The sequence below is a fragment of the Rhinopithecus roxellana genome, chromosome 12 (genome assembly GCF_007565055.1).
Source record: "Rhinopithecus roxellana isolate Shanxi Qingling chromosome 12, ASM756505v1, whole genome shotgun sequence".
NCBI lineage: Eukaryota > Metazoa > Chordata > Mammalia > Primates > Cercopithecidae > Rhinopithecus > Rhinopithecus roxellana.
The window spans coordinates 94437221-94568056 of NC_044560.1; the positions used below are offsets into that span (position 1 = coordinate 94437221).

At 44.1% G+C, this 130836-nt stretch overlaps 3 protein-coding genes across 5 annotated transcripts; 2 read left to right on the forward strand and 1 right to left on the reverse strand.

Annotated features, from left to right (window-relative positions):
• Positions 1-10474: 10474 nt before the first annotated feature.
• Positions 10475-18951, forward strand: FAM183A (family with sequence similarity 183 member A). The gene is made up of 4 exons (XM_010371854.2): positions 10475-10649; positions 13319-13378; positions 15392-15495; positions 18766-18951. The coding sequence occupies exons 1-4, from the start codon at positions 10517-10519 to the stop codon at positions 18871-18873; spliced, it is 405 nt and encodes a 134-aa protein (XP_010370156.1). The 5' UTR covers positions 10475-10516; the 3' UTR covers positions 18874-18951.
• Positions 18952-27050: 8099 nt separating this feature from the next.
• Positions 27051-78783, reverse strand: EBNA1BP2 (EBNA1 binding protein 2). The gene is made up of 13 exons (XM_010371857.1): positions 78702-78783; positions 60032-60079; positions 35835-35979; positions 35363-35511; positions 35137-35225; positions 34970-35053; positions 34563-34735; positions 33848-33971; positions 32047-32136; positions 30290-30365; positions 29954-30047; positions 27417-27579; positions 27051-27268 (listed from the first exon to the last, which is right to left on the reverse strand). The coding sequence occupies exons 3-13, from the start codon at positions 35897-35899 to the stop codon at positions 27218-27220; spliced, it is 1158 nt and encodes a 385-aa protein (XP_010370159.1). The 5' UTR covers positions 35900-35979; positions 60032-60079; positions 78702-78783; the 3' UTR covers positions 27051-27217.
• On the forward strand, positions 35413-118679 carry CFAP57 (cilia and flagella associated protein 57). Of its 3 annotated transcripts, XM_010371855.1 has the most exons (24): positions 35413-35536; positions 35848-36026; positions 46610-46926; positions 48638-48924; positions 50190-50397; positions 51335-51487; positions 62515-62654; positions 63432-63597; positions 64335-64448; positions 70456-70668; positions 72580-72753; positions 78640-78801; positions 82739-82894; positions 84596-84689; positions 85328-85518; positions 86047-86220; positions 87283-87441; positions 90219-90362; positions 95262-95351; positions 95694-95810; positions 97503-97637; positions 97718-97861; positions 106285-106417; positions 118304-118679. In XM_010371855.1, the coding sequence occupies exons 2-24, from the start codon at positions 35870-35872 to the stop codon at positions 118516-118518; spliced, it is 3843 nt and encodes a 1280-aa protein (XP_010370157.1). In that variant the 5' UTR covers positions 35413-35536; positions 35848-35869; the 3' UTR covers positions 118519-118679. The 3 variants fall into 3 exon arrangements, with proteins under 3 accessions (XP_010370157.1, XP_010370158.1, XP_030768817.1); XM_030912957.1 differs by lacking the exons at positions 35413-35536; positions 95262-95351 and having other exon boundaries at positions 35870-36026; XM_010371856.1 differs by lacking the exons at positions 78640-78801; positions 82739-82894; positions 84596-84689; ... (8 more) ...; positions 106285-106417; positions 118304-118679 and having other exon boundaries at positions 35851-36026; positions 72580-73704.
• Positions 118680-130836: the final 12157 nt, after the last annotated feature.

The window sequence follows — 130836 nt, forward strand, 5'->3', positions numbered from 1 at the left end:
CCACATAGACAATTGTGTCATCAAATAATAGACTCCTTTTTTCCCCAACAGTTGCCTCTTCTTTCTTTTTCTTGCCTTATTACACTGGCTAGATTCTCCAGCACAACGTTGAATAAAAATGGTGAGTGCAAATGTTCTTGTCTTGTTCTTGATCTTAGGACACAGTCATTCCTGCCTTTCACCATTAAATGTAATTTTAGCTGTAGAGTTTTCATAGATACTCTTCATCAGGTTCAGGAAGTTCCTTCTATTCCCTCTTAGCTGAGAGATTTATCAGGAATGGTTGCTGGATTTTGTCAATGCTCCTCCTTCATCTATTGAGATGGATTGCATGGTTTTTAGTTTGTTAATATGGTCAAATACAGTGATTGATTTTGGGATGTCAAAGGAACTTTGTGTTCCTGCAATAAACCCTTCTTGGTCATGATGTTTTATTTTAAAAATATATTGTTAGATTTGATTTGCTAATTTTTAAAGAATTTGTGCATATATGTTCATAAGGGACATTGATCTATAATTTTCTCTTCTTGTAATATCTGATTGGTTTTGCTATCAGGGTAATTCTAACCTCATAGAATGAGTAAAGAAGTATTCTCTTCAATATTCTGGAGCAGTCTGTGTAGAACTGAAGTTGTTTTCTCATTAAATGTTTGATAGAATTCACCAGTGAAGCTATCTGGGCTAGGGTTTTCTTTGTGAGAAGGTCTCTTCAAAAATTTAATTTATTTAATAAATAAAGAACTATTCAAGTTGTCTCTTCTTGAGTGAACGTCGGTTCTTTGAGAACTATTCATTGATTTTTCTTCCTTGTTTACTGTTTACTGCTTTATTGATTTGCACTCTAATTTTTATTATTTCATTTCTTCTGTTTATATTTAGTTTCATCTGCTCTTCTTTTTCCAGTTTCTTAAAGTGGTTAAGAACGTTGCTTAAGTACTGCTTGAGCAACATTCCACAAATTTTGATATGTTATGTTTTCAATTTTCATTCAGCTCAAAATAGTTTCTAATTTTCTACTTTTTAGAAGTCTGTTATTTAGTTTCCAAATATTTGGAGATTCCTGTTAGTCTTTGTTACTATTCCCAATTTAATTTGCAGTCACAGAACATACTCTTCTGAAAGGAAAATAAAATCTTGGCAACTCAAATTAACTATGCCAAAAGGGAAAAATTAACCTTGGAAGCTGAGTCATGAAAAAAAGCAAAACGCTTGCTTTTTCTTTTGTTCCTAAACTGATAGCTACAGCTAGAAGGCCTCATGTGGGGGCCTCCCTCACCCTGACAATGCAAATTAACAGTTTATCTTCACAGGTAAGGGACAAAAAGAAATCATCTCCCACCCATCCCAGGAATGCATGTTTGACTGCTTCCTCTACTCTATGTTTATTTTATGTAAAGTGCAGATTTACTGAACAGAAGACAAATACATAATTGACTGTTCCCTCTACCCTTCCTTTTGTCGTGCAACATTTGGATTCAGTGAGCCTAATCAAAGTCTTGGAAGAATATGACCATATTCTTGGTCATATGACCAAGAGGGTTCTTGGATCTCATGCAAAAACAGAATTCAGGGCGAGTCCATAGAGTAAAGTGCAAGCAAGTCTATTATGAAAGTGAAGGCTGGATATTATCCAGGCCTGCCCACAGTCATCAGGAGGTCTAAACCCCTCCCTGTGGCGCTGTGCTTCAGTGGTCACGCTCCTTGTCCACTTTCATGTTCCTCTCATACTCCTGCTTCCTCTTTGAATTTCTTAGGAGATAGTGGTAGAAGAAATAGTGAAAGTCTTAAAGTCTTTGATCTTTCTTATAAGTGCACAGAAGAAAACGCTGACATATACTGCCTTCCCTCTCTGCTTCAGCTACCTAAAAGCAAAGGGCCCCCTGTCGCATGACACGTGACTTGCTTGACCTCATCAATCACCTGGATGACTCACCCTCCTTACCCTGCCCCCTTGTCTTGTAAGCAATAAATATCAGTGCGCCCAGCTATTCGGGGCCACTACTGGTCACCGCGTCTTGGTGGTAGTGGTCCCCCAGGCCCAGCTGTTTTCTCTTTAACTCTTTGCCTTGTATCTTTATTTCTTACAATCTCTCATCTCCGCACGCGGGGAGAACACTGCAAAGCCCCACAGGGCTGGACCCTACACCATAGATTAGTTTTGCTTAGCTTTAAATGTTTTATAAATGGAATTACACAGGATGCATTATTGTGTCTGCATACATTCAACACTATGTGTGCCAGATTTACCCATATTATTGTATATAGCTGTATTGTTCATACATTTGTATTGCTGTATAATATTCCAGTGTATGAATATGCCATAATTTATTTATCCATTACATTGTCATTGAGTTGTTTTGAGTTTGGGTTTATTACAAATAGTGCTGCCATGAACCTCTTTCATATCTTTAATTACACCTGTGTAACCATTTCTTCAATACATGTAGATAGGCATGAAGTTACTGGATTATACAATACATGCATACTCTTCTTTAGTACATAATGTCAAACATTTTCCAAAGTGGTTCTACCAATTTACATACCCAGCATCAGGGCCTAAGAGCTCCAGTTGCTCCATAATCTCGCCAGTATTTGGTATTGACCATCTTTTCAATTTTAGCCATTCTGATGGGTCTGTAGTGTTAACACATTGTGGTTTTAATGTGTATTTTCCTGAACATCTATGAGGCTGAGCTCCTTTTTGAATATTATTGGTCATTTTGCTCTCCTCTTTTGTGAAGTACCTTTTCAAGTCTCTTACTATTTTTCTTCTGGAGTGTGTATTTTTTTATTTATTTATAGGAGTTCTTTCATATATTACTGAAAAGATCCCTTTTTTATATTTGTGGATTTTCTTTTTACATTGTATGGTGTAGCTCTACCATAATTTACCTATTTTTATTTATAATTATTTAGATTGCTTTCATTTTTTTATTCCAACAACTTCTATGAATTGAGTATTGTGGATATTGTTTAGGATAGAGTACTTCAATCTCTTAGGTTTTATGAAATATTTTCTCAACAGCGTTCAGCACCATAGGAAAGGCAAATGGCTGCGATCAGCCAGGTTGAGTTTTTCTCTCCAGGAAAGTGAGATTAAAAAAATATAATACTGCAAGATAATTGATAATATTGATTTTTAAAAAGTCATTGAAATTATAAAATCATAGACTCTGAAGTATGTAAGGAGGGAAGTAAAGACAGCATGGGAATTAGAGTTACTAGATATAGAAAAAGAAAGGATGGTGGGCTGGAGGCCAAGTGAACTGGGAGGAATAGAGTGATTACACTGTAAGGACAGGAAGTCATGGTCAGAGAACAGGATATCTGAATATGTGGTTTCAGAAGTGCGACAATTTTTCAGTAATGAGAAGGACCAGATATATCCATAAGTGGCTGAAGTAGAAGGCAAGTGGTGAATTTTGGTGAAGATTTGCAAACCATGCATCTGACAAGGGATTATATCCAAAATATACAAGGAAATCAAATAACTCAGTAGCAACAAAACAAAACAAACACCAAATAATTTAATTTAAAAGTGGGCAAAAGACCAAAATAGACATTTCTCAAAAGAACACATATATATGGCCAACAGGTATATGAAAAAAATGCTCAACATCACTAATCATCAGGGAAATGCAAATCAAAACTACAGTGTGATATCACCTCACCCTAAATAGAATGAGTACTATCAAAAAGGCAAAAATGACAAATGCTCGTGTGGATATGGAGAAAACAGAACCCTTACACACTGTTTTGGTGGGAGTGTAAACTAGTACAACCATTATGAAAGACAGTATAGAGTTTCCACAAATAAATTAAAAGTAGAAGTATCATGTGATTCAGAAATCCCACTACTGGGTATTGATCCAAAGAAAATGAATATGTCAAAGGGAAATCTGCACTCCCATGTTTCCTGGAGCATTATTCACAATAAGCAAGCTATGAAATTATCCTAAATGTCCATCAATGCATGACTGAATAAAGAAAAGGTAGTACATATGCACAATAGAATAAAATTTAGTCATAAAAAAGCATGACACCTTGTTATTTGCAGCAATGTAGATGAACCTATAGGACATTATGTTAAGTGAACCTAGAGGACATTATATTAAGTGAAAAAGCCAGGCACAGAAAGACAAATACCACATGATCTCACTCATTTGTGGGCCCTAAAAAAAGTCAATCTCATAAAAGTACAGAACAGAATAGTGTTTGCTAGAGGAGAAATGGGCAGAGCTTGGTGAAACAGTACAAAATTACAGATAGGAGACATAAGTTCTAGTGTTCTATTTCATGTTAGAGGGACTATTGTTATTTCAAGACATATGAAAGAGTCTTTTCGATATTTGCGCCAAGAAGAAATAAGTGAGGTGATGTATTTGTTACATACACTGATTTGATCATTACACAATGTACACAAGTATCAAAACATCACACCATAAATATGTGCAATTCTTATGTGTCAAAAATCAAACTTTTACAAAATACAGAATGTGTTATAAGTAAAACACACACACATACACACACACACAGAGCGGTCAGAGAATTGAATCAGGCCATCTAAATGGATACTGAAGTCACTCAGTGTGATGAACTCAAGAATAAGACTGAGACAACTGTAACAATGTTCATAGGAAAAGAGAGAAAGAGAGTGTCCAGGAGATGTTAGGGGACGATGCAGGGAAATGGTGATGTATAGCACAAACTTTAAGAAGCAAGAGGTTTTCTTTTTTTTTTTTTTTAAACATCCCTCCACTGGGAGTCCAGACCCACTGCCCATCTCCCCAGCACCTGCTGCTCTGTGTTCCCCCACAGGCCCCTCAGGTCACTCAGCATCCTCAGCATTGGGCGGGTCACTGCTTGGCTCAGCAGGGACACGGGGAAGGGTCCTGAGCTTTATGACCCTTGGGCACTGTAGTGGGGAAGCAGCCATGGGCTGGGGCACTATTGCTGGTTTTCAGTGTTGATGCTGAATTTATCAAAGTTTAACAACATACCTTATACCAGCAATTCAAGTCTATTTATATTTAAATATGCATATTATATTTATTAATCATATATAGTTGCATAGTTTATACAAATATCAATACAACTGACATCTAAAATATTATATGTTTAATATATAAAGTCTATATTACAAGTACATGTAACATATACACATAATATTGTGTGTATTTCTTTGTTTAACTTTTAGGCTCTGGAGTGCATGTGCAGGTTTATATAGGTAAACTGCATGTCACGGGATTTTAGTGTACTGATTATTTGCCACCCAGCTAATAAGTATAGTACACCATAGGTAGCTTTTCAATCCTCTCTCTCCTCTCACGACTCTCAAGTACACACGTAGGAACAAGAGATTTATAGTAGGAAGAGAGGAATAATGGTTTGAAAGGAATCAAAAGGAGCAAAGAGAACCTATACGCCACATTCCCACCCTGAAGTACTTAGAGTTTCAGAGAATAAGTAGTCTCTACCTGAAATACACGGACGCAATGTCCTCAAGGGAAATCCAAGCTACATTTAAAGCTGGGAGAAGCAAGGAACTGTCCATACAGAAGCAGTCTAAGGAAATAGGGAAGTTTGCTAATCATGCAGCTGAACCCATAGAGTACCACTGAAAGTAAGGGAGGAAAAGGGTGTTGGCTCAAGAAAGAACAATCAGAATATTATGGTGACAAAAATACCAGAGAGAATAGGTGAGCAAATGGACTTATGATTTGGATGGTGATCAAAGAAATAAGGAATGGTTAGCAGAGGGGATTGCTTCATCAGACTAAAGAAAGGGGGAGGGTGCACTCTCCTTAATGATCTGACATGGAGACAGGCATCTCAGGTAGTGAGCAATGAAGTCCAAATCTAGTCGTTAGGAACTCAGGAGTGGGAAGTCATCCTACCAGTTTCAGCTCTATGTTTATAGTTCCAGTTAGGAACACAGGAACCAAGATGGTACGCTCCAAAAATTTCAGTTCTGCTCTGAAGCGCCCCCTACGGGATCCTGTTCAGAGACGCAGGAGGAGGCAAAGCTGCTGGTCTGCGTTTTGCACCATGCTGTGCTCCCTCATTCCTGCCCCCTTCTTTTGGCCCAAGTTCTAGTCCCATCTGCTTTGTCACCCCCTTGCCACCTATGGGACTTCCTTCTCTGGTCTTCACCATCCTCATGGTAAAATGGACACGTCATCTCTAATCACACATATCCATCCAGTGATGTAAATGCAGTGAAAAGGGCTTTGAACAGTGTTGTCAGGGAAGGATACGGGGTCACTGATTTCTTCCCATTTTCCCAATTCCTGCTTCAGCACTGCTCTCCTAGGCTCCGGCCCTCTAAATCTATCCTAGCCCTTTGGTCAGTCTTTGCCTACTGAGGGCAAAACTACGTAGTGTCCCAAGAACAAGGATTATTACTACAGCCCCATTTCTTCTCTTTGCCATTTCCCATGACAACTCTTAAACCTAGAAACTAGTACCATTTCCCTGATTGGTGGGACCTGCTCACTAGACCAAAAGAGATGTGTATGTACATTTCATAATGGGCATTCAGTTACGGGATGATGTGAGGGCTGTGTGTGAGATAAATCCTGGAGTAGGTCTGGCCACATCCCAATGACTCATTTGGATTCATTTGGACAAGTAACGAGAGTTCCCATTTGAAAGAATGACAAGCAAGCTACCTCAAATTTCTCTTCCTCAACCCACGACTTCACCTTTTCTGTTCCTTAATGCTCTCATTATCCAGCCCTCCTTTCTGCCATTTTCCCTCAGTGTCCAAGCCTGCACCCTAGTCTCCTGTGCCATCCCACATTTTCAGGGTTCTGCCCTATCTGAATAACGGGGTTCTGCCCTATCTGAATATCTGAATAACCCCTCTCTGAATAACGTCAGCCCTGCCCATTACCCTACTGTAAGGATCTGCCCAGCTCTTCCTCTGTTGGTTTTAAACCATGCATCTGCTGCTGCCAGGTTCATCAGGGTCCCAATTTCCATTACTCCCCTGCCTTTCCCTCTGCTCCTCCTCCTAGCCCTTGTTTCTAATGCCCTGTACTCTAGCTCCCACTCCCTATCAAGCCACCCCCAACCAGCCATGACAATTCACAGCTCTCATCCTGGAGAGATGGTTTCCCTCATGCTGGGGCAGTTCTGGGGCAGTTCAGAATTGCCAGGACTGTGGATTCCCAGCAGCTTGGCCTGGTAGACACACAGAATGCAAGACAACAGCAAACCCACCTTCAGCCTTGGTAAGTGACAGGACCCCTTTTCCATGACCAGATCCTGGTTACCTTGCTACTATCTCTATTTTATCTCCATTCCATCTGAGCAATTCTCTTCAGATGCCAGAGATTTCCTTTTTTCCAACAGTTCCCTCCTTTCCTCTCATGCCTGGTCAGCCAGCCTGCATGAGGCTCTCTACGTTTGAGACTGGCTTCTCCATGGAACTTGGTCTGTAGCCACAGAGCAAATTGCAGGGCCAGTGACAGAGAATGAAGAGGAGAGTGAGGAGTGGAACACATCTAATGTGTTCTCTGGAGGGTAAGTCCTGTCGATCTGCCCTGCATTCAAGTGAGTAAAACCCCTGAGAATCACACATAGGGCACAAGGTCCCTGCTATAGATAGATGGAGACTCAGGTTTGCTTCTGTTTCCTTTGGTCTGGTTCCTCCCAGACTCTATTTTCTTCATCCTAGGATTCCAGGACCATCCCAAGGACTTTCTGCCCTTGAGAAATGTCTCCTGCAAAAAGGGGAGGGTCCCATTGTGCTCTCATCAAAGTTCTGAGGGTTAAGCCTCTTGCTCAGCCAGCGCTTCTACTTCAGAATGGGAAAGGCAGCAGTCTAGAAGGCAAGAATGTGTCCAGATCCTGAGCAGATGATAGCATTAGATGAACACATGACATTAAGAAGTGCTCTCCTCAGGCCGGGCGCGGTGGCTCAAGCCTGTAATCCCAGCACTTTGGGAGGCCAAGACGGGCGGATCACGAGGTCAGGAGATCGAGACCATCCTGGCTAACACGGTGAAACCCCGTCTCTACTAAAAAATACAAAAAACTAGCCAGGCGAGGTGGCGGGTGCTTGTAGTCCCAGCTACTCAGGAGGCTGAGGCAGGAGAATGGCATAAACCCAGGAGGCAGAGCTTGCAGTGAGCTGAGATGTGGCCACTGCACCCCAGCCTGGGCAACAGAGCAAGACTCCATCTCAAAAAAAAAAAAAAAAAAAAAAGAACTGTTCTCCTCAAACTGAGGTCTAGAGTCAATATAATCTCAATAAAACTCCCAAAAGATATTTTTAGGGAACTTGACAAGCTCGTTATAATTTATATGGACATACAAAGGGCCAAGAAGAGGCAAGACTCTCTTGAGAAGACATCCTTCCTTACCAGATGTTAGAATTTGTTACACAAATTATGATAATTAAGATAGTGCAGTGCCGTTGCTTAGACAAATAGACCAATGGCACAGAATAGAGTCCAGAAATGGACTTGCACATATGGGGACACTTTCTTTATGGCCGCAGTAGCATAGCAGACCAGTGAGGAAGGACTGTCTCTTCAATAAGCTGGTGGTGAGTCAACTGGATGCTTGTCTGGAAAGAAAAAATTAAGCTGGATTCCTACTTCACACTGCACTCGAAAACCAATTTCAGGTGGAATACAGATCTGAGAAAGGACAAAACAACAAATCCTCTTAAATATTAATAGCTCTGCCCATAGATGGCCACGGAGCTCTTGAGATGTACTATGAAGTATAAAATCTGCACTGGATTTTAAGCATTAGTAGGACAAAACAATGTAAAATATCTCAATAATTTTTATATTCAATCATTGACAAATTGGATATACTGAGTTAAATATCACATTATTAAAATTAGTTTTATCTAATTCTTGCCCACTTAATGCGAATACTAGAATGTTTTAAATTACATGAGTGGCTCAGCTCACACTTTCATTGAACAACACTACTCTAAAAAGTAATATAAAAATAACCTCAGGTCATCAAATTAGAAAAAGATGTCTTAAATGAAAATTAAGAAACAATAATCATAAAGGAAAAGACTAATATATTTGACTATGTCTAACTTTTGGTGTCCAAAAGACACCATTAAGAGACTAAAATGGCAAGCCACACAGATGGAAAGTAAATTTGCAGCATGTACAGCCCTCAAAATAATATATTAAGAACTCCAACAAATTGATAAAGATAAATGATCCAATTAAAAATTGTGTTCAACACTGTGTCCCAGACTAAACCCATTCTGCAAATCACACTGTGTCCTGAGTGAATGAACGAATGGATGAATGAATGAAGTACTGAGTGGGGAAGAGCACAGTCTTCAGTCAGTATTTAAGTGCTTACTAAAACTAGGGGTGGCTTCTTTCTTTGTGCTAGACCTACTTTTGATTCTTTTTAAATTTTTTAAAAAAATTTTTTAAAAAAAATTTTTTTTAGACAGAGTCTCTGTCACCCAGGCTGGAATGCAACGGCATGGTCTCAGCTCACTGCAACCTCCACCTCCCAGGTTCCAGCGATTCTCCTGCCTCAGCCTCTCGAGTAGCTGGGATTACAGGCATGCGCCATCACGCCTAATTTTGTATTTTTAGTCGAGATGGGGTTTCACCATGTTGGTCAGGCTGGTCTCGAACTCCTGACCTCAGGTGATCCACCTGCCTCGGCCTCCCAAAGTGCTGGGATTACAGGCGTGAGCCACCGTGCCCGGCGATTCTTTTAAAATAAACTACATTATTTAAGGTATCTAGCAGACTCAAATTCATAGAAACAAAAAGTGAAATGACAGGGGCTGGAGAGAAGGGAAAACGGAAACGTTGTTTAACGGGTGTGAAAAAGTTCTGGAGATTGGTTTCACATAGTTTGAATATACTTAATAATACTGTACTGTAATACTTAAAAATGGCTAAGATGGTAAAATTATATTATGTGCATTTTTAACACAAACATTAAAAATAAACAAACTCTAAATTCAGCAAGTTCCTTAATTAGGAAAGGTTTATTCTGTCAATATTATCACATTGGTAATCTTGGCCACAAGATTAACTTGGCCAGAACGTTCTCTCAGAGAGGAAACCTCCGGTTTTTTTGTGAGGTTTTGATTCTGGGCATCTGCTTTAAGGTGGGAGAGATTTCTGACTCCCTCCAAAAGCTTTTTTAGGAAATGATTGGCCAAGGTGAGGTCCAATCATCTGTCCCTTACCTCTTGGGTCTGCCCCTTGCCGGGAAACCCTTTCCTGGCGGTATCCGGGGGACCTTATAGTAACCAGACGGGGCCTGATACGTGAGTGCGGTGCCAGAAAAGGGCGGGGCGCGAAATAAGATCCCGACAGGCGGGCGCAGGGCGGGGCAATGCAGGCAGGGGAATGGGCTGGCCTAGTGAGACCCGCCCCGACCGGGCAGCACTACCAGAGCGCTGTTGCCTGGAGACCGCGGGACGCCGTTGCCTGGAGACAGCGGGGAAGCGCTGCCTGGAAACTGTAGAAGGCCCAGGCAAGACGGCGCGGGGCAGCCCAAGGCCATGGCGGGACACCCAAGAGAGAAGGTGATTCCAGATGAGGTCCATCAGAACCAGATCTTGCGGGAACTGTACCTCAAGGAGCTACGAACCCAGAAACTCTACACGCAGTATCACGTGAATCCCCTCCGCAAGAGTGAGAGGCACTGTGGGGTGGGGGAAGGGCGACAGCGGGAGGGCGTCGGGGAAGGAGCCCTCCGGGCTGCGGGAGGGGAACGCGGTCCCAGCAAAAACGCTTTCCCCAGCACCCGCCCCCTTTCCTAGATTTCAGGAACCATGACTTTGGAGAGGCCACATCATATCAGATGTATTCGCTGTATTAAAGTTCATGCGCAACACGATTAAACCTTTTCGTTGTAGAAGAAAAAAAAGGTTGTATAGCTTTTTATGATTTTATTTCTGAAATAATTATATTTTGCAGGCTGTTTGTGTTTAGTTTTTGTTTGTATTTTCGGTTTTTAACAAGTGAAAGGTTTTTCTTCAGGCTTCTTATATTGTCCTTCGGAAAGTTCCCGGTGTGCCCCCTGATAAAACAGCCCTACCCTCCACTCTTGTCTCTGTGCACTCTCCTTGGGCAGTTTGATCTGTCCTGTCACACCAGTTTCCCCTGAATGCCACTGGGTCTCAAATGGAGCTTCAGATGCACAGCCCAACCACCTCCCAGCTCCCCTTTCTGGACCACCCACAGGCACCTCACACCCAGCAGGAGGAAAGCCAGGCTCATCCCCACCTTTCCCACTCTCTGCTGCTCCAGAATACCCTGTCTCTGCAAAAGGCCCCGGATGATTCACTCTCATGATCAGGATCATTCACTCTCATCATCTAATGATCTCGTGATCATTAGAAGCCTCGGAGTCCTCCTCAAGGTCTCTCTCCCTCCCTCCACACACTTAAAAAAGGCACAAGTCCTGTTTATTAACATACCTTTCCCCTCACCTACCTGTTCCTGCTTCAGTGAAAGACACTATCATGCATATGGATTCCTCTCTGCCTCTGCTCAGGTACTTTCATGCTCTAAGTAACACCTCAAACAGCCTCTGCCTGCATCCTCATTCCTGAAGCCTCTGCAGGGCCCTAGGGCTGGATTGGTCTGATGGGCTCCCAATCCCTTATTCTCTTTCCCTCCAAGCTGGCCCCTCCGACCAAACGCCTACACCCTTGCTAGCTTAGTGCTATGCTAGGAGGACAATTAGATCATATCAATCCTACCTAAAATTCTTCTCATAGCTTCTGAGGTAAAGTTTAAATCAATCCGGACATAAGGCGCGTTGGAACTGGCTCTGGTTCCTGCCAGCTTCATCCCATACTCCTCTCCCCGACTTTACCCTGCTCCTTTAAGAAATACTTTGGTGGCTACTCTGCACCAGCCATTGCTGATGAATCCCACGCACACTCCTTTCCCCCTGCTGTTTCTAAATAAATGGAATTCCTAAATGCATCATGTCATTTCCCACTTTACCTGCATAAACATTGTTGCTTCTTCCTGAATGCCTTTCCCAACTCTGTGCCTAATAAGTAAAGTACACTTTGTTGCCCAGCTCTATAGAGAAAATGTACTGTCTTCACTTTCCTTCTAACTAACTTGGTTTTCTTCTGGAGCCCCCAACCACTAGTTTCAGGAAAGCAAATTAGCGTCGAAAGCCGTTCAAACTGGGTCCATTCCAACAATGGAAATAATCTCTTCAGGCAACCTTCATGCTTTCTGGGGAAAATGCTGTTTCCCAGCTCATGTCCCTTGAGCATGTGAGCCATTGGAATAAAGGGAGAAAATATTACAACTTGTATTGATTACTTTTATTTCTAAAGATAGAAATTTTCTTTGCTAATATACTGATAATAGTACATAAAAACTACAGAATTATACATATTTTAAGGGCGCATGCTCTAAAGTCCTTTTACTGATAGGAGTTTGAGACAAGCAGCTTGGAGACCACTGGTTTCTACTGGTGTCTGCTCATTTCCCATTACTCTCCATCTGGCTCACTCCACTGGAGCCCCTCTGGCTTTCTTGACGTTTCTCAAACTCCCCAGGCTCACACTCATATGCTTCCCACACACACAGCACATTCCCTCATTTCATTCAAAGCTCTGCTAATATGTATCTCCCTAGAGATACATCACCCACACCCCAGCCCCAGTGCCAACTCTCCATCCATGTAACCTGCTTTACTGTTCTCCATCACACTTACATTTGCCCAGTTACATATGTATATATATATATATATATGTTTATTGCCTGTCACCACAAATAGAGTAAAAGTTCAGGGGACACAGGAGCCAGCTCTGTCTTGTTTACAGCCTGTTCTTCAGTGCACAGTAATTACGAGCTGAGTGGATGAATGTGGGTGCTGCTCCTCTGTTACCATGCGCCCTCCTGGGCATAGATCACTGCCTGGCAAACCTCTTTGGCCTTCCCTATAGGCCAGCACTGTCCAAGAGAATTCATCAGTGATGAAAATGTTCTCTGTCTTGGCTGTAGTCAAAACTGTAGCCATTAACCGCATGTGGCTATTGAGCACTTGAAGTGTGACTAACGTGACTGAGGAACTGAACATCGTATTTAATTTTAGTTATTCAAATTCAAGGAGCCACATGTGGCTGATGACCACCATTCTGGGCAGTGCCACTCTAGACTGTCAGGTTCTTGAGGGCCTTATCCAATCATGTATTATCCTAGCACCCAGGATAATACCTGGCATGTACCAGTGCCAGATGGGTGCCCTGTTTAAGGTGGGTCTTAGAGAGGGCAGGGAATTCATGTTTTAGTCTGAACCTATGATGCCATTTTTTTTTCTTTTTTTCTAGTTCACACAATCACCAGGAAGCCCATGTCTTGGCATGATAACCTGGAGGAACCTGCAGATGGTAAGTCCTGGGGTTTGAAATGCCATTGAGATACAGCCCAGAGAGGCAGACCGGCTGGAGAGACCTCTCAGGGTAGTGATACCCTGGAGCACACATCAGAGTCCTCTGCTTTGATCCTGGAAATGGGACTCATGCTAACCAAGCCCAGAAAAGATGGCTACTCAGACAGTCTGTGGCAGATAGAATAAGAAATAATTTTTTTTTTAATTTAGTATAATTTTTAAAAGATGGACATATGCAACTATAACTGTCAAGCCAACTAGTGTTCCTACTGGCTTAACATTGCCTTCATTCATTCATCAGATATGTAAATGTTACAAGCACAAGTTCTGAAGCTGTACCAACTCAGTTCAAATCCTGGTTCTGCTACTCATTAACTGTAATATTGGGCAGGTTTTTCACCTCTCTTAGCCTATTTCTCAGGATTGATGTGAGGATTAGGCAAAACAATGCCAGTGCATAGAATAGTAGCTGGTACGTGGTCCTCAGGAAATATTAGTCCCATTGTTATTTTCATTATTAGGTAATCTCTATGCTAGGTCTGGGTTGGGGAGATCTCATAGCATAAGGAAGAAGAAGAGAAGTAGACTTGGAAATAAGTAGACAAGTAAAGAGGGACTATGACTGGTGTGAGAACAGCATAGGAAACAGGTGCCTCCATCAGGCAGTGGAGTTCTGGGAAGACCTCTTGGAGGAGGTGACCACAGGGTGAGATGGAGAAGACTGTGGAAGGACATTCCAAGTTCAATGGAAAATTACAGAAAGAGAAACAAAGCTACAAGTAGTTTGGCATGGCCACAACATACAGGTGGAGAAAGGGCCCTATTTGGGAGTGAGGGAGGAGAGAGATTTGGTGGAAAACCGCATCCCTCTTGGAAAGCTTTCCTTCTTCCCCTCTACCTTCTACGAGCAAACTTTGGTGAAGGACAGATGACTGTGGCTGGGATGGGAAGTAGGGGAGCAGAGGATCTCAGATCTTTATGAAGGAGGCAGACAAGTCAATAGACTAATAGAGAGGGCATCATCACAGGCAGTAAGGTGTTATCCGTAGTGTTCTCTCCTGACTAGGGTTAAGGGTGCAAGCTAAGAACCTGTAGCAGTAAGGAATACAACAGGAAATGAGGGTCCTGAAAGTCAGGCAGGAGTTAGCTGCCCTCTCCCTTACATTAAGGATGTGCCAGCCCAGTGTCAGTCCCTTGAATCACCTTCCTTCATTTCATTCCCAGCCATCTAGCTGAGATAGACATTTTCCTCCCATTTCACAGATGAGTGAAGTGTGGCCCAGAGAAGTGATGCCACCCAACAAGCCGGTACTAGCACTGACTCCAAAGCCCACGTTCATTCCATTGTCCGCCTGCCTGTCTCTGGTGGAGACTTGATAGGGCAGAAGAACTATGGAGCTGCAAATCCATCTGGTGTCGGCAGCCATACTTATTTCAGTACACAAAGAATTGACCTCACTTCTTACAAGCTTGCTCCTCACTCTCTGCTGTGCTGCACTGGCCAAACTTGCTCATGCCTCGGGGTCTTTGCTCTTGCTGCCTGCGGTGTGCTCTTCCTCTGCCTCTTCCAGGGCTGGCTCCTGCTTGTCAACCAGAGAGGCTTCTCTCGCTGCTCCCTCTACAGCAGCTGCTCTTGCCTGCACATGACCCTTCACCTATTCCTTTCTTCACAGCGCATATCCCCGTCTGCCACCATCACGTCATTTTGTAAACCTGCATACTGTGTCCTCTGCCCCGTCTAGACCATGAGCTCTAGGAAAGCAGGGACCACACTGTCACTCAGCACTCTATGCCCAGCACCCAGAACCATACCTGGCATAGAGTTTGAGCTCACCACCATCTTTGTTGAAAAATGAGTGGAGAGACCAGACACCCTGGTCTCGAGGCTGAGGCAAACCTCCAAGGCCCAGATGCTCTACCTGAAAGGAACAATGTGGACGCAGGAAAGGGCACAGGACCAACCTCTGGTCCCAAAGCCTGACTCCTTCATAACTCATACCTCATCTCCCAGCCAGGTTTCTGAATCTCATTCACCATACTGCCCAGGGACCAAGGAAGAAGTACCCAGAGACACAGACTGAAAACCAGGAAGTTGGATGGGACTTAGAGCCCTTGGTAAGCGTGGCTCCTTCCTCAGGAAACACGAGGAAACACAGCGGCAATGTAGGTGGTGACTGTAGAATAAGAGCAGGGGGCTAGACATGCCTGGGCTTGAACCTGGCTACCTCTTACCAGCTGGGTAAGTTACTAAGCTCTCTTATGACTCAGTTTAATTGTTGTAAAATGGAGCTAATACAGCTAATACCTATCTCAAAAGCTTGTTATGAGGATGAAACTAGGTGATATTTGTGCAGTACCTGGAACAGGGTCTGGCACATGATAAACACTGTGTCTTTAAATAAAGGTACTGACGACAGACACCTGAGTCAACTCCATCAGCTATCAGCAAGGTGGTCTTGGGTGTGCCACTCAATATCTCTGAGTTCTGCTTCCTTATCCATAAAAAATGGATATGTGACTGGACGTAGTGGCTCATGCCTGTAATCCCAGCACTTTGGGAAGCCAAGGCAGGTGGATCACCTGAGGTCAGGAGTTCGAGACCACCCTGGCCAACATGGCGAAACCCCATCTTTACTAAAAATACAAAAATTGGCTGGGTGTGGTGTCTCATGCTTGTAGTCTCATCTACTGGGGAGGCTGAAGCAGGCGAATCACTTGAACCCAGGAGGTGGAGGTTGCAGTGAGCCAAGATCATGCCACTGCACTCCAGCCTGGGTGACAGAGTAAGACTCTTTCTAAAAAATATATATATTAATTTTAAAAATATATAAATAAATAACATTTTTAAAAATTAAAAAATTTCAAAAATTAAAACAAAAATACATAAAAAATGGACATATGAGTAAGGATCCTCTCCTTGTTTGATTGGAAAGGCACAATTAGCCACTTTGGCACACAATCACCCTAAGGAATACAGCGCTTCTGTTTTTAAGGGAGAAATGTGCAATATGGAATAGACAAGTCAAAGAAATTTCTGCCACACAAGTCTTTAAATCTGCTTATGTTTTTGATCATGCAGAAGGTTTTCATTTTTAAGTCATCAAATATACAACCAATTTTCATTATGGTTTCTGGGTTTTGTGCCTTGCTTAGTAAAACCTTCAACACCTACATTATCAAGCAACTATTCTGTATTTTTCCCTAACTTTTTTTTATTCTTCTTCTCTCTCTTTTTTTTTTTGTGTGTGTATATATATATATATATACACACACACACACAAAATATGTACATATATATGTATATATACACATGTATGTATACATATATACACACCTACAAGGAGGGACTTGGTACAAAAGGAGAGGTATGGTTAGAGAGCTGGAGAAGATAAACACTCAAAGAGGAAGAGGAGGTGGGGAGATCTAACATCACGAATAAGAGAAAAGTGTTAAAATATGTATTCAGTGACAGTTATTGAATATAAATATGAATAACAGGCCAATATTCAATGACTGTTAAAAACCAGAAGGAATGGTACTGGAAGTGCTAGTGGAAAAAAATAAATTTTAAATTTAAAAACCAGAAAGAAGACTTTTCAAGTGGGGAAACTACTGTGAAAGGCATAGGCACCACTATGGGGTTCTGCAGTGAGGGAGGGAGAGAGACTGGCCTCAACTCTGATTATAGCATGGGCAAGTGCGACTGTGTAGCCAAGGAACAAGGTGGGGGTCAGTGATGGAAAAATACTAGGAGGAAACATCAGGGGTAGGGGTAGATTCTGGCTAACTTCCACCTAACAGGGTGCTTGCTGAAGGCAGGCTAGCAGGATTAGACATCCCCTAGAGAGTGGTGGAGGATGAGGAACCCAATCAGATATCAAGGGTGATCAGATATGAAAGGTGGGGGGGTTCTGGTTAAATCACCTTAGCAGGATTTTTGCTAGAATTGGACAATGCAGAGGAAATGGAAATCCCAACATCAGACCTGGTTGAAAAGTAGTTCAGGGAGCCTGAATAGAGTTTGCTCAAGGAAAAAATCTTTGCTAGGGAGAAGAAAGGTTGTGAAGAAAGGAGTGTTGGCATGAAGACAGAAATCAGCCAAGATAGATCATGAAGCAACTTAGAAAAATAGCACAAAGCACAAGTAAATTAATTCACCATTCTTCATTTTGTTAAAGAGTAAAGACAGGCCAGGCACGCTGGCTCACACCTGTAATCCCAGCACTTTGGGAGGTCGAGGCGGGTGGATCACAAGGTCAGGAGATCAAGACCATCCTGGCTAATACGGTGAAACCCCGTCTCTACTAAAAATACAAAAAATTAGCCAGGTGCAGTGGCGGGCGCCTATAGTCCCAGCTACTGGGGAGGCTGAGGCAGGAGAATGACGTGAATCCGGGAGGTGGAGCTTGCAGTGAGCCAAGATAGCACCACTGCAGTCCTGCCTGGGATAAAGAGCAAGGCTCTGTCTCAAAAAAAAAAAAAAAGTAAAGACCTGGCTCACACAAGTACAAAGTGTGCCTGTGGAGATGTTGCATCTTTGACCCTCCAGGACATCTCATGCAGCCTTACGATGGCAGGAAGGACAAGTGTGGCCTGCCCTGCTCAGACCTTCGTAGGCTCTGCAGATCACAGATGGCAAGTGTCTCCAGATCAGTGAGCGCTCTGGAGCTGCAAAGGGTCTGCAAATATTCCATGCTGTTCATTATTATAAACCTGGGGACAATGCCATCAGAGGCCACTGTTAGCATAGTAAGAAAGTGTACCTTAAAAACCATTAGATGCAGGTGCTGTGCAACTGGAAGAGGTAATTAAGTTGGAGCTTCAGAGTGAAGTAGTTGGGGCTTGATCAGCAGCAACTGGAAGCTCCTTGCTCCCCTGGCAGGGCTTCACCTTGGATAGACAAGATACCTCCAACCTCAGTATTGGGACACTGGCAAAGCCAGACTCAAGGACCATCACTCAGCCTCTCATCTCCTGGTAACATTTTCTGGAAATACATTTTTAAAATTATTTGCACGGTGTAACTTCTATAAGATCGATGTGTCGGAGTGCCAACTATTACTCAGGTTCTATGTGACTCTTTCAACAAATTCATTCTTTCAGCAAATATGCATTGAATACCTAGTGTGCACTGGGTCTTGCTCTAGGTGCTGAGGATACTGTGGCCTCCAAGTCAGGCAGTGGGACAGGGAAGACCACAACTGTGCATAGGTTATTCTCCTCCGATCTCACAACCTTTTTGATGTGCATGTGGTCATCTCCATTCCACAATGCAGCCACAGGTCAGGAGGGTGAAGCCTGATATAAGCCAAGTCCATTGACTCCAAACCCAGGTGCTCCTGCATCCTCACAGACTTCTTCCTGATTCTGCATCCTCCTTTCTAGGTCAACCCAGAACGCCATGACCGCAGGCTGAATCACTTCAGGGTCTGCAGTGACATCACTCTGTACAAGGCTAAAACATGGGGCCTAGGAGATGATCGCCACAAGTAGCATCCCAGCAGAGGAGCCCATCTGTGGATCTAATGCCCTAAGTGTGCACAGCCCAGAGAAATAAAATATTACTTTAAAGTCAAGTCTCACTTTTCTCATTTCTGGCTGAGTCCACTGGTTGAAATCCTTGTGTGGTAAAGTAAAGTGAGAAATCAGATAAAAATGGTGGGCTAATTGCACACAATCATCTGCTCTGCCCTCCTAATACTAATAAAGGATCACAAAGGGATACAAAACCCACCACTGAGGGAATGGAAGGAAAATGTTACCAATAGAAAAAAACTGGAAGAGTGTTCAGGAGATAGAAAGCTGATGGAGGAGATGGCAGGAATCACAAAATGCACGCTGATGGAATGCCTCTGAGCACAGGGTTTCCAGAACTCTAGACAGAGGTTCAGGACTCTGAGACAGAGTGGGGTGTGAAGCAGAGAACTGAAATTGGATGTGGGTAGGGGTAATCCCACCCCCACACACACCAGGAGCCAGGTTTATAACATCTCCCCCGCGCTGGAGGATGGGAGGTTATTCTTGGGGGAAGAGGAGAAGCCCAGGGCTCAGGGATACTAAAACACAAGGCATGAGTCAGCCATGGAGCTGAAAACAATCTGTGAAAATCTACAAAAAGGAGGCTGAACCCCTAGCCCAGGTGCCCACACATATACTACATTTTTACCCTAGGTTTGAAGATGGAGTGTTCCCCTCTGGAAAAATAATGAAACTTCTCTAGAGACCCCCACATAGTACCATTTGAGAGACTTTTAAGGAAAGAAGCAGGGAAGTCAGTTTCCTTTCCCCCTTCCTGCTACGAACCATTCCTCCTGGACCTCATCCTGTTGAGCTACCACCTGCTTCAGAGTTGTAGCCACCTCAGCTTCTGCTCAGCCTCTGCAGCCAGTGTGCCACCTCTGCAGGGTCATGTGGGCCACAGATCTCTCCAGGGTGACCAAATGACTGGGTGGGGCTGTGTTAGCAGAAATCTGGTCTCCTGGATCCCCAGCTGCTGCACGTCCCTGAGGAAAGTGTGGAGGGCCCAAGGCATCCAATACCATCTCTTCCTCAAGGAGCCTTAGCTTCTTAAAGAGGATGCCAAGGAGGGGAGGGGTCAGAAGGAAGTCCAAGGAATCTTTACAGAAGGGCCAGCAGGTAAGGAAAGTAATCTAGGAACTGATCATAAAGATGTCATTGAGCTAGGCACTGAGGTTCAAAAAAAAAAAGGGGGTGGGGGTGGGGGGGAGAAATGAAATCAAAGAGGCAACTCATGAGATAATGGAGCAGGCAAATGAAAAGAAGTGTGCTGCCACTGAAGCCTCAAATGATGAGTTCCAGAAAGTTAGACTTGTTCCCAGCTGCCATCAAGCTAGATAGATCCTTTGTTGGCCATTCTGTACGCCAAGGGAGTTGTCTTTGTAAAGCCGCAGAAGCCAATGTTGCCATCCTAAGTTGCTATTTAAACCATAGAAAACCAGAACATGAGCATTTTGGCTTTTTTTTCTTTAACTAGGAAGTATAAAGACTTAGAGAAAATAAAACTAATATCTAAATTTTAATATATAGTGATCACTTTGGCTTTTTCTTTGGCCTAAGCGGATAAAGAAGAGACTGTTAAAGATCTCTTATTCCTGAGTGAGGGGGAATGCATCTAATGACAAGAAATCATTGCTCATTATTTAAAAAGAGTTAGGTATGTTTTGTCTTAGGATCTTGATTTTTGTTTTAATTCTTTGTTTTGAGAAGAAGGCCATGGACCCTGCAATATGTAATAGGATTTGGTTAAGGAAGGAAACCCTGAGGGCAAGTCTCAGCAGATTCGCCCCATTTTGTATCACAGAAGCCCATATTAAATTCAGAGTACATTGATGGGGAGCAGTGGAATCCTGCACTGTGATTCAAGGTAAGATACTTGTAAATGCTGCATATAATCTTGGTTCTGTTTTTTAAAATGCAAATGAAATACTGTGCATTGTTTTTATATCAGAGTAGAACAGGTTCATTTTCCTTTACATGTCTGTTTGAAATTGCTTTTCCATGAGCACATGCATAATTCTTATGTATCCACTCTGCTTGTTTTCAATGTTCTTTTAAAATTTTTGTTGGGCTAAAAAGAGCCTTTTCTTTGGTATCATCATAGCTACCATCATCTATAGCAAAACTGCATATCTAGTACTGGAAGTAGTTCAACCAGCAATGTAGTAGGTAATATACAGGATAATGATCAGATATAATTTCTGATTGGCCAGAAGAGTTAGTTTACATGTATGCAGTTGAGGTCCAATGACTTCCAATTAAAGATCTTAGGCCTGGCGCGGTGGCTTGCACCTGTAATCCCAGAACTTTGGGAGGCCAAGGCAGGCAGATCACCTGAGGTCAGGAGTTCGAGACCAGCCTGGCCACCATGGTGAAACACCATCTCTACTAAAACTACAAAAATTAGCAGGGCTTGGTGGTGGGTACCTGTAATCCTGCTACTTGGGAGGCTGAGGCAGGAGAATCACTTGAACCCAGAAGGCGGAGATCGCAGTAAGCCAAGATCACGCCATTGCACTCCAGCCTGGGTGACAGAGTGAAACTCTGTCTCAAAAAATAAAAAACAAACAAACAACAAAAAAAAAAATCTTGTACCAAAAGATTCTGGAACATTATTTGACATCTAGTCTTCAATGTGAAAAAGGTACCTCTTATAATTACACTTGAATTCATCTTCATGAATATTTAAATTTTCAGAACAGCATAAAAGGTGGATTCGTTGATATGCAGAAAGGTGAGTCTAGTTTTATGATCCAGTGTAAATTATAAAATAGACTAAATGCCTGAATGTTTTCATCACGAGGCTGTGCTCTGAAAGCAATCAATATGCTCCTGCAAAGAGAGCAACCACATTTTCTGCTTTCATCTCCTTCCCAACTCTGCCCAAAAAACAGAAAGCCGTTACTTTGTATACTCATCTAAAAAAGCATATATAGTCAGTCTTCATTTTGCACAATAGTGCAGGACTACAAAAATGTCCTGCTTGCTGAAACTATGCAAAGAGATCTTAATCATCATTGGGGGAAAATTACAATTGTTCCGTGCCCTTTAAAGAAAAATTGTCCAAAAGTCCTTTTAAAAAGTATGAATCTGGCCAGGTGCAGTGGTTCATGCCTGCAATCCTAGCACTTTGAGAGACCAAGGTGGGCAGATCACAAGGTCAGGAGATCGAGACCATCTTGGCTAACACGGTGAAACCCTGTCTCTACTAAAAATACAAAAAATTAGCCAGGCGTGGTGGCAGGCGCCTGTAGTCCCAGCTACTCGGGAGGCTGAGGCAGGAGAATGGCAAGAACCCGGGAGGCGGAGCTTGCGGTGAGCCGAGATCGCACCACTGCACTCCAGTCTGGGCGACAGAGCGAGACTCTGTCTCAAAAAAAAACAGAAAAAGAAAAAGAAAAAAAAAAGAAAAGAAAAAGTATGAATCTTTAAGCCTTAAAAACGAAAACTAAACAATGAAAAAAAATTGTGTGAAAGTATTAAAAACTCTGTTCAATGCGTAACAAAATTAAAATAGTAATATTTAGTAGATTAACTTTAAAACAGTAGAAACATTGAGAATCAAGTGCTTTATTTCTGTATGAAAAACCATGCTTGTCTTCTTTTTTCCCTTCTATAACTTACAATATAGAACAAGCATCTTTTCCGTGCTTTGGCAAATTGTCTTTACTCCTTTCTAAGTTTGGATTTAGTTCCAACATTTTATCACTTGATCTTCCAATGTCATTACATATCTCCAAGAGTCGCTTTAATGTGAAGTTTTTCACTAGTGTCACTCCCTGGAGACATCTTCATCCTTTCCATCTCTTTCCTCATTTGTAAGTTTGCCTTCACAAGGTTTCTCTGGCTGTATATCTAGTCTCTAGAATGGCAACAGTATTCACAGTCCAGTATCAGCTATTTCATCTACAATTCCATTTGCGTTGCACTCAAATTTTACTTCTAGTCTCACCATTAAAAAAAAAAAATTTTTTTTTTTTCTTTTTTAGTTTTTTGAGACAGGTTCTCACTCTATCACCCAGACTGGAGTGCAGTGGCACAAACATGGCTCACTGCAGCCTCAAACTCCCAAGCACAAGATATTCTCCCACCTCAGCCTCCTCAGTAGCTGGGACAAGTGCATACCACCAATGCCTGGCCAATTAAAAAAAAAAAAATTTTTTTTTTTGAGATGGAGTCTCAGTCTGTCGCCCAGGCTGGAGTGCAGTGGTGCCATCTCAGCTCACTGCAAGCTCTGCCTCCCGGGTTCACGCCATTCTCCTGCCTCAGCCTCCTGAATAGCTGGGACTACAGGTACCCACCACCACGCCCAGCTAATTTTTTGTATTTTTAGTAGAGACAGGGTTTCACTGTGTTAGCCTGAATGGTCTCAATCTCCTGACCTCGTGATCTGCCCGCCTCGGCCTCCCGAAGTGCTGGGATTACAGGCATGAGCCACCATGCCCAGCCAAAAATTTTTTGTAGAGAGGTCTCACTGTGTTTCCCAGGCTGGTCTCAAACTCCTGGGCTCAGATGGCCTCCCAAAGTGCTAGGATTACAGGCGTGAGTCACTGTGCCCTACCATTTTTTGTTTCTTTGGTGTACATTAATCCTTGGTGGTCAATTCCCTCTCAACTCTATAAAATGCATGAGTTTATTGCTAAAGACAGAGGCAACACAACTACACACTTTGCTGTGTGTGTGTGTGAAATGAATAACAGATGCAGTGGCTGATCTTGGACAGACTTTGAAAGAAGTGAGGGTCATTAGTTTTCATGCATCTGTCATTTATGGAGTGATTTGTGGACTAAAGAGCTAGCGGCGACTATTTCTACTTTATGCAATTACTCAGTTATTACTTCGGTAACTGAAATGTGAATATTGTTGGTGAGAAACTTATTTAATTACATCGTGATAACTGAATTCTTGCATATTAGAATCTGTACTGGGGATTCCTAGGTTCCTACTTATTTTTCAAGGAATGGAATTGTATTTATTTTAAAGCAATATGAAGGAGGCTGAGTGCAGTGGCTCACACCTGTATTCCCAGCACTCTGTGATGCCGAGGCAGGATTGCCTAAGCCCAGGAGTTTGAGAACAGCCTAGGCAGTAGAGCAAGACCCTGTCCCTACAAAAAATTAAAAAAGAAAAAAACCTAGCCAGGCATTGTGGCATGCACCTGTAGTCCCAGCTACTTGGGAGGCTGAGGCAGGAGGATTCCTTGAGCCCACGAGTTTGAGGCTACAGTGAGCTATGATCATATCACTGTAATCCAGCATGGGCAACAGAGTAAGACCTTGCTTTTACAAAATAAAAAGAAGACATAATGCTACCTGCACCTTGAACATCCTTTATTTTGAGGGTTAGAATGGTAGAAGTGATGTAAATGAGTTCTACAAAGGATATTTCTAAAATTAAGGAAAGTGATTCCATATGTAAATCTTTGCTCTATAATAAATAAAAAAGAAAAACACCAAGGAAGTAAAAGCGGGGAAGGGGGGGGGTGCACAGTTTTCGAAGCCTGTAAAAGTATGTTGCATTAGTAACTTACTTTTGGCTTTGGCTTTATCAGTGTGAAATGTTGTTAACCTGTGTTCTCCTTTTGTGAAACACTGTGTTACTTGCATAATTCAGTCTCTAACTGCTTCCGAGCCTGTTACACATTATCCCCATGCAATAATATGGCATGAATTATGAAAGAGGACAGAGTAAATATTTTTGTCTTCTTGATATATGACCTGTGTGACCAGTTCTGTTAGTTGAAATTAGTTTATAAAAACTAAATTATCTTTGTTCTACATTACAATCTTAGTATTATATGAATCCAGAAATATCATTTTCATGTGCCAATAATGCTACAAGAAAATGTGAAAATAGGCCGGGTGCAGTGGCTCACGCCTGTAATCGCAACACTTTGGGAGGCCGAGGTGGTCGGATCATGAGGTCAAGAGATCAAGACCATCCTGGTTAACATGGTGAAACCCTGTCTCTACTAAAAATACAAAAAATTAGCCGGGCGTGGTGGCGGGCGCCTGTAATCCCAGCTACTCGGGAGCCTGAGGCAGGAGAATGGCGTGAACCCAGGAGACGGAGGTTGCAGTGAGCCGAGATCGCGCCATGCACCCCAGCCTGGGCGATAGAGCGAGACTCCGTCAAAAAAAAAAAAAAAAAAGAAAAGAAAATGTGAAAATAAGTTATTCTTTCTGCTAAAGATACTATATAGCTCTCAGGCATTTCTAACTTCCTTAAAAATAAAATATGGTTTCTAAACTGGAATGGAGAGAGAAGGGGCAGGTAAAATGGCTTACCACTCTATCAACAGAGTAAAGCCCAACAATTAATGTGGCCTGCCTATTCAACATACCACCTACGCAGAGCTTCCGCCTACGCTAATACTTCTGAAATATGAACAACCAAGGCTTGCCAGATATTAAGGAAAGAAACCCCAGCAAAATAATCCTAATCAAAGGGGATTATCAGATTATCGTGCTATATTAGGATAATGTTTTAATTATATGGCAGGCAATGTTCTAAGTGTTTTACGTTGATTAACCCAATGCTGACGGGAACCCAATGAGGTAGATACATCTGTATTATGCCAGAGATGACACGGGAAATACAAATTAATTCCCTATGGTCAAACAGCAACTAAGCAACAGAGCCAGGCCCCAGAGTCCACGCTTCTTAGCTTCTACAATACTCTACTGGTCAAACATGGGAAAGGGGAGATCAAAATGCACGGACTAGGCCGGGCGCGGTGGCTCAAGCCTGTAATCCCAGCACTTTGGGAGGCCGAGACGGGTGGATCGTGAGGTCAGGAGATCGAGACCAACCTAGCTAACATGGCGAAACCCCGTCTCTACTAAAAAATACAAAAAACTAGCCGGGCGAGTTGGCGGGTGCCTGTAGTCCCAGCTACTTGGGAGGCTGAGGCAGGAGAATGGCGTAAACCCTGGAGGCGGAGCTTGCAGTGAGCTGAGATCCGGCCACTGCACTCCAGCCTGGGCGACAGAGTGAGACTCCGTCTCAAAAAAAAAAAAAAAAAAAAAAAAAAAAATGCACAGACTGCAGAAACAGAATGAAGGGAACAGAGGGAAACTATCAAAAAATTAGAATTATAATCATATCCTGAGAGATATAAGATACTGCATCTAGAGAATAAAATGATATGAAAAATGACCAATTCGAGAATAAGGAACTCCTGGGGGATAAATGAAATGAAAGCTAAAATACATATTCAATAAAATGATTTTAGACCGGCCACAGTGGCTCATGCCTGTAATCCCAGCACTTTGGGAGGCAGAGGCAGGTGGTTCACCTGAGGTCAGGATTTCAAGACCAGCCTGACCAACATGGTGAAACCCTGTCTCTACTAAAAATACAAAAATTAGCTGGGTGTGGTGGCGCGTGCCCATAATCCCAGCTACTTAGGAGGCTGAGGCAGAATCGCTTGAACCCGGGAAGTGGAGTTTGCAGTGAGCCGAGATTGTGTCACTGCACTCCAGCCTGAGCGATGGAGCGAGACTGTGTTTCCAAAAAAAAATTTAAGAAACAAAGAAATCTCTCCCCCAAAAGCAGAACTGAAATACAACTTAGAAACAGTGCCTGTGAAATTCTAAAATTCTAAGGAGGAAATTCCTATCAGCCCAAATTAAAGGCAATTTCAGAAATGCAAGGAGATGAAAAGTTTACCTCTTATTTTCCCTTTCTTAGTAAGATACCAAAAAATGGTACACAGCAAAAGAAGGCATATGCTAAGATGGGAAAATGTGCGATTCTGGAAATAATGGCACCAACTTAGAAGGTCTAGAAAAAAAGGGACAGTTGTGTGGCGTAACTAGGTTGTAGGAGAAAAATTATAAAGTGGGTAAGATGATAAAGGATCTGGAAAGAACTAAGAATACAAAAGGAAAATTAGGCAAGCAGAAGAATGTACGGTGAAAATTAACTGGAGGAAAAACCAAAAGCTGTACCACAAACAAAATCACGATGGCTCACGTCTGTAAAATATGGGCATTGAGCTTTACGGGGATTGATTGTAATATAACTACTTAGAAGGATGAGACATAAGAAATGAGGGAGGTGTCAGTTAAATCATTTATCACAAAATGAAGGCAATTTGAACTCAATGTCTAAATTACCAATAGACAGCAATGCAAAGTAACTTCTCAATCTTTTAGTCTGGACTATTTAACCAAAGGTATGTGTTCCTTTAATAATTTTTCTTTAGTTTATTGAAAGAAATGTTTACAACATGACACCAACAGAAGGGATCAAAGTGTGTTGTGAAATTGTGAGTCTTCATTCCTTTTTCTTGGTTCTTTGTATTCAAAGATGCTGTTTAGTGCGTTCTGTTCTTCATCTTCTCTCTTGTTCGTTTTCCAGGTCTCTTCTATAGAAAAAGATATACCACATCTGGTCACATAGCAGCTTGCCTTCTGCCCCAGGTGAGGATGAACATAACTGAAGGGAGAGGGCAGGGTTGGGAGTGGGAGGGGAAGCTGAGCCTGCTCCTCACCCAGACACCTGGGCTCACTTACATTTGATCCTTTCTTGCCAGGCCTCTTGAGGCCTCTGCCATGAGCTGTCTTGGCCCGGAAGCTAGATACATCATCATAGCTCTCCCGAGTGTTCCACTTTGAGCCTTTCTTCTTTCCACCAAAACCAAACTTCTGGTTTTTATACCGTCGTTTAGCACTGGGCCTGGAAAAGAATGGTCCTAGACATCACCCACAGCACTGTAAACCCTCATGAATTTGATGGCCCAGCAATGCTCTCAGTTTTCTTTCTATAAGCAAAGCCCCTTAGGCACGTCTGTAACCCAGAATCTCATCCTTGGCCCCACAATCCTATGCTGCAGCCTCTCTAGACAAATTCATCTAGCTCGTTTATTTACAGTTCTGACCACCAGGGCAGGAAAATAAAGCAAGAAGCAGGGAAGGCTCTACATGTATCATGTGGCTTCCTGCTGTCTTTAGAAACCTTTCTATTTTAGGCCAGGGGCGGTGGCTCATGCCTGTAATCCCAGCACTTTGGGAGGCTGAGGCGGGTGGATCATGAGGTCAGGAGATCAAGACCATCCTGGCTAACACAGTGAAACCCCGTCTCTACTAAAAAAAATACAAAAAATTAGCCAGGCGTGGTGGCGGGTGCCTGTAGTCCCAGCTACTCAGGAGCTGAGGCAGGAGAATGGCGTGAACTCGGGAGGCGGAGCTTACAGTGAGCAAGATCACACCACTGCACTCCAGCCTGGGTGGCGGAGCAAGACTCTATCTCAAAAAAAAAAAAAAAAAAGAAAGCTTTCTATTTGTTAAATCACCCTCAGTTGTGTCTACTCCTCTCAAGTGTAAATACATGCAGTTCACATCCAAATCTAATGTTACATTTGTAACATTCAAATGTAATGAAATGAATACATCCAAATGTAAACATTCAAATGTAATTATAGGCATTCGAATAACATTCAAACGGAATAACATTCAAATGTGAAACTGGTCATCCAATAGGAATCTTGAATTCAGCATCTCCAAATTCATGTCATCTCCTGGACTGGCTCTACTTGCTGTACATATGCCCTCACTTGAGGCTGGCACTGCTCCCACCAACCCAGACCCACAGGTCAAACATGTGAGAGTCAGCCTTGGTTCTCTCTCACTCTTTATACCCAAGTCAATTACTAAGTCCTGCTCATTTCACCTCTTCAATGTTTCTTCAATCCATCTTCTCTTCTCCCTCAGTTGCCACTTTCAGGTTATTATCATTGCTCATCTGGACTTTTGCAATAGTCTCCTTGTCATTTTCCCAGCTTGCCTCAAGTCTGTCACTTATACAAAATCCACTGTAATCTTTTTAAAAACATGAATATAACCTGCTCATTGTTATTAGTACAACCTACAACTTAGTCTCTCTACTGCCTTCTAGACAAAGCCCAAGCTCCTCAACAAGGTAAACCCACAGCCCAGGTCCCCCCAACCACATCGCACCCCTCCTTGCTTTGCACTGTATTCCCAGTGACACCAAGGGCTTACTGTTCCTCACAAACCCCTGAGATTTCACATCTTGATGGCTTTGCTCTTTCAGGCTTTCACTTCTTCCCAAACCCAGCTTCTCTTCTATTCTCGTGGTTAATTTCTACTCATGCTTCAAGCAATGCTCAAGTCGAACCCTCCTCCAGAAATCCATCCCCAGACCCTGTCAGGTATTTATAAAAGCTGCCTCAGTACTAATCCCCAAATGCCTCTATCATAGCACTTACTATCTTACATGGAAATTATCATTTCCCCTAGGCCTGGTATCCAGGTATGCAAAAAAGTGGACTAGAAAGAACAATGAGAGCCCACATTCTCTCTTTTAATCTTCATACTATGAGGCAGGCACTATTTCCTCAACTTAGCAGATGAGGCAATTAGCATTTAGAAAGGTACGGTAACTTGTTCAAAACTGCCCTCCTACTGAGTGGTAGAGTCGGGATCTGAACCCTAAGTCTGAACTCTCGACCATCACACTGTGTGATGAGGAATCAACTTTTACTCGGCATTCACTTAAAGGGTGCCACATATTTAAAAGTACCTTCTTGGGATGGGTGCAGTGGTTCACACCTATAATCCCAGCACTTTGGGAGGCTGAGGTGGGTGAATCACTTGAGGTCAGGAGTTCAAGACCAGCCTGGCCAACATGGTGAAACGCCACCTCTACTAAAAATACAAAAATTAGCTGGATGTGGTGGCGGGCACCTGTAGTTCCAATTACTCAGGAGGCTAAGGCACAAGAATCGCTTGAACCCAGGTGGCGGAGGTTGCAGTGAGCCAAGACTGTACCACTACACTGTAGCCTGGGTGACAGACTGAGACTCTGTCCAAAAAACACAAGTTTAAAAAGTGCCTTCTTTTACTCTTCAAAGACTGGCATGGCTAAAAGGGCCCATCACACAGTGCTAGGGGTCTCAGCCACAGGCAGCAGCTGCACTGTCTGGACTCTATGGCTGTGCTGGTGGAGGTGCTATGTCTGCCATCCTTGTGACCTGTGGCCCCTTCACACCTCACGGGATCCAAAGAAACCATGCCAAAACACTTCTCACCCCTTCTTCATCTGCTGGCCTTTGGCTCCTGCCTTCATGCGCTGTGCCAGAGGTTTCTGATCTCCCTCAAGGAAATCCAGTTTATCAGAGAAGCCTGTAAGTGAAGAAGTAATTTTGATCAGCACCACTGTATTTTAAGAAGAAAAGTTTAAACCACCATATGAGGCTATTATTTGCTACACTGATTTTAACAGTCACATCCTGCTCTCCAACACCATTCCCAAAACCTAGATCCGATAGGTCCACATCAACCAAGAAGGCTCCAAAGCACTAAGTGTTCAAATCAACTCTAAAGTACCTGCTACCCTTGTTCCCCTAGCAGAGAGATGTACCAACCTTTCTGATACTTCTTAATAGCATTCATCATATGTGCTTTCTCCTGCTGTCTCTTCTGAAGAACCTCCGTTTGCACCTGTGATATGAACACAAGGACTGTTACAGCTATTCCATACCATTATTCCAGTGTCTACATTGTCTTAAGAGCAACACCATGATTAATGCCGCTACCCTTTGACATTTACTATGTGCCAAAACCTGTGTTAGGGACTCTAAGTATATTCTCAGATCTAGGTATATTCTTCATAGATGAAGATATATCTGTCTTATAACAATGCAGTGAAGTTGAAATTTGTGTTATCCCCTAAATTGAAGCACAGAGAAGTTAACTTGCCCAAGTTGCATGGTGAAAAAGTACACAGCTGAGATGACCCAGGCTGTTTGACTCCAAAGCCAGCACTCATCCTATTATACAATCCTGCCTACAAAACTGAAGCAAATCATGTTTAAGACTACATCAATTTTCACATCACATTTGGACAGATTATTTAACTCACTGTTACTAGGCATGAAAGTAACCAAAAGGAAGAGAAAAAAACAATGTCCCCAGGAAAAGAAAAGAAAAAAGTTTGAAGGATAAAAGGAGACACTTTATAATACTCTAACAGAGGGTTTCTCAATCTTGATACTGCTACAGTGTGGAGAGAATAATTCTTTGCTGGGGTGTAGGGCCCTGTCCTGCACTGTACGATATTTAGCAGCACCCCTGCCCTCTACCGACTAGATGCCAGTAGTACCCTCCCTCCCAAATTTGACAACTAAAAATATCACCAGGCAGTCATAGAAAACTCCTGGGGAGCAAATTCACCCCAGTTGACAACCTCTTCCCCAATGTGTCCTTAAATTAGGAACAGTGAACTAAAAGGCCCAAGTGAGTTTGTCTTTGCTTTTGGTAATTTTGGTTATGTTAAATTACTTATTGGTGTCTTTGAGAGAATCTCAACCATCCACCTCCAGATCAAAGAAATAATAAATCCACAGCAGGCCTTTTGTAGAGGACAGGATCCCAGCCTATTCTTACTCTGCTGAGAATGTATGAGTGAAATGACCCCGAATGTGGACAAGAGTCCTGTAACCCAGATCACAACTGCTTCTGTCCAAATGTTGACAAAGTCTTAACCCCCACGCCAATCTTCCTCACATTCATGTCTTCCCACAATCCTAACTTTAAAACACGTCATCTTCTTTCTTAGGTGACCATGAAATAAAAAAGGAAAACCGAGAAAAGTTTCAGGGTATGCCTGATCTGGTGTTACATTAGAACTCAGACATTCACAGTTCAAACACACAGGCCATCTTTCAGATTGGATGACAATCATTAGGATAATTTCTTCAGGGACATGATTATCACATAGGCCAGTGAATCCCAAACCAGGATGCATTTCAGAATCACCTGGAAAGCTTTTGGGGAAGGGGGAAAACAGACACAGATTCCCAGGGATTCTGAAGTCTAGGATTCTGTTTTGAAAAACTTCCCCTGGCTGTGAGGTCAGGTTTGGAAACCACTCATCTGGACCCAGTGTATAGATATGAAAACTGAAGACCAGAGAGGTGACTGGCTCGCCTGCAGTCACCATACTACTCCTGGGAAAGCATTCAAGACTGTGTTCATGAATACCAGCACATACACTGAGAGACGGTAAACACACGATCAACACACAGCTCCATTCAGTTCAGGGGACCACGTCAGACCACAGCAATCTCATCAAACACACACACTCCGCCTCTTCCTATTCCCTGCACACTTTCCTTCTCACCTTCTTCCCGTATTTCCTAAGTGCTCGCAGTTGTTTAGCCTTTTCAGACCTCTCCATGGCAGCCTGTTTAGTCTGCAGCTTCTGTCGAATCTACAACACAAAATGCTGTCAGTTTATGTTATTTGAATCTAGAATGACCACTACTTAGGATACACTAGAGCAGGGAACAGATATTCCCTGTTCTTTAAACTGTGGAACTTGTAAATCATCAATTCCAACCCCTAAGGACAATGGGGCCCACAGGCTGAGCACTTTACCAAAAGTGTTAGAGTGAAGCCAGAGATTGAAAGTCACCTTCCCACTCCCAGTGTGCTGTCTGTTTCATTTTACAAACTGCCTATCTGAAGCCCAGGAAAGAAGACAAACTTCTCCCCATTTCTACTGTCAGTAGACTGAGGCTGGAAACTAGTATGCGGCCTCAGTGTCCTTTTCTAGTATAACACATACACAATAAAAATCCATGCAGATATCAGGTGCCTAGCCTTTTCAGTCAAACATACACATTTTAGTTAAAGGATGAGAAGTTGTCAGTGAGACCTTGTATAGAGTTCACAGTGAGAAGGTGAGCTACTACCATGACAAAAGCTCCCTAAAATCCAGTTTGAGACCCCAGAGTACTATTTAAACATACTCATCCCTCAGTATCCATAGAGGATTAGTTCTAGGACCCACTACAGACACCAAAATCCACAGATGCTCAAGTCCCTTATATAAAAATGGTGTAGCATTTGCATATAACCTACACTCGCCTCCAGTATACTTTAAAGTCAAGGGACCCCAACTCCTGGGCCGCAGACTGCCATGAACCTGCTATGAATCTGTGGCCTGTTAGGAACCAGGCCACACAGCAGGAAGTGAGTGGCAGGCAAGCAAGCGTTACCACCTGAGCTCCACCTCCTGTCAGATCAGGGGCTGCATTAAATTCTCATAGGAGCCTGAACTCCACTGTGAACTAAGCATGCAAAGGATTTAGGTTGTGTGCTCCTTATGAGAATCTAATGCCTGATGATCGGAGGTGGAACAGTTTCATCCCGAAACTATCCCCTCCCCCAGTTCATGAAAAAAATTGTCATCCACGAAATCGGTCCCTGGTGCCAGACCACTGCTTTAAATAGTCTCTAGATTACTTATAATACTGAATTCAATGCTATGCATCATGTCATTCTCACAGATTCAATGTTCTCAGCACATGGCAAATTCAAGTTTTCTTTTTGCAACATTTTCAAATTTTTTTCTCAAATATTTTTGATCTGAGGTTGGTTGAATCCACAGATGCTGAACCCATGGCTATGGAGGGCTGAGTATATCTTGGATTACATGCTGGCAATCCCCTCCTTCAAAGTTAAATGAGGTCCAAGTTCTACCCAACTCTAAATTGTACTGTATCTGAACCATCTAAGAATCCCTCATTTTATAGAGGAGAAAACTGAGGCCCAGAGAAAAGTAATTGTCTACAAGTTCTAGCACTACCAGTGGCAAGGACACAAGAATGCTGTCTTCTCTGCACACCATGCCATGACCAAGCCAGCTAGGAAATGCAATGGGCCATCTTCACCTCAAGGACACTTCTCACAGCACTGTTCCTCTCCTTAATTGCTGATTTTAGAAAAAATGTCATTCTTATATGCATCTAATTGATGGTAACTGGCATGATTCTGAAGCAGTCAATCTATGGAAGAGGTAATAATTGTCCTCTGACAACTGGCTCCCCATTATTGGGCTCACAGCTATCTTTCTAAGCCAGCTGAATATACTTAAGTACAAAGTTTTGGCTTTCCAGAGGAAAGCTTCTACTTCTTACCTTCTGCATCTGCAGATCAGACTTGGCCATTTCTGCAAAATAATCAGTGGGTCGCTTGGTAGGGACTTTGAGCTGATGGAGGCGGGGTAAGACTGCAAGCACTGCGGCCTGGGCTTGGCGGTAGCTGAGAATTGTGGGACAAAATGTGTAATGAGGTGAAGGAGAGAGGCCTTACGTTCCTCTTCACTGCCTCTCATGAGTTATCCAAGCTCAGAAGGACTCTCAAAATCTGACCTCCATTAGCAAGAACAAACAAATAAAAACTGTCACCAAACCTCACTGATTTAGTATCTAAAAGAAATGTAGACATATACCAGTTTTTAAAAAGGGGAGGGGTATTGCTAAAAATAGTTTAAGAGAATGACTACTCTAAAGGTACCCATTAACACAAACTAATGTCGATTATGGATTCTTACGTAATTGCTAAAGCAATTCCACACAAGAACACCCATAAGCAATGTTTTTTTTTTAACTGAAGCATGCACAAAAAGCTTTAACATGAATATTTCAAATTAGTCCATAAACTGGACTTTGAATCGTGACTGTGGACCAAGGAGCTCTCCTCTCAAACAGCCAGAAGCTCCTAGCTATTCTTAGTCAAAAGAAGCCGCTCTCCCTACTCCTAAGCTTATTCTGGGTGCAGGCTTACTAATTCCCCCTCTTTCCCACTCTCCTGCACAAGGATCCTCAACTTCTCCAACATTTGAAAACATACAAACTCATCTCTCGCTGGAAGTCGTCTTCTGGATCAACAGCTTTCTGGTCCTTGTTTTGAGGTGCTGGCGCCTCAGATCCACCGATTTCCGGCACCGGACCCAGTGTCACATCGAGTCTTTCAACCCATTCCAGATCCCGCTTGAATTCTGCCAAACACTGCTTCAGGCCATTCTAGGAAATCCAGACATTGAGCTCTTAAGAAGGGGACTCTGAGTTTGTCCTTCCCAAGCACAGGCTGTTAGGCGAAGGGACAAAGCGCTAATCCCCAATACGCAGAGAGGTAATAGACCCTCTTGGCAAGGCTCAGGGTGCATCTTTCCTGGGACAAGAATCGGTCTCCCATGCCCAACAGCGGCTGGTGCGCATCCCAAGTCCGAGTACCCCCGACCCTGTGCCCGCGCTCACCACGTCGTTCACGGCCTTCTTCGGCCCCTCTAGCACGACATTGAGGCCTGGCTTCAGAAGCCCTCGGGAAAACGCATCCTGCAACTGCAGGACACAATCACGGTCACTCCCAGGGGTGTAAGACCCCCTCTCCCACGCCCAGCCCCGCGAGCTCGGCTGACACTTACCTCTCTGTCTGTGACAAGAGACTCATCGGATTCCGACTCCGAATCCGAGAGCGGAGGAGTGTCCATCTCGCCGCACGCACGTCCCACACCTACAGGAAGAAGCGGGGTATCCGAGACCCAAGCGGCTAGAAGAGGGCGGCCCTGGCCGCCGCTGCCTGCCTTCAGCCCCCTACTCCCAGGCCGTGGCTCCACGTGCCACCGAGTCGCACCAGGGCCAGCAACTCACAGCTACTGCTCAACTTTTGATTGGGACTTCCGCTTCCGGCGGCAAACCATACTTCCGGTTTGTCGTTGCTATAGGAACCGCTACGGCGTTTGAAAGTGCCCGGGTTGCTTAGGATCCGCATAGGTAGTGCCTGTGGATACATGCGTGGTCTGCTGACCCAGAGAGAAGTGAAAGGTGGGAGGGGGTACCTGGGGGTCGCCAGAAGGAGCTGGTAGCAGTGAGGGTACAAAGGAAAAGGCAGAAAAATGAGCCGCGGGGATGGGGTAGCGCGCAGGAGGACCCCGGGGGAGGGGGAAGGGGAGGGGGAAGGGGAGGGGCAAGGGGCGGGGAGGGCGTGTCCTGGATGCTGGGCGGGCCGTGTCTGGGCCGGGGGCGGGGCCGGGGCGGGGCCGGGGGCGGGGCCGGGCGGGGGCGGGGGCGGGGCGGGGCCGGGGGCGGGGCCGGGGCAGCGCTCTCCACTCTGAAGCGCTGCCTTGGTGGTTCAGCAGAACTCTTTGGCGGGAGATCATGTCGGCCGTGGTAGCTCAGACGCTGCATGTTTTTGGTCTTCGATCCCACGTGGCCAACAATATCTTCTACTTCGATGAACAGATCATTATATTTCCTTCAGGAAATCACTGTGTGAAGTACAATGTGGATCAGAAATGGCAAAAATTCATTCCAGGTAAAAACCCTTTCCATCCTGACATATACAGGAATGGTATGTGCCACATATAACCCCATGATCCCAGCATGATGATTGGAAAGAAAGACTTTGGCCAATTTGAATATATATGCAGTATTATAAATATAGAGGAAATAAATGGCAACTTGTATTGTGAAACTAGATTAATCAGTCACGCATACGTAGTTAAAATCACATATAAAATGTTAATTTAAAAGTACTTTTTTCACTGTAATTTCAGGAAAATATGTTAAGAATCCGTCTTTTGGTGTCTTCAATATCATTGCCTTTGTCATTACCAGAGCCCCTTTTAGAGTTGTCTGACAGTTTTCCTGAGCACACCACCTTCATTACATCACCTTTTGAATCCATGTATGATGAAGACACTGTAAACTTTATCCCCAGTTGCAAATAACCATTTGTATAACATTACAGCCCTTATTTTTGTTCACAGTGGTCCTGTTGATGATATTCATGATTTCAACAACCAAATCCATTTTCCCATTTTTTGCATTGACACCTTTTATTGTGACATACACACACGAAAGAATGTACCCTACATATATGTAATATTTAAAGAATTACAATAGAATGTAGATCTGTGAACCCAGCCACCAACATAGGAAATAGAATATTACCAGTTCTAGGGCTTCTCCCTGTATTCTGTGTCCTGCTGCATCAGTTCAACATCATGCTTTTGAGATTCATGCATCTTGATACATATAACCAAGTTCATTGTATTGCTATGTAGTGTTCCATCATATGAATATAATGTCTCAAATATATGTATTCACTCTAGTGTTTAGGGACATTTGGGAAATAACAATCATATGCTATTACAAACTATACTACTATTAACATTCTTGCATGCGTATACATTCATCTATTTGTGCAAATTCTCTAGGATACACGGCCAGGACTAAACTTACTGAGTAATATGATAGTAACAATTTACACTCCCACCAGGAGTGCATAAGAGTTCTCATTCCTCAACAACCCTGCCAACCCTTGGTATTGTCCAACTTCCTAATTTTTTGCTAATCCAGTAGTTGAGAAAAGGAATTGTGGTTTTCGTTTGCATTTTGCTATCATTAATGATGATGAGTATCTGTTTACATGTTTATGGGCTATTCCTATTTAGTCGTATGTTAAATGCCTTGTTCAAGTCTTTTACTTGTTTTTTATAGTTTGTTGTGCAGGAAATTTTTGGCAGTTTTATTGATTTACGTGCACAATTTATCTATTCTGTATACCAATAATTTGTCAGATATATATATGTCTTGCAAATGATTTCTTCCAGTTTGGGGCATTTTTCTCCCACCTTACAGTATCTTTTGATGGACAAAAATTATTAGTTTTAATAAAGTCAAATTTATCAACCACATAATATTCTGTTGGAATAAACTGTATTAAATACAGTTGACTTATTTATCAATGTTTATTTCCAGCATATTTGGTAAATTATTATTAATTCTAATGATTTGTCTATAGATTATGCAGGGATTTCTGTATAGACTGTCATATTATCTACAAATAACGATGGTTTTCTTCCTTTTTCTTGTGCTACCTGTGCTGGTAAGCACCTCCAGACAGTGTTGAATAGGGGTGATAAAACATGGACATCTGGCCGGGTGCGGTTGCTCACGCCTGTAATTCCAGCACTTTGGGAGGCCGAGGTGGGCAGATCACGAGGTCAAGAGATTGAGACCATCCTGGCCAATATAGTGAAACCCCATCTCTACTAAAAATACAAAAATCAGCTGGTTGTGGTGGCACGTGCCTGTAGTCCCAGCTACTCGAGAGGCTGAAGCAGGAGAATTGCTTGAACCTGGTAGGCGGAGGTTGCAGGGAGTCGAGATCATGCCACTGTACTCCAGCCTGGGCAACCAAACAAGACCCTGTCTCAAAAACAGAAATAAAAAAGATCATATGACTTTCCAATATTAATTAAATTATGGTTTTATACAGACAACATTAATTTATATTTGCTCTCATACTTACCAAACTCTTTGCCCACGGTCACTCTTTACAAATCAGATATTCCAGGTGGGATCATTTTCCTTCTGCATTTACTGATAATGTATTAATAAACTCTCCCAGTTTTTGTCTGAAAATGACTTTATTTTATCCTCACTTCTGAAAGATTGTTTCAACAGGTATGCAATTATTATCAACACATTATAGATCGTATTCCATTGTGTTTTTTTGGCTTCTGTTTTGTTGCTGTGGTTAAGAAATCAGCTATCAGCATCGTCTTTCTGTAGATGATCTTTTTTTCTGGATGTTTAATGTCTGTCTATGGTGTGTGTGTGTATATATCTATACACATACACTATATACATACATATGTATAAAATACACACCATATATACACACACCATATACATTTATGTACATGTATATACATCATATATATAGATACACACAGACATAGATACACACACATAGATACACACAGACATACAGTATAGTTTTTATTTTCATTTTTTTTAATTTTTTTAATTAAATAATTTTAATGGAGTTTTTTTTTTTTAATACTTTAAGTTCTAAGGTACATGTGCATAACGTGCAGGTTTGTTACATATGTATACTTATGCCATGTTGGTGTGCTGCACCCATCAACTCGTCAGCACCCATCAATTCATCATTTATATCATGTATAGCTCCCCAAGGCAATCCCTCCCTCCTCCCCGCTCCCCATGATAGGCCCCAGTGTGTGATGTTCCCCTTCCCGAGTCCAAGTGATCTCATTGTTCAGTTCCCACCTATGAGTGAGAACATGCGGTGTTTGGTTTTCTCTTCTTGTGATAGTTTGCTAAGAATGATGGTTTCCAGCTGCATCCATGTCCCTATAAAGGACGCAAACTCATCCTTTTTTATGGCTGCATAGTATTCCATGGTGTATATGTGCCACATTTTCTTAATCCAGTCTGTCACAGATGGACATTTGGGTTGATTCCAAGTCTTTGCTATTGTGAATAGTGCCGCAATAAACATACGTGTGCATGTGTCTTTGTAGTAGAATAATTTATAATCCTTTGGGTATATACCCAGTAGTGGGATGGCTGGGTCATATGGGACATCTAGTTCTAGATCCTTGAGGAATTGCCATACTGTTTTCCATAATGGTTGAACTAGTTTACAATCCCACCAACAGTGTAAAAGTGTTCCTATTTCTCCACATCCTCTCCAACAACTGTTGTTTCCTGACTTCTTAATGATTGCCGTTCTAACTGGTGTGAGATGGTATCTCATTGTGGTTTTGATTTGCATTTCTCTGATGGCGAGTGGTGATGAGCATTTTTTCATGTGTCTGTTGGCTGTATGAATGTCTTCTTTTGAGAAATGTCTGTTCATATCCTTTGCCCACTTTTTGATGGGGTTGTTTGTTTTTTTCTTGTATATTTGTTTGAGTTCTTTGTAGATTCTGGATATTAGCCCTTTGTCAGATGAGTAGGTTGCAAAAATTTTCTCCCATTCTGTAGGTTGCCTGTTCACTCTGATGGTAGTTTCTTTTGCTGTGCAAAAGCTCTTTAGTTTAATTAGATGCGATTTGTCAATTTTGGCTTTTGCTGCCGTTGCTTTTGGTGTTTTAGACATGAAGTCCTCGCCCATGCCTATGTCCTGAATGGTACTACCTAGATTTTCTTCTAGGGTTTTTATGGTATTAGGTCTAACATTTAAGTCTCTAATCCATCTTGAATTAATCTTCGTATAAGGGGTAAGGAAAGGATCCAGTTTCAGCTTTCTACTTATGGCTAGCCAATTTTCCCAGCACCATTTATTAAATAGGGAATCCTTTCCCCATTTCTTGTTTCTCTCAGGTTTGTCAAAGATCAGATGGCTGTAGATGTGCGGTATTATTTCTGAGGACTCTGTTCTGTTCCATTGGTCTATATCTCTGTTTTGGTACCAGTACCATGCTGTTTTGGTTACTGTAGCCTTGTAGTATAGTTTGAAGTCAGGTAGCGTGACGCCTCCAGCTTTGTCCTTTTGACTTAGGATTGTCTTGGCAATGCGGGCTCTTTTTTGGTTCCATATGAACTTTAAAGCAGTTTTTTCCAATTCTGTGAAGAAACTCATTGGTAGCTTGATGGGGATGGCATTGAATCTATAAATAACCTTGGGCAGTATGGCCATTTTCACAATATTGATTCTTCCTATCCATGAGCATGGTATGTTCTTCCATTTGTTTGTGTCCTCTTTTATTTCACTGAGCAGTGGTTTGTAGTTCTCCTTGAAGAGGTCCTTTACATCCCTTGTAAGCTGGATTCCTAGGTATTTTATTCTCTTTGAAGCAATTGTGAATGGAAGTTCATTCCTGATTTGGCTCTCTGCTTGTCTGTTACTGGTGTATAAGAATGCTTGTGATTTTTGCACATTAATTTTGTATCCTGAGACTTTGCTGAAGTTGCTTATCAGCTTAAGGAGATTTTGGGCTGAGACGATGGGGTTTTCTAAATATACAATCATGTCATCTGCAAACAGGGACAATTTGACTTCTTCTTTTCCTAACTGGATACCCTTGATTTCTTTCTCTTGCCTGATTGCCCTAGCCAGAACTTCCAACAGTATGTTGAATAGGAGTGGTGAGAGAGGGCATCCCTGTCTTGTGCCAGTTTTCAAAGGGAATTTTTCCAGTTTTTGCCCATTCAGTATGATATTAGCTGTGGGTTTGTCATAAATAGCTCTTATTATTTTGAGGTACGTTCCATCAATACCGAATTTATTGAGCGTTTTTAGCATGAAGGGCTGTTGAATTTTGTCAAAAGCCTTTTCTGCATCTATTGAGATAATCATGTTATCTTATCTTTGGTTCTGTTTATATGCTGGATTACGTTTATTGATTTGCGAATGTTGAACCAGCTTTGCATCCCAGGGATGAAGCCCACTTGATCATGGTGGATAAGCTTTTTGATGTGCTGCTGAATCCGGTTTGCCAGTATTTTATTGAGAATTTTTGCATCGATGTTCATCAGGGATTGGTCTAAAATTCTCTTTTTTGTGTGTGTCTCTGCCAGGCTTTGGTATCAGGATGATGTTGGCCTCATAAAATGAGTTAGGGAGGATTCCCTCTTTTTCTATTGATTGGAATAGTTTCAGAAGGAATGGTACCAGCTCCTCCTTGTACCTCTGGTAGAATTCAGCTGTGAATCCATCTGGTCCTGGACTTTTTTTGGTGGGTAGGCTATTAATTGTTGCCTCAATTTCAGAGCCTGCTATTGGTCTATTCAGGGATTCAACTTCTTCCTGGTTTAGCTTTGGGAGAGTGTAAGTGTCCAGGAAATTATCCATTTCTTCTAGATTTTCTAGTTGATTTGCGTAGAGGCGTTTATAGTATTCTCTGATGGTTGTTTGTATTTCTGTGGGGTCAGTGGTGATATCCCCTTTATCATTTTTTATTGCGTCTATTTGATTCCTCTCTCTTTTCTTCTTTATTAGCCTTGCTAGCGGTCTGTCAATTTTGTTGATCTTTTCAAAAAACCAACTCCTGGATTCACTGATTTTTTGGAGGGTTTTTTGTGTCTCTATCTCCTTCAGTTCTGCTCTGATCTTAGTTATTTCTTGCCTTCTGCTAGCTTTTGAATGTGTTTGCTCTTGCCTCTCTAGTTCTTTTAATTGTGATGTTAGAGTGTCAATTTTAGATCTTTCCTGCTTTCTCTTGTGGGCATTTAGTGCTATAAATTTCCCTCTACACACTGCTTTAAATGTGTCCCAGAGATTCTGGTATGTTGTATCTTTGTTCTCATTGGTTTCAAAGAACATCTTTATTTCCACTTTCATTTCGTTATGTACCCAGTAGTCATTCAGGAGCAGGTTGTTCAGTTTCCATGTAGTTGAGCGGTTTTGATTGAGTTTCTTAGTCCTGAGTTCTAGTTTGATTGCACTGTGGTCTGAGAGACAGTTTGTTATAATTTCTGTTCTTTTACATTTGCTTAGGAGTGCTTTACTTCCAATTATGTGGTCAATTTTGGAATAAGTGCAATGTGGTGCTGAGAAGAATGTATATTCTGTTGATTTGGGGTGGAGAGTTCTATAGATGTCTATTAGGTCTGCTTGGTGCAGAGATTAGTTCAATTCCTGGATATGCTTGTTAACTTTCTGTCTCGTTGATCTGTCTAATGTTGACAGTGGAGTGTTGAAGTCTCCCATAATTATTGTATGGGAGTCTAAGTCTCTTTGTAAGTCTCTAAAGACTTGCTTTATGAATCTGGGTGCTCCTGTATTGAGTGCATATATATTTAGGATAGTTAGCTCTTCCTGTTGAATTGATCCCTTTACCATTATGTAATGGCCTTCTTTGTCTCTTTTGATCTTTGATGGTTTAAAGTCTGTTTTATCAGAGACTAGGATTGCAACCCCTGCTTTTTTTTTGTTCTCCATTTGCTTGGTAGATCTTCCTCCATCCCTTTATTTTGAGCCTATGTATGTCTCTGCATGTGAGATGGGTCTCCTGAATACAGCAGACTGATGGGTCTTGACTCTTTATCCAGTTTGCCAGTCTGTGTCTTTTAATTGGAGCATTTAGTCCATTAACATTTAAGGTTAATATTGTTATGTGTGAACTTGATCCTGCCATTATGATATTAACTGGTTATTTTGCTCATTAGTTGATGCAGTTTCTTCCTAGCCTCGATGGTCTTTACATTTTGGCATGTTTTTGCAATGGCTGGTACCGGTTGTTCCTTTCCATGTTTAGGGCTTCCTTCAGGGTCTCTTGTAAGGCAGGCCTGGTGGTGACAAAATCTCTAAGCATTTGCTTATCTGTAAAGGATTTTATTTCTCCTTCACTTATGAAACTTAGTTTGGCTGGATATAAAATTCTGGGTTTAAAATTCTTTTCTTTAAGAACGTTGAATATTGGCCCCCACTCTCTTCTGGCTTGTAGAGTTTCTGCCGAGAGATCTGCTGTTAGTCTGATGGGCTTCCCTTTGTGGGTAACCCGACCTTTCTCTCTGGCTGCCCTTAAGATTTTTTCCTTCATTTCAACTTTGGTGAATCTGGCAATTATGTGTCTTGGAGTTGCTCTTCTGGAGGAGTATCTTTGTGGTGTTCTCTGTATTTCCTGAATTTGAATGTTGGCCTGCCCTACTAGGTTGGGGAAGTTCTCCTGGATGATATCCTGAAGAGTGTTTTCCAACTTGGTTCCATTTTCCCCCTCACTTTCAGGCACCCCAATCAGATGTAGATTTGGTCTTTTTACGTAATCCCATACTTCTTGCAGGCTTTGTTCATTTCTTTTTCTTCTTTTTTCTTTTGGTTTCTCTTCTCGCTTCATTTCATTCATTTGATCTTCAATCGCTGATACTCTTTCTTCCAGTTGATCGAGTTGGTTACTGAAGCTTGTGCATTTGTCACGTATTTCTCGTGTCATGGTTTTCATCTCTGTCATTTCGTTTATGATCTTCTCTGCATTAATTAGTCTAGCTGTCAATTCTTCCACTCTTTTTTCAAGATTTTTAGTTTCTTTGCGCTGGGTATGTAATTCCTCCTTTAGCTCTGAGAAGTTTGATGGACTGAAGACTTCTTCTCTCATCTCGTCAAAGTCATTCTCTGACCAGCTTTGATCCGTTGCTGGCAATGGGCTGCGCTCCTTTGCAGGGGGAGATGCGCTCTTATTTTTTGAATTTCCAGCTTTTCTGCCCTGCTTCTTCCCCATCTTTGTGGTTTTATCTGTCTCTGGTCTTTGATGATGGTGACGTACTGATGGGGTTTTGGTATAGGTGTCCTTCCTGTTTGATAGTTTTCCTTCTGACAGTCAGAAGGACTGTCTGTTGGTCTGTTGGAGATTGCCTGAGGTCCACTCCAGACCCTGTTTGCCTGGGTATCAGCAGCAGAGGTTGCCGAAGATAGAATATTGCTGAACAGCGAGTGTACCTGTCTGATTCTTCCTTTGGAAGTTTCCTCTCAGGGGTGTACTCCACCCTGTGAGGTGTGGGGTGTCAGACTGCCCCTAGTGGGGGATGTCTCCCAGCTAGGCTACTCAGGGGTCAGGGACCCACCTGAGCAGGCAGTCTGTCCATTCTCAGATCTCAACCTCCGCGCTGGGAGATCCACGGCTCTCCCCAAAGCTGTCAGACAGAGTCGTTCGCGTCTGCACCGGCCCCCGCTGCTTCCCCTGTTGGTCTTCAGCTGTGTGCTGTCCCCAGAGGTGGAGTGTACAGAGACAGGCAGGCTTCCTTGAGCTGCTGTGAGCTCCACCCAGTTCGAGCTTCTCAGCGGCTTTGTTTACCTACTTAAGCCTCAGCAATGGCGGGCGGCCCTCCCCCAGTCTCGCTGCTGCCTTGCGGATAGATCGCCGCAGACTGCTGTGTTAGCAGTGAGGGAGGCTCCGTGGGCATGGGACCCTCCCGGCCAGGTGTGGGATATATTCTCCTGGTGTGCCTGTTTGCTTAAAGCGCGGTATTGGGGTGGGAGTTACCCGATTTTCCAGGTGTTGTGTGTCTCAGTTCCCCTGGCTAGGAAAACGGATTCCCTTCCCCCTTGCGCTTCCAGGTGAGGCGATGCCTTGCCCTGCTTCAGCTCTCGCTGGTCAGGCTGCAGCAGCTGACCAGCACCGATTGTCCGGCACTCCCTAGTGAGATGACCCCAGTACCTCAGCTGAAAATGCAGAAATCACCGGTCTTCTGTGTCGCTCGCGCTGGGAGTTGGAGACTGGAGCTGTTCCTATTCGGCCATCTTGCTCCGTCCCGCCCTATTTTCATTTTTTATCCTCTTAGGGATTCTTTGAGATTCCTGGATCTAAGGACAGGTATCTTTTTTGTTCTGTTATCTCCTTCTGGAACTCCAAACCATCTCAACTCCGTCCTCCACAGTTTTTTTCTTTTCTTTTCTTTTTTTTAAGAAACCAGGTCTCACTCTGTTGCCCAGGCTAGAGTGCACTGGCACAATCATAGCTCACAGCAGTTCCAAACTCCTGGGTTCAGGCGATCCTCCCCACCTTAACCTCCTGAATAACTGGGAATACAGGCATGCACCACCTTGACCAGCTAATTTTTTTTATGTAGATGGGGTCTGGCCATGTTGCCCAGGCTGGTCTTGAACTCCTGAACTCAACCCATCCCCCCACCTAAGCCTCCCAAGTAGCTGGGATTACAGGTACAAGCCACCACACCATGTATATATGTATGTGTGTGTGTGTGTGTGTGTGTGTGTGTGTGTATATATATTTTTTTTTTTTTTTTTTTTGAGACAGAGTTTCGCTTTTGTTGCCCAAGCTGGAGTGCAATAGCTTAATTTCGGCTCACCACAACCTCCACCTCCCAGGTTCAAGTGATTCTCCTACCTCAGCCACCATGCCCAGCTAATTTTGTATTTTTAGTAGAGACAGGATTTCTCTATGTTGGTTAGGCTGGTTTTGAGCTCCCAACTTCAGGTGATACGCCCACCTCAGCCTCCCAGAGTGCTGGGATTACAGGCGTAAGCCACCACGCCCGGCCTGTAAATATATTTTTAAACAATTTTTAATGAAGGAGGGGGCCATGAAATCAAAAGTACCTAGAGCCCTCGAAAACTGTAATGTGACCCTGATTGCATTTCCCAGATAAAGTATTTACCCTTTAATCTTTGCCTGAGGCTCTGTTTTCTAGAGGATCACAGCCTTCATTTTCATTCGTATTACCTCATGGTTGTGAGATGAGAGCTCTATCTCCAGATATCACCTCTAGATTTCAGGAAAAAGGGGATAGAATGCATCTGTCTGGTTTTTAAGGAAGCACCAGCTTTATCATAAAGCCACTCTGGAAGACTTCTGCCTCCACCTCATGTCCAGAATGTCACACACTTCAGCTAACTGCAAGGGAGGCTGAGGAATCCAGTAGTTGGCATCCCAGCCTCTGCAGTAGAGGAGGATACTCAGGGAATAAAGGCCTCTATGGTCTGACCCGATTCCACCCCTTTAGACCCATCTTTGGTCACCCCATCTCACATGCAGTGCCCCAGCAAACCCACTGCTTGCAGTTCTCACACTATGCCGTACCCTTTGTCACATCCACCCCTTGGCTCAAGCTCTTACTGCCACCTGCCACCCGCCACCCAGCCCCCATCTCACCTCCCCCCCTGCCCTCCTTCAGGAAGCTTTCCCTGACTTCTCCTCCCACCTCATCCTCAGAGGTGCCTGCCCTAGTCAGTTTCTTTTGGGGACAGAGACTCCCTCTGTCTCTCAGGCTGGAGTGCAGTGGCATGATCTCAGCTCACTGCAGTCTCCGCCTCCCAGGTTCAAGCAATTCTCCTGCCTCAGCCTCCCGAGTAGCTGGGATTACAGGTACCTGCCACCACACCCGGCTAATTTTTTTATTTTTAGTAGAGATGGGGTTTCACCATGTTGGCTAGGCTGGTCTTGAACTCCCCATCTCAAGTCATCTGCCTGCCTCGGCCCCCTGAAGTGCCAGGATTACAGGCGTGAGCCACCACCCCTGGCCCCTAGTCATTTTCATAATGCCCAAACACAGCTATGCCAAGGCCGCCTTTGTTCTTTGTGTCCACCACTGTCTACTCCAGTGCCCACTACTGTGCCTGGTTCCTGGTGAATCCTGGTGAAAGTGTGATCCACCCTGATTATTTCCTTTTTCCTCTGTTTGCAGGCTCAGACAAGAGTCAGGGCATGTTGGCCTTGTCCATCAGTCCCAATCGGCGGTATCTCGCTATCTCTGAGACTGTGCAAGAAAAACCTGCCATCACCATTTATGAATTGTCATCCATCCCTTGCCGGAAGCGCAAAGTTCTTAATAATTTTGACTTCCAAGTTCAGAAATTTATTAGCATGGCTTTTTCTCCAGACTCCAAATACCTGTTGGCTCAGACATCACCTCCAGAGTCAAATCTTGTCTATTGGCTGTGGGAAAAACAGAAAGTAATGGCCATTGTTAGAATTGACACTCAGAACAACCCTGTCTACCAGGTACCTAGTAGTGTGACAAGTATCGTGAAAATTATAAAAAATAGAACTACTTTTTATTGAATGCTGTGTGCCACGTTCTAATTTCCTCCATGCATTTTTATATTTAGTCTTACAACAACCATATAAGGTATGCACAATCATTATCCCCATTTTACAGATGAGAGAGCTGAGGCTCCAAGAGGTTAGGTAACTCACCTAAGATCACAGAGGTGGTGAGTAGCAGAGCTAGGAGTTCCCCAGCTCCAGCTCCTGTCTTCTTTACTTTGTCCCAGAACTGCTTTCTGGTCACAGGTTTGGCCCAGAAGTGGATTAATAAAACTTGCTTTCTCTCCCTGGTCCTAGCCTTTTTTTTCCAGCAGCATTGCCGGGCAGTAGGAAGATTTCCAAAATGTGATGTAAAGTGGTAGGTCTTTAGGAAGCTGTTGCTGAAGTTGCTGTTATGTAAGGAGCAGAACCTTCTATTGTGTCTTGAGGGCAAAAGGAAGAAGACCCCTCAGGAACTTGACTGATGGCTTAGGCAAGGGGTCCCAAGGAGGTTTGATCTTGGTTCACTCACCCTAGTCTGGGATCTAGCACTCAATTCCACAAGTTCAATGACTCAGTTCTGTTCATGTTCAGGGATTCTAGCTAATCAGTGTCTCCGGCATAGACTCAGTTATTCAACCCACAAGATGTTGACGTGTAAACCAGCATATTACAACCAGAACGCTCACATTATTTATCCAGTGTATTCCCTTCCTAGTAGTAGAGAAGTTGCAAGGTGAAATTATAATAGTAATCAGAAAGTTGCTGGGTGATTATTCCAGAATCAGACAAAAGGCAGGTAGAACCAGAAGGGGATTTCAACCAGGCCACAGTGAGGCCTGATGAAGCACCTCCTGCTCTGACTAAGTAGATTCAGCAACCATTTATTGGATGCCCATGATGAATCCAGCACTGGGAAAACAGAGATGAAAAAGTCACAGCCCTTCAAGTTGCTCACTATCTAGCCAGGACAGCAGGTTGACTGCCTATTACTGTACAGGTAGTCCCCAACTTACTATGGTTAAACTTAAAATTTTCATCTTTACAATGGTACAAGAGTGATATGTACTCTGGAGAAAGAGGCCAAGTGATATACTTTCATGATGCTGGGTAGCAGCTGCAGCCACAGCCCCCAGTCAGTCACTGAATCACGAAGGTAAAAACCAAGGTACTCTACAGTGTGGTGCTGTGTGGCCACATGGCTTTGCCCATTTTCAGCTTATGATGGGTTTATCAGGACATGATCCCATTGTAACTAGAGAAGCAGGTGTATATTGGGATAAGAGCTGTGGTTGAAGGATGTTCAGTTGGTAGGAGACCACGTAGCATCCCCTGACATGTGATTTCTTTCCTCCTGGACAGGGCTATGTAAACCTATCAGACCCTCTTTTTCTGTGTTTCCAGCTGAGCTTTATTCCATTTTGTTAGCACTGGGTGTGACTCTTGTCAAAAGCTGCTCATTCTGCTCTTTGGCCTTTGTAGATTTCCTAGTTTGACTCATATCCCTATAAATATAATGGATCATAGATGTGTCCCCTTATCAAATGCAGCATAAAATTACATGATTTTGTGATGTTTAGGAGATATTCTGAGCAGCCTGAAATAAATATTAACTTGTAAAATGGGAAATGATTCCATCAAAATTAGTTTCATAAATTTTTTTCTTCAATTCTCTCACATTTTACAGGTGAGCTTCAGTCCACAAGATAACACTCAGGTGTGTGTCACTGGAAATGGGATGTTTAAGCTCCTCCGTTTTACTGAGGGAACCCTGAAGCAAACCAATTTTCAGAGGGGAGAACCCCAAAACTATCTAGCCCACACCTGGGTGGCTGATGACAAGATTGTTGTTGGCACTGACACAGGCAAACTCTTCCTCTTTGAATCTGGAGATCAGCGTTGGGAGACCAGCATAATGGTCAAAGAACCCACCCATGACTCAAAAAGCCTGGATGTCATCCAGGAATCAGAGAGGTAATGGTGCTTCCTGGGCTGGCACTCCCACATTCGTTGTACTAACAGCATTATACAGAAGACAGCACTCTTTAGAAACTGCTCATAACCCCTCTACCATAAAAGTCAACTATGCCCATTTTCCCTCTTTCTCTCGAAGAGTTTTCATTTATATTTAAGCACAAATTTAACAGTTATAACCATAGGCTAGATACAATTCTTTTTATTTTTTATACCTAACCTCATTTTATAAGCATTATAATATGGCTGGTCTTCAAAACTATAGTTTTAGAAACACATTTTACAGTGACTAATTTAATGAATTGATTCATGTCCACCAAGCCCTTGCAGTATACAAAAGGCATCTCTTGCTAGATGCTGGGGACACAAGTCCTCACGGAACTTATAATTCAGCAGGAGGCGACAGACCAACAAATGCAAGGAAATGTGTTGGGTAAATCTGACAGAGGATAGGGGTAAAGTGCAGTCTCAGGAAGGAGTGGTTATTGACCATGGTAAGAGAGATGCCACATTACTGCTGTGACAACCAGTGAAAATCATATCTCCTGTGTATTGGAATGTACCATTGCATGCACCAGACATTGCTTTAAACACTTTATAAATATTCCCATTTGATTCTTACCCTATATAGTTCGTACTATTATCATGCCCATTTTGTAGACAAGGAAACTGAGGATCAAAGAGGTAAGTGGCCTATCCAAGATCATGGCTCTGAGAAGTGGCAGGCTCAGGATTCAAACCCAGATCTCTTGGATGCCAGAACCTGGGCCCTCAACCCCAATGACATCCTGTAGATTCTTCTTCCTCAATAACCTTCAATCCACCCATTTTCACCACCATCCCCCCATGCCAATGGAATATCCTCTTTTTTTTTTTTTTTTTTTTTTTTGTAATTAGGATCTTCCTAAAAAGTCCCCATAACCTTCTCCAGGAGCTGCGTTCACAGTCCTTAAGCTCTGGGGTCCAGGCCTCCCAGAAAAAAGCCCAGATTCGTTGGCTTGGCCCAAGCATACCTGCGGCTCTCTTCCTCTACAACTCTTGCCTCTGTCTACTCCACACGCCCCGAGTACTCTCTTGCTTCTGGGCTTGGCCATGTGCAGTTTGTGTACAGTTCCCAAGCCAAAGGGCAGTATTTGGCTATGGAAAAGGGGATCATTGGGTGGTTTCTGTCACACCCAATGACAGCCTTCTTTCTCCTCCCCAGCAGAATTCCATCTCCTCAGGATTGTCTCTGTAAATTGTATATGCTGTTTTTTTGTTTCCAGCCTGATTGAATTTCCACCAGTCAGTTCTCCACTCCCTTCCTATGAACAGATGGTGGCGACCAGTAGCCACAGCCAGCTGTCCATGCCCCAGGTGTTTGCCATTGCAGCCTATTCAAAGGGATTTGCCTGTTCTGCTGGGCCAGGGAGAGTTCTGCTGTTTGAGAAGATGGAAGAAAAGGATTTTTACCGTGAGAGCAGAGAAATCAGGGTAAGGAGGGAAGAAAAAAGAAGCAAAACGGGGGTCCTATTGGCATTTGTTCCCCAGCAGCAGTTCTCTGAGAAGGCATCTGATGGGGAGGGATAAGGCAGGATTGCTGAGCAGAAATGGTGAAATGGTGACTTGAGATATCTGTCCTGAGAGAGGTTTTAGGATGAAGTGAACAGAATTAGTTTAAAAAAAGGAAAATCGACCAGCATATTGGCTTATGCCTATAATCCCAGCACTTTGGGAGGCCAAGGTGGGTGGGTCTCGAACTCAGGAGTTCTAGAACAGCCTGGGCAACATGGGGAAACCCCATCTGTACTAAAAATACAAAAATTAGCCAGGCGTGGCAGTGTGTGCCTGTTGTCCCAGCTACTTGGGAGGCTGAGGCAAGAGAATAGCTTGAACCCAGGAGGCAGAGGTTGCAGTGAGCCGAGATCATGCCACTGCACTCCAGCCTGGGTGACAGATTGAAACTCTCTCTCAAAAAAAAGAAAAGGTAAACAGGTATGGTGGCATGTGTCTGTAATCCCAGCTAGAATTGCTTGAACCCAGGCAGCAGAGGTTGCAGAGAGCCAAGATCACACCACTGCACTCCAGCCTGGGCAACAGAGCAAGACTCTGTCTCAAAAAAAAAAAAAAAATTAGCCAGGTGTGGTGGTGTGCACCTGTAGTCCCAGTTACTTGGGAGGCTGAGGTGAGAGGATGGTTTGAGCCTGGCAGGTGGAAGAGTTGCATTGAGCCAAGATCAAGCCACTGTATTCCAGTCTGGGTAACAGAGCCAGACCCTCTCTCAAAAAAAAACAAACAAAGAATAGGGGGATCCCAGGAAGCAGCCTGGTCTGGGAGTCTGTAAGCTAAAGTTATCCAAGAAAACTCTGAAAGCCTAAGGCCCACTGACAACCTGGGGACATTACTGATAGCTGTTTTGCATCTTGAGCAGATTCCTGTGGACCCGCAGAGCAACGATCCAAGTCAGTCTGACAAACAGGATGTTCTCTGCCTATGCTTCAGCCCCTCAGAGGAAACTCTGGTTGCCAGCACCAGTAAGAACCAACTCTACAGCATCACCATGTCCCTGACAGAAATCAGCAAGGTGAGTCTTCCCAGCAATGGTCCTTCCAGACCAGGACCCGTGTGCCTGGCTGGGGGACTGGTCACCATGTGGGCAAATTTTAATCCAAATAAGTTAGCATAAACTCATACATCCCCTTCACACAGAGCAAAACAAAATTCTAATTTTAAGATGTTCACATAGAAGTATGCTGGTAGACTCAGTGGGACTGTGATTGCTCCAGTAACTTTGGAGGACACATTGGCATTGTCTCAGATTTAAATCCCACATATCCTTTTACCCAGAAATTACATTTTAAGGCATTTAATCTATTGCTATATTTGCTCATGTACACAAATGCGTATATATAAAAATGTTTCTTTTTCTTTTTTACTGTTTTGGAATAATAAAGAAAGCTGATATAAATACACTGCAGACATTACAATAAGAAAGGCACTATTAAAGACAGAGATCATATTGTACTTTAAATGGCTCAGTACCAATAAGATATTACAATTTTAAGTCTGCATGTACCTAATACCATAGATTCAAAATATATAAAGCAAAACTGGACAGAACAACAAGGAAAATAGACCATCTACAATCACAGTAGAAGATTTAACATATCTTTCTCAGTAATGGTGCTTTTTTTATAACAGCTTAATTGAGTTATGATTCACAAATTGCCTATTCAAAGTGTACAATTCAGTTGTTTTTAGTATATTCAAAGAGTTATGCAACCATTTATCATAGACAGCCTTCGGACATTTTTATCACCTCAAAAAACTAAAAAGCCATACCCTTTAGCTATTATTATTCCTCCATCCTCCCAATTATCACCCTTCCCCACCCCAGCCCTAGGCCACCGCTTACCTACTTTATGTCTCTATATATAGAATTGCCTATTCTGGACATTTCATACAAATGGAATCATAAAATGTGGACTTTTATGACTGGCTTCTTTGACTTAGCATAATGGGTTTTGTTGTTGTTTTGACACAGGGTCTCGCTCTATTGCCCAGGTGGGAGTACAGTGGTGCAATCATGGCTCACTGCAGCCTTGACCTCCTGGGCTCAAGCAATCTTCCCACCTCAGCCTCCCAAGTAGTTAGGACTACAGGTACACGCCACCACATCCAGCTAGCTTTTGTGTTTTTAGTAGAGACAGGGTTTTGCCATGTTGCCCAGGCTGGTCTTGAGCTCCTGAGCTCAAGCAGTCCACCCACCTTGTCCTCCCAAAGTGTTGGGATTACAGGCATGAGCCTCCACATATGGCCAGTTTTCAGTGTTCATCCATGTTGTAGCATGTATCAGTACTTCATTCCGTTTTTATGGCCAAATAATATTTAATTATGTGGATATACTATATTTTATTCACCAAATTTGTATATTTGGGTTGTTTCTACCTTTTGGCTTTTATGAATAATGCAACTAGTTTTTATGTGGATGGGTTTTCATTTCTCTTCCTATAAGTGGAATTGCTGAGTCATATGGTAACTTCATGTTCAATTATTTGAGGAACTGTCATACTGTTTTCCAAAGTGACTGGACCATTTTATATTCCCACAAGCAGTCTATGAGCATTCTGATTTCTCTATATCCTTGCCCAAACTTGTTATTATCTTTTTTATTAGAGCCATCTTAGTGGGTAAGAAGTGGTATCTCATTGTGGTTTTGATTTGCATTTACCTGATGATTAATGATGAACATCTTTTCAAGAATTTGTAATTCTTTGAAGAAATGTCTATTCAGATTTTTTGCCCATTTAAAAAATTGAGTCATCTGTCTTTTTATTATTGAGTTGTAACAGTTATTTATATATTCTAGATATAAGTCCTTTATCAGATATGTGATTTGTAAATACTATGTCCCATTCTGTGGGTTGTCTTTTCACTTTTTTGATGTTGTCCTTTGATGAACAGTTCTCAATTTTGATGAAATTGAAATCGAATTTATCTATTTTTCTTTTGTTGGTTGTGCTTTTCATGTTATATTTAAGAAGCCAATGCCTGAGGTCATGAAGATTTACCCCTATATTTCTTCTAAGAGTTTCATAGTGCTAGGTCTTGCATCCAGGTCTTTAATCCATTTTGAATTCATTTGTGTATATGGGATGGTACAGGGGTCCAACTTCATTCTTTGGCATGTAGATGTCCAGTTGTCACAGCAGCATTTGTTGAAAAGGCTAGTCTTTCTCCATTGAGTAGTCTTGGCATCTTGTTGGAAATCAGTTGACACATGGGTTTGTTTCAGGACTCCCAATTCTGTTCCGTTGATCTATCTGTCTGTCTTTATGCCAGTACCACACTGTCTTGATTACTGCTGCTTTGTAGCAAGTTTTAAAATTGGGAATTGTGAATCTTGCAACTTTAGTCTTCTTTATCAAGATTGTTTTGGGTAGTCTGTGTCCCTTGCAATTCCATATGGATTTTACAGTCAGCTTTTCAATTTCTATAAGAAGCCATCTGGGATCCTCATAGGGACTGCACTGAATTTATAGATCAATGTGGGGACTGTTGCCATCTTAACAGTATTAAGCCTTCCAATTCTTGAGCATGAGATATTTTCCATTTATTTAGGTTGTCTTTAATTTGTTTCAAGAATGTTTTATAGTTTTCAGAGTATAACTTTTGCACTTCTTTTGTTAAATATTTGTGAAAATTTTTCTTCTTTTTGATGCTATTGTTAGTTGAATTATTTTCCTAATTTCATTTTTGGATTGTTCATTCCAAGTGTATAGAAATACAATTAATTTTTGCATACTGATCTTGTCTCCTGCAACCTTGCCAAACTCACTTATTAGTTCCAATAGTTTTTGTATCGGGTTATTCTGGCATTGCTATAAACGAATACCTGAGACTGAATAATTTATAAAGAAAGAAGGTTTAATTGGCTCATGGTTCTGCTGGGTGTACAGGAAGCGTGATGCTGGCATCTGCTTCTGGTAAGGGTTCAGGAAGCTTACAATCGTGGTGGAAGATGAAGGGGTAGTAGGCGCATCACATGGTGAGAGCAGGAGCAAGAGAGGGAGGTGAGAGATGCCACACACTGTTAAACAACCAGATCTCTCATGAACTCACTCATCACCAAGGGGATGTCACTAAACCATTCATGAGGGATATGCCCCAATGATCCAAGCACCTCCCACCAGGTCCCACCTTCAACACTGGGGATTACATTTCAACATGAGATTTGGAGGAGACAAATGTCCAAATTTTATCAGTGTTTTTAGTGAATTCCTTAGGATTTTCTATATATAAGATCATGACATCTGCAATAGAGGTAGTTTAGCCTTCCTTTCCAATCTGTGAATGCCTGTTACTTATTTTCCTTGCCTAATTGCCATGGCTAGAACCTCTAGTCTCATGTCAAATATAAGGGATGGGAGCAGATCCTTGTCTTATTCCTAATCTTAGGGAGAAAGCATCCAGTCTTTTTTTTTTTTTTTTTTTTTTTTTGAGAAGGAGTCTCACTGTGTCATCCAGGCTCGAGTGCAGTGGCGTGATCTCAGCTCACTGCAAGCTCCACCTCCCAGGTTCACGCCATTCTCTTGCCTCACCCTCCCAAGTAGCTGGCATTACAGGCACCCACCACCACGCCCAGCTAATTTTTTGTATTTTTAGTAGAGAAGGGGTTTCACAGTGTTAGCCAGGATGGTCTCAATCTCCTGACCTCCTAATCCACCCACCTCAGACTCCCAAAGTGCTGGGATTACAGGCGTGAGCCACCACGCCCGGCTGCATCCAGTCTTTAACGATTAAGTTTGATACTGTCTGTAGGTTTTTTTGAAGATACTGTTTATCAGGCTGAAAAAGTTCCCTTCTATTCCTAGTTTGTTAAATGTTTTTATCATGAATGGCTGTTGGATTTTGTCAGATTTTTTTCTCTGTATCTATTGAGATGATTGTGTGAGTTTTTGTTTTTACTTTATTAATATATTATAGTACACTAAGTGATTTTCAGATGTTAAACCACCCTTGCATTGCTGGGATAAAATCCACTTGGCCATAGTATATAGTCATTTTCATATTAGAATATTCAATTCACTAGTATTTTGTTGAGGATTTTTGTATCTATAAGAAATAGTGATCTATCGTTTTCTTGCAATGTCTTTGACTGCTATTGCATCAGGGCCTCATAGAACGAGTTGGGAAGTGTTCCAGCCACTTCTGATTTTTTGAAGTGTTTGTGAAGAATTGGTATTAATTCTTCTTTAAGTGTTTGGTAGAATTCACCAGTGAAGTCATCTGGGCCTGGGCTTTTCTTTGTGGGAAGTTTCTTTTTCTAATGAATCTCATTACCTATTTTCATCTATTTAGATTGTCTATTTCTTCTTGAGCCAAGTTTCATTTTTTGTGTCATTCTAGGAATTTGTCTATTTAAGTTGTCTAATTTAGTTGCATATAATTGTTCCTAGTATTCCTTTATGATCCTCTTTATTTCTGTAAGCTTAATAGTAATATTCCCTCTTTCATTTCTGATTACATTAATATGATTTTCCTTCCCTCTGTCCTCTCCCCCCCCTCCCTTTTTTTTGGCCTCTTTAAAGAATCAGCTTTTTGTTTCGTTGATTTTTCTCTATTGCTTTGCTATTCTCTATTTCATTAATGTTCACTCTAATCTTTACTGTTTCCTTCCTTTGCCTTGCTTTAGGTTTAGGTTGCTCTTTTTTTTTTTTTTTTTTCCAGTGCCTTAAGGTGGAAGATTAGATTATTTATTTAAGATCTTTCTTTTTTGAAAGTGTAGGTATTTGCAGCCAGAAAAAATTCCTCTTAATATTGCTTACCATAAATTTTGGTATGTTATGTCTTTATTTTCATTCATCTCAAATATTTTGGAATTTCTCTTTTGATTTCTTTTTGATCCATTGGTTTTAGCACTGTGTTGTTAAATTTCTGCTTATTTGTGAGTTTCCCAGTTAATTTCTGTTTCTGTCATTAATTATTAATTTAATTCCACTGTGCTTAGAGAATATATTTTGTATTATTTCTGTTCTTTTACATTTATTAAGGTTTTTGGTCTGGCATATAATCTATTTTAGAGACTGCTCTCTATGCACTTGAGAAGAATGTACATTCTGTTATTATTGAGTTGGGTGTTCTATATACATTTGTTAGGTCCGGTTGGTTTTTAGTGTTGTTCGAGTCTTCTGTTTCTTGTTATCTTCTGCCTGTTTGTCTTGATTGTTTTTGAAAGTGGTGTATTGCATGGGCAGCTGTGGTGGCTCGTGCCTGTAATCCCAGCACTTTGGGAGGCCGAGGTCGGCGGAACACCTGAGGTCAGGAGTTCACAACCAGCCTGACCAACATGGAGAAACTCCGTCTCTACTAAAAAAAATACAAAATTAGCCGGGCTTGGTGGTGCATGTCTGTAATTGGGAGGCTGAGGCAGGAGAATCGCTTGAACCCAGGAGGCGGAGGTTGCAGTGAACCGAGATCATGCCATTGCACTCCATCCTGGGCAATGAGAGTGAAACTCCATCTCAAAAAAAAAAAAAAAAAGGCCAGGTGTGGTGGCTCACACCTGTAATCCCAGCACTTTGGGATGCTGAGGAAGGCGGCTCATCTAAGGTCAGGAGGTCGAGAACAGCCTGACCAACATGGTGAAATCCTGTCTCTACTAAAAATACAAAAAAATTAGCTGGGAGTGGTGGCACATGCCTATAATCCCAGCTACTCGGGAGGCTAAGGTAGGAGAATTGCTAGAACCCGGGAGGCAGAGGTTGTGGTGAGCCGATATCGTGCCATTGCACTCCAGCCTGGGCAGCAAGAGCAAAACTCCATCTCAAAAAAAAAAAAAAAAAGAGTGGTATATTGCAATCTTCAACTCTTATTGTTGAGCTATTTTCTCCTTCATTCTTGACAATTTTTACTTTATGCATTTGGGTGCTCTATTTTTATATACACATATCTTTACAATTAATATATTTTCCTGATGGGTTGACCATTTTTCATTATAAAATATGTCTCTATTTCTAGTAACATTTTCTATATTGAAGCCTATTTTGCCTGATCTTACTATAGCCACTCCAGCACTTTTGTTGTTGCTGTTTGTATGGTATATCTTTTTTCATCCTTTTACTCTCAATATATTTGTATCTTCGATTCCAAACTGTGTCTTATAAACGTCATAGAATTTAATCTTTTTTTATCCAGTCTGACAATCTCTGACTTTTGATTGGATTGTTTAATCAATTCACATTTAATGTTATTACTGGCATAGTTGAATTTATGTCTACCATTTGACCTTTTTTTGTGTGTGTATCATGGGATTTTTGTTCTTCTACTCTATGCCTTCTTTCACATTAAGTAAAATTGTAATGTAGTATTTTAGTATCTTTATTTTTCCCTATATACTTTTAATTATTTCTTAGGGCTTACCATACACACTGTAACTCATTATAGTCAGATTCAATTTGATTCAATTTCATACTAACTTAATGCTAGTAACATATAGAAATGTTACTGCCATATAGCTACATTCCCTTTCCCCTTTTTAATAGTATTATTGTTATACATATTACATCTATGAGTGTTACAAACCCCAAAAATATATTCTTATAATTATTACCTTATATAATTGTATATCTTTTAAAGAAGCTGAGGTTAGAATGGGGAGCAATTATAAATTTATAGTCTTTTTATGTGAACCTTTACTATCATTTCTGGTTCTCTTCATTTGTTCCTTGAGCTTGAGTTACCATTGAAGTCATTTCTTTACTCCAATACACATTTGTTCCCACTATCATTTGGGTGCTACTACTGGGAAATATATTGCATTTCTATATGTTATAGGCACAACAGTATATTATATGCATATTATTTCATACAATTGCTTTTTAAATCAGCTAAAAGATGATGAAATATATATTTATATTGTCTTTTATAATTACCTTTACCAGTGCTTTTTGTTTTGTGTGGATTTGAATTACTATCTGGAGTAACTTGCTGTCAACCTGAAGGATTTCCTTTAGTGTTTCATGTAAGTCAAATCTGCTAGCAACATATTTTTTCACTTTTGTTGGCAATGTTTTTATTTCACCTTCAGTTCTAAAAGATAGCTTTGCTGAGTTTTTGTTTGACAGCTTTTTCTTTAAGCACTTTGAACATGTTATCCCATTCTCTTCTGGCTTCCATTGTTGTTGCTGAGATATCTGCTATTAATCTTATTGGGACCCTTTTGTAAGTGATCAGTCGTTTTCTATCGATGCTTTCAAAATTTTCTTCTCGTCTTTAGCTTTCATTATTTTTACCAAAATGTGTCTGTTTGTGGATCTCTTTGTGTTTTTCCTACTTGGAGTTCATTGAGCTTCCTATATGTGTACATTGATGTTTCCCAATAAATTTGTAATATTTTCAGCAATTATTTATGAAAATGTGTTTTTCTGCTCCTTTCTCTTTCTCCTCTCCTTCTAGCATTCACCTTATGCATTAGTTGGTGTGCTTAATGGTGTCCCACATTTTTCTGAGGCTCTGTAAATTTGTAATTCTTTTTCCTCTCTGTTCTTCAAATTGCTTAATCTTTATTGATCTATAAAGTTCACTGATTCTTCTGCCAGTTCAGATCTATTATTGAGCACCTCTAGTGGATTTTTCACTTCAGTTATTGTACTTTTTAACTCTAGAATTTCTATTTTCTTACAGTCTATCCCTATATTGATGGGATCCTTTTATCCTTCTCTATTTGATGCATATCATTTCTTTTTTTTTTTTTTTTTTTTTTTTTTTTTTTTTGAGATGGAGTCTCGCTCTGCCGCCCGGGCTGGAATGCAGTGGCCGGATCTCAGCTCACTTCAGCTCACTGCAAGCTCCGCCTCCCAGGTTCACGCCATTCTCCTGCCTCAGCCTCCCGGGTAGCTGGGACTACAGGCGCCCGCCACCACGCCCGGCTAGTTTTTTGTATTTTTTAGTAGAGACGGGGTTTCACCGTGTTAGCCAGGATAGTCTCGATCTCCTGACCTCGTGATCCACCCGTCTCGGCCTCCCAAAGTGCTGGGATTACAGGCTTGAGCCACCGCGCCCGGCCAATGCATATCATTTCTATCTTTATTTCTTTAGTCATGGTTTCCTTTAGTTTTTTGGACACACTTGGAATGGCTAATTTCAAGCCTTTGGGTGCTGCCATAAGGAATTTTGTTGCCTGTGAATAGAAAAATGCAAATTAATACAACTCTGAGATGCTTTTTTATAAGAAGTTTCATTATTATATTGTCAAAAATTAAAAATCCAGTTATTACCAGAGATTTCTGAGGACAGGGGAGAATGATAATCCTAATATGGCGATGATGGGAGTGTAAACTGATACAGCCATTCTAGCAAGGAATCTGATAGTTCTTGGTCAAATAGAGAATGGATGTACCTTGTTATCCAGTAGTCTGCACTGGATACATACCAGGAATTTGATCCTACAGAGCCATTAAAGAACATGCACAGGCCGGGCGTGGTGGCTCATGCCTGCAATCCCAGCACTTTGGGAGTCTGAGGCGGGTGGATCACAAGATCAAGAGATCAAGACCATTCTGGCCAACATGGTGAAATCCCGTCTCTACTAAAAATACAAAAATTAACTGGGCGTGGTGATGCGTGCCTGTAGTCCCAGCTACTCGAGAGGCTGAGACAGGAGAATCGCTTGAATCTGAGAGGCAGAGGTTGCAGTGAGCTGAGATCACGCCACTGCATTCCAGCCTGGCAGTCAGAGCGAGACTCCATCTCAAAAGAAAAAAAAAAAAAAGAACATGGACAAAGATATTCACCATAGTGTTTGTAGCAATGGAGAGTTGAAGACAATCCACATGTTCATCCCTAGTGGTAATGGAGAAGTAAAGTAGCTAGATATATATTGTAGAATATCAAACATCAGTTAGAAGCAAGTTATACATACTGCAACATAGATAATTCCTCAAAAATATCATGTTGAGAAAAAAGTAAAAGTACAGAATGAGATCTGAAGCACAATGTCATTTATAGAAATATTAAACACATCTATATATAATCAATGACATACATAAAATCCATTTGTTGGTGCCTACTTATCATAGGGAGGAACAGAAGTAAAAGTTGAGGAAGAAAGGAGTGAAATAAAATAAAATTTGTCTTATATGAATTTATGATGAATCTCTACAAGTCTGCTTCTGAGATACAAAATGAAAACAAAGATACAGAAATCAAGGAAATACAAGATAATGTCATCAGACGAGATTTAGAATTGGAAGAAAAAGGTTGGAATATTTGAAAAGAGAGAATAAATAGTATGAAATACTTATCTTGGGTATTTAGAAAGTGAATTTATTGAAAAGTATGGGCCGGGCGCGGTGGCTCAAGCCTGTAATCCCAGCACTTTGGGAGGCCGAGACGGGCGGATCACGAGGTCAGGAGATCGAGACCATCCTGGCTAACATGGTGAAACCCCGTCTCTACTAAAAATACAAAAAACTAGCCGGGCGACCTGGCGGGCGCCTGTAGTCCCAGCTACTCGGGAGGCTGAGGCAGGAGAATGGCGAGAACCCGGGAGGCGGAGCTTGCAGTGAGCTGAGATCTGGCCACTGCACTCCAGCCTGGGCGACAGAGCGAGACTCCGTCTCAAAAAAAAAAAAAAAAAAGTATGGTAGAGTTACCAGGCAGGGTTAAATGCCCACTGAAGGTTTGTGATCATGCATTCACAGTGAAACCAGTAAGCCCGCTTGTGTGATTCCCCATCATTACATGACTCCTCAGGCAGAGGGGGAAGCAAGAGCATTGCTTTTGTTTTTAAGACAAGAGAGATTTGAGTGTGTAAAAGCTAATAAGAATGTGCTTATAGAGACAGGCAGGTTGAAGATTTGGAGAAAGAAAGGGTAACAGATGGAGAAGAATAACAATAACCTGTGCCTGCCTACCCAGCATAGCATCTCTTTCTCTGAGACAGTAGGGTCTACAGCCATAACACCCTGAATGTACCTGATCTTGTCTGATCTCAGAAGCTAAGCAGGGTTGGGCCTGGTTAGTACTTGGATGGGACATACTAGGGTAGGATAGAGTGGATGCAGATAAATTTATAAGTAGCAGAGGGGCAGAATTTGCAAAAAAAAAAAAAAAAAAAAATCCATTTCAACCTTTGTCTTAGCTTGTGAACAGACCTAAATATGTACATCTCATTAAATTTCCCAACCATCACTCCTCATTCAGGTGTTCCAGAAACAATGCCTCTGATGACAGACATCTGTAACCTACATAACCAGTGCAGTAGGATGCATTTCAATTTAAAATCATCCATCCAACTCTCATTTGCTACTGGTGATAATTAGTACAGTCTCTCCAGAGAGAAACTTGGCATTACTTATCTAGATCCCTAAAAATCATTCATACAATTTTTCCCAGTATTCCACTTCTAGAAATGTATGCTAAGGAAATAATCAGAGAGATACACAAAGACTTGGACAAGGATATTTAATCTAGTGTTATTCCTATAATAAATAACAAAAATTAGAAGCCACTTAAATGTTCCTACAGCAGAGGAAGGGTTAAATTAAATTCAAAGATATCCATTGAAGAAAATATTTTATTGCCATTAAAATAATGTTTAAAAATAATATTGGCTCGGCCGAGCGTGGTGGCTCATGTCTGTAAACCCAGCACTTTGGGAGGCCAAGGCGGGCGGATCACGAGGTCAGGCGATCGAGACCATCCTGGCTAACACAGTGAAGCCCTATCTCTACTAAAAATAAAAAAAAAAAAAAAAGAAAGAAAAGAAAATTAGCCAGGCATGGTGGCAGGTGCCTGTAGTCCCAGCTACTCGGAAGGCTGAGGCAGGAGAATGGCGTGAACCCAGGAGGTGGAGCTTGCAGTGAGCTGAGATCGCACCACTGTACTCCAGCCTGGGGGACAGAGCAAGACTCCGTCTCAAAAATAAAATAAAATAAAATAAATAATAATATTGGCTCAGGAAAATATGCATAATATTCAAACAGTTTAGCCACAGCCTAATTTCTGTGCACCCAGGCTAATTAATGTTCTTGGGAACTAATTAGAGCTGACATGTACAGCCAGCCTTTTGCTTACTCTGTGGGATCTTGCTCTGTATGATTTCTCTAGGGGGAGCCTGCTCACTTTGAGTATTTGATGTATCCATTGCACTCAGCACCCATCACCGGTCTAGCTACCTGCATCCGCAAACCCCTCATAGCCACCTGTTCTCTGGATCGATCCATCCGCATTTGGAACTATGAAACAAAGTAAGGAATGAAAGACTTGCCTACTTTAATATGCAAGACTCCAGTTGTTAATTTGTTTATGTGAATTATTTTAATTACAGTGTTTCAAACTTTAATTACTTAGAAGCTTTCAGTTGGAAAAGATTTTTAAAAAATCAAGTCAGTCAGCCTACCTGTTTCTCACTCTTGCATGGGCTAGAAAACTACTTTGTGGTTTATTTAATGCTCACCACATGCCAGACACTGGGGACATGAAGATACGAAGATAACACCCCAGTCTCTCACCTTCTTACATAAACTCCTGTGTCCCTCCAGCTCTCCTATCCCCTTGTTTCCCACAGGAACTGCTCTTTGCTTCAGGGAGCTCTCCAGACCCTTTCTTCCTCCTCTTTCTCCCAGGACATCACTATCCCAACCCAGATTTTACCTTCTGGCACAGCTTCCCTGGGAAGCTCCAACCCTAGTTGGACCCCCACCCCCCACTGTTTTCTTTGTTCTTGTGTACAACTTCTGGGGCTTCTAGGGAAAAAATACTTGGACAATACTCATGAATTTTGGAATCTAAACAGAGCTATGTCTTCAGCATTGCTAGACCACACCTTGACCAGTCTCCTTATCTACCATGCTCCATGCTGGACATTATCCACTCATAACCAAAATCTAGAAAATAGAGGAACCAACAATTGCAAATAGTAGTGTATCTCAAATACTATGATAACAACATATATCAGATACAGTGGATGACTGGAGGGATTTAGTGAGCTAGGCTTACAATTCAGTAATTGATCTTTTTCACAGCACTCTGGAACTATTTAAGGAGTACCAAGAAGAGGCATATTCCATCAGCCTTCATCCATCTGGACACTTCATTGTAGTAGGGTTTGCTGACAAACTACGCCTCATGAATCTACTCATTGATGATATACGTTCTTTCAAAGAATACTCTATTAGAGGATGCAGAGAGGTAAAAAACTGCTGAAGACAAAAGTCCAGTTTCTTAGAAAGCCATGGCTGAAATATCAGGAACTAACATGGTCTGGGGAGGTGGGACCAAAATCTGTCTTGGAGAACTATAGTGGCTTAAAAAAAGTGGAGAGGGGGAAATCCACTTCTTTTCCCAGCAACCTTATTGAGTATGTGGTTCCATCCCCATTTTCTTATGTCCACCAGACTATTTCATTGAACCTAAAACCTTGTGAGATCCCTGCTATGATAAGTCCTGTCTGTAATGGTGGAGTATTAACAAATATTTTAAAAGAAAAGTAATCTCAGAAGCAGAGTCACAGCTAGGAAGGTGAGGTTGGAGACAGGAGCCACGGAAAAATAAGCATCGATGGTGAGAGGCAGGAAAGACCTCATCAGCTTTCCCCGAGGTGACTTGCAGAAACAAGGCAATGATTTCAGGAATTACTTCCCCCGTTCTAAAACGTGCTTCTACAGGCAAAATGATTACTTGTGGTCCCAACAGCTTCATGATTTGTGGGTCTGGCAGTGTCAGCATCTGGCCACTATGAGTCACAGGAATAGTGAAAGTGTCTGAAAATGTCAGCCACTCCTCAATCTCATTTGCACCTTACCCCCACTCCCACCCTCACACGTAGTTTCAGTCCGAACTCGTTGGGAAAATCACCTCTTGACTGTAACCTCTAATTAGACTGCTCACTTCCTGCTTGCTTGTTCTCTTGCTGTCTTTCCCTGTAGTGTTCCTTTAGCAACGGAGGTCACCTGTTTGCTGCAGTCAATGGAAATGTGATTCACGTTTACACCACCACGAACCTAGAGAACATCTCAAGCCTGAAAGGACACACAGGGAAGGTGAGTGAGTGAACGGTCTCCAGGGAAACAAGGGGCACAGAGCCAAGCATGCCGCCAGCCAGTGGGATACAGGTGAACAAAAGAGAGGTGGTACCTTTCCTCATGGGTTCACTGTCTACTTGGGGAAAGACACCATAAAACAAATGCATAGACAAATGTAATTACTAATTGCAGTTCCACTGAAAGAAAAACATGGTGTTGTTATGAGAGAAATAATGAAGGGGGCGGCATAATTTAGGTAGCTGTATTTGCAAAGGCTTGGTCCTATAAGAGTGAGTAGGAGTTAATCAGACAGAACTGGTGGGGATAATCATTGCGGATAGGGATCCAAGGGCCAGAGATGGAGATTCATGGGGTGTCAGAGGACATGAAAGTCTGTGGACCTGGGATGTGGTGCCAGGATAAACCATGGGGTAAAGATGGGCTGAGATTGGAGAGGTCACAAGGGCCCAAATGCATGGAAACTTGTAGGCTTTGTAAGGATTTATCCTTCTTATTCCTTGAAATCATTGAAGACTTTCAGGGCAGAGAATGATATGACTAGATTTGCATTTTGAAGGATTACTTTGGCTGCAGAGTGAAGACTATTGAAGGGGGCAAGGGTAGAAATGGTAAGGAGGCTATTGTGGATATCTACACCATAGATAATAGTGGTGGTGGTACAGTTAGGGAGAAGTGGATGGATTCAGATGATTTTAGAAAGTAAAGTCGTGGGCTCATGCCTATAGTCTAAGCACTTTGGGAAGCTGATGCAGGAGGATCGCTTGCACTCAGGAGTTCGAGACCAACCTGGGCAGCATAGGGAGACGCTGTCTCTACAAAAAGTAAAAAATATTTGCCAGGTGTGATGGCACACACCTGTGGTCCCAGTTGCTTGGGAGGCTGAGGCGGGAGGATCACTTGGGCCCAGGAAGTCAAGGCTGCAGTGAGCCATGATCACACCACTGCACTCCAGCCTGGCTGACAGAGTAAGACCCTGTCTGGAAAAAAAAAAAAAAAGAAGGAAGGAAGGAAGGAGAAAAAGAAAAAAAGAAAGTAAAATCACTGGGTCCTAGAGTAGTGGATTAGATGTCAGACATGATTAAGAGGGAGAGGCATGGAGAGGGTAAGAAGAAGTCAGCAGATGAATTTGGAGAGAAAAGGTCATTGGAAAAGAGAGGCATTCTAAGCAGAAGGACTTGTTGGAGATGATGAAATGGAGGGATGAAATGTAGGTGCTCGTTGGTTCATATGGCTGGAACACTGGACACATTTGAGTGATGATAAAGAGGTAGTAGGAAAGGTTGGCTGCATCATAGAAGATAGTGTATGCCATGCCAAGGAATTGGACTTTAGTCTTTCAGTGACAAGAAACAAAGGAAAGGATTTAAGCAAGAAAGTAATGGGATCAGAAAGGTAACTCTCTAAACAGTATTGAGGAAGGATTAGAGTAGAAGGAAATTGGAGTGATGGAGAGCAGCTAGGATGTGAAGGTGAAAGTTGGGTTAGGAACTAAACCATGACTTTAGTAGCAGAGGCAGAGAGAAGAAAGAGATGAAGTTCCATTTTGGCCATGTTATATTTCATGTGCCCAGAAGTGTGATGTATGTGTGTGGAGGTCAGGAAAGAAGTCAGGGCTGAATATGAAGATTCGGGGAATTAGAAAGTAGAGGAAGTCAGAGGCATAGACTAGATCACCAAGGGCCTAATGGATCACCAAGGGCCTATGTGGAATCTGAGAAGAATATTGGACAGGAGAGAGGAGACCAACATTTAACAGACTGGTGAAAGAAGAGGAGCCAATGAAAGACTGAAAATAAAGATATGAAGAGAACTCGGAATCAATAATTGTCTCAAAGAAGCCAAGGAACCAAACAATTTCTGAAAGGTTGAAGTGGTCAGTGGTACTAGATGTCAGAGGGAGGTCATGTAAAGTCCAAAACTGACTATTGACTTTAGCAAATAACAGGTCATTGGAAGGAAAAGTAAAAATTTGTGGAAAGTGAAAGTGCTATGTAAACACAAGCATTTTTGTTTGTTTTTGAGACAGAGTCTCACTCTGTCATCTAGGCTGGAGTGCAGTGGCGCGATCTCGACTTACTGCAACCTCCACCTCCTGAGTTCAAGCAATTCTCCTGCCTTAGCCTCCTAAGTAACACATGCTCTTTTTTTTAGACAGAGTTTCACTCTTGTTGCCCAGGCTGGAATGCAATGGCGCAATCTCAGTTCACTGCAACCTCTGCCTCCCGGGTTCAAGCGATTCTCCTGCCTCAGCCTCCTGAGTAGCTGAGATTACAGGCATGCACCACCACGCCCGGCTAATTTTGTATTTTTAGTAGAGACAGGGTTTCTCCATGTTGAACTACCAACCTCAGGTGGTCTGCCCACCTCGGCATGAAGGACTTTCTTTACTATTTCCTGGAAGGCGGATCTTCTAGTTAAAAATATATATATATATTATGTTTTTATTTATCTGAGAATATCTTTATGTTCATGTTTATCTTCATGTTTAAAATATAAAAATACAGTTTTGCTGGATGTAAGGTTTTTTTTCTTACTTTCAGTACTTTGCATGTGTCTCCTACTGCTTCTGGCCTCCTTTGTTTCTGAGATAAGTTAGATATTATGTGATTAATCATTTTTCTCTTATGGCTTTCTATATACATACATATATATATATATTAGATGGAGTCTTGCTCTGTCACCAGGCTGGAGTGTGCAGTGGCACCATCTCGGCTCACTGCAACCTCCGCCTCCCAGGTTCAAATGATTTTCCTGCCTCAGCCTCCCGAGTAGCTGAGACTACAGGTGTGCACCACCATGCCCAGCTAATTTTTGTATTTTTAGTAGAGACGGGGGTTTCACCATATTGGCCAGGATGGTCTCGATCTCTTGACCTCATGATCCACCTGCCTCGGCCTCCCAAAGTGCTGGAATTACAGGTGTGAGCCACTGTACCCGACCAGCTTTCAAGATTTTCTTATCTTTGGCTTTCAACATTTTGTTTTTGATGTGTCTGGATCTGGATTTCTTTGCATTTGTCCTACTTGGAGTTTATTGTACTTCTTGGATGTGTAGGTTAATGTTTTTCAACAAACTTGAGATTTTTCAGCATTATTTATTTGAATATTTGTTGTTTTTCTCTCTTCTCCTAGTGCTGTCATCACAGTACACATATGTGGGTGCATTTAGTGGCTGCCCACATTTCTCTGAAACTCTGTTAATGTTAATTTTTCTTAATTAGTATTTCTCTCTGTTCTTCCAATTGCACAATCTCTATTGAGCTATTTCAATTTTGCCAGCTCAAATCTACTGTTGAGCCCTTCTAGTGAATTTTTCGTTTTGGTTATTGTACTTTTCAACTCCAGAATTTCCATTTGATTTTTAAAATAATTTCTGTCTTCTTATTATATTCTCTATTTGATGAGCCTTGTTATCCTACCTTCGTTTAATTATTTAAGCATAGTTTCCTTTAGTTAATTGAACTTATTTGTATTAGCTACTTTGAAGTCTTTGGCTGCAAAATCTACCATCTGGGCCCCTTCAAAGGCAATTTCTATTGCCTGAATGCTTGCTTGCTTGCTTGCTTGCCTTTTCTTATTGGTCACACTCTTTTTGTTTGTTTGTTTATGTTTCAATTTTTTGTTGGCTGAATATTTTAGACAATATATTGTAGCAGTTCTGGGTATGTGTCCCCCCAGGAGGTTGTTGTTGGTTGGCTGATTATCTGTTTCATGACTTGGCTGAGCTAATTCTGTAAAGTCTGTTTCCCCTGTAGTGTGCAGTGTCTCATATCATTACTCAGATATTTTTCATCTTTTCTTTTAGCCTGGCTACCTAGGCTTGCCCATGAGTTGCCTGAGCTGCTAATTAGTTATGGATTGTGCATAAACCCTCTTAGCCAATTAGGTTTTTACCTTTTACTACCAGATTTATGTGTGGCTTGGAAAATGCTATCACAGTTCAGAGAGTCAATGGCTTTTGCATCATGTTCAGCCAGAGACTGGTAGTTTGGATGTCCTCTCTCTGATTGTACATAAGAGGGTACAGCCTTGGACATGCACAGTCTTCCAGGCTGTGAGGGATGAATATGATTTCTTCTTCTTTTTTTTTTTTTTTTTTTTTTTTTTGAGATGGAGTCCCGCTCAGTCACCCAGACTGGAGTGCAGTGGCGCTACAAAATACAAAAAATTAGCTGGGCTTGGTGGCGGGTGCCTGATTTCATTTTTAAGCCTGGCTTCCTAGGAGATGCCCCTGGGTTGGGAGAGCTTAATGTTCAGCGTTTGGTGGACTGTTGTGTTTGGTAGGCCCATTGTGCCAGTGAGACTCTGCCCTATGTTAATGGGTCTTTGTGTAGCTTAGGAGATGCTTTCAAGTTTTCCCCATATCCCACTCTGACTGCACCTGAATCAGCACAGCCTAGCACATACACAAGACCTTCCAGCCCCTAGAGTTGTCTGTTATCCCTGAAGGGCTCTTCTTCCCTGTCCCTTTCACTTGTTCTATCAAAATTCCACTCCTCTATATCATTTTGCTTACATCCTGGAGTTATCAGCCTCCTCTTAATCACTTTCCACCAAGATCTCCATTGTTTTAGACAATGCCCATAGCCATGGACTTTTCCATGTTCTATTCCAAATAAAGTCAGTCCCCTCAAGCAGAGCTGAGAGCTCCCTGTCTTAGCACCTGACTTTCCCATGGTCAGAACCTTTGCTCCACTGCACCAGAGCTGGGGCGGGGACCTGCTTTTCCAGGAGTAACATCTCACTTCCGTGAGTGACACTTGAGGTGTATGTGCGCGCGCGCGTGTGTGTTTACGTGCATGTGTGTAAGCCCCTGGTCTTTTTGGCTTGCCCTTCATTGCTTGGATCTTTCACTCTATGAGCAAACTGGGTCAGCAATCATTGGGGCACAGTTATTCTTAGTATGCTGAGCTTGGAGTGGAGCTTCTTCCAACAAGTGAGAATGGGCTGGGGGGAAGAGAGTCTGAGCCCTCTCTGCCACACCTGCTTGGAATAGAGCTTCTGCAACATGGGGCTGGGGTAAGAACAAGACATCCCAGCAGTTTCCCTTTCTAGACTGAAACCATAGCCCAAGACTGGGAGCTATGGGGAGAGGGAGTCGCTTGTCTTGGCCACATCTGCCCAGTGTGCACAGCAGTGAAGTTTCTGAAGCTGAGGCTGTAACAGAGCGAGTCATGGCTCAAATGCTGCAGACCCTGTTCTTACTGGGATTGAGCAGATTTTCTTGAATAAATGTTTTTCCATTTGCTGTATTCCCTGAGGACAATTTCCAGAGACATTTTATTTATTTTATTTTAGACAGGGTCTCACTCTGTCACTGAGTCCAGAGTACAGTGGTACACTCATAGCTTACTGCAGCCTCAACCTCCCCAGTCCAAGCCATCTTCCTGCCTCAGGCACATGCCACCATGCCCAGCTTATTATTTTTATGAAGACAGGGTTTCACTATGTTACCCAAGCTATTCTCAAACTGCTGGGCTGAAGTGATCCTCCCACCTCAGCCTCCCAAAGTGTTGGGACTACAGATGTGATCCACTGCACCCAGCCTTCTAGAGACTTTACATGATTATTTTTATCATATTTACCAGTTAACCTACATTGTCAGAGAGAAGGTCAAGTTGAGGTCCTTACCCTGCCATTCCAGAAGTCCACTCTCTCTGTCCTATTTTTGCAAGTTTCTGTGAATATATAATTATGTCAAAAATGTTTTGAAAAAACAGCAATAATTGGTTGGTTCTAGCCTTAAGAAACCTGTATGATTCAGTCTTTACGTTCATAGCGTGAAAAAGAAATGGGAGTGTCTCATCTTCAGTAATTTGCAAGTGTCATAGAAAACAGAATGTGTACGTTCACAAGAAGCTACGTTTTGTGCTGACAGAAGGGCCTACAACAGGAAAGGATGTTCTGCTCAGTCTAGTGGAGCACCTGAGGAGTTTGCAGCCTTTTCTGTGTTAGTATGTATGTGTGTATATGCTCTTCCCTGGATATGCCTTCCTCTCCTGCAGATTCGCTCAATTGTGTGGAATGCAGATGATAGCAAACTGATTTCTGGTGGCACAGATGGTGCTGTGTATGAGTGGAATCTGTCCACAGGAAAGAGAGAGACAGAATGCGTGCTCAAGTCTTGCAGCTACAACTGTGTTACTGTCTCCCCGGATGCCAAAATTATCTTTGCTGTTGGATCAGACCACACCCTCAAGGAGATTGCGGATTCCTCGGTGAGTCTGCCCCTGCCCTGCCTCTGGGCTGCTGCACAGATCTGCAGGGACAGCCTCCCATGCTTACAGCAGAAAGTATGCACGGAATGAGGGCCTCTGTGTACAGGGCCCATTCTTCCCAAGATAACATCAGGCTCCTCATTCCTTTTGGATTAGCTCAGTTATCGTCACTCCCTGAATTTCCTGCTCAGTTTCCTTCCTGACTGGGTGAAATTGTCAATTGCGGCCTCTTTTTCATTTCTGTTTTACTTGCTGTCTGTAACTTCTCTCCCACCTTCCGGGCATGGAAGTCATGTCATCTCTAAACTGCGCTCTTACCCTTGGTCTGCACTTAACTTTCCTGGGGTAAAAACCTAACTACAGTATGCACTGAGTAACACCAATGATGGACCACATAGACTGTAAGATTGTAATGCCATAAGGTTATAACGCCAAATTTTCACTGTACTTTTTCTGTTTAGATATATAGATATTTTCCTAGGCTGTCACAGCTAGGTTTGTGTAAATACACTCCATGATGTTTGTGTGACAAAATAGCCTAACCATGTATCCCATATCAAGCAGTGCATGACTGTGCAGTTAGCTGCTATCACCTAGGCTTGCCACTGTATTCTTTTGAAATCCCCAAACTCTGAAACTGTACAGTTACACTAGGCTCCAAATAGTGAAGGGAAAAGAGAGGAGCTCAGCAAGGATGTGTCCTACAAACATGCCCTGTGCGCTCCTCCAGCTGGCTCCTCCCACTTTTCCTGTGACTGGTGCCTGGGAAAGTGTGTAGATACCATGGCAGCAAGCTAGCCCAAGGCAGGTCTCCCTGCGGCTGGAACACAGTTGACAGTATAGTGACTATCCTGTGTACTCCCGAGTAGCCCGGTCCTAATTCAATGGCAGCTATCAGTGCTGTGCCAGAATAAAGCCCCTTTAGGGCAAGGCTATGTTTTGCTCCTCTTGGCAGCCCTGCTAGCTGGCACACCATGTGGTGCACAGTGTTCAGTAAATGTGTGTGTAGGTGGGCCGGTAGATGAGTGCATGAATGAGTGAGGGAATGACGGGGCGCTCTGATAGTATAGTAGTCCCGCCTTATCCACAGTTTCAGTTACCTGCGGTCAACCAAGGTCCAAAAACAGGTGAGTACCATACTGTGAGTAAGATATTTTGAGAGAGAGAAACCACATTCACACAGCTTTTATACGGTATTCATGTAACTGTTCTATTTTATTATTAGGTATTATTGGGCCTAATTTATAAATTAAACCATATCATAGTTATGTATGTATAGGAAAGAAACATAGTATATATAGGGTTCAGTACTATCTGTGGTTTCAGGCATCCACTGGGGATCTTGGAACATATCCCTCGAGGATAAGGGGAGACTCATGTATAGTTTTGTTTATGTAATGAGCATTAATAAATGTTGCTGAATACATTTATGACCAATAGCCCATTCTCATTTTGAAATGCACCCAAGCATAGCAGTCAAAGCAGAGACTGGAGCCCACCTAGGTACATGAGTTGAAGCAAGTCCCTTGTCACACAGATGGTCCATCATCTGTAGACTAGGGATAACAGTAACTGCCTCAGAGGGTTTCGTGAGGATTGAATGACTTGCAACATGGAGAAGGCACAGAACAGTGCTTGGCACATAGTAAGTGCTATATGAATATTTCTCTTTACTGGTATTATTCCTAACTCATGAAACTGGTTATTTACCAGCAACACAACAAGGAATATCCAGCTTGCACCACTTTTTTTGGGCTAGGCACTATTCTGGATGCCAAAAGGGATAGAAAAAGCATTTTTTAAAGACAGGCCCCTAGGGATCTGTTAGAGGAGAGGGCGAGAGAGAATGGTACCAGGACATGGAGGCCACAGCTCGACCCCTCACACTGAGCAGAGCTGCCTGTGTCCCAGATCCTTCGAGAGATATCGGCATTTGACGTCACCTACACCACCATTGTCATCTCGCATTCTGGACGCATGATGTTTGTGGGCACCTCAGTGGGAACCATTCGTGCCATGAAGTACCCTCTGCCTCTGCAGAAGGAATTCAATGAGTACCAGGCCCATGCCGGTCCTATCACCAAGGTGAGTAGGGCCCTCTCCCCAGGAACCCAGTCCTACACCTGCCTGCCACATGCTTTGTTCATCCCTTCAACCTCCCAATGTCTTTTCTCTTTCCTTCGTCTCTCTTATTTATTCATCCCTCATTCATTGAATCACTGTCTATTGACTATGAATATACTCTTTGTTTAAAACTACTTCCAGGAATTGAGCCTAGGAAATCATCAAAGATACACCTAAAAATGTATGTATGACGTTTTCACCATAATATTATGCATAATAAGGGGCCATTTGGTGGATGCCGTAGCTACTGTGAGTGTGGCCTGCGCTTGACCACAGTGCCTCCTTCTCCAGAGAATGACCCGGACTGAAAGGAGCCATAGCCCTGAAGATTAGCCCCTGAGGGTACAAAAGGCCACCCCAGGGGCAATACCATGAGTACACATTTGTAAATTGTCCTTCCATTCACCCTTCTCATAAAGTAGTGTCTGTGTTCAACAGTCCAAACGTGGAAGCAACCAAGTGTCCACCGACAGACCAATGCATAAGCAAAAGATGGTATATCTGTACAATGGAACAGTATCCTGCCTAAAAAGGAAGGGAATTCTGCAAAGTGCTACTACATGGATGAACCTTGAGGATGTTATGCTAAATTAAATAAGGCCGGCCACAAAAAGATAAATACAGTGTGATTCCACTTTTAGGAGATACTTAGAGCAGTCAGAATCACAAAGACAGAGTGGTGGTTGGCAGGGGCTGCGGGAGGGGGAATGGGGAGTGATTGTTTCATAGGTATAGAGTTTTGGTTTTACAAGTCAAAAGGGTTATGGGGGTCGTTGGTGGCGATGGTTGCCCAACATTACAAATGTATTTAATAACACGAACTGTACACTTGAAAATGGTTAAGATAGCAAATTTTACAGAATATGTATTTTACCACAATTTTAAAAATGAAATTAAAAAGAATTAACTTGCATGTGAAATGGTTGCCAAGAAATCATAGTCAATAGTAAATTAAAGGTTATTCATAGTGCATAAAAAGAAAGCAACGTCTGTACCTACACTGACCCCCTGAAAAACAGGCACTGGGAAGGTGTGCATCTCCTCTTCCTTACTCTCTCTTTCTGCAGATTGAATGACGTAGCGCCTGAGGTTTTGAATTATGTCTCAAACTCCACAGTGGCTTACCTGCAACACTAGCTGTATTAAGAAAAGGTTTCTCATTATAAAACAGAACATTTCTGTACCAAGCCTGGGCCTTGGGTCTAAAGTAAATTACTACAACATATTCCCCATCTTCCCTTCAGATCTGCTAAGTTTTGTGGGTAAGGAATTTATTTTTCTGATTATAGAAGCAATGCATGTTTATTTTTAAAATAAAAATCCTTGCCAGGCGCAGTGGCTCACGCCTGTAATCCTAACACTTTGGAAGCCCAAGGCAGGCAGATAATGAGGTCAGGAGATCGAGACCATCCTGGCTGACACGGTGAAACCCCGTCTCTACTAAAAGTACAAAAAATTAGCCGGGCGTGGTGGCGGGGTCCTGTAGTCCCAGCTACTCAGGAGGCTGAGGCAGGAGAATCACTTGAACCCGGGAGGCGGAGGTTGCAGTGAGCTGAGATGGCGCCACTGCACTCCAGCCTGAGCAACAGAGCAAGACTCTGTCTCAAAAAAACAAACAAACAAAAAAATCCTCATAATGGCATCATCATTTCTTTCATGCATTTCCTTCTACATTTCCATGTGTGTGTGTTTTAAATAAAATTAAAATCATACTGTGAGGCCACTCTCATGACCCGCTTGTTTTTAACTTCACACTACTGTAAGCATTTGTCCATACAATTAAATATTTCTCAGAAGCATGACTTTAGTAGCTACACAAATATCCTATCCTGTGATGGACTGTAACTTACTAACTCTTCTCTTGCAATTAGGCATTTAAATTATCTTATGATCTATAGTGAATAGCCCAGTTTACAAATTTATATTTGCATCTCTGATTCTCTCCTAAGACTGAATTCCTTGAGAGAATTCCTGAATTCAAGAGTATTGCCATTCTCAAGATTCTTGACACATACTGCTGATTGTGAGAAGACATTTTTCATAGTTAACTCTTTTGTTTTAACTGTTTATATTGAAATACTTACAGGTTTAGAGGAAATTTTAAAGATAGCACAGAGTTCCCATGTACCCCTCACTCAGTTTCCCCCAGTCATTACATCTCCTAGAACAGTAGCAACATATCAAACCAGAAAATTGACACTGGTCCATGGTGTATATGTATTTCTGAATTAGTTCTCACATGCACAGTGTGTGTAACCACCACTACAATCACAATATAGAACCGTTCCATCCCCACAGAGATCTCCATCTACCCTTTAGAGTCATACCACTCCTCTCGACTATCATCCCTAATCCCTGGCAACCACTAATTTGTTCTTATTTCCATAACTTTTGTCATTTTGAGAATTGCGTATGCTATTATACTGTATATGGCCTTCTCAAAATGGCTTTTTTATTGATACATAATATCTGTACATATTTATGAAGTACATGTGATATTTTGTTACAGGCATAGAGCATGTAACGGTCAGGTCAGGATATTTAGGGTTTCCATCCACCTCACGTACTTATGATTTCTGTGTTGAGGGCATTTCAAGTCCTCTCTTCTAGCAATTTAAAAATATACAATACATTGTTGTTAACTATAGTCACCTTACTCTGCTATCAAACATTAGAACTTATTTCTTCTTCAACCTGGCACGTGCATCATGCCTGTAATCCCAACACTTTGGAAAGCCAAGGCAGCCAGATCACTTGAAGTCAGGAATTTGAGACCAGTCTGGCCAACATGGTGAAAACCCCATCTCTACTAAAAAATACAAAAAATTAGCCAGGCATGGTGGTGCATGCCTGTAATCCCAGCTACACAAGAGGCTGAGGCAGGAGAATTGCTTGAACCTGAGAAGCAGAGGTTGCAGTGAGCTGGGAGATTGTGCCACTGGACTCTTAGCCTGGACAACACAGCAAGACTCTGTCTCAAAAAAAGAAAGAAAAGAAAACTGATTTCTTCTATCTAATGTTTTTATCTGTTAACCAATCTCTATCACCCCACCCACCCATACACTTTTCCCTAGTATCCATCATGCCACTCTCTACCTCCATGAGGTCAACTTTTTTTTTTTTTTTTTTGAGACAGAGTCTCACTCTATCACCCAGGCTGGAGTGCAATGGCACGATCTCAGCTCACTGCAACCACCACCTCCTGGGTTCGAGCGATTCTTCCACCTCAGCCTCCCAAGTAGCTGGGATTACAGGCACATGCCATCACGCCCAGCTAGGGTCAACATTTTTTAGCTCTCATATATGAATGAGAACATACAATATTTGTTTTTCTGTACGTGACATATTTCACTTAACTTCACGACCTCCAGTTCCATCCATGTTGCTGCAAAAACATGATTTCATTCATTTTTATGGCCAAATAGTATTTCAGTGGGTATATATACCACATTTTCTTTATTCGTTCGTCCACTGATGGACACTTAGGTTGATTCCATATCTTTACTATTGTAAATAGTGGTACAATAAATATGGGGGGTGGGGTGCAGGTATGCTTTCAATATACTGATTTCCTTTCCTCTAGATAAACACCCAGTAATGAGATTGCAGGATTGGATGGTAGTTCTATTTTTAGTTTTTTGAGAAGTCTACATACCGTTTTCCATAGTGGTTGCACTAATTTACCTTCCCACCAACAGTGTATAAGAGCTCTCCTCTCTCCACGTTCTTTACCTTCCCACCAACAGTGTATAAGAGCTCTCCTCTCTCCACGTTCTTTACCTTCCCACCAACAGTGTATAAGAGCTCTCCTCTCTCCACGTTCTTTACCTTCCCACCAACAGTGTATAAGAGCTCTCCTCTCTCCACGTTCTTTACCTTCCCACCAACAGTGTATAAGAGCTCTCCTCTCTCCACGTTCTTTACCTTCCCACCAACAGTGTATAAGAGCTCTCCTCTCTCCACGTTCTTTACCTTCCCACCAACAGTGTATAAGAGCTCTCCTCTCTCCACGTTCTTTACCTTCCCACCAACAGTGTATAAGAGCTCTCCTCTCTCCACGTTCTTTACCTTCCCACCAACAGTGTATAAGAGCTCTCCTCTCTCCACGTTCTTTACCTTCCCACCAACAGTGTATAAGAGCTCTCCTCTCTCCACGTTCTTTACCTTCCCACCAACAGTGTATAAGAGCTCTCCTCTCTCCACGTTCTTTACCTTCCCACCAACAGTGTATAAGAGCTCTCCTCTCTCCACGTTCTTGCCAGAATCTGTTATTTGTTGTATTTGTTGTCTTTTTAATAATACCTGCTCTAACTGGGGTAAGATGGATCTCATTGTGGTTTTGATTTGCATTTCCCTGATGATTAGTGATGTTGAGCATTTTTTCATAAGCTTACTGGCCATTCGTATGTCTTCTTTTGAGAAATGTCTGTTCATGTCCTTAGCCCACTTTTGTTTTCTTTTCTTTTCTTTTTTTTTTTTTTTTTTTTTGGACAGAATCTCGCTCTTGTCGCCCAGGCTGGAATGCAATGGTGCACTCTCAGCTCACTGCAACCTCCCCCTCCTAGGTTCAAGAGATTCTCCTGCCTCAGCCTCCCGAGTAGCTGGGATTACAGGTGCCTGTCACCACGCCCAGCTAATTTTTATATTTTTAGTCGGGATGAGGTTGCACCATGTTGGCCAGGCTGGTCTCAAACTCCTGACCTCAGGTGATCCACCCGCCTAGGCCTCCCACCGTGCTGCGATAACAGGTGTGAACCACCGCGCCTGCCCCTTAGCTGACTTTTTAATAAGATTTTTAGATTTTTTTGTTTGTTTAATGTTGAGTTTTTTGAGTTCTTTGTGTATTCTGGATATTGGTCTTTATCAGAGTAATAGTTTGCAAATATTTTCTCCCATTTGACAGGTTGTCTCTTCACTCTGTTGATTATTTCCTTTGCTGTGCAGAAGCTTTTTAGCTTAATGTCCTGATTGTGGCTTTTTCCACTCAGCTTAATCCCCTTCAAATCCATCCAAGTTGTGTTGTGTATCAGTCATAGTTTATTCCTTTTATTGCTGAGTAGTGTTCCACGAAAAGCAAATCACAGTTTGTGTAGCCATTCACCTATTGTAGGATATTTTTAATTTTTTCCAGTTTTCAGCTATTATAAATAAAGCTGCTGTGACCAGTCACATACAGGCTTTTGTGTGGAAATAAGTTTTCATTTCTCTGGGATAAATGCCCAGGAGTATAATTGCTGAATCATATGGTAAGTGTATATTCGGGTTTTTTTTTTTTTTTTTTAAACTGCCAAGCTATTTTCCAGAATGGCTGTACCATTTTCCATTCCCACCAAGAATGTATGAGACCCAGTTTCTCTGCGTCATTGCCAGCACTTGGTGTTGTGACTGTTTTTTTATTTTAGCTGTTCTAATGGGTGTGGAGTGATATCTCATCATGGTCCTAATTTTGCATTTTCCTAAATGGCTAATAATGTGGAACATCTCTTCACGTGCTTACTTGCCATCTGTATATTTTCCCTGGTGAAATGTCTCCATATCTTTTGTCTGCTTTCTGATTGAATTGTTTGGCTTTTTTACTGTTGAGTTTTTGAGAGTTCCTTATATATTCTAGATAATAGCTGACTCTTCAGATTCCAAATCCACAGGGAATGCAGACATAACCTTGCTTCTGCTATTCATTAAGAGATGCCTGTGAGGGCTCCTGTCTCATTCTTACCTGGGATCTAGTTTACCCCACTGTGAGGCTGTGCCCAGGATTGCATGGGGAGAAGCCTTGCACAACAGCTGGCGCAGCCCTGGTCATCTGTGGCCTTGAAAGCTTCCTGGCCATGATCTTTTTCTCTTCAGATGTTGCTTACCTTTGATGATCAATTCCTGCTGACTGCTGCTGAGGATGGCTGCCTGTTCACCTGGAAGGTCTTTGATAAGGATGGCCGGGGAATCAAGCGAGAGAGGGAGGTGGGCTTTGCCGAAGAGGTGCTTGTGACTAAAACAGACATGGAAGAAAAGGTAAGAACTGGATCTAATGAAGAGGGACATGGAATTCCTTACCGGACTGCATTCAAATGCGGGTCCAGTACCAGGGCCCTCTATAGCCTGGCTACACCCTGTGCCCAGTGCAGACCCCCACAGCTCCCTGCACATGTGCTGTCCACACAACCAAGCTCTCCTCCTCACTGCCACTGTCCACCCTACTCTGCCTGTCTTTCTGCCATGTGATCATCTTGACTTACACTGTGCTTTGCTTTTATTCTGTGATCTGGTTTTCCTCTTCCTACTCTTTGAAACCAAGAACAATGAAACATACAGTTTTCTTATGACCAACAGTTTCTAGCACATGCTGGGCACATGGAAGACAATCAATAAATATTTACAAAAGTAAAGTATATTCTCATTTAAATGTCACAACATCTCTATGAAGAAGATACTGTCATTCTCCCCATGTTTCAAAAAACAAATTAGGAGAGCTTGAGGGACGTGTCCAAAGTCAGTGTGCTAATAAACTAATAGGACCAGAGTTCTAATCCAGATTTAATCTAGAGCCCCCTCCTTTAATCACTATACCAAAGGAACATCCCTTCCTTCCTGTTGATGCAGTGAACATTTCATAAAGGTGCGTTTTGCAGAGATGTGAGTGCATAGCTCTGTGCTATGCTCCCTAAGGGAGAAACTGAATGGATGATAAACACACAAGGCTCATGGAGGATCACAGAACTACACAGTCATTGCTGTTTGTCCAGAATCTTAACTGTGTTTATTGAATACCTGCCATTTGCTAGGCACTGGGGGTGCATGTGTGAAAAGACAGGTATGGGCCCTGTGACATGACCAGGAAGCTCACAGTCAGGTGAGGGATAGAAACAAGTAAAGCCATCAGAGCAGCAATGCAACACTGCCACAAAGCAGGGTGACAAGCCTCTGGCATGTGCTGGAGATCCCTTCTAGAGCTCCCTAGAATTTTCTGCAGGAAAAGCAAAGAGGGGGAAAGATGAGGGAGGGCCCCGTGAGAGTGGGAGCCTGACCTGCTGCAGAAAGAACCCCTCCTTTTCTCTGTTATCTTTTCTGTTCTTCCCAGAGGGTAGGGGAAGAGGCCAAATAGGAGACAGCAGGCTAAACCAAAGGCCTGAAGGTGCCCAAGCTGCCTTCTGACCACAGCCCCCAGATGGACCTGACAGTACCACTGCCAGGCTGGAAATGACTCGCACATGTACCACTCCTTCTTGAAACTCCCTTCTGTCTTACCATCCATGTGACCACACTCTGTTCCCTGTAAACCTTTCTGACTCCTCCTCCCCACTCCTGTCCTGGCTCTTCCTCCACCTGTCCCTTTAAAAGCATGTTCCCAGAATTCTCAGCTCTCTTTATATTCTATTATAGTCTATGTAACTCTCAGGCCATGATTTACCTTCTCTGCCTAGGATTTACAGAGGGGTCTGCTGTGTACCTGACACTATACTAAGGTCTGGGATTATAGAGATAAAAGACATAGAGCATCCTTTAGCTGATAGCCTGGGGAGAGGGCATGCCAAGTATCATAAAGAAGGGAATTAAACGTGCAGCCGAATGAAGTGTCATGAAAGAACAATGCCGTGGGAGCACAGGGGAAGGAACTTGACTCAGGCCAGGTGGTGCCAGAGGACATGAGCCTTGCTCAGAGCCTTCCAGAACAAATGGACAAGGGCCACTGAGCAATGAGCAGTGAGTGTGTGCAGAGGGATGAGGGAGTGGTGATCTGCAAAGCTGCTCCTAGTTAGGGTGTGCCAGAGAGAAGGGCTGAAGATGAAGCTGGAGAGAAACAGGTCAGAGGGCCTTTTACACCATGCATTAGGCTGCACATTGTTCATAAGGACCGTTCATAAACTTAAGCTAGGGAATGACTTAATATGATTCACATCTCAGAGAGATTACTCTGCAGCAACGTGGAGAAGAGATGAAGGAAGGACGCTGAACAAGGACCTCAAACACAGCATGTCAAAGGCCGGGTCATTCCCACGGATAAATAGATCCCACTAGCCAGGGCAGACCCCTGGGGTCATTGATAAGTATTCATTCAGTGCTGACCATGTTGCTAGTTTTATGCTAGGTTCTGGGGATAAAGCGGTGAAGCAAGACAGGCCAAGCCCCACCCTCAGGTACCGGCCCTTCTACCTAGGAGACAGCCTTCATCCATGATCCTTACCTCTCCACCCTACATCCAATCAGGCACTACCTTCTCTCAACTCACTCTCTCCAAACTCTCCATTCCTCTCCGGTCCCCTCCCCTACCTCAGTCCAAACCCTGTCCGTCTCTCACCTGGTCTATGCAGTTGCCCCCCACCCACCCCAGCAACTCATCATCCTACTTTTGGTCCTTCCTTAATCTAGTCCGTGCTGCATACCGCCATTGGAGAGATCTTTATAACACCAAAGTCAGACTGATCAGGTTTGATGAGGACCTTTGGAAGCCCTCTAGGATAAAATCCAAACTTCCTAGCATGGCCTACCAGACCCCTGATGGTCTGACGCAGTCTTGGCTGCCCCTTCCTATGCATCCCACCTGTGCCATGTCACATGCAGTGAGTGCCCTGGCCAGGCATTCCTGCTCCCTCCTCTCTGACTTTGCATGTGCAATTTGTGCTTATCCTTCATCTCAGTACTACCTGTGCACCAGATCCTCACTAGACTGCTGGCCAGAAATGCAGAAATGTGTGTAATCCGGTTCCTTGATATCAAGTCGTTCACAGGTGGTACAGGAGACAGACCAGAAATGATGAGATAGGGATGCACGGGGTCTCCCCATAGGTAAGCAAGAAGAAAACACTGCATTCTGACCCACTCTTGTCATCAACATTAACTTTTTAAGGAAATGAAGGGTGTGTGTATTATAGTATTTTTAGAAAACTTTGGCATCAGTGAGTACGATGGGAGAAGACACTAGGCCGGGTGCAGTGGCTCAGGCCTGTAATCCCAGCACTTTGGGAGGCTGAGGCAGGAGGATTGCTTCAGCCCAGGAGTTTGAGACCAGCCCGGACAACATAGTGAGACCCCCATCTCTACGCAAAATATAAAAATTAACAAGGTGTGGTGGGGCATGCCGGTAGTCCTGCTACTTGGCAGGCTGAGGTGGGAGGATCACTTGAGCCCAGGAGGTCAAGGCTACAGTGAGCCGTGATCACACTGCTACACTCCGGCCTGGGTGACAGAGTGAAACCAAGTCTACAAAATAAAATAAAGAAAAAAGGAAGTGTAAGAAGATACTTATTAGGCATAAAAACCAGCAAGACAGAAGAGTTAGGATTTAAAGTAATGAAAGTGAGTCCAAGAAGACATCAAGAGGGACCCAGCTTTGGGCACTTACCACGATTTGTCATAATGTGTTTATCTGACTGCCTCAGTAGACTCTAAGTTCTATGGGGACAGGAGTCATGCTTTAGTAAATATCTTCTGAGATCCTACTCTGTGTTAGACACTGTTCCAGTACTTGGGATATATCAGCAAACAAACCCTACAAAGATTCTGGTCTATGTGGAGCAAGTTCTAATGGGGAAAGAAGAATAAAAATAATAAAATAATAAGTAAATTATAGAAAGTGCAAGATCTAAGGAAATAAGAAGAATTAGAGCAGAGTAAGAAAGGTGATGGGTCCTGGGAATGGGAAGGGGTTGCAGAATTAAACAATGTGGTCCAAGTCAGCCTCATCAAGCAGGAGATGTTTAGGCCGACTTGAAAGAGATGAGAGCGTTACTAGCACAATGTAGTAAGGACTTTTTGAGGATAGAGGAGGAAGCTCATATGTCTCCTCGTTTTTAGCCGGTGTGTCTTCTGGGGAAAAGATGACAGGTTCCAGTTGAGACACATTGAGTTTGAAGCTAGACAGAGTTGCAGGTCTCAGGTCAAGGCCGCAGGTTTAAATATTCTGATTCACCCTCACTGTCAGTGTTCTTGATTCTCTGTCCTTCTCCCAAAGGCTCAGGTTATGTTGGAGCTAAAGACTCGTGTGGAGGAATTAAAAATGGAGAATGAGTATCAACTCCGACTAAAGGACATGAACTATTCTGAGAAGATTAAGGAGCTAACAGACAAGTTCATCCAGGAAATGGAGTCCTTGAAAACAAAAAACCAGGTCTGTTTAAGAGACTGACCAACAAGTGCAAATAACAAGAAATTTCCACTTTCAAGACACAACTGGCATATACTGCCCAAGCTATGCTCAAACAGTAAGATATGTGAAAATGTCCAATTTTAAAGCATAGTTGTTGATATCAGAAATGCTTACAACTGGAACTGGCCGGGCACAGTGGCTGACGCCTGCAATCCCAGCACTTTGGGAGGCCAAGGCAGGCGGATCACTTGAGGTCGGGAGTTCGAGACCAGCCTGGCCAACGTGGTCCAGCCTGGGCAACAGAGACTCCATCTAAAAACATAAATAAATAAATATGCTTACAATCAATTGCTAAGTGGAAAAAAAAGCAGAATATAAACCACTTTATGGTGAATGGTATTAATCGGTATTAGTGGTATTAACAGATTAATTAATCTATAGTAGTAAAATACATATAGAAAATAGATAACAGTATAATTATCTCTGGAAGTTGAGATTACAGATAATTTAAATTTTGTTTTTTATCCTTTTTGTAATTTCTAAATTCTCTACAATGAGAATTATGATTAGGAGAAACTTATTTTAAAACAAAATGAAAAGAAAAGAAAAACAAAGCAAAAAAATAAGAAAATCAAAGCATAGATGGAGAATAACTAGCAGAATACCGATTCCTGGATTGTCAGGAAGTTAAATAAAATTAGTCTACATGGCCTTTACATAGTTAGATTTGGTCCGGGACTCTCCCAGATTCTTTTCTTTGTTCTACACAAATCTGGACTCCTATCTAAAATCCCCGCTGGGCAAGGTGGCTCACCCCTATAATCCTAACACTTTGGATGGCCTAGGCAGGAGGATCGCTTGCATCCGAGAGCTTGAGACCAGCATGGTTAACATAGTGAGACCCTGTCTCCAACATAAAATAAAAAATGAGTCTGCCATGCTAGCATGTGCCTGTAGTTCTAGCTACTTGGGAAGCTGGGATGGGAGAATTGCTTGAGCCTGGGAGGTGGAGGCTGCAGTGAGTCATGATCTCACCACTGCACTCCAGCCTGGGTGACAGAGTGAGGCCCTGTCCCTCACCCCCTAAAAAAATTCCCAATTATGTGCTTGAGGGATATTTGTTTCTTTAATGTCTATGGGTCATAAAGTTTGGCTAAAAAAAAAGAAAGAAAAACCTTGGCTATTAATTGTATTAATTAATTCATTTTATAATTTTATTCTTTTAGCCAACAAACAGCTATTTGGTGCTGTATATAAGCCAGGCGCAAAGTTAGGTCCTGAAGATGGCACACCACCTCCAACTCGCCCCCCAAGCCTGAAAGCTTTCCTGCTCAGTTAAAGAAAACACTTGCTCAGAAGCTTTACCCATGAACACACCCAAGGATTTCATTGACAGCAATGTGCCGGCAACAGAGGATTCAAATGTATCCCTACTTTTTCATCCAGAAGTCCTTTTGACACGTGTCCAAAACTGAACTCATCATTGACAAACCCATTTAGTAGCAAGAATAGAAATAGGAACAGTATAGAGCTTTTTGAGCAGAATATAACATAAATAAAAGGTGACAATGTGGTTGTTGCTTCATAGAACAGTGCTTGGTGCAAAATAAGGGCTTGAGAAATGTTTGTGAGTGAAGGAGGGTGTAACTTGCAAAGTCAGTTCTTGCCTTAGTGGTGCTTTCAGCAGATGTGTGTAAATGAGGAAATGTGACTCTGTTTTAGGTCTTAAGAACAGAAAAAGAAAAGCAGGATGTTTATCACCGTGAGCACATAGAAGACCTCCTAGACAAGCAAAGCCGGGAACTGCAAGACCTGGGTGAGCCCACAAGTAGAGGCCTCGTTGGTTAGGGTTGGAAGAGCTAGGTTATGGGAAAACACTTGAGAGTCCCCCAGACACGGTAGAAGTCTCAGGGAACAAAGTTTTAGCTTTGTCTAAAAACAGGCTACATGTATCCCCTGGAACTCACGGTGGTTTTTACTTCTGTGTTTTTACTCATTCACTCAGCACATTAAACACCTGTTACATGAAAGCAGGAGACATGGAAAAGTTCAAGTTTGGAACCTGATCGTCTCAGGCTCACCACGTTCTTGCCAGGTGCTCTAGGGAGTCACCTCACCTTACCGAGCCTCACTTTACTCTTCTATAAAGTGGGGGTCCTAATACCTAGTTTTCACACTCAGGATATTCTTCTTGGCCCTGAGTCCCCAAATACCACTCTGTGCTTTCCTGGAAACTTTTCTTCCCAGAGCAGGCAGGCAGGGAGTTTGGCTACCTGATGAGATGATGGGATGAGGGGGTGGCGGTGAGGAAGCCAGGCAGGCATTTGAATCTTGGCTCTGGAGGCAGCTGCTCCAGCTGGTGCTGGAAGGAATGGGAAAGTGCCCAAGGCTCCTGGGTGTCCCTCAGGCGGGTGCTGCTCTCCCACCTTAAATACCTTCCTTGCTTCTCTCCAGAATGTTGCAACAACCAAAAGTTGCTTCTAGAATATGAGAAGTACCAGGAGCTGCAGCTCAAGTCCCAGAGGATGCAGGAAGAATATGAAAAACAGCTCCGGGATAATGATGAGACCAAGAGCCAGGCTCTGGAGGAGCTGACTGAGTTTTACGAGGCCAAACTGCAGGAGAAAACCACCCTCCTGGAAGAGGTACTCACAGGAAGCCATGCTGTGCCTCCCTTTCCCAGAGAAAAGCCACCCATTCACTCAGATCTCCATGGCATAGCCACTGTATGCCAGGATGTGTTGTGCACTGGGACAGACATGGTTTCTACCCCCAAGGAACTTGTATCTAATGGGAGAGAGAGCCAAATAACATCGCAAATAAATATAACATTACGATTGTCACAAGTTCTGTGAGAGAAAAATATGGGAAGCCTGGGTTTCCAGTGAACAAGACCAAAGAAGAACAGGGATGGGGTGTTGGAAAGGTTGGGGTTGAAGTGGCGGAGCATGAGGCCTGATTTGGTAGGAAAAGAGGGGAGGCAGGAAGAGAGGACAGAGGGGAAGAAGGTGGACAGGTCAAGGGCCCTGTGGCCATGGTCTCCGTTTCTGGAATGACACTCGCCTCCCACTCCTTGGGACAGGTCCCCATGCTCATCTCACCTCAAGCCCTGTGGGCACAAAGGTGCGGGAGTCCCTTCTCCCCTGACCACACGCCCACTCTCTCCGAGCCAGGCACAGGAAGACGTCAGGCAGCAGCTGCGGGAATTTGAAGAGACTAAGAAGCAGATTGAAGAAGATGAAGACCGAGAAATCCAAGATATCAAAACCAAGTATGAGAAAAAGCTTCGGGATGAAAAGGAATCAAACCTGCGGCTCAAGGGAGAAACAGGCATCATGAGGAAGAAGGTAGCAGGCTGTTCTCCAAGAGACCTGGGGTGGGCGAGGGTGTTGCAGAGAAAGCTGGGGTGGGTGGACTGACCAGCCTGGGGAGCCTGGCCGGGGTCCTGCCTGTCCCCATCTTCAGGAAGCAGGCTGGGAGAAGAGCACGAGCCAGTGCACACTCACGCAGATGGACCCTCCCCACCACGTCCTTGGAAAGGCAGCCACACGGGCGTCCCTGCTCTCCTTTTCACAGGATATTGGGGTTCCCTGTGTGCAGATAGAGGCTTTCTAGTTTTCACTTATTGGCAAGTAGGATTCAGTCAATGTTTTCAGAGCTAGCCCTCCAATGGTAATGGAAATAAGGTCTTCTGGGGATGAGATAGATGAAGTCTTGGCCTGGAGGCATCCTCAGGCTCTTGGTCCAGGGAGTCGTGGGCGGCTCCTGTTCAGCACTACGGGTGGAAGAGGGAATGGGGGTGTAGGATGCTTGGTTTACAAAGTGAGGAAGATGTTTTTAGTTCACTCACCATTGAGGGTGAGGGAGGATTCAACTCAGTTTCCCCAAAACATTTAGCCCTGGAGAAGCTAAGTTCAAAGCAAGCTCGAGTTTCTTCCTATTAGAAAGCACACTAGTAAATCCAGGGGACAATCAGTCTTCCCTTCTTGGTCATGGCTCAGATGGCTCATCAGTTAGAGCCCACTTTCTGTGACCTTGATGCAGTGTGGATCCCAGACTTTCAAGATCAGTGTGGTCACAGAAGTCTCCGGTCCACTTGGCGTACCGGTCTCCGGAACCTCTTGTGAAGACAGACAGTCCTCTCATAGGGGAATGGGCCTGGATGTTATGGGACAGAATACTACATCATCCATTTGGCCTGGGAAATTCCTGAACTGTCCCAGATTCTCCAAATATTCACTCCTAAAATCCCAGAAATGTTGAGTGCTAAGTGTTTTCAGGCCACGGAAGGTGGGGCGATTCAGATCACAGTTGGCCGGCGGTGGGGAACCCCTTACATCAAGACAGTGGGAGGAGTGGAGATGAGTTCTGACTTTAGTGGTCTTTGGTGTTGCCGTTCGCTTTTCTAGTTCAGCAGCCTGCAGAAGGAGATTGAAGAACGAACCAATGACATCGAGACCCTAAAAGGAGAGCAGGTGAAGCTGCAAGGAGTCATTAAGTCTCTGGAGAAGGACATCCAAGGCCTCAAGCGAGAGATCCAGGAAAGAGACGAGACTATTCAAGACAAGGTGACAGCTCTCCTTCTGTCCTCCCTCAGCTACGGCCAGATGGGCCAAGGCAAGGAAGGCAAAGCTCAGGGGAGAGAGGGTCCCTAGCTTCTCAGGACGCATTTCTGTAACTTGATGGGGGAACCAGCGGTCAATGAAGTGCCTCTTGTGTGTTTGGCACTGGGCTAATCGCTGTCAACACATCGCATTCAGTTCTGCCAACAACCCAGGGGGCCTGAGAACCCAGTGTTATGGTTCGGGAAGCTGAACTCCAAGAGGCTGGGTATCTTGCCCAGGGGTCACACACTTCAATAGGTGACAGGCTGCGATAAGAACCTGAGTCAGCTGACTCCACTGCTCCAGGCATCCTCGGAGGCGCTCCCCCATGGACTGGGGGCAACTCACTTGCCACACTGCCCACATGGTCCCCCTGTCGCAGAGGGACTCTCCTGGGGTTGACCCTGTCCAGGAGGCTGCTTCCACTTTTGGGATGCCTTTCTTACAAAACACTCAGATGACAGAGACATCACATTCTGTGGGGCAGACCGTATAGTATCATCCTCCTGAGCACATCCAGATTCCGTGCCCTCCTTTCCATCGCCTCTGCCACTATGGCCCGAGGCAGGAGGAATTCTCCAAGGGCCGAGAACATGGGCTTCAGTGTTAGGGAACTAGGTCCGGCACAGGTTCCATTTACTGGCCATTGCACCTCGAGCAACTTCTCTAAGCCTTCATTTTCTCACCTATAAAATGGGGATGATCACCACCTCAAGGGGTCTTGTAAGGATTACATGGGATCATGCCTAGATGTCATTTCTGCATGTGAGTGTCGGTGTATGTATCTGGGCTTTTTATTTTTATTTTATTTTATTTTATTTTTTAGGGAGGATCCAAAGTTCTGTTCAGATTCTCAAAGGGGGCTTTGACAAGAAAGAGATGAAGGTCTCCCCACCTAGAAAATGGCAACAGCCTCCTAAGCAGTCTAATGAGCAGTCTAATGGGCTCATTTCCCACCTTCCATCACCATGGACTGGCAGGGTGCAGGTGCAATGCCGCCACTCTCCTGCTCAAAGCCCTTACAGCTCCCCATTGCTACAGCAGGGGTCAGCACGCTCTTTCTGTAAAGGCCTAGGTAGTGAATATTTTTGGCTTTGGAGGCAATGTGGTCTGTCTCAACGAATCAACATGAATCAACACTGCTGCTGTAGAGTGAAACCACCCATAAACAAAACATTAATGAATGAACTTGGCTGTGTTCCAGTAAAGCTTTACAGAAATAGACAGCAGGCCAAATGTGGCCCATAGGCTGTAGTTTGCCAGCCCATTGCCTAGGAGATAAATTCTGAACTCTTTCCCCTAACACGAAGACCCTTACCTCCCTCCTCTATTTCCCCAGCCTCACCTCTCACTTCCCCCATGAACCACCACTTGGCTCTCAAGCCAGTCATTCTCAGCACCCTCAATATATACTTTGCCTTCTGTGCTTTCCTCTTTTACACATTTGTCACGTTTTAGGCTTAGATTTGCTTCTGTATCTTCTTTCCCAGCTAGTGTTTTCTTTTAAGGGCAAGGGACTGTGCTGTATTTATATTTGGAAACCCAATACTTGGCAAAAGATCTTCATTCAGTAAATGTTTGAGAGATGGATATATTTATGTTCTGATTATTATCACCATGCAACGAATTAACCTTAAAACTTAGTGATTGAGGCCAGGTGTGGTGGCTCACGCCTGTAATCCCAACACTTTGGGAGGCAGAGGGAGGTGGATCATTGAGGTCAGGAGTTCAAGATCAGCCTGGCCAACATGATGAAACCCCGTCTCTACTAAAAATACAAAAATTAGCCGAGAGTGGTGGCACATGCCTGTAATCCCAGCTACTCAGGAGGCTGAGGCAAGAGAATCGCGTGAACTTGGGAGACAGAGTTTGCAGTGAGCTGAGATCTTGCCACTGCACTCCAGCCTGGGTGACAGTGTCAGACCCTGTCTCAAAAGGAAAAACTTAGTGATTGAGAGCAACTATTTTATTCTGCTTACAGGTTCCACAGGTCTGGAATCTGGACAGGGTACAACAGAGTGGCTTATCTCTGTCCCCGATGTCTGGGGCCTCAGCTGGGAATACTGGGGGTGACTCAAAATAGCTGAAGGCTGGAAGATCAACATCCAATGTGGCTTCTTCAGTCACATGTCTGGCACCTTGGCAGGGATGTCTGGGAGGCTAGGCTCAGCTGGGTCTTTTGACCAGAGTCCCTAATGTCCCCACCAGCCTGGATGTCTCAGTATAGTTGGACTTCTTACATAGCAGATGGCCTCCCCCAGAGCAGGTGTCCCAAGAGAGCCAGGTAAAAACTGCTTAGCCTTTTTTGGCCTAGCCTTGGAAGCCACACAGTCTCCCTTCTGTTGCATTATTTGGGTTATGAACAAGTCACAAGTCCAGGCAAATGCAAGGGAAGGGGATTCACTTCCACCTCCTGATGGAGAAGCAGCAAGGTCACGCTGGAGAACAGCTGGAGTGTGGGGTGGGAGATGCTGTGGGGGCCATCGTTAGAAAATACCATTGTTCACAACCTAATATGAATGAGTGAGTGATGCATGAGAGTCCTGGTACAGAAGCTGAGGGGTCTGTGCTGTAGCCCCGTGGGGAGAGTGCCAGCCTCTGTACTGACGAAGAGAGGAGAGGAGTCTCCTGGTTGACCTCTTCAACCGGGAGAGTCACAGGCTTCGTGCTCTTTGCCCTAAAGGGCTGCAGTATACCAGAGCCTTACGATATCTCTCACTTCTGTCTCTTCTCACCCCCAGGAGAAGCGAATTTATGATCTGAAAAAGAAAAATCAAGAACTGGGGAAATTCAAGTTTGTGCTTGACTACAAAATAAAGGAGCTGAAGAAGCAAATAGAACCTCGAGAAAATGAGATCAGGGTGATGAAGGAACAGATTCAGGAGGTAAGAAGCCATTTGCAACACTCTGGCCTCTCAGACCTTCTGTCTCTTCTTCCATGATTGGCTAGCTGGCCTCAGGGACTGAGAGGAAGCTCTCCTCACAGTCCTCTCTGCTCCCAAGGTGTATGCAGCCTCCAGTCCACAGGGGTGCAACAGGGAAGGCCGTGGCCCTGCTGCAGGCTCAGCTGTCCAAAAGCAAATCGCTTGGGAATTAACTTGCTGCAGGACCTGGAGATGGGCTTTGGCCCTACCCCTGCCTCAGTGTGCAGTGTTCTGTGCCCTCCTAAGGGAGACGCAGCTATTGGGCGTTTGGCCACCAGAGGGCAGTGTGTACTCAGCCAACAGGCTAGCCTAGTTCAACATTTGTTCTCAAACTGGAAATGTTGGTTGAGACCCTAGGCGAGGCCATGGTGTTTGGACTTCATCTGATAAGGAATGAGAAGTCATCAGAGGCTCTTGAGCAGAAGAGTGGCATAATTAAGAATATGTTCTGGGAAGCAAACAGGATGAAGGTAGAGAGGTGAGATTAGAAGCAAGATCAACTGGACAAGGGTTTCTGAGAATCCTGTAAGGTCTCCCGTCCCCCCTGCACATACCACCTTTCCCTGCAACATATGTTTCCCCATCAGCCTCCCCTACTGGGCTGACAGTGGAGTCCATGTTGATCTAAAACTGAATTCTTGATTTTTCTCTCCCGCTTCCTCCAGTTTTCCCTCTCAGTTAGTGGTCCATGATCCAGCCAGTTACTTACCGCAGAAATGCAGAAGTCTTCCTTGATTCTTCACTTCTCTTAACTCCTATATCCAAATCATCAGCAACATCTATCTGATCAATTTCCAAAACATATCTCACATCAAACCCTCCTTTCCCGCTGCTGCTATCACCCCGGTCCAAGCAGCCACCATCTCTTATATGGACTGGACTCCAGCCTCCAGTCTGGTCTCCGCATAGAGGCCTGAGTGAACTCCCCAATGGGGTCCCATCTCACCTACAATAAAATCCAGAGTCCCAGTCAGGCCCATAAGGTCCTATGTGATCCAGCCTCTCCCTGCCTCTACAGCCTCCTCTCGAAGCTCTCTTTCCCTGCTCTAGCCCACTGACTTTCTGACAGTTCCTACGAGTCACGCTTTTCCATTTCAGAACCTCTGCAGTGCTGCTGCCTCTGCCTGGAAGGCTCTTCCCCCAGATCGCCACATGGCTGGTTTCTTTGCATCTTTCCGGTCTCAGTCTATATGCCTTCCCTGACCACCCTAGACAAAATAGGCTTCTGCCCCCCCTCCATCTTCTCTAATTGTTTATGCTGAGCCAGGATAACAGATACAAGGGTGTGAGAGAGCACTGATGACCCAACTAGAAGTGTAAGAGCCATGGTGGTGCCAGTTCTGCCCGATGACACCTTTGCTCTGGTAGGCCCAGTAAAGAAGCCCAGTGGAGATCAGTCCAGGGTCAGGGCGCCCAGAGAAGGTATGTCCTTGTGACAATGACTTTTTCCCTGGCTTCTGGGATGAGAAAGGATGTCCCCAGCTGACCACAGACCTGCCTCCACAGGGCCTCCTGCCATTCTTGAGTAATTTCAGGGCCCCAAAATGGCAGCTGTCAGTCCATTCGGGGTGCTATAACAAAATACCTTAGAAGGGGTAATTTATAGCCAACAGAATGTATTGCTGAAAGTACTGGAGGCTGGGAAGTCTAAGACCAAGACTCCAGCAGATTTGGTGTCCAGGCCTGTTCCTCACAGATGACACTTGCTATGTGTCCTCATGTGATGGAAGGGTAAAAGGGGGCAGACAAGCTTCCTCCAGCCTCATAAAAGGGCACAAATCCCATTTGTGAGGGCTCTGCCCTTGGGACCCGATCACCTCCCAAAGACCTGACCTCACTTTGGGGGTTAGGTTCCACCATAGGAATTTAGGGTGGACAGCACCGAGGTTCAGACCATAGCAGCCTGAGAAGATGAGAGGAAGAACAGAAGCCCCACCCACCTGGAGGGCCAGCACAGCACTGCCCCCTTTCTCCCTCCTCATTTGACACATTTGTCAGCTGTATTTCAGGTCAGGTCCATTGTTTCCTAATGGTTAGCTTACTTCCCCCACTGACACACCTGGGGGGACCATTCACCTTCTCTGGCAGTTACAGGGGCCAACCATGGCCTTAATGCTCAGCAGGGAATACACTCGCACCTTGGGAGTGATTCCAGCAGGATGCCTCCTACCTCCTTTCGCTGGTGCCAGTTGCTATCAGGGCTGATATCTGGGCCTGGGTGCTTCCAGGAGCCTCTGACCTTGGGGCTTCCCTCTGGGGGTCATAGACGTCTTTGGTTCATGCACTGTGGATCTCCTGTAAAGGTCCTTTTCTCCCAGGAAGGAAGCCTCAAGCCCTCGGCTCATTTGTAGAACTGCAACCTCTTAGAACACTTCCTGATTCAGGTACCTCCCCTCACATACTCTTTTTCCAACTTGGCTCTGATGATTCAAGGGTCCCTTTGCCCTGCCTAGGGGAGAGGTTTCCTGAGGCTTGTCGTTTTAGTTTACACTCATTTATTTACTCATCTAGGGCAGAGTTTTTCAAGCTCAGCAGGATTACTATTTTGAGATAGGTAATTCTCTGTCATGGAGGGTCTGTCCTGTATATTGTAGAATGTTTAGCAGCATCCCTGGTGTCTACCTGCTAGATCCCAAAAGCACCCCCTATCCAGGGTGTTAAAACTAAAAAATGCCTTCAGACCTTGCCAGAGGTCCCCTGGGGGGCAAAATGCTTTCTATCTCCTGCCTGAGCCCCATTGAGAATCTCTGAGTGTGATGAAAAACACATGGAAAAGTAGATGGAATTTCCACAATGGGAAAAGATGCTTGTTACCCCATAATGGGCTAGGCTTCTGGCTGTCCAGCCAGCTAGTCAAATTGGACATATTTCCCAATTTTTCTATAAACAGATTATTTTTATTCTCAGAGTAGTATGAGTCTTTGCCTGGGGGAAAAAATGAACAGAAGTAAATAATATACTCCTGTACGCCCTCCATGCTAACCTCACCTGTCACTGTTGGCCTGAGATTTAGAGAATGAGGCACTCAGACATGATCTTCGGGAGCCCCTCAAATAGAAGCCCCCTTTCTCTTTTCCAGCTGCCATTGCCTTGGCCTAGGACGCTATCATCTGTCTCCTCAGCCACACTGGCAGCTCCTGACTGGTCTGCCTGGCCCCCATCTTGCTCTATTCAGCAGAATCTCTGCATCAGGCCCTCCAAGATGCAAATTACATCATTCCATCCTGGTCTAAGCCTTCAGCGGCTCTCTGAGCTTTCAGGATAAAGGCAAACTTCTCACCATTTGAGCCTCTGCCCTTGGGTTCTGCATGACCTAGCTCAGCCAGCCTCTCGTGTCCCTCCACTCTCCCCCTTCTTCAAATCCCCCCTCCTGCAGCCACCCTGAGCCACTTGTAGCCTGCAGAGATGCGCCAGGCTGCCCATGGCTCTGGTCCTTTCTGTGCAGGCTGTTCTCTCTGCGTAGAATTCTTTCCCCCTTTGTCCTCTAACACTTTTTCTTCCTCCCAAATCCAGGGGACACATCCCCTCTTTTTGGGCACTGCCTGCTCACCTCGTCTGTGTACACACAGTGCTTTCTGCCTTGACTGCAGTGTTTATCCTACTCCACCTGAGTTTCTGACTTACTACTTATCCCTGCAGACCTGAGGCCTCTTGAAGGCAGAAACTACCTCTTAATCAGCTTTAGATCCCTAAGTCTACAACAAGCTGGGCAGCCCTTTCTAATGGGCACATTCTTTAGCTGTGCAAATACCCACACTCAATGTGTGTCCCCTACAAGGTGGTTCTACATAACTCTGCCAACACTGCCTTCTTATCTTATCATTCCTCTTCCAGAAGCAGGTTGTTTCAGGCTCTTCTTGTGTCCCTCACTATTGCTCTCCTTTGCCCACCACACTTGCCATTATTCGTTCATTCATCAAATATTTGCATGCCACCTTTATGCCAGGCTTTGGGTCAGAGGGCTATTCTGTCTATACAAAATGCTTCTAATAATGAGGAAAACGTTCTTCTAAAAGCTGCCCCTTTGTGTCTAGAACGTGGATGTGGTTCATTAGGGCCTCCTGGTACCCCCCAGAAGGTTGCCAAGAGCCTTAAAATTTGATCAAAGGCCTGGGATAGACTAGAGGGGGAGGGACTACTCTACCCAGCCGTGAAAAAACCCAGTGAACTATCCCATTCTCCCAAAACAGTCGGCAAACCTCTCTTTTAACAGAAATACTAGTGTCCACCAGATTTAGTCCATAAGTCATTAGGAATTAGGTCAATGAAAGCTCACGCACGGCTTGTCTCATCCTAATTGGACACTTCAGTTGTCATTCCCATGACTTTGGTTAATATAAATGCAACAGTGAATTTTAAAAAAATCTTTCAGCCTAGGCACAGTGGCTCATGCCTGTAATCCCAGCACTTTGAGAAGCCGAGGTGGGCAGATCACTTGAGGTCAGGAGTTCAAGACCAGCCTGGGCAACATGATAAAACCCTGTCTCTCCTAAAAATACAAAAAAAAAAAAAAAAAGCTGGTCATGGTGGCAGTTGCCTGTAATCCCAGCTACTCGGGAGGCTGAGGCTAGAGAATTGCTTGAACCCGGAAGTGGAGGTTGCAGTGGGCCAAGATAGACATCACATGACTGCACTCCAGCCTGGGTAACAGAGCAAGACTCCATCTAAAAAATCTATATTTCAGAAGCTCACTGGTGGTTTCTTAGTTTTCCTGTGAAGACAGGACACTTCTCAGTTGTACTTTTTAAGACCTTTCAACAGAATGATGAGGCTGAGGCTCCTTCTCAGCTTCCCCTTTCCTGTTTTATGCCTTACATGGGTGGTGCCCACATGTTGGTCCCTCCAAACTTTCTGCTTTAGAATGACCCGTGGCCCCAGAGGGTCGAGATTCGCTCATACAACTTCACAAAGCAGGCGAGGAAGGTGCCTCTCTGGGGAACCCTGCCTCGGGTTAGAGTTGAGGTTCCAGTATTTGGGTGGCACCACTTTATAAGGAATTCAAGAAAATAAAATAATCAGCATGGTTGAAGGAAAGGGAAAGTGACTCAGAGGGAAAACATCCCAGCCTGGCCGTGGAAACACGTGATGCTGGTTTAGCATATCAGTCCAGGGGTGGGGAGCTGTTAGGAAAGCAAGTAGAGAAAGGTTTTGATCCAGAGGACACAGAAGGGGATGAGAAAAGAAATGCCCGGGTATCGGGGGCGGCATCCCCGCCGAAAGACTATGGTTCTCAAACACAGTTTTCATTATCTCACTTTCTTCTTCTTGACTCGTTTCTCTTGTTCTCTACAGATGGAAGCCGAACTGGAGAATTTCCATAAGCAGAACACTCAACTGGAGCTGAACATCACAGAATTGTGGCAGAAACTGAGAGCCACTGATCAGGAGATGCGCAGAGAGAGACAGAAGGTGTGAGGGTTTCAGAGTCTGGCAGTTCTTGGATTCGGGATCTGGCACCTATCTGCAATGGGCAGCTGGCTTCCAAGAGACAGAGCCAGCCCACTGCGAGGACATGTTTCCCATTTTAACTCACATTCTTTACTTGCTCCCAGCCCTGCCTGCTTTCAGGCCCATGTAGATTTACATCACTGAACTCATCTGAGACTATGAAATCACTTTGGGTAAGTGATCAAGGAGGTGGCAAGTCAGCGTGGCAGGAATATTTGTAGCATTTGGCTTCTTTGGCGGAGGAAAGTACATACTCAAGAGAGGCAATTTTGTTGCCACTGGTTTAAGGCTTTGACAACCAAAAAATTGCAGAGGCCAGGGGAACCTCAAAGATCATCGATTCCCATTTCTCTGTTACAAATAAGAAAAATTAGGCCCCCAAAATTGGGAGATTAAGAAACTTCACCCAGCACCCACAGCTAGGTAGTACACACAGAGCTAATAATGGAATCTAGGTTTTCTGAACATGGGCCTGGACACGGTTGTGCCCTCTTCCCTAGCACAGGCCACTCCTTAACATTTGTTGAATAAGATTGGAACTTTCCGTCCGGGCACAGTGGTTCATGCCTGTAATCCCAGCACATGCCTGTAATCCCAGCACTTTGGGAGGCCGAGGCAGGCGGATCACGAGATCAAGAGTTCAAGACCAGCCTGGCCAACATAGTGAAACCCCGTCTCTACGAAAAATACAAAAATTAGCCAGGCATGGTGGCACGTGCCTGTAGTCCTAGCTAACTGGGAGACTGAGGCGGGAGAATTGCTTGAACCTGGGAGGCGGAGGTTGCAGTAAGCCAAGATCGCACCACTGCACTCCAGCCTGGGTGACAGAGCGAGACTCTGTCTAAAAAAAAAAAAAAAAAAAAAAAGATTGGAACTTTCCATTTTCTGCAGTAAACATTAATTAACTCTGCACTAGGTAACACTAGCAGCTGCAGAGCCATAAATGTGAACTGATACAGATCCTGCTCTTTCCATGCTGAAGACGATGATCAGGGGTTTGTGGCATGTGCATAATAGTTACATTGAGAGGTGGAAAACGGTGGAACATGTAGAAAGGGCCATGGATGGCAGCAAGAGAAAGGAGAGACTTTCTCCAGGTCAGGGCTGGGGAAGACAGGTAAAAGCATGATGAAGAGGGGACGCTAGCCCGAGTGTGTAGATAAACCAACCTGACCCCTCACGGCAGCGCTCCTGACTATCGAGCACTGGGTAAGCACTGGATGAGCTAATACGGGGGACGTGGAAGCCCCGGCCAGGAAGCTGCAAGAGAGAAATGATGCCGTCTACCTTGACTCTAAAGGGATATGGGTAACCACCTGAGCTTCCTTTCATCTTTTAAGGCCTGTGGTCCTGAAAGGAAACCAGAGCCAATAAAGAAGCCCATCTGTGTGGCCTCTTAAGGATGAAGCCCCATGTAGGCTGTTCAGGCCAGGTGTCCAGCCGAGGGCAGGTGCACAAGACTTTTCGTGCCTCCACCTGTTGGCTCTGTGCCCATCTAAGTCTCTGTGCCCAGTGTGGCCCCTGGTGGTCAGCTGTGAGTCCCAGATGAGGTGTCTCTTTTCCCTTTCTGTGCCATTAACCTCTGCCTGCAGCCCCCGCCCCTCCACCTGGAGAGCACCCTACAGTGCCAGAAGGAAATGTCTCTGATTGCAGGAGCGAGACTTGGAAGCGCTTGTCAAAAGGTTCAAAACAGACCTCCACAACTGTGTAGCCTATATTCAGGAGCCGCGGCTGCTGAAGGAGAAGATTCGAGGTCTCTTTGAGAAGTACGTGCAGCGAGCAGACATGGTAAGTTCAGCCTCCCCTCCTGCCAGCCCTGCCCTCCAGGGTCTCCTCTCCCTCACTGAGGATCTCCTGGGCCCCGTCAGGTGGAGATCGCAGGGCTGAACACAGACCTGCAGCAGGAGTACGCCCGGCAGCGGGAGCATCTGGAGAGGAACCTGGCCACTCTCAAGAAGAAGGTGGTCAAGGAAGGCGAGCTGCACCGCACAGACTACGTCCGCATCATGCAGGTACCTGCACGCTCCCCTCGGCCCCTGTGGAGGCCAAGCCATCCAAGATGAGAGATCCCATCAAGGGTCCCTCTGAGACCACCTGTCTTCAGAGCTACCCAGGTGTCTGGGGGCCCAGTAGCTCCCCCTAAAGTCTTATTTTGGCTCCTCTCCTCTGACCTCATCTTGGCTGTGACTGTGGCTGAGAGCTCACCTAGGAGGTTTTCTAGGCACTTCCATGCTGCACCCTGCCCTCCACCCCACCAATGCCCACCTCCCTTCCCCAGGCACCCTGTTCTTCTTTTCTACCCCATCTTTATCCAGAGCATACTTGTGTCCTGCCCCACTCCTCTCATCAGCCCCTGGGCCCTCTAGACCTTCATCCACATCATCTTTAGCTCTCCTGAGCCACTCTCCCTTCTCTCCTCTGTTCCCAACTTTCATTTCACCTGACTTTGTCTTGCTCCTTTTTATTCTGCTACCCATATCTCGAGGCCACGCCTCATCTGATTTTTCTGGTGCCTCAGGTCCCTACCCTTATCTTTTGTGTCCCAAGTTATCCACACCCTCCCAGAGCTGGCCTCACTCTGGTTTAATAAGCACCTCACACCCACCTCCCCGGATCCTTCATAGGCTGTTCAGAGAGCCTGACCCCATTACTGCCGCCTCCACACAGGCACGTTATCAGGACTGCCAGTCGGGATTCTTCTGCCAGATTTCTGTTTGGGTATCAGTCTCGTCTGAGGCAATTAATGTGAATTAGTATCAAAAGGGAACATCAGAATCACATTTATAAACACGTACCTTTTTATGTTCACATTTCTTTAATGCCGTAATTAAAATACTGGAATGAGAACAGGTTGCAATTAGATTGAAACAAACCAGTTCCCAGCTTGGCCAGTTCATACACAGCTGGGCAGAGCACACTGTGATTCAGGCCAGACCCAGGCACGGCTGGTCTCATGCCATCTTACGACCAGTCCCCACTGAAAAGCAGCCCAGTCCATCTACCCATTGCCCTACTCCGTGGCCATGAAAGCTGTCAGAGGCCCAGAGATAGAAGTGCCTCCAGCTGGTGGAGCCCTGAGACACCAGCAGCCGTACACTGAGCCACTACCTGGGGCTCTGGAGTGCAGCAAGCAGGGAAGGGGAACCAGGGTGACAGCAGGAGGCTTTGGCAGCTGCTGACATCACTGAGCACCCTCTGTACCTTATCACCAGAGCACAGGCCTGAGGAACTGGGTCCCTCTGTCCATGCCAAGCAGCCAAAGCAAACATCGGTGTAGGAGAAGGAAGACCACAGGCTAGCCAGAGGGTGTGAGCATCAGCATGAGGCTGCTGGGGCTGGCATCCTGTCCTCTTCTGCTTCCCCATGCCCTGGAGGGTGCTGGGCCAGGGTGGGGTGGAAAGCAGAGGAGACCCAAGCGGGGCCTCCCTGATGGCTAGCAGAGTGAAGTCCCTGGAAGAACATTTTCTCCAGGAGCATTGTGACCTACGTGCTGGGGAGTCCCATGGATCCAAATAAGTAACTCCAGCAACTGCAGGAAGTAAAAAGGGGCCCGGGGTGGGGGTGTGTGGCAGGGGGTGCAGGTCTCCGGGTCCGCACCCCTTCAACCAGAAAGAGACTGCTTGTTGATAACAGTGGGGCTCTTTTTGTTGGCAAAAGGCTTGGAAGATTAAAAAAAAAAAAAAAAGTTTTCAAAACCACTGTGCCGACCCTGGTTTACCCCGCTCCGCCACTCTTCTGCCAGGAGACCTTGGGTAAATTCCTTAACTCAAGGAGCCACCCTCCCTATCTGTAAAACAGGGAAGAAAACAGCAACCTGAGGGCTGGGGGAGTTCCTGCAAGATCGAATGGGATAACCATATGAGGCACCAGGCACTGGCCTGGTACAGAATAAGTGCTCAAAAAAAAGCAATTTCCAGCTGGGTACAGTGGCTAACACCTGTAATCCCAGCACTTTGGGAGGCCGAGGCAGGCGGATCACGAGGTCAGGAGATCGAGACCATCCTGGCTAACACGGTGAAGCCCTGTCTGTACTAAAAATACAAAAAATTAGCCGGGCGAGGTGGCGGGCGTCTGTAGTCCCAGCTACTCGGGAGGCTGAGGCAGGAGAATGGCGTGAACCCGCGAGGCGGAGCTTGCAGTGAGCCAAGATCGCGCCACTGCACTCCAGCCTAGGTAACAGAGCAAGACTCCGTCTCAAAAAAAAAAAAGAAAAAAAGGAAAAAAAAAAAGGCAATTTCCATCCTCGTCATCCAAGCAAAGGACCTATCCAAGGACCAAGGTAGAAATCCAGTGGGAAAGCCTAGAAGTCCATCACAGGATGGGCCACTGGTGCCTGTGGACTGCAGGTGGCAGGGGGTGGAGGGTGGACGGCACAACTGATTCCAGACCCTCAGCTGGTGGCCTTGGCGTGTGCTGGTCAGGAGCTAGCTGAACCTCGTCTTCAGGTTGCCATGGCTCTGGCACTTCAATCCAAAAAGGCTGAGGAAGGCCGCGGCAAACATGGCATCTAAGAGTAACTCATTAGAAAATAACAGAAAATGAGGTCACTGTCTCATCTGCATATTCAGACAGGAGCTCAGCCTCCCCACTCCATTCCTCAGCACACTGGCAGATATGAAAATAAGAGTTGCTATGAGATACAAACATCTAGGACACGCATTTTATTCATTCAGTACACATTTTTTGAGGGCTTCTTGTACAGCAAGCTCCGTGTCAATCACAGAGGATTCCAAGATGAATGTGATAGTGTTCCTACTCTCAAGGAGTTCATCACTGGGAACCTGGACCAGATAAAAATAATTACTGCTCAACTCATTGTATGCAGTGCTGTGGGCTCATCCTGGAAAAGGGGTTCAGTGATGCCTTCAGGACTTGTGGAAGGTTTCTGGGGCAAGGGGCATTTGAGCTGGGCCTTGAAGGGTGAGTAGAGGTTGATCGTGGAACAAGTCAGGGAAGAGCCTTCCAGGCTGTGGGAACAACCCGAGAAAAAGCAGAGAAGAATGAGGCCTGTGAGGTGCTTGGAGACCCAGGAATCCAAGAGAAGAGTGTCCAAGTGGAGAAGAACCCACTGAAATGGTTGGTGGCTGAGGGTCATGTTGAAAAGGGCCTCCATGCCATGCCAAAAAGTACAGTTTGTCCTGTCAACAGGCTCCACCCAAAGTTTCTTAGGTAGGGGTGTCTTTGTTTTGAAAAGACAAAACACTCCATTGGCAAGGTGGGAAGACTGGTGGGGAAAGAGGCAGGTGGCAGAAAAACCCGTTAGGAAGTGACTTTCATGTTAAGGGTAGATGAGAAGGACTTGGAAAGGGGAAAGTTGTGGTGTCAAAAGGCATTTCGGAGTAGAAATGACAAATAGAAATGTCAGGTTAGACAAGGGAGGAAGGCTGAAAGAACGGAGGATTCCAGGATGGCTCATTTGTGCAGTTAGGCAGATGGTGAGCCCACTAACTGTGGGTTCCAGAAAGATGTCACTGATGCAAGGATTCCAAGTCCATGGAATAAATCTGTTGCCTGCTTTTTCCGGGCTGTGAGGTATTGCCGTATTCTAAAGGCATCGACTCAGGCCATGCCATTAGGGGGTGCTGTAGGCATTCCCTTCTCTTCTCTGCTCAATACGGAGGTCTGGAAAGACCTGCCGGGGTCATCAGTCAGTTCCAAACGTCAAAGGCAGTCCTGGACAGCTTGGCAGAGCCCCTTGGCTTAGAAAGCTTTTTACATAAACAGTTTCACATTCCCCAAGACTTGGCACCTTGGTGGACCCCAGGTCAGGTTTCCTTTGCAGCTATGTAGACCTGTGTGGGGGAATGGAGGATTGGAGGGGCTTTTGGAGGTCAAATAACCAGGGAACGATCAGGAAGAGAAGGCTCAGCAAACCCATTGCATTCACATTTTTAATTCACAAAGCCATCCAAAGCATAAACAGTTGACCTCAGTGTGACCTCAGGACCCCTCAGAACACAGGCCATCCCAGAAAACATTTTCGGGTAGCCCAACTTATATATATTGGGAGTGTCCTTGGCCATGATACTATGTGAGGTATTGGAATGGAGGTGACAGAAATGTGAGGGGGACAGCAGAGCCTAGAAAGCAGTAGTCATGGAGGAACAGGGCACTCTGGATGGAGGCATGACAGGGTTCAGACCCCAGCTCTACCACTGAGGTACGGCCTCAGTTTCCTCACAAGGTTGGTGTAAGGAGGAACTGAGGGACTGTATGCACGCTGTTTGATACATTGCAGTGGTCCAGTCAACACTTGCAATTGTGATTACTCTTATTATTGTTATCATCAAGCTCTTCCTGCCCTATTAGGTTCTCCTTTCCAACCTCCTGGCTCTGGGCCTGGAACACTCTTCTCCTCTGTCTCCCCTGGGAGCCCTCCTCACACTGGGTTGGGCCCCTGCTTCAGCCTCTCATGGCAGCTCTGCACTGGAGCCAAGCGGGACCTCCCACATCTGGCACAGTGATCAGTGTAAGCTTTCAGGAACTGGTTCTTACTTTTCTTAAATGAGTAAGTGAATGAATGAATGAACAGAACAAGAGAGTCAGGCTGCACTGAGTGGTGGGCCTCAATCATACTCCAACAAGGATCAAGCCCTGGAGACCCATGTAGGTGAGGGAGCATCATGAAGATGTCAGAGGTTGGCAGGGGGTGTCAGAAACAGGCATTCACACCAACAGGTCCCAGGAGCCAGAAATCCCAATCACAGTGACAGGGCTGCAGAGGGTGGAGGGGGTGGGGAGACACCAGGACAGGGCTCCACTTGCAGGGGGGCCTTTACAGCAGAACAGGGGAGAGCACTGAGAGCTGGTGACAAACCAGCAGGAAGGGTGAACATCAGAATCAGATCAGACACAAAATCAACAGGACTCAGTGACAGAATGGAAGGAGATGACCAAAAAGAGGAAGCAACTAAAGATGCAAACTGTGAGAGAACTCGAATTGTGCTTTCAGTTTCTAGTGCTTATTCTGATGATTATTAATGAGTTATTTAATGAGGATCAGGAGAAGTGAAGCTTAGCAAAGCCTACTGAAAGGAGAAATGGAGAGAGATCTGGAGCGAGCAAGCTTGCCCCTGTGGCTCTAAGACCCTCCCTTCTGTTCTGATCTCTCACCTCTCCCTTATCCCTTGATTTGTAACTTCCTTATTAGTAAGAATCTCATCTTACTCGGTTTGGTATCCACTGCATTAGTTATTCATTTTCTCATCCATTTCACACATATTTATTGAGCACCTCTAACATGCAAGGCAAGGTCCAAGGTCCATAACCCAATAAATATGTATTGAATTGATCGTGTCATGATAGCAAGTCTGCAAGGAGAAGGTCCATGGGAGGATCTAGCAGAGTTTTACCAGCAGCATCTGGAAAGGAAATGTGGGAAACCTATCACTGTTACGAGAAAAATCTGGAACTGGAATGTTCCCCACCCTCCCTCCCAAACTGGGGAGACCAAAGAATGAGAAGTCCAGCTTGGTGAGTAGATGAGTTTATTTAGGTCTTCCATGCGGGGCACTCCTGGGCAGCTGCAGGACAGCTCTAGAGACCTGCATTGCCTCCCATCTCTAAGCTGCTTTTAAGCTAATTTTCTGGCTCTTCACCTACAGTGTATGTGCCATGGGACTGTTTTCCTTGGTAGGTTTTCAGGTATCTTCTAGGATGTTTGGATTCTCAGGGACACCTGTGCCTCAGCTGGGCACCATGGCCTTGACTAACTGCCTGGCCTTGAGGGTTCAGACAGTGAGCATACATCCTTAAGTAACCTGGTGGGGGGCCCATCACACCACAGTCACCAAGGCCTGGGTTGGTTAAAAGGGTAAAGCATTCAATGGAGAAAACATATGACTCAGAAACACAAGTACAGATCCTAGCATGAAGAATGAGGGGCTGACAATGAGGACTAGGCATTTCATCCGAGAGAGAGAATTTCATGACTATAAAGGAATACCTGAGGCTGGGTAATTTATAAAGAAAAGAGATTTATTTGGCTCACAGTTCTGAGGGCTGTACAGGAAGCATGGCGCCAGCATTGCTTCTGGTCAAGACCTCAGGAAGCTTTTACTCATGATGGAAGGCGGAAGAGGAGCAGGCATGTCACATGGCAAAAGAGCAGGAGAGGAGAAGGGGCCAGGTCTTTTTTTTTTTTTTTTTTTTTTTTTTGTGATGGAGACTCACTCTGTTGCCCAGGCTGGAGCACAGTGGCACCATCTTGGCTCACTGCAAGCTCCGCCTCCTGGGTTCATGCCATTCTCCTGCCTCAGCCTCCCGAGTAGCTGGGACTACAGGCACCCGCCACCACGCCCAGCTAATTGTTTGTATTTTTAGCGGAGACGGGATTTCACTGTGTTAGCCAAGATGGTCTCGATCTCCTGACTTCGTGATCTGCCTGCCTCAGCCTTCCAAAGTGCTGGGATTACAGGTGTAAGCCACCGCGCCCAGCCGGGACCAGGTTCTTTTAAAACAACTAGTTCTTGCAGGAACTAATAGAACAAGCACTCACTCATTACCACGAGGATGGCACCAAGCCCTTCATGAGGAATCTGCTCCCATGACCCAAATACCTCCCTCTAGGCCCCACCTCCAACACTAGAGATCAATTTTCAACAGGAGATTTCGAGGAGACAAACATCCAAACTATATTGTAAGGAATACTGACATTAAGTAATACACTGGAAGTCTAAAGGTGTAGATCTGTGCTTTAGATGAAGCATTTCTGGAGGAAAAGAATCTGTTGCGGTGTCTCTAGCCCGACCCCTGCTCCCTCCTGGGCTCCACAGGTACCTCCCCACAGCAGAGGACTGTTTGTCACAGCTCAGGGAGAACAGTGCTTAAGACCGTCCTGTTCACTGGGCTCTGACTCCATAGCCCCCACTCATGAGATAATGTCCCAAGTGGAAGCACAATTTGTTCCTGGCACAGGTCCATTTTATGTAGATTTGGCCTGCAACTGCCTTTTCTGGTGTGCGGACCCTCAGGTGCTTTGCAACTGAAAGTGTGGTCTGGCCTGCAGACCAGCAGCAGCATCTCTTGGAAGTCCAATGCAGGATTTCAGGGCCCATCCCAGACCTATGAGTCAGAGTGGCAGCTAACAAGGTGGTCAGGTGATGTATTTGTATGGTCATACACGAGGCACTGCTGTAGACAAGCCACTGTGGCTGTGGGATCTAAGAGCAAAGTGGCCAGTCTCTTTGGGCCCTTGGGGATGGGGCTCCTCCTTGGGGTACTTGTGCTAGGTGTGAAATGGAAGGCAGAGATTTGAGGTGTGGGAAAAGAGGAGAGAAGAGACTGTTTGGTCCCAGAGTGCAGAGGCTGCACCTTGCCCCCAAGCAAGCTTCGTTCTCACTCCTGTCGACTCCCCTCCTTTCACTCTGCATTCCAGTGATGCAGGACTGCTGCAGGTCTCCCCCACCCCCATCAGCTGTGTCATATTCTGTGCCTTTGCTCCTGCTCTTCTAGTTGTCTGGGACACCTTTGCCGTCTCCTTGGTGACTCCTTCAAGCCTCAGCCCGGGAGTCAATTCCTAGGAATCCACCCTAGTCATTCAGACAGAAGTAAGCATCTTTCCTCTAGGCCCACTCCTCCATCACAGCAAGGTGGCCACCATGCTAAACTGTACCCACACCCCCCACTAAACTAAACTCCTCAAGAGCAGAAACTAAGATTTACTCTCTATACTCTAGGATTAACATAGTATCTCTATAATATTGCATGACTACATTATGGGTACTCTATAAACATTTATTAGGTAGATGGTTGATGGTTGGATGGATGAATGGATGGATGGATATTTGTCAAACACAAATCAGAGAAGTGAGCTTCCAATGGATGCAGCAGACGTTAATTATCCATGTACTTTTCTGTTTTACTCACTAAATAGCATGCTGCTGAGGGCAGACCATGTCCTATTTCTGTTTGCATTTTATGCACTTCCCAGATAACCTATAAATGTGGGTTCAGCAAATGAATGAAAAATGAATGAAGTACAGCACAGTGCTTACAAACTCTGGAGCCAGACTGTTGGGGTTGGAATCCTGACTCTACCGATTGCTAGCTGTGTAATTGAGCAAGTCATATACCTCTCTGTGCCTCAGTTTTCTCTTCAGTAAAATTGTAATAACAACCCAGCCATAGGGTTGTTGTGATGCATTTAAACTCATATAAAAAGTGCGTGGAAAAGCATTGTTGTTGCTGTTGACGTTGCAACAAGCATAAGTGGATGGGGGAATGGTGCTGAGTCCACCTGAAGGTAAGTTAGCTGGTTCCTTAAGAGGCTGAGCAATAGGCTGGAATAAAGGCTCAGGCCCCAGTAGAGGATCCAGAGTTCTGGATCCAGGCCGAACCCTGCCCATTCCCCATATACTCAGCCCAGGAGGGCATGCCATGTGCCCACTGACCATGCATCTGTCCACACTCCCTCAATCTTCCCCTTTTTCTGCAGGAAAATGTCTCTCTGCTCAAGGAAATGAATGAGCTCCGCAGGGAGCTGAAGTTCACTCGGTCCCAAGTTTATGACCTCGAAGCAGCTCTGAAACTGACCAAGAAAGTCCGACCACAAGAAGTTTCAGAGACAGGTAATGTCACCAGTGACCAGGGGAGATGGGCATTGGGACGAAGGGATTCATGCAGCCGCAGGCAGGTCTCCCTTTGGCTTCCTTCTGTATCAGGTCACATCTCCACATAGCCGTCTGGGATCCTGTCCGGGACACGTGCCTGCTCTCTGAGGAATCCGTGAGGGCCTTCCCACACTCAGACACACACAGGTCCACAGTCCCCTGGCTGACATCCGTGAGGTTAGCTACAGTTCAGAATACAGACTCTTTCAGATCTTGGAAAGTGAATACTTTATATAACATATCCAGAGGGGTCTGGGGCAATGCCCTGAAATCAAACACTTTAGTATTTCTGTAGTGACATATGAATATTCACACTAAGCTTCCTGAATTTAAAAAGGCACTCCGTTTTTAGATCCTCTTGCATTTTAGAATAGTGAATAAGGGATTGTGAACCTGTACAATTAAAATGAAGACAAAAAGCAAGATGAGAAGCTATTTAAAGGAAGAGGGGAAATAATTACATAAATATTAAATGAGTCAGTTACTGCAGTTATATCCTAAAGTTCCTCTGAATTTCTGACGGCCAAGGCAAAAAGAGAAACAAAGAAATATGATCGTTTATATCATTCTTATTGTATGGCAAAAGGGAGCTTTTTTCTGGAGAAACAAACGTTTCCCTGGCAATAAATTCTCTGAGAAACTTAGCACATGGATCCTTAGGAAAGGAATGTGGAGTAACAATGAACAGTCTTTAATTACATATGCCGCTTTCAGGCCCCAAAGAAGCATTTTTCAAGTATCCATTCCTTATCTGGACAATCAATAAAACCAAGAGATTAAGGCATCTCTGTGGCAAACTAAGCCAACACGGTTCAAGTTTTTGTTTTCTGGTGGTTTGCATTCAGGAATAAAGATTAGAGGCTTGAACTGAAACATCCCATAGCTATGGATTGGGTCTCTGAGGTGTCAGTTGTTTCTTGTACCGTGGTCACATAGGATTATGATGTGAAAGGTGGCTGAATGGTACACAGGAACCTTGTACTACTTTTGCAACTTCTTTTTGGTCTTCAACTATATAACTATATATATTTAATAACAAACTAAATACATAGATGTAAAATCTTATATATGTATTTAATGTTGTCGTTTTGTGCACTTTTGGCTAGGGTTGAAGTTGAGACAAGTGTAAACCCTGAGTAGTACCTGAAGTGGCAATACCAGGCCTACAGAGTTGATGTGAGAGCACAGCATGTGTCATAAAGACTGAAATACTTGGGGCCGGGTGCGGTGGCTCACATCTGTAATCCCAGCACTTTGGGAGGCTGAGGCAGGTAGATCACAAGGTCAAGAGATCGAGACCATCCTGGCCAGCATGGTGAAACCCTGTCTCTACTAAATATACAAAAATTAGCTGGGCATGGTGTCGCAGGCCTGTAGTCCCAGCTACTCAGGAGGCTGAGGCAGGAGAATTGCTTGAACCTGGGAAGCGGAGGTTGCACTGAGCCAAGATTGTGCCATTGCACTCCAGCCTGGGCGACAGAGTGAGACTCTGTCTCAAAACACAAAACAAGAAACAAAAAAACAGAAAAGAAAACTGACATACTTGACTTCTCAAAGGTGAAACCATCTTCTCTTCTCTTGAAAATAAAGCACAGATGTGAACAATTGCAAAACTTCTCTTAAAAAATGTTTCAGGCCAGGTGCCGTGGCTCACACCTGTAATCCCAGCACTTTGGGAGGCCAAGGCGAGCAGAATGCTTGTGCCCAGAAGTTCAAGACTAGCCTGGGCAACATGGTGAAACTACATCTCTACAAAAAATACAAAAATTAGCCAGGCATGATGGCATGTGCCTGTAGTCCCAGCTACTTGGGAGGCTGAGGTGTGAGGATTTTAGAGTAAAATTTATCACCTGAGCCTCAGAGGTTCAAGGCTGCTGTGAGCCATGATCACACCACTACATTCCAGTCCAGGTGACAGAGCAAGACACTGTCTAAAAAAAAAAAAAAAAAAAAAAAAGTCTTAAATACGTCCAAGTATCCTAACAAAATATTCAGTTGAGACCTCCTCAGGATGCCATGTGATATAGCCAGATTCTTCATATTACTATCATGGAGATTTCCAGACATACACAAAAATTGAGAGAGAAGTCTATTGAATTCCTGTGACCCCAGTCCTCAACTTCAACAAATACCAACTCCTGTCACTTGTGTTTCATCAATATACCCCCACCCAGAAGCCAGAGTGGTGAACCTGGAAGAAATCTAATGTATGCCACAAAACCCTCAAAAGGCTCAGCAATGATCAGGAGCAGATATCTCTGGAGGTGGAAGTGAAGGTAGGGCTGAAAACAGAAAAAAGTCTGTTTAAGAAGCTGTTAGATCCACCTACTATCCAACACAGTGGCTAAAAACAGAACCACATCAAGTCCATCATCTTGAAATTTCAGAACACCAGAGTATAAGGAAAAAAATCCTCCAGACTTCCAAAGGAGGTAAGGAAAATTTTTATACAAAGGATCAAAAATCAGAATTACAGGATACAAAATCAAGGCACACAAAAAAGTTGCAGTTTTTATATACTAACAGTGTACTATCCAAAAAGGAAATTAAGAAAACAATTGCATTACAATTGCATCAAAAAGAATAAAATACTTGGGAATCAATTTAACTGAAGAGGCAAAAGACTGAAAACTACAAAACATTGCTGAAAGAAATTAAATACCAGTAAGTGGTGGACTGGAAGACTTGTTGTTAAGATGTCAGTACTACCCAAAGTGATCTGAAGATTTCATTGCAGTCCCTATAAAAAACCTCAAACTTTCTGATTTCACAACCTACAACAAAGCTATAGCAATCAAAACAGTGTGATACGGGCATAAAAACAGACATACAGACCAATGGAATAGAATATAAAGGCCAGATATAAACCCTCAAATATATGGTCAAATGATTGTCAACAAGGGTACCAAGATCATTTAGTGGGGAAAGGACAGTCTTCTCAAGAAGTAGTGTTGGGAAAACTGGATATACACATACAAAAGAATTAAGGTAGACCCTTACTTTACACCATATACAACAGTTAACTCAAAATGAATCAAAGATCTAAACAGAAGAGCTAAAACTGTAAAATTCTTAGAAGAAAGCATAGAGGAAAAGCTTCTTAACATTGGATTTGGCAATATTTATTTGGTGAATGACACAAAAGCGCAGGCAACAAAATAAAAAATAGAGTTGTTTGTGAGATTTGCAGCAATGTAAGCCATGCAGGCATGTATGTGAGATTTGACTCCATACTAAATCTGGCATCATGCTTAATTGTATTAAAAACCTGAACATATTTTGTTTTTGAGTACACACATGAAGGCCCATCAGTGATAAACAGTTTGAGATTAAAAATTACTAGAAAGTCTCACCTTTTTTTTTTATTACTACTTCATCCAAGTGAATGTCACTTTAAATTAGTTTGAGAGAAATTCTAATCAATATAATTTCCTTAAGGACAAGGCCAATATTTCCTGAACATTAAAACTTTGTACCCATATCACAGTTCTTCATTAAAGGAAAAGATGTAAAACCAACACAAACTATTGATTCAAGTGACTCACACTAGAAACAAACACCACTCAAACAGTTCCACTTTCATCCACCTCTCCAAACAACAATATAAAATGTACTATTTCTGTTCAGAACTTATAAAAGCCTTCCACTAGAAACTAAAGAACATGGATGGCCGGGCGCGGTGGCTCAAGCCTGTAATCCCAGCACTTTGGGAGGCCGAGACGGGCGGATCACGAGGTCAGGAGATCGAGACCATCCTGGCTAACACGGCGAAACCTTGTCTCTACTAAAAAATACAAAACAAACTAGCCGGGCGAGGTGGCGGGCGCCTGTAGTCCCAGCTACACGGGAGGCTGAGGCAGGAGAATGGCGTGAACCCGGGAGGCGGAGCTTGCAGTGAGCTGAGATCCGGGCACTACACTCCAGCCTGGGTGACAGAGCGAGACTCCGTCTCAAAAAAAAAAAAAAAGAACAGGATGATTTTATACACATGCATACACAAGCAAAACACAAAGGAGAACAAACAGCAAACAAATAAAAATTAGAAGCAAAACAAACAGGAAACCAATGCCACCATTTTCCCCACTCAGTCTACCCTAGAGACTACCATTTACCCAGAGCCCAAAAAAACCACATGATGAATATTTTATTCCTCATACACAATTCAATATCCTTAAGTCCACCAATATCACCATACATCCTGTGCAATCAAGAAATTCACTCTAGGCACATGACCTACTAGTAAGTACTCCAGTGCCAGCATTATTCATGCAAAAAACAGCAAACACAGTGTGAAGCGATACAAGCATGTATGTGAGATTTGGCTTCACACTTAAACTGGCTTCATGCTTAACTGTATTAAAAAAGAATTGCCGGCTGGGCGCGGTGGCTCAAGCCTGTAATCCCAGCACTTTGGGAGGCCGAGACGGGCGGATCACGAGGTCAGGAGATCGAGACCATCCTGGCTAACACGGTGAAACCCCGTCTCTACTAAAAAATACAAAAAATTAGCCGGGCGAGGTGGCGGTCGCCTGTAGTCCCAGCTACTCGGGAGGCTGAGGCAGGAGAATGGTGTGAACCCGGGAGGTGGAGCTTGCAGTGAGCTGAGATCTGGCCACAGCACTCCAGCCTGGGCGGCAGAGCGAGACTCCGTCTCAAAAAAAAAAAGAATTGCCAGCCAGGTGCAGTGGCTCATGCCTGTAATCCCAGCACTTTGGGAGGCCAAGGCAGGTGGATCACGAGGTCAGGAGATCGAGACCATCCTGGCTAACACGGTGAAACCCCGTCTCTATTTAAAAAAAAAATACAAAAAAATTAGCTGGGTGTGGCAGCAGGCACCTGTAGTCCCAGCTACTCGGGAGGCTGAGGCAGGAGAATGGTGTGAGCCCGGGAGGCGGAGCTTGCAGTGAGCGGAGATCCGACCACTGCACTCCAGCCTGGGTGCCAGAGCTAGACTCCATCTCAAAAAAAAAAAAAGAATTGCCAAACTGCCAATGCATGTCTTTAAAATATTTCTTATTTTACCTTCATCAAGACTAAGAATTTTAATTATAAAAATGTTAATTATCCAAATTTCTCCAAATCTCTATAAGGTTTTAAAGAATATTTTATTATCTAAACTTTTTAATTTCTCTGTATGTGCAAAGAAACAAACAAAACTACATGTGACTTACACAGACCATGAGCAACATGCCTGAGCTTTCCATCCAGTCCCAGATTTTCTTCTTCTTCATTTTTCTTTAAAGAACCAGTCATTTGACTGGGCTCAGTGGCTCATGCCTGTAATTCCAGCACTTTGGGAGGCCAAGGCAGGCGGATATGAGGTCAGGAGATCGAGACCATCCTGGCTAACACAGTGAAACCCTGTCTCTACTAAAAGTACAAAAAATTAGCCAGGTGTGGTGGCAGGCACCTGTAGTCCCAGCTACTCGGGAGGCTGAGGCAGGAGAATGGCATGAACCCGGGAGGCGGAGCTTGCAGTGAGCCGAGATTGCACCACTGCACTCCAGCCTGAGTGACAGAGTGAGACTCCATCTCAAAAAAAAAAAAAAAAAACAGTCATTTTGCTCTAGGACAAAAAATTCATCATACAAAATTCTTTCTCATACAAATTTATTATCATCTCTTTATAACCTTCCTTACCAAAAAATATATCTTCATATCCGTAACTTTCTTCACATCTCTCTCCCCTACCTTGTTTCACAAAAAAAAGTTTTCTTTTTTTTTTTTTGAGATGGAGTCTCGCTCTGTCGCCCAGACTGGAGTGCAGTGGCAGGATCTTGGCTCACTGCAAGCTCCACCTCCTGGGTTCACACCATTCTCCTGGCTCAGCCTCCCAAATAGCTGGGACTACAGGCGCCTGCCACCATGCCTGGCTTATTTCGTTTTTTTCTTGTATTTTTAGTAGAGATGAGGTTTCAACATGTTAGCCAGGATGGCCTCCATCTCCTGACCTCGTGATCCGCCTGCCTCAGCCTCCCAAAGTGCTGGGATTACAGTCTGAGCCACCACACCCAGCCCATAACCCTTTCTTAATTGGAAATGACCCAGATAGCCAATAAGCATCAAAAATAATTTTAAGATTTTAAATTACACAAAAAGTTTACCTAAAACATTTATCCCATTGACATGTATTCGGTTTCTTCATTTTTTTTTTTTTGGAGATGGAGTCTCCGAGCTCTGTCACCCAGACTGGAGTGCAGTGGCCAGATCTCAGCTCACTGCAAGCTCCGCCTCCCGGGTTCATACCATTCTCCTGCCTCAGCCTCCCAAGTAGCTGGGACTACAGACGCCCACCACCTCGCCCGGCTAGTTTTTTGTATTTTTTAGTAGAGACGGGGTTTCACCATTTTAGCCAGGATGGCCTCGATCTCCTGACCTCGTGATCCGCCCGTCTTGGCCTCCCAAAGTGCTGGGATTACAGGCTTGAGCCACTGTGCCCAGCCCGGTTTCTTCATTTTTAACAGTTTATCTAGATTACTTCTGAAAACAGGTATTAGACACAATCATACAAAGTTAGTTATTTATTTGTTAACCACGTCCTTTTTTTTTTTTTTTTTTTTTTGAGACAGAGTCTTGCTTTGTTGCCCAGGCTGGAGTACAGTGACGCAATCTTGGCTCACTATAACCTCTGCCTCCCGGGTACAAGCAATTCTCCTGCCTCAGCCTCCTGAGTAGCTGGGACTACAGGCGCAAGCCACCATGCCCAGCTAATTTTTTTTTTTTTTTTTTGTATTTTAGTAGAAACAGGGTTTCACCGTGTCACCCAGGCTGGTCTCAAACTCCTGAGCTCAGCTAATCCGCCTGCCTCGGCCTCCCAAAGTGCTGGGATTACAGGCATAAGCTACTGCACCCAGTCCAACCATTTTCTTAATAGCCAGTGAACATTAGGTGCTCACCAAAAGAGCCTCAAAGTTAATACATAGGTATTTTTGCCAATAACTCAGAAGATTCACGTTAACAACATTAAATTAGTCTTATCTGTCAAAGAAGGCATATAAACCAAGATCATTTTGTTTTGGTGAGGTTAATAGCTTTATAACCTTCTATGCCAAACACTGAAACCTCAGAATATCTAGCAGAGACATATACAAAACCCAAACAAAAATGTATGCTGACAATTCTGAAAACATTTCTATTTTCATTTTACGAATAATTTTAAAGCCTGTTTGTTTAGTCAAGATTTACATAAGTCACGTGAACTTGAAAATTGCTTGGACATTTTTACTTAATGTATGGGTGCTCTTTTACTTATAAGCCAACTTGGTAGACACAACATGTAACAATAAGTGTACATACAAATAAACACATACAAATGGACATGTAGACACACACACAAACAAAAATCCAGTAACTTTTACCTTGGAACTCTAGCCATGAAATGCCAATACAAGCTCACTGGTTTTACATAGTTATACGTTGTTTGCCCCAATAGTTAATCCAATGAAGAATGTGAACTGAAATTTTGGGTAAAGCAGTTTCCATGGCAGTTTGATTTTTAAAGGTCAAACTTCCCTAGACTCCAAAGAACACCGGGGCTAACTAAACAGCACCAAAGGAAAACATTACACATTAACCAGGCCTGACTCTGCTTACAACAGCAGCACAAAAGCCTGGATACATGCGACTCCATCCCACTTTTCCATTCAACAGCAAACTCCAGATTCCAAACAAGATTGGGGCCAAACAGTATTGCAAAAGAACATCAAGTTGGCTACATTCTGATTTCCCATGACTATATCAAACACACACAATCACCAAAACATTATCCAACTGCTGCAGCAACAAACAAGCCCCAAGTGTCCAAACTGAAACAGTCAGGGTGCTTCCTTTCTCTGCTGGTTGGGCTTGATCGACCTGCAAATGGAAATTCCATAAGGAATTTCCCAAATTGAGAGGAGTTGATCCCACTGTCTGGTACCCAAGAGAGACACTCACTTGCTGGGACACAACACACAATTACAAACAAGTCCCCAAGAGTGTCCGTACTGAAACAGTCAGGGTGCTTCCCTCTCAGGCCGTTGGGTTTGTTCCACCTACAAATGGAAATTCCTTTAAAAATTTCCCAAATTGACAGGAGCAGATCCTGCTGTCTGGACCCACAAAGGACACTCACCTGTCTGGGTACAGATGTCAAATTTCAAAGGCAGTTCTTCCAAGGCAATCAGGAACAAAGTTGGGGCTGGCTATGGCAGGGCCAGAGAGAGATGGAAACTCACCTCCAGCCAAAATTAGATGGGCAGCTGCTTAGGAGGGCTTCTGAGACTCCCAGCCCACAGCAGCCAAGCTGCCACGAGCAAGACGTTCCTGATCAAGGAAACAAAATATATTACTGAAACACCAGGGGTTTGGTCAAGGTCCTGCTGCTCACAGCATAGAAAGCCAATCACTGGGAGGACAAGTATTGCCAAGGAAGAAGGCTTTAATCAGGTGCTGCAGCCAAGGAGATGGGAGCTCAGTCTCAGATCCATATCTTACTAACTAAAACTGGGGGTTTATATAGCAGGGAAGAAATGTAACATGGGTAAGAAAACAAGAACTAGGGAGGAGCCAAGGGCCACCCAGTGCAGTGATCTGGTGAGTTTCAGTTCTTTGACATTCCGTTGTTAAGGAGCCTGAAGGTCCTTTCCTGAAGAGGGAACTCAGATAAAACAAATACAGGTTTCAGGCTTTAATAGCAGAAGGGTCAATTTCTATGTTTATTCAAAAACAACTGTCTATGGGACTATTGAGACAGTTTCATTAGCAATATGGACATATAAAATTTTGCAAATGAGGCCGGCTATGGTGGCTCACGCCTGTAATCCCAGCACTTTGGGAGGCCGAGGTGGGTGGGTCACAAGGTCAGGAGATCGAGACCATCCTGGCTAACATGATGAAACCCTGTCTCTACCAAAAATACAAAAAATTAGCCAGGCGTGATGGCAGCCGCCTGTAGTCCCAGCTACTCGGGAGGCTGAGGCAGGAGAATGGTGTGAACCTGGGAGGTGGAGGTTACAGTGAGCTGAGATGGCGCCACTGCACTCCAGCCTGGGCAACAGAGCAAGACTCCATCTCAAAAATAAATAAAAAATAAATAAATAAATAAAATTTAAAAAAATAAAAATAAAATTTTGCAAATGAAAACACAAAGCAATTGTTAACTTTAGGGAACAGAAATTATTGTATGGAAAAGAGAAATGAATCATTGTATACTACATGGCTCAACTGTGACCAGCAGTTATATTAATCATAATTAAATTCTGACTATTGGCCGGGCGCGGTGGCTCAAGCCTGTAATCCCAGCACTTTGGGAGGCCGAGACGGGCGGATCACGAGGTCAGAACATCAAAACCATCCTGGCTAACACAGTGAAACCCCGTCTCTACTAAAAAATACAAAAAACTAGCCGGGCGAGGTGGTGGGTGCCTGTAGTCCCAGCTACTCGGGAGGCTGAGGCAGGAGAATGGCGTAAACCCGGGAGGCGGAGCTTGCAGTGAGCTGACATCCGGCCACTGCACTCCAGCCTGGGCGACAGAGCGAGACTCCACCTCAAAAAAAAAATAAAAAAATAAAAAAATAAAAATCAATCAATCAATCAATTCTGACTATTGATCTACTCAAAATTGGGAGGATGAAAGGATGGGAAGTATGCAGGGGCAGGGGAGGATGCTGAAGGAAAGCTAAATCCTCGTCTTTCATAGAGAGAAGTCAATAGATAATGCCTAAAAATGATAAATCAAAGAAGCAATGTAAGCACATTAATCAAAGCAGAGTGTGGAAGTAGATATCAAAAGAATTAGCTAAAATAATTGAAATTGTTGCCTCTGAGGATTGAGAAATTGAGTGGAATGTAGAACAAGAGATACTGTTGTTTGTAATAAGCCTTATAGGGTTATTTGACTGCAAGCATATGTAACTTTCATAAATAAATTAATAAAATATTAGGAAAACCATGCTTTCCTTCCAGTTTACTGTTGCAGGCACGTTTTTATTTTTCTCCCCTTATGCATATGGGAAAACTGACAAGGATCTCTGTTTTAAAAAGAAAGAAAAAAAAAGAAAGAGTCAAAGCAAAATAGAATGAATTAGGAAACTAAAGATTGACTAGAGGAGAAAACTTACCTTGCATAAGAAGATGGGTGAGAAAGTGTTTGTGTCAATCTTGGCTCTGGATGAAGCAAAGAAAAAACTTGAGACAAGGTCTCTGCATGACAATTTCTAACCAAAGTCCCTACTCAGACAAGTTTTAGTCTAGAATTTGCATTCAATTTGTGTCTCAAGGCCATCTTAGCTGAAAATTTACCTTAAAAGGACCCCACAGTAGTAGTGTCCTTAGGCCCCCAGCAGAAGTAAATGCAAATTTTCTCTGGAGGAGTACGTTTTAAATACAGGCTTCAAAGAATTCCCATAAATAATGTTTTGAGGAACATGAGCTCACAATCAAAAGTCACTAAATACTTGAAAAAATAAACCACCAGGAGTGAAAATCAACAAAAAAATCAAACTACAGAATAAAACCAACAAAGACCCACAGCTCATATGATTATTAAAATAAGAAAATTTCATGTCTGAAAAAATAAAAAAGGAATTTGAAAATAAGACAAAAAAGCAAAAGTCTTCCAAAATTGCATAGGCAGATTTGAAAAGGAACCAAATAATACTTCTAGAAATGAAAACTATTATAATTAGAAGCTCAATGGACAGATTGAACAGTAGATTAGACACATCTGAAGGGGGAATTTGTGAGCTAAAAGAATAAATTGCCCAGATTGCAGCCCAGAGAGATAAAGATATAGTAAAAGACAAAGAGGAGAGAGTGGGATAATGCAATGTATGTCTAATTGAAGTTTGAGAAAGAAAGAATGAGGAGAGGCAACATTACAATAAGGCACAGCCAAGAGTTTTTCCAGAATTGATGAAAGATGCCTATCATCAAATCCAGGAAGCCCAGTGGATCCCAAGCAGGGCGCATAGGACAGGAGGACAAGGCAACTAGAACACTGAGGGTGCTGTTGGGAAGGTGGAGGAAGAAACTCACTGGGGTCTAGCTGGCCAGAAAAGGGAGTAAATCTAAAAAGAGCCCATTTGGTAGGCAAGAAATGGAATTGTCCAGGAAGAGGGGGGTCTCGGTTTAGTCCAAGATCGTGTGTGACATGCATAGAGCAGTTACAGCAGTTGTGGTCAGAAAACAGAGAACAGTGCTAGAGTGAAAGACCTAAAGTATAGCATCCAGGTGACAAGGGAGGGAAGCCACAGGAGTGGGTGCTGGCATGGCGTGGAGGCCAAGGTCACTCACGCTGCAAGTTCAGCCTTGTGGGGCAGCGGTGAGCCGTGGACCCTGGTGGACACTGCCATTGCCCAGGATGATGCCAGCACCTGAGACAGGGAGGATGACTCGGGGAGAAAGTCTTCAAGGAACAGGATATGAGTGGACACACCTGGAGAGGCAGGAAGGGGTCTGTCTCCAGGAGCAGGGGTTTTGCACAAGGAGAAAGACTGGCAGTTCAGAAGCCAACATAGGTCAGCAGAAGAGTGCCATCCTGCCTAGGATGTGGAGAATGGGAGAAGGGGCAGCCTCCGTGGGTGGGGGCCTCTGTGCAGGCGGATCTGGGGGCTTAGGAGAGGGGTTGGGCTGGGGTGGTTCTCAGTATTCACCTCATCACTCTGAAGTATGCTGCTTCACTTCTCCATCTCTCTGCGAGACAGCAAAATGGCTTGTCTCTGTACCTCTGGCATCTGGGATTGAGTGTCTGCTCCACAGTAGGTGCCCAATAAATGTTTGAGGAAGCAGGGAGGGAGGAGGGGAGGATCGGCTCTGCAGCAGTGCAATGGACAGGTCCACATGAGTCCTGCTGTCCCTCACAGAACCCAGCAGGGACATGCTCAGCACAGCTCCCACAGCAAGGTTGAACCAGCAAGAAGAAACTGGGAGGATCATCGAAATGCAGCGCCTAGAAATCCAGCGCCTCAGAGACCAGATCCAAGAGCAAGAGCAGATCACAGGGTTCCACACCCTTGCTGGAGTTCGGCTTCCTTCCCTCTCCAACTCTGAGGTAGACTTAGAGGTGAAGACCAACTGACCCCCTCTGGTGAGCCATCTCCAGCCACAACCAGAACAGTGTGTCTGTCCCCAGGCCAGATTTGCAGTTGGAGTCTGTATGGTCCCTGCAGCACTGACCCCAGCAACCTCTTTCTCTTGCCCTGGGGAATCTGGGACACAGAATAAAGATGTTTGCCCACACCTTGTCTAACTTCTGCTTAGTTGGGAGGCCAAGGCCAGGAAAGGGAAAGAGGGGAGGCTGAGGACTGGGGGCTCCAGCTCATCTGAGGCCACCTCTGCTTGTCCCTGTCTGGGCACAGGACTGCCTGGCACTGAGAGATCACACTGGACTTGGGGCTGGCTTCCCTGCCACCCTTTCTTCCAGGCCTTGCGGATGGGGCTGCCTGCTGCTCCTCGCCTGGCCTCTCCTCTGCCAGCTCAGTAAGGACCAAAGCCTGCTCATTCCTGTCTCCTTCGTGAAATGCAGCGAGACTTTCTAAGGACTGTTTTTTTTTTTTGAGACAGAGTCTCACTCTGTCGCCCAGGATGGAGTGCAGTGGCGCGATCTCGGCTCACTGCAAGCTCCGCCTCCCAGGTTCATGCCATTCTCTTGCCTCAGCCTCCTGAGTAGCTGGGACTACAGTTGCCCACCACCACACTCGGCTAATTTTTTGTATTTTTATTGGAGAGTGTTTCACCGTGTTAGCCAGGATGGTCTCCATCTCCTGACCTCGTGATCCACTGGGGATTACAGGTGTGAGCCACCATGCCTGGCCGGATTTTTTTCTTTTTCTTTTTTTTTTTTTTGAGATGGAATCTCGCTGTGTCGCCCAGGCTGGAGTGCAGTGGCACGATCTTGGCTCACTGCAACCTCTGCCTCCCGAGTTCAAGTGATTCCCCTGCCTCAGCCTCCTGAGTAGCTGGGACTACAGGTGTGTGCCACCACACTCAGCTAATTTTTGTATTTTTAGTAGAGACAGGGTTTCACCATGTTGGTTAGGTTAGTCTCGAACTCCTGACCTCAAGTGATCCACCTGCCTTGGCCTCCCAAAGTGCTGGCATTACAGGCGTGAGCCACTGTGCCCAGCCTCTGAGTTTCTTTTTTTTAAATCTGTGTAAAGAAGAAGGAAATGATGACGGTAAAATAGCAGACATGGAAGTGTTGCAAGAATTCCCCAAAGTCTTACATTATCTGCTGACCCTGTTCTTGGAACTCCAAGTAGAGCCCTGCCCTCATTTCCCTTGCCTCCAATGTCATTCTAGACTTGCCATCTTTGTTCTGCAGGGTCCTGCTCTGCTCCTCCATTTCTGGGGTGGGAGGGGATGCACTTCCCCTTTGGTTATTCCTCTCAGGCCCCATCCTGGGAGACCCAGCCACACACAGGTACCAGGAGAGATAGTTCTGTATGCATTAAAGAGCAAAAGAATATAATCCAATGTCCCTCTCTTCTCCCACCTGCAGAGACCAGATGCCCCTCTAATACCCAAATAAGAAATGTTTAAGCCCACAGTCCCTGCTGGTCCCTGCTGGTCACCTCTGGCTGTCTTAAACCTGGCATTGTCCCATCTTTCTGTAATCACTTTACTGAAACTCTCAGCACTGCTCATGGATTGACTTTCACAGAGAGCTGAGGCTTGGCAGTCACATTTGGCAAGATCTCCCAAAGGCTGGGGTAGCAGAAGGAGCACGCAGGCAAAGGCCAGGAGCAAAGGGCTCCACAGGGTCTGCAGGAGACTCTCTCTGCTGAGGAACAAGCCCCACCCAGCCTGCACCCTGTCACAGCAGCCAGCTCATTCCCCCATGCTGGCATGTTCTTCACATGTCCTCGCCCTACTGGGAAGCCAGATCCAGAGAGCAGGGAAGGATCCAGGCACCCCCCAGAGAAGTTCAGCTGCAAAGATGACAGCCCATTACATTATTATGATGGATAGGTGGGATCTTCCAGGACCCAAACTCCTCCACTTCAAACTAGCATGTTGGCTTCACCTTTGCAGAAGAAACGGACTTGAAATGAGACTGGGGATGAGGGGCCGGCAGGGGCAGATTGTGCAGGACCTTAAAGGCACACAGAAGCTATGGGCCACCCAGAAGCCAATGCTAAGCCGCTGGGAGTCAGTGCCACTGCTCACCAAGCTCTTGCCACATTGGCATCCTTTCAGTTCCTACAACAGGCCAAGGTTTTTCCTGCCTTCAGCTCTTTCCACACAGTTTCTTCGGCCTGAAACGCTCTTGCCCCACACCTCTTTGTGAACTTCTATTTATCCTTTAGATCTCAGCTTAAATGTCACTTCTTCAGAAAGGCAGTCCTTGACTCTCTCCCACCTAAACTGCACTCACCGCATCGTTTTTCTTCATAATCCTCACTGTAACGTGTGTTTAGTTGCTTAATATCTGTCCTGCTAGGAGAGTTCTACAGGGTAAGGGATGCAGTAGTGGATGCAGGGGATGTCGTGGTTGCCCAGGTGAAACAGGACAGTAGCTTGGACCAGGATGATGGCAGTGGGGAGGAAGAGATGTGAACTCTTTGGACTTAAGGACTGGTGAGAGTTAGCCAAACCAAGGGGCAAGGAGCAGGGGCCTGGGAAAAAGAAAAATGCACTAGAAACTGGAGCTTTTCTGAAGACCAGAAGGAAATTCTTAATGGCTGACATATCAATATTCAAGTGATAGATTTTTCAGCTGCAAAATGTCTTCGAATCGAGATGTCACATTTCACGTACAAGATGGACCTCGGTTCGCAGACAAGGAAATCAAAACCAAAGAGGAGTAAAGTGACTGGCACATAGTCACAGAGGCAGGGGTGGGGTTGCATCCCAGTCAGCCCAGTGACTCCAAAGGTGCTCTTATGCACTGCACTGGAGAGATGCCCAAACAAAACACTGTAGACCAAGTGAAGGTTATAGGAACTTGAAACCCTGAGAGTCTAAATCAGAAGTTAAAGGAGTGGAAACCCCCAGGCTAAGCTAATCTAAGCCTAACCTAAACCTGGATGCTGTCCAGCTGGTGAGGAGGAAGTATGGGCTGAGGGAGGGCCCCACCCTAGCAGAACCTGGCACCTTGGCCAGCAGGTCAACAAGGTGTTTTCTTGGCTGCACAGGGGTGCACACAGCTTCTTGTTAGTAAATGTAGGGCCAGAGGTTCAGTCTTGCTTACGTCTGTCTCCGTGTTCTGTCTTCAGTGCTTGCTCCTAATCCACCCATCGGGAGGCATTGGTTCTCTAGCATCCAAGACAAGACCTCCCTCTTCTTTGTCTATCCAGACTCCATGGAGAAACTGAAGGCACTCACCCCATTGGTGCCCCTTTTCCTTCACGAGTTTCTTCATCCAGTTTACTGCTTCAGCCCCATCAGGGCTGGAGCAGGCCTAGCAGTCACCTCCTCCTGGAAGCAGCCTTAGGGCCCCTGCTGGTCACTCAAGTGACTAGGCCTTGGCACACAGACTCCACTCTTGCTCGCCCGGTTGCAGTCCATCATTGAGCTCTAGATATTCACTCAATTCTGGTGTGATGGCTCGTGCCTTTGGGGAGTGCTGTGCCACTTTTGTATAGCAGCCTCCAGAATTCCTCACTGGGCCCCTCACCTTCTTCTAGAGTTTTGGCATCAGCTGTGGCCAGGCAGTGTGAGCTACCTAGCTGAGACTCCCCTGGTGTCCTGTTATCTCAACACTGAAAAGCCTGACCTACAGAAGGTTCTAGCATCACTGTCCTGCTTCTGATACAAAATATGGCCAGCCATTGCTGGTGCCAGGAAATACCTGAAGGCCTGGGAACATCTGTGTGCCCAAGTAGGATCCCCTTATAATCACTCCTCTGGATTCGGAGTGAGAAGTGAAAGGGAAGGCATCTTAGGGGCCAGGAATGGGAGTTCACTCTTTCTGAACTCCACTGGGGTGAGCTCTCCTAGACCACTGGAGGTTCAAGGGCCTACTTAGGCTTCAAGCATGTCTAAGATGTGCCCAGACTGCCCTAAGCTGAGGTAGGCTGGGGAGCAGATTTCCAAGGAAATAAGCCTGCTCTGTGCACCTGGAAGCAGGAGGGACTAGCATTACTAATCACCTACTATGACCAATAGCATACAAGAATTTATATATATTGCTCATCTACTATGTAGATTTATATATATTACTCATCTATGGGATTTGGCAGGGGCTACAAATAGGAATTAGTGCCAAACACCTGCTGCATGTATTAACATATTAAGTGTATTATAAGTGGAACTATGAGAATGTTAGAGAAACACCCGAGGTTTGGTCCAGGTCCTGCTGCTCACCACACAGAAAGCCAATCACTGAGAGGACAAGTATTGCCAAGGAAAAAGGCTTTAATCAGGTGCTGCAGCCAAGGAGATGAGTGCTCAGCCTCAAAATCCATCTCCCTCACTAAAACTAGGGGTTTATATACCAGGGAAGAAATGTAACAATGTGTAAGAAAACAAGGACTATGGAGGGGCAAGGAGGCATCTGGTGCAGTGATCTGGTGAGTTTCAGTTCTCTGATACTTTTTTTGAAGGTCCTTTCCTGAGGAAGGAACTCAGATAAAACTAATGCAAGTTTCAAGCTTTAACAGCAGAAGGATCAATTTCTATGTTCCTCCAAAAGAACAGTCTTTGGGAGTCTTGGGCCAGTTTCAGTGCTCCCTTTCTATTTATCAGTTGCTCACTCATGAGGAATCTGGCTGTCAGTGTTTCTGGCTGCTTCATGCTGAGGAGGGGTGTCATAGGCAGCTCCATACCATGAGTGACCATGTGGCCGCTGAGGAATCAAAAGTTAATCTAATACAGAGTTTTCTTCTGAAACAGTCTTTCTTTCTCCAGTCTGCCACTTCCACCAAAGATGAATCACAGCAGGACCAATCTACCTGCAAAATAGGCTTCAGTCCCATATACTTGACCTGATTACCTACACAAAGTGTAGCAAGAATCATTGACAACATAAGCTCTCCTAAATTGGCTTTGCTGGAACCTATCACAAGGCCATTTCAAAGCACTGGGGAAATAACCAGTTCCTCCAAGTGTGTCCCATTACAAAAGAAAACAGATTCTTATTTAATGTATGAAAACAAGCACATTGCCATGAATTAAGAATATTCGGCCAGGCATGGTGGCTCATGCCTGTAATCCCAGCACTTTGGGAGGCCGAGGCAGGCGGATCACGAGGTCAGGAGATCAAGACCATCCTGGCTAACATGGTGAAACCCCGTCTCTACTAAAAATACAAAAAGTTAGCTGGGCATGGTGGCAGGCACCTGTAGTCCCAGCTACTCGGGAGGCTGAGGCAGGAGAATGGCAGGAAGGCGCCTCGGGAGGCGGAGCTTGCAGTGAGCAGAGATCGCGCCACTGCAGTCCAGCCTGGGTGACAGAGTGAGACTCTATCTCAGGAAAAAAAAAAAGAATATTCACAAATAGTTTCCAAATTCTGGAGAAATTAGGCAGGGTGAGAAACATGTTTCAAATTGTGTTTACAGGAGTATACTCTACTCAATACACTTAAAGTATATTTCAAGGATATAAATAGCTCAAAAGAAAAAAATTCTCCAGACTCTGGAAAACAAAAAGAATCAGCAGTATTTCAAACAACAAAAGCCATTAAAAAATTCAGTCCCTTATTAGTTCAGTCCATGCAATCAACTCCTGCTCTGCTTCGTATTGGGATATGAGCACATCAGCCTTTCAATAAGTGCCCTGAAAGTTTTCTCTCTAATCCAATGGCACAATCTCCAAAGTTATCAGAAACCTGCATTCAAGAGTGCAGTGGGGTAACATCTTGGCTCACTGCAACCTCCACCTCCTGGGTTCAAGAGATTCTCATGTCTCAGCCACCCAAGTAGCTGGGAGGCATATGACACCACGCCCAGCTAATTTTTGTATTTTTAGTAGAGACAGGGTTTCGCCATGTTGGCCAGTATGGTCCTGAACTCCTAGCCTCAAGTGATCCACCACTTCAGTCTCCCAAAAGTGCTGAGATTACAGGCATGAGCCACCATGCCTGGTCCCAATTTTCTATTAAAGAGCAGATCAATACTCCAAGAAAACCCTGTTATTCCAACACATGGGCCCAGTCACTGGCCTTGCATCACTGTCCTGAGGAGTTGACTGGTATCGATGCTCAAAATGTATCAGGTTGGTGCCTTCCTGAGGCTCAAGAGTCAAAGCCCTGTAACTTAACAACACAAGCATTAGTTACTAGGATATTTATACTAAAGAAAGTCCTATCGTTTTCTCTAACATGTTACAAATAAAAACACTGTGATTTACTGTTTAGGAATAACTGCCTGCAGTATTTAAAACCAGTGTATTAAAATAGTTAGGTTACTCATTGCATATGTCTAATTGTTAGTATTCTAGTGACAGAACTGTGACCCAAAGCATCAAAAATGTGATAAGCCCTATGCCAAACTTATCAAACTAAGACTTTTTCCTCCATCATCGAAATATGGTACATGCAAGTATCAGTTTTGTAAATTCAATATGAGAAATAATCTTTCACTTCAATACTGAGAGGTGAAGCTGGCTGGGCTTCTGGGTCAGGTAGAGACTTGGAGAACCTTTCTGTCTAGCTAAAGGATTGTAAACACACCAATGAGTGCTCTGTGTCTAGCTAAAGATTTGTAAACGCACCAATCAGCACTCTGTAAAAATGACCCAATCAGTGCTCTGTAAAATGGACCAATCATCAGGACGTGGGTGGGGCCAAATAAGGGAATAAAAGCTGGCCATCTGAGTCTCCCGGTGGCAACTTGCTTGGGTTCCCCTTCCAGGCTGTGGGGAGTTTGTTCTTTCACTCTTCGCAATAAGTCTTGCTGCTGCTCACTGTTTGGGTCTGCACTACCTTTAAGAGCTGTAACACTCACTGCAAAGGTCTGCGGCTTCACTCCTGAAGTCAGGTGAGAACACGGACCCACCAGAAGGAAGAAACTCGGGACATATTTGAACATCGGAAGGAACAAACTCTGGACACACCATCTTTAAGAACTGTAACACTCACTGCGAGAGTCCGCGGCTTCATTCTTGAAGGCAGCGAGACCAAGAACCCACCGGAAGGAACCAATTCCGGACACAAGACTATACAACAAAACAAGGGCAAAGTAAGAACAAGTACAAAACAATTTCTTTTCAGCTATTTTAAAAACACATTATCACACTTCCAAGACTGGTTTCTAGACACAGTACTGACAACTGATTAGGTAAATTTTACTGCCAAAATCTTCAAAGCAGTGCAACACTTACACATATTTTGTTTTCTTTTTTTTTTTTCTTTGAGACGGAGGCTTGTTCTGTCACCCAGGCTGGAGCGCAGTGGCCGGATGTCAGCTCACTGCAAGCTCCGCCTCCCGGGTTCACGCCATTCTCCTGCCTCAGTCTCCCGAGTAGCTGGGACCACAGGCGCCCGCCACCTCGCCCGGCTAGTTTTTTGTATTTTTTTTTAGTAGAGACGGGGTTTCACCGCATTAGCCAGGATGGTCTCGATCTCCTGACCTCGTGATCCGCCCGTCTCGGCCTCCCAAAGTGCTGGGATTATAGGCTTGAGCCACCGCGCCCGGCCACATATTTTGTTTTCAAGTTATATACATGAAGGTCAATCAGTGATAAACTACTTGAGATTTTAAAAAATCACTAGAAAATATCACCTTTTTTTATTACTACTTAATCCAAGTGAATGTCACTTTAAATTCATTTGAGAGAAATTCTAATCAATATAATTTCCTTAAGGACAAGACTAATCTTTCCTCAACATTAAAACTTTGTATCCATATCACAGTTTTTCTTCATTAAAGGAAACGATCTGAAACCAACCCAAACTATTGATTCAGTTGACTCACCCTGGAAACAACCACCACTTAAAACAGTTCCACTCTCATCCACTTCTCCAAACAACAAAATATATAATGTACTATTTCTGTTCAGAACTTAAAAAAATAAGTATTTTTACAACATGACTGGGTTTTCCATCCAGTCCCAGATTTTTTTCTTCTTGTTTTTTCTGTAAATAACCAGACATTTTACTCCAGGACAAAAAATTCACCACACAAGATCCTTTCTCATACAAAATTATTATCTTTTCTTTACAATCTTCTTTGCCAAAAATACATCTTCACATCCATGACTTTCTTCACACCTCTCTCCCTTGCTTACTGGTTCCTTACTAGTTTGTTTTATAATCATTTTCAAGTCCATAATTTGAATTAATTTTACTTTTAAATAACTTCTGAATTAAGTATAATTATTCTTTTTCTCACTAATAGCACATTTGTGGCACATTTTATAGGTGTAATTATATATTAACTCTAATTCTTATCCTTGGTAACCTTAAGTTTTCGTGAAACCCTATGAAGCAATAAATCCTGAACTATCAGAGCATTTTATAGCTGAGAAAAGTTCCACAATTTCTAGAAACATATTTCCCAGTATCATAACCCTTTCTTAACTGGAAATGATGCAGATGTTAATGAGCATCAAAATAATTTTAAGATTTAAAATTACACAAAAAGTTTACCTAAAACATTTATGCCATTTACATGTACTCAATTCTTTCATTTTTAACAGTTAATCTAGATTATTTCTGAAAACAGTTACTAGACACCATCATTTAAAGTTGGTTATTTCCTTGTTAACCAGTGTTTTTCTTTTTTCTTTTTCTTTCTTTTTTGTTTGTTTGTTTGTTTGTTTGAGACAGTGTCTCACCCTATCACCCAGGCTGGAGTGCAGTGGTGCAGTCTCAACTCACTGCAACCTCTGCCTCCTGGGTTCAAGCAATTCTCCTGCCTCAGCTTCCCAAGTAGCTGGGATTACAGGTGTGCACCAGTGCACCCAGCTAATTTGTATTTTTAGTAGAGATGGGGTTTCACCACGTTGGCCAGGTTAGGTCTCAAACTCCTAACCTCAAGTGATCTGCTTGCTTCAGCCTCCCAAAGTGCTGGGATTACAGGCATAAGCCACCACACCCGGCCTAACCAGTTTTTTCATAGCCAGTGAACTTCAGGTGCTCACTTTAGAGCCTCCAAGTTAAGGGCAAGCGCGGTGACAAATATAAAATCCAGACAAATGTATGCTGACAATTCTGAAGACAGTTATATTTTCATTTTACCAATAATTTTAAAACCAGTTTGTTTAGTAAAGATTTACTTAAGTCATGTGAACTTGAAAACTGCTTTGACCAGGTGAGGTGGCTCATGCCTGTAATCCCAGCACTTTGGGAGGCCGAGACAGGAGGATCACAAGGTCAGGAGATCCAGACCATCCTGGCTAACACGGTGAAACCCCATCTGTACTAAAAATACAAAAAATTAGCTGGGCGTCGTGGCGGGCACCTATAGTCCCAGCTACTCGGGAGGCTGAGGCAGGAGAATGGCGTGAACCCGGGAGGCGGAGCTTGCAGTGAGCCGAGATTGCACCACTGCACTCCAGCCTGGGCAACACAGCGAGACTCCATCTCAAAAAAAAAAAAAGAAAGAAAGAAAAGAAAAGAAAATTGCTTAGACTTATTTACTTAATTTATGAGCGCTCTTATAAGCCAACACAGCATATAACGGCAAGTGTACATACAAATAAACACAACTAGGTATGTAGACATACATACAAGTGAAAATCCAATAGCTTTTACCTTGAAACTTCACCCATGCCAAAGCAATACAAACTCACCAGCTTTACATGGTTACATTTTGTTTGCCCTGACAGGTAATCCAACAAAGGCTATGAGCCAAAATTTTGGGTAAAGCAGTTTTCATGGCAGTTTGATTTTTAAGGGCCAAACCTCCCCAGACTCCAAAGAACACTGGGGCTAAACAGCACCAAAGGAAAACATCACATATTAACCAGGCCCGACTCTGCTTACAACAGCAGCACAAAAGCCTGGATACATCCGACTCTATCCCACTTTCCCATTCAACAGCCAACTCCAGATTCCAAACAAGATTGGGGCCAAACAGTATTGCAAAAGATTATCAAATTGAATTCTAATTCCTCATGACTGTATCAAACACACACAATCACCAGAACACTATCCAACTACTGCAGCAACACACAAGCCTCTAGAGTGTCCAAACTGAAACAGTCAGGGTGCTTCCTCTCTCTTCTGTGTTTGGGCTTGATCAACCAGCAAATGGGAATTCCTCAAGGAATTTCCCAAATTGAGAGGACCTGACCCCGCCATCTGGTACCCAGAAAAGATGCTCACTTGCCGGTACATAACACACAAGTACAAACAAGTCCCCAAGAGTGTCCATACTGAAACAGTTGCAGCTCTTCCCTCTCAGTCAGTTGGGCTTGTTCCATCTACAAATGGAAATTCCTTTTAAAATTTCCCAAATTGGGAGGAGCAGATCCTGCTGTCTGGACCCACAAAGGACACTCACCTATCTGGGTGCCTAGCTAGAGTCTGAGGCTCTATCTAATCAACTGTAGCTGCAGTGGTGGGTCACAAAACATAATCTGGTCGTTGGGATTCTTCCTTGCGGTGAGGATGGTCATGGTGAATGGGACCAATACTCCAAAAGATGTCTATCTCGGGGAACTATCACTCACTAAGAAGGGAGTGGGTGCCTGGAGACATTGGAAGCCTGTAGGTGCTATGCCTTACGCCCATTGTCCCCTAAGACTGCCCTCAGGATGGCAAAAACAGTGCCTCTCCACTCACCACGATATCTCCAGCACCTGCACAACACCTGGGCCACAGGAAGGATATGATCAATGGATGCTGAATGGATTCATTCTTTTTTTTCTTTTCTTTTTTTTTTTTTTTTGAGATGGAGTCTTGCTCTGTTGCCCAGGCTGGAGTGCAGTGGCACGATCTTGGCTCGCTGCAACCTCCATCTCCTGGGTTCAAGCAATTACCTGCCTCAGCCTCCCAAGTAGCTGGGACTACAGGTGCCCGCCACCACACCTGGCAAATATTTTGCATTTTTAGTAGAGACGGGGTTTCACCATGTTGCCCAGGCTGGTCTTGAACTCCTGACCTCAAGTGATCTGCCCACCTCAGCCTCCCAAAGTGCTGGGATTATAGGTGCCAGCCACCATGCCCAGACGAATTATATTATTTAATCCCCCTACAACTATATAAAGTAAGTTATGTCATCTCCATCTTACAAATGAATGAGACACATGGAGGTTAAGCAGTTTTTCTCTGGTTACACAGCTAGAGCTGGGGCTTGAACCTTCAAGATCAATCTAGCTCCAAATCCAGTGTTCTTTCCACTATTCATTCATTCAACAAATGTTTATTGAGCACCTACTCTATGCCAGTCCTGTTCCAAGAGGTAGGGATAGGACAGTAAACAGACACAAATCCTTTCCTTCAGGAAGCTTACTATCTAGGAGACAAAATTCCCATTTGATAAGAAGGATATATAGCATGTCAGAGTGATCATGCTAAGGAGAAACATAAGGAAATAAAAGACATAAGGACAGGGGATAGGAAGTACTGGGGAGGTTGCAATTTGAGACAAGGTGACCAAGAGGTCTCCCTGAGAAAATGCCATTTGAGAACATTCCTGAAGGAGGGAGGGAGGGAGTCATGTGGATCGGAAGCATTCCAGGCAGATGGAGCTGCTGCTGCAGAGGCTCTGAGGCAATAGGAATGAAGCCAGAGAGGGCCTTAAGGCGGTGGGAGGACTCTGCTCCTCTGAGGGAGGCGGGCCACTGGAGGGACTCTGCACCTCTAACTGGATCACTGGGGCCACTGGGTTAAGAACGGCCTGTGGTGGGAACATGGCAGAAGCTGGGAGACAGCCCCGCAGCCTCTGCGTTCTCCCCCAAGTACTCCCATTCGCCACCTTCTTGTGGATCTGTGGGTGGTTCGTCCGCACCTTCCGCTCTGTGCCCACGGCTGCCTCCTCCTGCTGACCTTCACTGTCACCAGTCTGAATTACCCCAATAACCTCTGTTTTGGGGACAGAGTTCAATAGCCCTGTGAGAAGCCTGCCTTTCCACTTGACTCCAAGTTACTTGATAAGACCCAGAACTAGAATAGAGCCTTGCCCAATCAATGTTTAAACCAACGAAGCTTTTAGGCTTTGTTTCTCCCATCCAAAAAGTTCCCTTCAAACCCCCAAGGGAAGGGGAAAAAGAAGGAAAATTTCATGGGTCCCCTGCTGCAGCTCTGCCTGGGACAGCTGGCCCATGGGTCTGGCTGGGACTGGACTCTCCTGGGGACCAGGGTGGGTAAATAAATGTCAGATGTGTACAAGAGGAATCTGCAGCCAGCAAGCCTTTTTGGGCCCCTGGCTCCCCTGCTCCTCTGAGTCAAGCCCCTTTATTATAAAGGGGATACCTTTATAATGCTTTTCAAAGTGGTAGGATGAACACCTGCAATGCCACACCACTGTCTCCCCACCCCATTCTGCCCAACCATCCTCCTGATCCAGCC

What these genes read in the sequence shown, in the direction of transcription:
- FAM183A (XM_010371854.2), top strand. Translation starts at nt 10,517, where the DNA reads ATGGCGGGACACCCAAGAGAGAAGGTGATTCCAGATGAGGTCCATCAG. An exon ending in CGTGAATCCCCTCCGCAAGA is followed by an intron (nt 10,650 to 13,318) that starts GTGAGAGGCACT and finishes CTTTTTTTCTAG; the next exon opens with TTCACACAATCACCAGGAAG. An exon ending in GATGGGACTTAGAGCCCTTG is followed by an intron (nt 15,496 to 18,765) that starts GTAAGCGTGGCT and finishes CCTCCTTTCTAG; the next exon opens with GTCAACCCAGAACGCCATGA.
- CFAP57 (XM_010371855.1), top strand. Translation starts at nt 35,870, where the DNA reads ATGTCGGCCGTGGTAGCTCAGACGCTGCATGTTTTTGGTCTTCGATCC. An exon ending in AAACAGACATGGAAGAAAAG is followed by an intron (nt 78,802 to 82,738) that starts GTAAGAACTGGA and finishes CTTCTCCCAAAG; the next exon opens with GCTCAGGTTATGTTGGAGCT. An exon ending in TCTGGGGAACCCTGCCTCGG is followed by an intron (nt 95,352 to 95,693) that starts GTTAGAGTTGAG and finishes TGTTCTCTACAG; the next exon opens with ATGGAAGCCGAACTGGAGAA.
- EBNA1BP2 (XM_010371857.1), bottom strand. Translation starts at nt 35,899, where the DNA reads ATGCAGCGTCTGAGCTACCACGGCCGACATGATCTCCCGCCAAAGAGT. An exon ending in CTGATCTGCAGATGCAGAAG is followed by an intron (nt 32,137 to 33,847) that starts GTAAGAAGTAGA and finishes TTTGTGTTGTAG; the next exon opens with ATTCGACAGAAGCTGCAGAC. An exon ending in CTGGCAAGAAAGGATCAAAT is followed by an intron (nt 27,269 to 27,416) that starts GTAAGTGAGCCC and finishes CTTTTTCTATAG; the next exon opens with AAGAGACCTGGAAAACGAAC.